At 50.5% G+C, this 124,325-nt stretch overlaps 7 protein-coding genes and 1 long non-coding RNA gene across 18 annotated transcripts; 5 read left to right on the top strand and 3 right to left on the bottom strand.

Moving 5' to 3' along the window:
* Positions 1–35,246: 35,246 nt before the first annotated feature.
* On the bottom strand, positions 35,247–41,406 carry LOC128579784 (uncharacterized). The gene is made up of 3 exons (XR_008378264.1): positions 41,274–41,406; positions 38,234–38,807; positions 35,247–35,359 (listed from the first exon to the last, which is right to left on the bottom strand). It is a non-coding gene; the product is annotated as an uncharacterized LOC128579784 (long non-coding RNA).
* Positions 41,407–42,234: 828 nt separating this feature from the next.
* Positions 42,235–52,767, top strand: FURIN (furin, paired basic amino acid cleaving enzyme). Of its 2 annotated transcripts, none has more exons than XM_053581926.1 (16): positions 42,235–42,365; positions 45,271–45,603; positions 45,953–46,051; positions 46,147–46,242; positions 46,537–46,665; positions 46,770–46,846; positions 47,121–47,209; positions 47,718–47,890; positions 48,282–48,494; positions 48,925–49,025; positions 49,147–49,250; positions 49,344–49,461; positions 49,572–49,751; positions 50,062–50,186; positions 50,305–50,415; positions 50,654–52,767. In XM_053581926.1, exons 2-16 carry the CDS (start codon positions 45,427–45,429, stop codon positions 51,244–51,246), a joined length of 2,385 nt encoding a protein of 794 aa, XP_053437901.1. In that variant the 5' UTR covers positions 42,235–42,365; positions 45,271–45,426; the 3' UTR covers positions 51,247–52,767. The 2 variants fall into 2 exon arrangements, with proteins under 2 accessions (XP_053437901.1, XP_053437902.1); XM_053581927.1 differs by lacking the exon at positions 42,235–42,365 and adding an exon at positions 42,428–43,172.
* Positions 52,768–52,911: 144 nt separating this feature from the next.
* Positions 52,912–63,384, top strand: FES (FES proto-oncogene, tyrosine kinase). Of its 3 annotated transcripts, XM_053581924.1 has the most exons (19): positions 52,912–53,853; positions 54,331–54,552; positions 54,688–54,861; positions 56,001–56,097; positions 56,227–56,410; positions 57,942–58,079; positions 58,153–58,272; positions 58,440–58,562; positions 58,649–58,835; positions 58,957–59,040; positions 59,591–59,800; positions 60,388–60,510; positions 60,873–60,926; positions 61,459–61,577; positions 61,835–61,929; positions 62,010–62,133; positions 62,279–62,436; positions 62,567–62,689; positions 63,068–63,384. In XM_053581924.1, the coding sequence occupies exons 2-19, from the start codon at positions 54,340–54,342 to the stop codon at positions 63,208–63,210; spliced, it is 2,469 nt and encodes an 822-aa protein (XP_053437899.1). In that variant the 5' UTR covers positions 52,912–53,853; positions 54,331–54,339; the 3' UTR covers positions 63,211–63,384. The 3 variants fall into 3 exon arrangements, 2 of the variants coding, with proteins under 2 accessions (XP_053437899.1, XP_053437900.1); XR_008378263.1 differs by lacking the exons at positions 61,835–61,929; positions 63,068–63,384; XM_053581925.1 differs by lacking the exons at positions 61,835–61,929; positions 62,567–62,689; positions 63,068–63,384 and having other exon boundaries at positions 62,010–62,421.
* A 4,797-nt stretch (positions 63,385–68,181) lies between these two features.
* MAN2A2 (mannosidase alpha class 2A member 2) lies at positions 68,182–87,720 on the top strand. Of its 4 annotated transcripts, none has more exons than XM_053581910.1 (23): positions 68,186–68,847; positions 69,612–69,761; positions 70,275–70,532; positions 70,602–70,746; positions 70,869–71,040; positions 71,396–71,523; positions 71,766–71,939; positions 72,285–72,471; positions 75,399–75,576; positions 75,870–76,072; positions 76,234–76,416; positions 76,548–76,662; positions 76,877–76,944; positions 77,105–77,270; positions 77,741–77,977; positions 78,187–78,309; positions 78,594–78,708; positions 79,239–79,372; positions 79,541–79,682; positions 81,547–81,680; positions 83,809–84,003; positions 84,127–84,237; positions 84,813–87,720. In XM_053581910.1, exons 2-23 carry the CDS (start codon positions 69,630–69,632, stop codon positions 84,963–84,965), a joined length of 3,453 nt encoding a protein of 1,150 aa, XP_053437885.1. In that variant the 5' UTR covers positions 68,186–68,847; positions 69,612–69,629; the 3' UTR covers positions 84,966–87,720. The 4 variants fall into 4 exon arrangements, with proteins under 4 accessions (XP_053437888.1, XP_053437887.1, XP_053437885.1 ...); XM_053581911.1 differs by having other exon boundaries at positions 68,314–68,450; XM_053581912.1 differs by lacking the exon at positions 83,809–84,003 and having other exon boundaries at positions 68,184–69,761.
* Positions 87,721–90,900: 3,180 nt separating this feature from the next.
* On the bottom strand, positions 90,901–92,473 carry HDDC3 (HD domain containing 3). Of its 3 annotated transcripts, none has more exons than XM_053581921.1 (4): positions 92,320–92,473; positions 91,980–92,035; positions 91,631–91,796; positions 90,901–91,353 (listed from the first exon to the last, which is right to left on the bottom strand). In XM_053581921.1, the coding sequence occupies exons 1-4, from the start codon at positions 92,429–92,431 to the stop codon at positions 91,223–91,225; spliced, it is 465 nt and encodes a 154-aa protein (XP_053437896.1). In that variant the 5' UTR covers positions 92,432–92,473; the 3' UTR covers positions 90,901–91,222. The 3 variants fall into 3 exon arrangements, with proteins under 3 accessions (XP_053437896.1, XP_053437895.1, XP_053437897.1); XM_053581920.1 differs by having other exon boundaries at positions 91,631–91,871; positions 92,320–92,472; XM_053581922.1 differs by having other exon boundaries at positions 91,239–91,353; positions 91,573–91,871; positions 92,320–92,472.
* A 3,381-nt stretch (positions 92,474–95,854) lies between these two features.
* Positions 95,855–98,001, bottom strand: LOC128579781 (60S ribosomal protein L31-like). The gene has a single exon (XM_053581923.1). It carries the CDS (start codon positions 96,631–96,633, stop codon positions 96,241–96,243), a length of 393 nt encoding a protein of 130 aa, XP_053437898.1. The 5' UTR covers positions 96,634–98,001; the 3' UTR covers positions 95,855–96,240.
* Positions 98,002–99,162: 1,161 nt separating this feature from the next.
* Positions 99,163–113,778, top strand: UNC45A (unc-45 myosin chaperone A). 2 transcript variants are annotated; one of them, XM_053581914.1, is made up of 20 exons: positions 99,163–99,444; positions 99,625–99,786; positions 99,989–100,025; positions 100,334–100,509; positions 103,822–103,914; positions 104,302–104,469; positions 105,958–106,126; positions 106,430–106,600; positions 107,538–107,709; positions 108,383–108,683; positions 109,309–109,403; positions 109,670–109,811; positions 110,111–110,251; positions 110,433–110,560; positions 110,777–110,843; positions 111,226–111,339; positions 111,582–111,697; positions 112,662–112,779; positions 112,887–113,042; positions 113,189–113,778. In XM_053581914.1, the coding sequence occupies exons 1-20, from the start codon at positions 99,439–99,441 to the stop codon at positions 113,444–113,446; spliced, it is 2,790 nt and encodes a 929-aa protein (XP_053437889.1). In that variant the 5' UTR covers positions 99,163–99,438; the 3' UTR covers positions 113,447–113,778. The 2 variants fall into 2 exon arrangements, with proteins under 2 accessions (XP_053437889.1, XP_053437890.1); XM_053581915.1 differs by lacking the exons at positions 99,163–99,444; positions 99,625–99,786 and having other exon boundaries at positions 99,988–100,025; positions 100,190–100,509.
* A 439-nt stretch (positions 113,779–114,217) lies between these two features.
* Positions 114,218–124,108, top strand: RCCD1 (RCC1 domain containing 1). Of its 2 annotated transcripts, none has more exons than XM_053581917.1 (8): positions 114,218–114,639; positions 115,372–115,631; positions 115,870–116,260; positions 116,338–116,459; positions 117,556–117,654; positions 118,016–118,057; positions 118,963–118,992; positions 119,935–124,108. In XM_053581917.1, the coding sequence occupies exons 2-8, from the start codon at positions 115,466–115,468 to the stop codon at positions 120,084–120,086; spliced, it is 1,002 nt and encodes a 333-aa protein (XP_053437892.1). In that variant the 5' UTR covers positions 114,218–114,639; positions 115,372–115,465; the 3' UTR covers positions 120,087–124,108. The 2 variants fall into 2 exon arrangements, with proteins under 2 accessions (XP_053437892.1, XP_053437891.1); XM_053581916.1 differs by having other exon boundaries at positions 114,223–114,639; positions 118,016–118,180.
* Positions 124,109–124,325: the final 217 nt, after the last annotated feature.

Raw genomic sequence — 124,325 nt, 5'->3', positions numbered from 1 at the left:
TTCTTTTTTTTTTTTTTTTTTTTTTTGTAGAGACAGAGTTTCACTTTATGGCCCTTGGTAGAGTGCCATGGCATCAGACAGCTCACAGCAACCTCCAACTCCTGGGCTTAAGCGATTCTCTTGCCTCAGCCTCCCGAGTAGCTGGGACTACAGGAGCCCGCCACAACGCCTGGCTATTTTTTGGTTGCAGTTTAGCTGGGGCCGGATTTGAACCCGCCACCCTCTGTATATGGGGCCGGCGCCTTACCAACTGAGCCACAGGCACCGCCCCTTTTTTCTTAATTTTAGAGAAGTCCATGTATGAACTAATATCTCCTGTGGAATATAAATATTATCTAAGATTTAGCATTTTTCTGGGTTTTTCTGTAAATTCAAGTAAAATAAGTACTTTTGTTTAAAATAGAATACATATGGTACAATCCCATCTTTTAAAATTATTTGGGGCTAAGAATGGTGGCTCATGCCTACAATCCCACTGCTTTGAAGGCCATGAGTTCAAGACCAGCCTAGGAAACATATAAGTATTTATACCTATTTCCTTTTCTCTGAACTATATAGGGTTGGACATGGTGATCCCTTTCCTCCCCATAGTAAAGGGTCATGGCTAATATCCTATAGCAAAAACTATATTAACATGAGAAAAGCATAAGAGATTTATTACATGAAGACATGTGCATAGGAGTCATACAACATATGAACCCTTAGGCTGAGAGCGGGGGCTCATTCATATGATGCTGGCACTGTGGGAGGCTGAGGTAGGAGGATCCCTTAAGCTCAGGAGTTGGAGACCAGCCTGAACAAGAGCCAGACCCTCTTCTCTACTAAAAATAGAAAAATGAGCCAGGTATTGTGGCTGGTGCCTATAGTCCCAGCTAGTCCAGAGGCTGAGCCAGGAGGATCACTTAAGCCCAGGTATAAGGTTGCTGTGATGGAGGCTGACTCCCGGGCACTCTAGCCTGGGCAACAGAGTGAGACTCTGTCCTCTCCCATAAAAGAAAGAAATATTCAGAAAACAAAAAAGAGCTCTCAGAAACTGTGATTAAAAAAAAAAAAAATTCCCCAAAGGCTGGGTGCAGTGGCTCACCTATATTCCTAGCACTGTAGGAGGCAAAGGCAGGTGGATCACTTGAGCTCAGGAGTTTGAGATCAGCCTGAGCAAGAGTGAGAATCTGTCTCTACTAAAATAGAAAAATTAGCCAGACGTTGTGATGGGTGCCTGTAGTTCCAGCTACTTGGGAGGCTGAGGCAGGAGGATCGCTTGAGACCAGGAGTTTGAGTTTGCTGTGAGCTATGATGATGCCACTGCACTCTATCCAGCGTGACAGTCTGTCTGGACCTAGGGGAAGGGAAGGGGAGGCGAGGGGAAGGGGTCCCAGAGGGGCAAATGTTTGAGGACAGAAAGAAAAGAAGGAAAGAAACTCCCAGAGGGCCAGATGTTTGAGGCTTAAATGCCCTCCTCACAGGGGAGAATAAATGCTCAGATAGTGGTTATTGAATGATTCTCTTTGGTATCTGGATGGGGCAAGTTATGGGAAGGTGAGGGGTGGAACTGCTAGAAAACAATGGTTGTCTTATTGAGCAGCTGAAGTCCCCCAGGTAATCCTGGAGATGCTTCAGAAGAACAGACGAAAAGTCTGTCTGGACCTAGACCAACACCCACTCTCTTCTCTTTTCTGGGTGGTTGATCTTTCCTGATTTTCAATGAGACTCCCAGGGAGGAGATCTTAAGATAATTGCTTGTTTTTCTTGCAGTGGGGTAGGGGGTGTAGGGAGGAGAAGATTTCTTAGTCAGATAAGGAAATTCCAGAGAGAGGACCAGACAAGGCTGAAGGGATCTTCTAAAGCATTTCAGCATGTCTGAATACCAGTCCCTGGGGTATGGCTTTCTGAACCCTTATACTACCTAGTTCTCTATCTCTCTAAACTTCTTTGTGTATTTATGACATTCACCAAATGCTAACACAGACAGTGGCTGCAGGAAACATCTCTGTGCCAGGAGGTTCCAGGTACTGGGGATACAACAGAGAACAGAGTAGACAGAACCCCTGTCTTAGGCTGGGTGCAGTGGTTCATGCCTAGAATCTCACCTCTTTGGGAGGTTGAGGTGAGACCAGCCTGGGCAACATAGCAAGACCCCATCTCTACAAAAAACAAAATAATTAGCCAAGCATGGTTCTGCATGCTGTAGTCCCAGCTACTCAGGAGGTTGAGGGGGGAGGATCAGAAGAGTTTGAGGCTGTAGTGAGCTTTAATTGCACCACTGCACTCCAAACAAATAAAATCTGCCTTCACATAGCTGGCCTAATGGGAGGAATTTGTTACTTTTTTTTTTTTTTGAGACAGTCTCACTGTGTCACCCTTGGTAGAGCGCTGTGGCATCACAGCTCACAGCAACTTCTAACTCTTGGGCTTAAGCGATTCTCTTGCTCAGCCTCCCAAGTAGCTAGGACTACAGGCGCCCGCCACAACGCCTGCCTATTTGTTGTTGTTGTTGTAGTCGTCATTGTTTAGCAGGCCCTGGCCTGGGTTCAAACCCACCTACCTTGTTGTATTTGGCTCGTGCCCTAACCACTGAGATACTGGTGCAGAGCCAGAATTCGTTACTTTTTGTTATTTCCTCCTTTGGCTTTGCTATATTGTTTGTTGTTTTGTTTAAGAATGAGCATTATATCATTGTTATAAAAACAGTTATCATTATCTTCACACACACACACCTCTCTCAGTTGATTCTTCTGAATAGCCAAGAGTCCAGAAACACTACATTTTAAGTGTATGAGTCATTGACACTATTTTATTTAAGACAATCTCACTCTGTCACCCTAAGTAGAGTGTGGTGGCGTCATCACAGTTCACAGCAACCTTAGACTCCTGGGCTGAAGGGATCCTCCTGCCTCAGCCTCTTGAGTAGCTGGGACTACAGGTGCTTGCCACAACGCCCAGCTAATTTTTCTATTTTTAGTAGAGACAAGGTCTCACTCTTGCTCAGACTGGTCTTAAACTCCTGAGCTCAAGGGATCCTCTGGCTTCAGCCTCCCAGAGTGCTGGGATTACAGGTGTGAGCCACCGGCCCTGCCTTTCAGGAAGACGGGTTGAGGACTGGAGACTCTGGAGGTCTCAGCTGAAGAAGAGGTTCCCTGCCTGCAGCTGGGTCCTGGGAAGAGCAGATAAAGAGTGGCCAACTGCTGGCCCCCAGGGTGTTCAGTTCATCTTGTAAAGAAGGACCATGGAGCTTGTCTCCTGAGCCCCTCTAGCCCAAGGTGCCCACCCCATTCTCGGTATCCTAAGCCCCAGAAGCAGGTGCTGCTCTAGCTGGCCCTGGAAAGCTCCCTGCGGCTCCTCTGCTTTCCTCACCCTAATCACCCACCCCACTCTTGAGCGGCCCATCTCCTCCCCTGTCCCTTTGCAGCCTCACCCCAGGTTGCAGTGGAAGCCTCTGACATACACCCACCCACGGGGCAGGCCCCTCCCTGGTGTAAGTCCCTGCCTGATGGCTGTGTCCTGTGGGCTCAGCCCTAAGCCCACCAGACCACACATTCTGTGCGACCTCAGCCAAGACCCTCCATGACTCTGTGTCTTTGTCTGTATAACTGGGACATGATAAGCTCTTTGATGATGTGCGTATGGTTTATTGAAAAGAGTAATAATGAGATATGGGCTTATAAAGGAGAGAGGAAAGAAATGAAAAGGGAAATCAAATCAGTAAGGGAAGAAAAGTAATAAAAAGTTTAAAAAGAAGTGAACCTTTCCTGGAAGAACAGAGTTCCCCCACCACCACATAGTGCAAGCCAGGTGGAAGGCCTATGGGAAGGTTCCGGATGGTGCTGGACCCTGGCCTCAAGGCCAAGCAGGACTCCCTCCTCAGCCCCCATTTCTTCCAACTCAGTCCTCTACATATCTGCAGAGCCTTGGGAAGGGTTACCTGCACCATTTCTGCCAACCCCTACAAATCTACCCAAATCACACCTTCTTTTTGAGACAAAGTCTCAAGCTGTCACCCTGGATAAAGTGCTGTGGTGTCAAAGCTCACAACAACCTCGAATTCTTGGGCTTAAGTGATCCTCTTGCCTCAGTTTTTCTATTTTTAGTAGAGATAGGGTCTCGCTTTTGCTCAAGCTGGTCTTGAACGCATGAGCTCAAGCAATACGCCCTTTGAGGATGCTAGGATTACAGGCATGATCCACTGTGCCTGGCCCAAATCACACCTTGTAAGCACCGCAGGCAGCAAAGTTGCTGAGCTTTAAGGAAACCCCACCCCCACCCCACAACTCCACAGCTCCAGAGCCCTGCCCCAGCAAGACCTCAGGGCAGGTGGGGTAAGGCAGGGGCTGTCTCCACTGTTGCCTGACTTGCCCTCCTCCTCTTTTCTTCCCCTCCCAGCCACTGAAGGACAGCTTAGTGCCCTCAACACACACAGAGCAGGTGATAGGCAGGGCCTAGCACTGGAGCCTCGCTCTTCCCTGTAGAGGGTCAGTGACACATCTTCCTGGACCCCAGCCCCTGCCTCTGGTCTGTACACTCCTCCACCTGGCAATTCCCACAGGCAAAATTTAAGTCACATTCACGTATGTTGTACACCTACTCTGTATACCAGCTGCTCTCACCAGCGAGGTAGGTACCTACATTTTCCCCATTTTTTAGATAAGGAAATTGAGGCAAGGCATGCAGAAGGGGTCTTGGAAGGCTACACATCTGGGTTTGGCAGGCCCACCAGGCTCCAAGGCTTTCCCTCCTCCATCTTCCTCTGCCCCAGCACCAGAGTTTGGGAGGAGAACACAGCAGTGCAGAGCTGAATCACATGGGGCGCCCCACTGAGGCCTCTGTGGCAGCTTCTAAGGGCACAAAATAAGCAAAGCATCCACACGTGGTCATAGGAACTGTCCCCCCACCTATGAGCACACTCCAGAGAGCTCTCAGCACTCTGATCTCCAGTCCTGTCTTGTTGGGCAGTCAGATTCCTTCTGTCTTTCCCGAAGACCAGCCACAATGTGCTGAGACTGCCCTGCCTACATCCCTCTGCAAGAGAGTGTGGAAGGTAAGTCTGCTGAAGCCAGGCTCCCAGCTCCACAGGTAGGACTCTAGGCTTATGCCCCGAGGGGGTTGTTTGAAGAGAGCGCCTCACATGGGGCTGACCCAAGCTGGAGCCAGAGCCAGCAGGTCCCTAGAGCAGATTCTCTGGCCCAGGGAACTGCCACCAACTGGCTTTCTTACTGCGAGAGCTTTTTTACTGGCAGAGGGAGAGCTGGGCCCCAGCCCTGGGTGCAGAAGGTTCAAAGCTGATCTGGGCAGATTGTAGAGGAAGCAGAGCTAGGGGAGCAGGGGGTCCTGCCAGGCTCCCTGCCGGGGAAGATACTAAGGCAGGAGTCCTGTGGAGGCCTGGGGGTTCAGGGACAGTTCACTGGCCACTTGGTCCCAGGGAAATGGCTCCCCTCTTGCCCCTGCATTCCTAGGCATCCTCCAGAGCATCTTCTGTAATGGGGCCATCATTTTCTTCCCCTTTCTAGCCCCTCAGCTGCAGGGACAGCCCCTAGGGCTTCCCCTGGGCCCCAGTCCTGGCCCGAACTCCTCCAGTCAGCAGGAGCTCCACAGACTGGAGTGTCTCTGGGTCACTGCCAGCGCCCAGCTCAGCATCAGCACGCACAGTGGCCCAGAGCATGTGCAGCTCGAGTACCTGCCAGCTCCGCATCCACAGAGTCAGGCTCTTGAGGAACAAAGTGCCTTTCTGATGGGCCCCCATGCAGGGCCTGTCCTTAAAGATGACAAGAAAGGGTTTTGCCATTAGCCTTCTCCAGGAGCCCCTGCAGCACACAGACAAGAAGGAAGAGGAAGAGAAATGAGCTCCTTCCTTCCAGAGCCGGGGGCCAGGCCCCTGCTCAACAGGGACCAGGCTGACACTTACCCGGGGCCAGGCCGCCACAGGCAAAGCCAGCTTCCTCCCACTACCGCTTGAGCTGCACAAGATCTCAGATGGAGAGAGAGTATGGCCTCTTTTGCTTTTTTTTTTTTTTAGCTTTTCAGGAATTTTTTAGCTAATTGATGTAAGTGCTCTTGTGCCTAGGACTAGCAATGCTCTCCGTGAGCCATGCCTGTGTCTGTGAGCAGGGTTAACCCCTGAAACAAAGTGGTCCTGCCCAGTGCCAGCCCCTGAGGTGGCGAGGAGTGGCATTGCTATTGCATGGTCAGAAGGTAGATTTAACTCTGCTCCAAATTCACAAACCAGAAGGCAATGCTTTGTCTGAAATCCCTGGTTGTGTCAACAGCTGGCAATTGATCACTACCATTTTTTTTCATTTTCCTCGGGCTTCTTCCAGCCTTTCCCTTCTGGCAGCTCCCAGTGGTCCTCTCTCCATAAGCCATAAGGATTCAAGTCCCACCTTGTCTCTCAGTGGCTGTGCTGGGAGCAGGCCTCCTAGCTGCCACCCACGTGCCCTCTCCTTGCTGAGCCTGTCATCCTTTTATTTTATTTTTTTTTTATTAAATCATAGCTGTGTACATTGATATGATCATGGGGCATCTTTCACTAGCTTCACAGACCGTTTACCAAGTTTCACATATACCCTTGTAAGATGCACCGCTGGTGTAATCCCACCAATTCCCTTCCCTCTACCCCCCTCCCCCCTCCCTCCCCTCCCTTTCCCCCTTCCACCCATTCTTAGGTTGTAACTGGGTTATAGATTTCATGTGAAAACCCTAAATTAGTCTCATAGTAGGGCTGAGTACATTGGGTACTTTCTCTTCCATTCTTGAGATACTTTACTAAGAAGAATATGTTCCAGCTCCATCCATGTAAACATGAAAGAGGTAAAGTCTCCATCTTTCTTTAAGGCTGCATAATATCCCATGGTGTACATACACCACAATTTATTAATCCATTCGTGGATCGATGGGCACCTGGGCTTCTTCCATGACTTAGCAATTATGAATTGGGCTGCAATAAACATTCTGGTACAAATATCTTTGTTATGATGTGATTTTTGGTCTTCTGGGTATATGCCCAGTAGAGGAATTACAGGATTGAATGGCAGATCTATTTTTAGATCTCTAAGTGTTCTCCATATCTCTTTCCAAAAGGAATGTATTAATTTGCATTCCCACCAGCAGTGCAAAAGTGTTCCCTTTTCTCCACATCCGCGCCAACATCTCTGGTCTTGGGATTTTGTGATATAGGCTAGTCTCACTGGAGTTAGATGGTATCTCAAAGTAGTTTTGATTTGCATTTCTCTGATGATTAAAGATGATGAGCATTTTTTCATATGTCTGAAGGCCACACGACTGTCTTCTTCAGAGAAGTTTCTCTTCAAATCCCTTGCCCAGCCTGCGATGGGATCCCTTGTTCTATTCTTGCTAATGCGTTTGAGTTCTCTGTGGATTCTGGTTATTAAACCTTTGTTGGAGATACAACCTGCAAATATCTTCTCCCATTCTAAGGGCTGTTTGCTTCCTTTACTTACTGTGTTCCTGGCTGTGCAAAAGCTTTTTAGTTTGATCAAGTCCCAGTAGTGTATTTTTGAAGCTGCTTCAATTGCCCGGGGGGTCCTCCTCATAAAATACTCGCCCATCCCGATCTCTTCAAGGGTTTTCCCTGCACTCTCCTCTAGTATTTTTATAGTTTCATGTTTTAAGTTTAAATCTTTGATCCAGTGAGAGTCTATCTTAGTTAATGGTGAAAGGTGTGGGTCCACTTTCAGTCTTTCACAGGTTGCCAGCCAGTTCACCCAGCACCATTTGTTAAATAGGGAATCTTTTCCCCACTGAATGTTTTTAATTGCCTTATCAAAGATTAAATAACGGTAAGTAGCTGGATTCATCTCTTGATTCTCTATTCTATTCCAGACATCTACCTCTCTGTTTTCTGTGCCAATACCATGCTGTTTTGATCACTATTGATTTGTAGTATAGTCTGAGGTCTGGTAGCGTAATTCCTCCTGCTTTGTTTTTATTTCTGAGTAATGTCTTGGCTATTCGAGGTTTTTTCTGATTCCATATAAAACGAAGTATTGTTTTTTCCAGATCTTTAAAGTATGACAGTGGAGCTTTAATACGGATTGCATTGAAATTATATATTGCTTTGGGTAGTATAGACATTTTAACTATGTTGATTCTTCCCAGCCATGAGCATGGTATGTTTTTCCATTTGTTAATATTTTCAGCTATTTCTTTTCTTAGAGTTTCATAGTTCTCTTTATAGAGATCTTCCACGTCCTTTGTTAGATAAATTCCCAAATATTTCATCTTCTTTGACACTACTGTGAATGGGATAGAGTCCTTAACTGTTTTTTCAACTTGACTGTTGTTGGTATATATAAAGGCTACCGATTTATGAATGTTGATTTTGTAACCTGAGACGCTGCTGTATTCCTTGATCACTTCTAAGAGTTTTGTAGTAGAGTCCCTAGTGTTTTCCAGATATGCTATCATATCATCCGCAAAGAGTGAAAGTTTGATCTCTTCTGACCCTGTATGGATACCATTGATCGCCTTTTCTTCTCTAATTGCAGTGGCTAAAACTTCCATTACAATGTTGAAAAGCAATGGAGACATTGGGCAGCCTTGTCTGGTTCCTGATCTAAGTGGAAATGATTCCAATTTAACTCCATTCAATATGATATTGGCTGTGGGTTTGCTGTGGATGGTCTCTATCAGTTTAAGAAATGTCCCTTCTGTACCAATTTTCTTTTTCTTTTTTTTTTTTTATTGTTGGGGATTCATTGAGGGTACAATAAGCCAGGTTACACTGATTGCAATTGTTAGGTAAAGTCCCTCTTGCAATCATGTCTTGACCCCATAAAGTGTGACACACACCAAGGCCCCACCCTCCTCCCTCCTTCCCTCTTTCTGCTTCCCCCCCAATGACCATAATTGTCATTAATTGTCCTCATATCAAAATTGAGTACATAGGATTCATGCTTCTCCATTCTTGTGATGCTTTACTAAGAATAATGTCTTCCACTTCCATCCAGGTTAATACGAAGGATGTAAAGTCTCCATTTTTTTTAATGGCTGAATAGTATTCCATGGTATACATATACCACAGCTTGTTAATCCATTCCTGGGTTGGTGGGCATTTAGGCTGTTTCCACATTTTGGCGATTGTAAATTGAGCTGCAATAAACAGTCTAGTACAAGTGTCCTTATGATAAAAGGATTTTTTTCCTTCTGGGTAGATGCCCAGTAATGGGATTGCAGGATCAAATGGGAGGTCTAGCTTGAGTGCTTTGAGGTTTCTCCATACTTCCTTCCAGAAAGGTTGTACTAGTTTGCAGTCCCACCAGCAGTGTAAAAGTGTTCCCTTCTCTCCACATCCACGCCAGCATCTGCAGTTTTGAGATTTTGTGATGTGGGCCATTCTCACTGGGGTTAGATGATATCTCAGGGTTGTTGATTTGCATTTCTCTAATATATAGAGATGATGAACATTTTTTCATGTGTTTGTTAGCCATTCGTCTGTCGTCTTTAGAGAAAGTTCTATTCATGTCCCTTGCCCATTGATATATGGGATTGTTGGCTTTTTTCATGTGGATTAATTTGAGTTCTCTATAGATCCTAGTTATCAAGCTTTTGTCTGATTGAAAATATGCAAATATCCTTTCCCATTGTGTAGGTTGTCTCTTTGCTTTGGTTATTGTCTCCTTAGCTCTACAGAAGCTTTTCAGTTTAATGAAGTCCCATTTGTTTATTTTTGTTGTTGTTGCAATTGCCATGGCAGTCTTCTTCATGAAGTCTTTCCCCAGGCCGATATCTTCCAGTGTTTTTCCTATGCTTTCTTGGAGGATTTTTATTATTTCATGCCTTAAATTTAAGTCCTTTATCCATCTTGAATCAATTTTTGTGAGTGGGGAAAGGTATGGGTCCAGTTTCAGTCTTTTACATGTAGACATCCAGTTCTCCCAACACCATTTATTGAAGGGAGTCTTTCCCCCAAGGTATGTTCTTGTTTGGTTTATCAAAGATTAGGTGGTTGTAAGATGTTAGTTTCATTTCTTGGTTTTCAATTCGATTCCAAGTGTCTATGTCTCTGTTTTTGTGCCAGTACCATGCTGTCTTGAGCACCATGGCTTTGTAGTACAGGCTAAAATCTGGTATGCTGATGCCCCCAGCTTTATTTTTGTTGCAGAGAACTGCCTTAGCTATACGGGTTTTTTTCCGGTTCCATACAAAATGCAGAATCATTTTTTCCAAATCTTGAAAGTACGATGTTGGTATTTTGATAGGAATGGCATTGAATAGGTAGATTGCTTTGGGAAGTATAGACATTTTAACAATGTTGATTCTTCCCATCCATGAGCATGGTATGTTCTTCCATTTGTTAATATCCTCTGCTATTTCCTTTCTGAGGATTTCATAGTTTTCTTTATAGAGGTCCTTCACCTCCTTTGTTAGGTATATTCCTAGGTATTTCATTTTCTTTGAAACTATGGTGAAGGGAGTTGTGTCCTTAATTAGCTTCTCATCTTGACTGTTACTGGTGTACACAAAGGCTACTGACTTGTGAACATTGATTTTATATCTGAAACATTACTGTATTTTTTGATGACTTCTAGGAGTCTTGTGGTTGAGTCTTTGGGGTTCTCTAAGTATAAGATCATGTCATCAGCAAAGAGGGAGAGTTTGACCTCCTCTGCTCCCATTTGGATTCCCTTTATTTCCTTGTCTTGCCTAATTGTATTGGCTAGAACTTCCAGCACTACGTTGAATAGTAAAGGTGACAGAGGACAACCTTGTCTGGTTCCAGTTCTAAGAGGAAAAGCTTTGAGTTTTACTCCATTCAGTAAAATATTGGCTGTGGGTTTGTCATAGATAGCTTCAATCAGTTTTAGAAATGTGCCACCTATGCCTATACTCTTCAGTGTTCTAATTAGAAAAGGATGCTGGATTTTATCAAATGCTTTTTCTGCATCTATTGAGAGGATCATGTGATCTTTATTTTTGCCTCTGTTAATATGGTGGATAACGTTTATAGACTTGCGTATGTTAAACCAGCCTTGCATCCCTGGGATGAAGCCTACTTGATCATGATGAATGACTTTTTTGATGATAAGCTGTAATCTATTGGCTAGGATTTTGTTGAGGATTTTTGCATCTATATTCATGAGTGAGATTGGTCTGAAATTCTCCTTTTTGTTTGGGTCTTTTCCTGGTTTTGATATCAGGGTGATGTTTGCTTCTTAGAATGTGTTGGGGAAGATTCCTTCTTCCTCAATTTTTTGGAATAATTTCTGCAGTACAGGAATAAGCTCTTCCTTGAAGGTTTGATAGAATTCTGGAGTGAAGCCACCTGGACCAGGGCATTTTTTGGTTGGAAGATTTTTTATTGTTTCTTTGATCTCAGTGCTTGAAATTGGTCTGTTCAGGAGCTCTATTTCTTCCTGACTGAGTCTAGGGAGAGGGTGTGATTCCAAATATTGATCCATTTCTTTCACATTGTCAAATTTCTGGGCATAGAGTTTCTGGTAGTATTCAGAGATGATCTCTTGTATCTCTGTGGGATCAGTTGTTATTTCCCCTTTATCGTTTCTGATTGAGGTTACTAGAGATTTTACTTTTCTCTTCCTCGTTAGTCTGGCCAATGGTTTATCTATTTTATTTATTTTTTCAAAAAACCAACTCCTTGTTTCATTAATTTTCTGAATGATTCTTTTGTTTTCAATTTCATTGATCTCTGATTTGATTTTGGATATGTCTTTTCTTCTACTGAGTTTAGGCTTAGATTGTTCTTCTTTTTCCAATTCCATAAGATCTCTTGTGAGATCGTTGATGTGCTCTCTTTCTGTTTTTCGAATGTACACATCTAAAGCGATGAATTTTCCTCTCAAAACTGCTTTTGCAGTATCACACAGGTTTTGGTAGCTTGTGTCTTCATTGTTGTTATACTCAAGGAAGTTAATGATTTCCTGTTTTATTTCTTCCTGCACCGATCTGTTATTCAACAGAAGATTGTTTAATTTCCATGCCTTTGGGTGGGGTCGATCATTTTTGTTAGAGTTGAGTTCCACCTTTAGTGCCTTATGGTCTGAGAAGATACAAGGTAAAATTTCAATTCTTTTGATTCTGTTGATATTTGTTTTGTGTCCCAGGATATGATCAATTTTGGAGAATGTTCCATGGGGTGATGAGAAGAATGTATATTCTTTATCTTTGGGATAGAGTGTTCTATATGCGTCTATCAAGCACAGTTGTTCTAGGGTCTCATTTAAATCTCTTATATCCTTGTTTAATTTCTGTTTAGAGGATCTGTCCAGCTCTGTAAGAGGAGTGTTAAGGTCCCCTGTTATTATGGTATTATCAGATATCATATTGCTCAGACTGAGTAAGGTTTCAAGAATCTTGGAGCATTTAAATTGGGTGCATAAATATTTAGAATTGAAATGTCTTCTTCTTATATTTTTCCCTTGACCAATATAAAGTGACCATCTTTGTCTTTTTTGACTTTAGTTGCTTTAAATCCACATGTATCTGAAAATAAGATTGCAACTCCTCTTTTCTTCTGAATTGCATTTGCCTGAAAAATTGTCTTCCAACCCTTGACTCGGAGCTTTAATTTGTCTTTTGAAGCCAGGTGTGTTTCTTGCAGACAGCAAATGGATGGCTTGTGTTTTTTAATCCAGTCAACCAATCTATGTCTCTTCAGTGGGGAATTTAAGCCATTAACATTTATTGAGATAATTGATAAGTGTGGTAGTATTCTATTCGTCTTATTTGGTGAGAGTCCATTGCTTAGTTTTATCTTTTGCAACAGTGTGGAGGTTAGGTTCTGTCCTTTAATTTCTGAGTTCTTACTTTGCTGCTGATCCATTGTGGTGGTCAGTGTGCAGAACAGGTTGAAGTATTTCCTGTAGAGCTGGTCTTGTTGTGGCGAATTTCCTCAATGTTTGTATATCCGTAAATGATTTGATTTCTCCATCAATTTTGAAGCTTAGCTTAGCAGGGTACAGAATTCTGGGCTGGAGATTGTTCTGTTTAAGTAGATTAAAGGTAGATGACCATTGTCTTCTTGCTTGGAAAGTTTCATTAGAGAAGTCTGAGGTCACTCTGATGGATTTGCCCCTGTAGGTCAACTGGCGCTTACTCCTGGCAGCTTGCAGAATCTTTTCTTTTGTCTTGACTTTGGACAGGTTCATCACAATGTGTCTTGGAGAAGCTTGGTTAGAGTTGAGGCGACCTGGGGTCTGATAGCCCTCTGAAAGCAGTGTGTCAGAATCTTTGGTTATATTTGGGAAATTTTCTTTTATAATATTCTCTAGTATGGCTTCCATTCCTCTGGGGCATTCTTCTTCCCCTTCTGGAATTCCTATAACTCGTATGTTGGAACGCTTCATAAAGTCCCATAATTCTGACAGTGAACGTTCTGCTTTCTCTCTCTTCTTTTGTGCCTCTTTTACTATCTGAGTTATCTCAAGAACTTTGTCTTCTACCTCTGAAATTCTTTCTTCTGTATGGTCTAACCTGTTGCTCATACTTTCCATTGCATCTTTAAGTTCCCTAATTGACTGTTTCAGTTCCTTCAGCTCTGCTATATCCTTTTTATATTCTTCATATCGTTCATCTCTGATTTGATTCTGTTTTTGAATTTCCTTTTGGGTAATTTCCACTTTATTAGCAGTTTCCTTCATTGTTTCCATCATTTCTTTCATTGTTTTCAACATGTGTATTCTAAATTCCCTTTCTGTCATTCCTAACATTTCTTTATAGGTGGAATCCTCTGCAGTAGCTACTTCATGGTCCCTTGGCGGGGTTGTTCTGGACTGGTTCTTCATGTTGCCTGGAGTTTTCTGCTGATTCTTCCTCATGAGTGATTTCTTTTATCTGTTTCCTTGCCCTAATTTTCCTTTCACTTTCTCTTGCTCTTTAAGCTCTTTAACCCTCTTGGACTAAGGGTTACAGGACCAGAAGCGTGAGAAGGTTGAAGAGCAAAAAAGGGATCAAAGAAAGGAGGACCAAGTGATAAGAAAAAAAAAGAAAAATAGAGAAAGGAGAGGGGGTGGGTAAAAGGAATATTGACAAAAAGAAGAGGGGCACAGAAAGAGGGAGACAGAGCAATATAGGTGTACAGTAGAGTACTTTGATACAACCTTAAAAAAAAAAAAAAAACCACCTTCTGGGGGTGCCCAGTTGGGTGGTTCCCTTGAGGTCAGCAGCTCTTTGCTAACCTGATCAGACACAGTACCCCACCTCCACCAAGTAGAGAGGAAAGACAAAAATGCTATAAATCAAACCAAAACAAGCAAAGAGAAAACTTTACGGGATAAAATTGGGTGGAAAACCATATATAGCAGTAGAAACACTAACAAAAATGAAGTTCTAATTATTGAAATAGGCAGCAATGGGAAATTATAATTAAACTAGAAAAATTGAGAAAGAAAAAGGATCTGTATGGAAAAGGTTGAACTTAAAAAACAAAACAACTTCAACAACATCAAAATAAAAAAAAAACAACCAAACCAAAAAAAAACACAACCAAAAACAAAGCAGTATGTATATGTTATTGAATATTGTCTGGGCAACACGTGGTCTTCTGGGATATGAGATGTTAATCACATTTCTGATACGACTGGAGGCTGCTAGTTTCTCAAACCCCAGCAGGTAGACACCCTAAATCTCTCTTCAACCCACTTAAAAGGCACTTTGAACTTGTTCACTTGCTGAGCAGAAGCTTTCCCAGGGAAGTGCTTGTCGCTGGAATCACTGCTGAAGTGGCTATCCACTTACCCTGTGTGCCAAAACTGGTCTCCCTCTGCCCCCAAGGGTTAGGGCTGCAAGGCGGCTCAGACCGTGCCCTTCGGCTACTTGGTCGCTGGGTTACCAGCTCCCACCCAATTCTAGCTCTGCAACCCTGAGGGCGGAGCTTGCCAGGGCAGATCGCTCACAATGGCTGCCTGTGACCCAGAGCCAAACAGTATTAGCTCTGTGTGGCTCAGCGGCTCAGACTGGGGCCCTAGACAAAGGCCAAAGTTCTCCGCACTTCCGCTCAGGCTCTCCCCATGGCAGTTCAGCTGAGTGCCAAGTCCAAAGACACCAAAACAGTTCACAGGTAAGGCCTTTCTGGTTTGCAGTCTCGCTGCTACTGAACTTACAGTTGCGGGCGGGTTTAGACGGATCGAACACACTTGACCACTTGCCGGTTTTCCACTGTTTTAGTCCCCTTGGGGTCCAGAAGTCTCTCACTGACTGCCTGTATCCTCTCAGGGGTGATGATAGGCAGATCCCACCAGCCAGAGATGCCTGGAGTCCTATCTCTCCAGACTCACGGTGCCCAGATGCAAGGAAGCTGTTACTCGGCTGCCATCTTGCTCTGCCCTTATACCGATTTTCTTAAGTGTTCTGATCATGAAGGGATGCTGGATATTATCAAAAGCTTCTTCTGCATCGATTGATAGAATCATATGGTCTTTGTTTTTTAATTTGTTTATGTGCTGGATTACATTTATAGATTTACGTATATTGAACCAGCCTTGAGATCCTGGGATAAAACCGACTTGGTCATGATGTATAATTTGTTTGATGTGTTGCTGGAGTCTGTTAGGATCTTGTTGAATATTTTTGCATCTATATTCATTAGTGATATTGGTCTATAATTTTCTTTTCTTGTTGGGTCTTTTCCTGGTTTGGGGATCAGGGTGATGTTTGCTTCATAGAACATGTTGGGTAGTCTTCCTTGTTTTTCTACCTTTTGGAACAGGTTAAGTAATATAGGTACTAATTCCTCTTTAAAGGTTTGGTAGAATTCAGACATGAAACCATCTGGTCCCGGGCTTTTCTTTTTAGGGAGGTTTTGTATGGTTGATGCTATTTCCAAACTTGATATGGGCCTGTTCAACATTTCCAGTTGATTCTGGCTAAGTCTTGGAAGGTGACGTGCTTCCAAGTATTGGTCAATTTCCTTCAGATTTTCATATTTCTGAGAATAAAGTTTCTTGTAATATTCATTAAGGATTTTTTGGATTTCTGATGAGTCTATTGTTATTTCGTCTTTGTTGTTTCTGGTTGATGAGATTAGAGATTTTACTCTTTTTTTCCTGATTAGGTTGGCCAAAGGTTTATCTATTTTATTGACCTTTTCAAAAAAACAGCTTTTTGATTTATTGATCTGTTGTATTATTCTTTTGTTTTCAATTTCATTTAATTCTGCTCTAATTTTGGTTATTTCTTTTCTTCTACTGGGTTTGAGGTCGGAATATTCTTCCTTTTACAGTTGCTTGAGATGTCCCATTAAGTTGTTAACTTCCTCTCTTTCCGTTCGTTCTCTTGAGGAAGGCTTGCAATGCTATAAATTTCCCTCTTAGAACTGCCTTTGCAGTGTCCCAGAGGTTCTGTTAGTTCGTGTCTTCATTGTCGTTTTGTTCTAAAAAATTGGCGATTTCTCTCTTAATCTCCTCTCTGACCCAGCTATCATTCAGCATAAGGTTATTTAACTTCCATGTTTTTGTATGAGTATGCAGATTCCTGTTGTTACTCAATTCAAGTTTTATTCCATGGTGGTCCAAGAAGATGCATGGAATAATTTCTATTCCTTTAAATTTTCTGAGGTTAGACTTGTGACCTAAGATGTGATCGATTTTGGAGTAAGTTCCATGGGCTGATGAGAAGTATGTGTATTCAGTTTTGTTGGGATGAAATGTTCTGTAGATGTCTGCTAAATCCAAATGTTGGATGGTTAGGTTTAAATCTAAGATTTCTTTGCTCAGCTTCTTGTTGGAGGATCGATCCAACATTGCCAAAGGAGTGTTGAAATCTCCGATGATTATGGAGCTGGAGGAAATCAAGTTGCTCATGTCTGTTAGAGTTTCTCTTATAAATTGAGGTGCATTTTGGTTGGGTGCATAGATATTAATAATTGAGATCTCATCATAGTGAGTATTACCCTTAACAAATATGAAGTGACCATTCTTGTCCTTCCTTACTTTTGTTGGTTTAAAGCCTATTGTATCTGCAAATAAAATCTCAACACCTGTTTTTTTCTGATTACCATTTGCCTGAAATATGGATGACCATCCTTTCACCCTGAGTCTGTATTTGTCTTTTAGGTTAAGATGTGACTCTTGTATACAACAGATATCTGGCCTGAGTTTTTGTATCCAGTCAGCTAACCTATGCCTCTTTAGAGGACAGTTTAAGCCGTTCACATTAATGGAAAATATTGATAAGTCTGGTGAAGTTTTGTGTATCGAGTTTTTCAAAAGTCCAGTGGCCATTTTTAATCGTTTTGCCAGTGTGGAAATTGGAGTTTAATCTGAAGTTTCTGAGTGAGTTTACTTTTGTGGTATAGGATTGGGTTGGTCATTATGGAGGATAGGTCTGAGAATATCCTGAAGAGCTGGTTTGGTTATGGCAAATTTCTTCAACGTATGAATGTCATTAAAGTATTTAATTTCTCCATCATAAATGAAACTCAGTTTAGCTGGATACAAGATCTGGGGTTGAAAGTTATTTTGCTTTAGGAGATTAAAAGTCGGTGACCACCCTCTTCTGGCTTGAAAAGTTTCAGCAGAGAGATCTGCAGTCATTCTAATATTCTTTCCTTTGAAGATAATGGTTTTCTTTCTCCCGGCAGCTTTGAGGATTTTCTCCTTTATATTAACTTTAGTGAAGTTAATTATGATATGCCTTGGGAATGTCTTATTGGGGTTGAGTTGTTCTGGGGTTCTGAAGCTGTTCGCTATCTGAATTTCAGAATCTCTAGGCATGTCTGGAAAATTCTCTTTCATAATTTCATGCAGAAGGGCCTCTGTGCCCAGCGAGGCCACTTCATCTGTTTCTGGAACTCCTATGATTCGGATATTCGCCTTCTTCGAATTATCCCAGAGCTCTCTGAGAGAGTGATCCGTTTTTGCTCTCCATTTCTCTTCCTCTTTGAGAGTTTGGGAGCATTCAAAGGCTTTATCTTCGATGTCAGAAATCCTTTCTTCTGCTTGCTCCATTCTGTTACTGAGGGATTCTACTGTATTTTTCATATCTTTGAGGGCTGCAAATTCTTGCTTCAGTGTGTCTAAGTCTTTGGTGGTTTTGTCTTTAAATTCATTAAATTCTTGAGACAACTTTTGAATTTCTCCTCGAATTCCTAATTCCACTTTGTTAATTTTGTCTGCAATCCAAATTCTGTATTCGATTTCTGACATCTCAGCCAGTTGTTTATGAATGGGATCTTCAATTGCATCTGCCCTATCTTTCCTTGGGGGAGTTGATCTATTCTGGTTATTCATGTTACCAGAGTTTTTCCGCTGATTCCGCCCCATGGTTGTTTTACTCCCTCTGATTTTTTCCCCTGGGCTTTGTCACTGTCATCCTTTTAAAAGATACTTTTCAAAAGAGGCAAAATCATGACAGTCTTATGTTTGGCTTACTTTAAAAAGAATCATGACTCTCATGCACAGATTTAAAAAAAAAAAAGAATGTTAAAGATTTTATTCTACACTTAAATCAATTTAAGGGAAACAGGTAAATGTTACAACTAGTTCAAATAAAATCTCATGAGCAGACACACTTATTGATCAGGAATATGGAAATGAGTGTACAGACAGAGTAGAGGCTGGGGGGGAGGGGCAGCCCCCCATCTGCTGTAGGTCTGCAGAGAAGAGTGTCTTTGTGTGGCTGCCAGTTAGCTACACCTCAGCGTGTGAGCAGCCACCACAGACAGGAATCAAAAAATCCAAGGGGTGTCTTCTGGAGCCCAGATAACTCATAGTTTCCTTGTCTAGGAAGCCTCCTGACTCACAGATTGGGTTGGGTGCCACCCACTGAGCTCCCTGGTCCCTTAAACTTTGGATCTCACAGTTCTGTTTCCCTTGCCAGACACGTGATATTCTTAAAACAGAAGTTGCGTCTTGCCCTCCCCTCATTGTGCGTTAGAGAGATCAAGGAACAAGTGTTTGAAAGAATGAATGAATGAATGAGAGAACAAGGACCAATACAGGGTCCTATAACCAAGGTGGTCTATGGGGCCCCTGAGGCAGTGGCAGAATGTCAACAGGATCCCAGAGCACATGTAGGTCCAAGCTCCATCTCCCCTGAGCTCCTCGGAACTAAGGCGGAAAGCCTGGGACACGCTGGGCTGAAATCCCTGGTTGTATCAACAGCTGGCAATTGATCACTACCATTTTTTTATTTTCCTCTGGCTTCTTGTTGGCTTTCCTCTTACCTTTTCATGCAGGTAGATTTTGCTTTTTCCTTTTAACCACAGGGATCGTGAGAGTCTCTAATATAATAAAATGCCTCAGGAATCTCCCAGAAGGAGATTGCAATGTTCCAGTGTTTGCCAACTTCTGATGCTATAATAAAACAATTTGTTTTCTTTTTCTTTTTCCTTTTCTATTTCTACTTCTTTTTTTTTTTTGAAACAATTTTTTTTAACTTTTTTTTTTTTTTTTTTTTTTTTTTTGAGACAGAGCCTCAAGCTGTCACCCTGGGTAGAGTGCTGTGGCATCACAGCTCACAGCAACCTCCAACTCCTGGGCTCAAGTGATTCTCCTGCCTCCGCCTCCCAAGTAGCTGGGACTAAAGGCACCCGCCGCAATGCCTGGCTATTTTTTGTTTACAGTCATCATTGTTGTTTGGCGGGCCCAGGATGGATTTGAACCCACCAGCTCAGGTGTATGTGGCTGGCGCCTTAGCCGCTTGAGCCATAGGCGCCGAGCCAAAACAATATTTTTTTAATGGACCAGAGTTGAGAGTTGTGGGGAATTCACACTGAGAAACACCAATTTAATCCAGCCTGCCTGATTTATTTAATAATACATGAATTAAAAATAATAATAAAAGAAATACATGAATTATGGCTCGGTGCCCATAGTACAGTGGTTATGGAGCCAGCCACATACACTACGAAGTTGGTGGGTTTGAACCCAGCTCGGGCCAGCTTAAACAACAATGACATCTGCAACAAAAAAATAGCCGGGCGGGCGGCGCCTGTGGCTCAAGGAGTAGGGCGCCGGTCCCGTATGCCAGAGGTGGCAGGTTCAAACCTAGCCCCAAAAACCATAAAAAAAAAAAAATAGCTGGGCATGTGGTGGGCACATGTAGTCCCAGCTGCTTGGGAGGCTGAAGCAAGAGAATTGCTTAAGCCCAAGATTTGGAGGTTGGTATGAGCTGTGATACCACGGCAATATTATTATTTATTTTTGAGACAGTCTCACTATGTCACCCTCGGTAGGGTGCCGTGGTATGAATTATTTTTGCCTGGATCAGAATTCTGGTTACACTGTTAATGTTCCTGCAGCCTCAGGCAAGTTATTTAACGTCTTTATGCAGTAAATACTGTAAGTAGACAATTTCTTTCTTTTTTTTTTCTTTTGAGACAGAGTCTCACTTTGTCGCCCTCAGTGGGGTGCTATGGCATCATAGCTCACAGCAACCTCAAACTCTTGGGTTTAAGCGATTCTCTTGCCTCAGCCTCTCAAGTAGCTGGGACTACAGGCGCCCACCACAATGCTCAGCTATTTGTTTTTTGGTTGTAGTTGTCCTTGTGCTGGCCCGGGCTGGATTCGGACCTGCCAGCTCTGGTGTATGCGGCTGGTCCCCTAGCTGCTGAGCTACAGGAGCCAAGCTGACAATTTCTTGCTTTATAAAATGGGGCTAAAATGGGTGTAGGGCGCCAGCCCCATATACGGAGTGGTGGGTTCAAACCCAGCCCTGGCCAAACTGCAACAACAACAACAAATAAATAAATAAATAAATAAAAATGGGGCTAAAAAGAATTTACTGCAAAGTTGCTGAGAGGATTAATTACTGGGAGGAAACTTGGTTACTGTGAGAAAAATGTTTAGTGCAGGGCCTAGAACAGGATGGCTCAGCACCTGGTGACCATGCTATTATTATTTTTAGTGACAAAGTCTCACTTTGTCATCCTTGGTAAATTGTCATGGCGTCACAGCTCACAGCAACCTCCAATTCCTGGGCTTAGGTGATTCTCTTGCCTCAGCCTCCTGACCAGTGGGGACTACAGTGCCTGCCACAATGCCTGGCTGTTTTTTGTTGCAAGTTGACTGGGGCTGGGTTCCAACCCGCCACCCTTGGTATATGGGGCCGGCACCTACCCACTGAGCTACAAGCACCGCCTGACCATGCTATTATTTACAGAAGTGAAAGTGGTCACTGTCTTTGTTTGCACCTTTGTGCTTGGTCCCCAGGCCAGATGAGGAAGGTGAGGCAGATGAAGATGTAACATTTAGGAGGTAATGGCACTAACCCAAGGCCCCTTAGCTGACAGGTGGCACTGAGAGAACAAGCCCACTAGGGCCTGGTGTGAAGCAGGTACTTAATAGAGACCCTTTCTTCTGCTCTTCTTCAGGGGCAGCCCCACTCTGAATGTCACCTCTGGCCAAGGTTGTGGCAGGCTGGAGAGTGCCTCAGGCTAGAGACTCCCAGGTGGACAGGGCCGCACCCCCATCCCAGTCCTCCTGCTCTTCTCTCCCTCACCTGGCCCTGCACATGTCCTGGTATGTGTGTCTGGGAACTCAGGGGCCCTCCTCTCTCTCTCCTCAGCCCTCCTAGTGACCTGGCCTGGTTGCCACTCACAGAAGGTGTTTAAAAATAGTTCCTAGTGCCAGGTGTGATGGCTCACACCTGTAATCCTAGCCCTCTGGGAGTCTAAGGCAAGAGGATTGCCTGAGCTGAGGAGTTTGAGACCACCCTGAGCAGGAGTGAGACCCTGTCTCTACTAAAAATAGAAAAACTAGCTGGGTGTTGTGGTAGGCCCCTAGAGTTCTAGCTACGCAGGAAGCTAAGGTAAGAGGCTTGCTTGAGCCCAAGAGTTTGAGGTTGCTGTGAGCTATGACACTATGGTGCTCTTTCCAGGATGACAGTGAGACTCTGACTCAAAAAAAAAATAAAATAGTTTCCTGACTCAATGAGTGGCTGAAGGAAGCCTGTTCCCTGCCACAGTGAATTGGCCTGCCAGGCCACCAGGGTCTGCCCACAGGGTAAACACAGACCAGTACAGAGGCCACCCAGTGCCTGGCTGAAAACTCAGCCTCTGCCAAAGGCTTGTTCAGAGAAGTGACTCAGCCTGGTGCAGCACACACACTTTAGGGACTGAAGGTGTTTTCAAATGGCTGGCAAGGACAAGCAGAGGCTGGCTATACATAGAGCTGGACCTGGTACAACATGCCCCAGTCTGAGCCCAGCCCAGGCATGGCCTCTGTGGCCCTGAGCTTCTCCACAGTGGTGCCACTGACTCGCCCAGGGGAGGCCTGAGGCTTTTCTCTTCTTGCTAGCAAACAATAGTTTAGGAGCACAAACTCCAAAACTGACATGGAGGCTCACCTAGGCCACCTAACTGAGGAGGAGGGTGATGATAGAGCCAGATCTGTAGCCTCAGGCCTAGGGGACTGAAGGCTCTTCATGAAATCTGTGGCCTGGGACCAAGAATCTGGGGGATCCAGTGACCCACCTGGCTGGTGAGGGGGTCAGTGCTGCTACCCAGATAGGGAAGATGCCCCCAGCAATGACAGTCCTACTCACAGGGCCACAGAGGTCATGCTGGGGGATGTGACACAAACCCACTGGAACAACTATCCATGTGAAACCAGGAGGGGCCTGCAAATCTTCCAAGGACTCAGAGTAAGGGCTGCAGGAGGTGGACGGTTTCCATACTCTGCCCTCCCTCATTCAGACACCCAGACGGTGTATTACTGGCACTTTCTGATTGCGCCTGCCAGACCGCCCATCTCAGCAAACAGCTCCACACCACCCCCAGCTCCTTTGCAGGCATCATCTGTGATCCCAGGTTTGGTTCACCCCCTGTCCAATCCTTGGTCAGTCCTGCCTTCTTGACCCCCAGCAGCTGCATGATCCTTGGCCCAGCCTCTGCCTGGCCAGGCTGTGTGCTTTCTGCCTGGATGCCACCACAGCCCTTGACCAACTCCTGACCCTATGGCCTTCGCCTCTGAAACACATTCTTCTCTCATCAGAATAACTTCATCACAGCCTCACCTCAACCATTTCTCATCCTAAAATCCTCCTATGGGTCCTACCTCCAGACATGAAAACTTCTTTTTTTTCAATTTTTGGCCAGGGCCGGGTTTGAACCTGCCACCTCTGGTATATGGTGCTGGCACCCTACTCCTTGAGCCACAGATGCCACCCAGACATGAAAAATTTTTCAAGAAATTAAGACAGACTGGTTTTACCATCAGGCTAAAAAGAAAGGAAATAGACAGAACAGGAGCTCAGAGACAGAACCGTGCACAAATGAGAATTTGCCAGCCAGCAGGAAATAGACTCTTTCATAAACGGTGTGGGGACAAGTGGAGATCCATATGGAGAAAGTAAAATTAGATCCCACCGAACATCACACACAACTCCAGGTGGATTCAGGGCTTCCGTGTGAGCAACAAAATTTTAACATATTTAAAAGAAAATACAGAAGAATTTTTATGACCTTGGCATAAGGAATAATTTCTTTTTTAAGTAAATTTTTTTTTTTTTTTTTTTTGGTTGCAGTTCAGCCGGGGCTGGGTTTTGAACCCGCCACCCTCGGTATATGGGGCCGGCGCCCTACCCACTGAGCCACAGGCGCCACCCCTTTAAGTAAATTTTTTTTACAAAATATTTAATTATGACATGTATAAAGAAAGTACACAAGTCTTAAGTGTGCAGTTGATACATTTTGACAAAGTGAAGCCGGCTGTGTACCTAGCAGCTGGATCAGCAAACAGGGCCTGCTCCACACCTCCCTTCCTTGATAGGGAACAATATATCTCAGGCACAAAAAGCATCAGCCATAAAGAAAAGATTGATAGGCCAGGCACGGTGGCTCTCATCTGTAATCCCAGCACTCGGGGAGGCCGAAGTAGAAGGATCCCCTTTTGTAGAGCAAGACCCCATCTCTACAAAACATAGAAAAATTAAAAAAAAAAAAAAATAGAAAAATTAGCCGGGTGGCTCGGCGCCTGTGGCTCAAGCAGCTAAGGCACCAGCCACATACACCTGAGCTGGCGGGTTCGAATCCAGCCCTGACCCACCAAACAACAATGACGGCTGCAACCAAAAAAAAAATAGCCAAGCGTTGTGGCAGGCGCCTGTAGTCCCAGCTACTTGGGAGGCTGAGGCAAGAGAATCACTTAAGCACAGGAGTTGGAGGTTTCTGTGAGCTAAGATGCCACAGCACTCTACCCAGGGTGACAGCTTGAGGCTCTGTCTACAAAAAAAATCAGCCAGGTGTTGTGTTGGGCACTTATAGTCCTAGGTACTCAGGAGGCTAAATCAGGAGGATCACTTGAGCCCACAAGTTTGAGGTTGCTGTGAGCTACAACACCATGGCACTCTACCCAGTGGGACAGACCAAGGGTCTGTCTCAAAAAAAAAAAAAATGAAGACAAAAATGACGATATTACTAAATGTAGGCTCAAATGGGACCCCTTAAACACTGCCGCTGGAGAAGATCGGTGAGGCTGCTGGAAGGGGCCCAAGGTGGCCACTTGTCAGGTCAAAGATGAGCATATCCATGATCCAGCTCTTCCTCCTGTAGGTGGAGACTCTACAGAAGCTCTTATACAGGAGCCCGGGGAGAGGGAATTGGAAACAGGATCTAGGAGATACACATGTATTATACAAAATAAAAGGGAATTACCAACAAGGTATACCAAGCAGGACACGAGAGTAAGGAGGCTGTGTTTGAGGGGTGGGAGTAAGATCAGACAAATACCCCTTACCCAAAGGGGCTGAACCTGGGGAAATAAGGCACAGGTTGGGTCTTAGCCACTGGTGAGAATTATGCAAGAAAAAAACTTCTTTTTGGTCTCATTCATTTTACAGGTTAAGCTCCAAATTAGCCAGGAGTCGTAGGGCACACCTATTGTCTCAGCTACTCCGGAGGCTGAATCAGGAGGATGGCTTGAGCACAAGAATTTGAGGTTGCTGTGAGCTGTGATGCCACAGCACACTACTGAGGGTGACAAAGTGAGACTCTCATCTCAAAAAAAAAAAAGTTAAGCTCCCAAAAGGAAAATGACTTTCCAAGTTGGTGACCAAGGTGAGATGAAACAGGATAATTGAGCCATTCTGTGCCCTTTCTGTTGTATTCTCTAACCCCATCCCATCACCTCTGCTCTGCCCTAAGACCCCTCCTCACAAGGGCTTGGCAGGTGCAGTTGCCTCCCCTTTGGCCTCCCTGTCTTCCTGTTTCTTTGTTCTGCAACTCAGAGAGGCCAGTGCCCCAGTTGCACAGTTCCCCAGTCAGAAGCATCCACAGCAGCCCACAGCTCCCGACTCAAAGTAGCCTACTATTCAAGAGACTAAAACAACTGTTTACAGATTGTGTGGGTCAAAAATTTAGACAGGACCCAGTGTGAGTTCTCCCAAAGGTCCTTCACTCATGTGGCAGCTACCCATTCTGGAGAAGGAGCAGCAGAGGACTCAGGCATTGGCTGGAATGTCCATGGCAGCCTTACTGTATGGCCCGGGCTTCCTCACAATGTGTGGATGGGCTCAAGGGTCAACCACCCCAAAAGAAAGAGAGAGGCAGCCACAAAGCCCTGCCTAATTACAAGAAAAGTTTCTGGAAGAACATGTAGGACTGGAAATATTTCTGTAGCCCTTTTTCAACAGTAGACACAGGAACAATTAGCACTTAAACCTGGATTGGGCCAGGGCAGAATCGTGGGTTGTCTGGGTGTGAATCCAGCCTCACCCCTTTCCACAGCAGGGATCTTGGGCAAGTGACTGGCCTGTGTCTGCTTCCTCACAGGTAGCAGCATTTGGCTGCAGGTAATCACAGAGCCCCCACCTTCAGCAAAATGGCAGGTCTGGTATCAAACCTCACAAAGCCCAGATGTATGTAGTTGCTGGCATGTATGTGGTCCCAGAGCTCAGGGAAAAGGACTCAGGCTTCCTGAGAGGAGTCTTTGTCTTTCCTCTCAGGAAGCCTGCTCACCTAAAGACTCCCTCAGGCCCACCTGCCTCTCCAGACTAGAGCCTGTGGCCGGCCAGCCAGCCCCGGTCCGCAGCACCTCTCAGGGGTATTTGGAAACATGTGGTGTCATCTTCGGTTGTCACAATGATTTAATGTGAGGGGCTGCTGCCATGAATGGAAGTGTTATGTGAAGAACTGTCCCACCCAAAATGCTAAGATGATCTGTCCCCACTGGCAGACTCCAAAGCTCTTCCAGCCTCTGTAAGTGGAGGCCATGAGTAAGGAAGGACTGGGGTGGCTAGTGCGTGGTAGGCAGGCCCAAGAGGAGACCCTACGAGGAACGTCCCAGGTTCCGAGGGTGGCACTACATTTCCTCTGAGTTTCTTGCCTCTCTTTAAAGCCTGCCTCTCCATGGGGCTGCCCAGTGAGTCCCACCATGCCTCTCCCTGTGCTACCACATCCTGCAGTTGTTCCCCAAGGGACCCTGACTCAGCAGCAGAGCTGTGGAGCAGGTGGAAAGACGTGCAGGAAGCTTCACTGTGGGTGCCCAGCCCACTTCCCGGCAAGGAGTCAGCTTCTGGTGGGTGTGTGCCTAGGTCACAGCTCCTCTGTGAGTCAGCAAGGTTGCTCATAGGGCCCTGCCACCTTCATGACCAAGGGACAGGCAAGGTCTGGATCTAACATCCAGGCAAGAGAGAGGAGGTGTCCCCCAATCTGAGATTCAGACCTAGATTTCACCCTTCCCAAGAGGTGGACCTGGCCCACCCCAGCTTCAGGGGCAGGAACGGGGAATCTGCCCTGCCCACACTGGGGCCCAAACCATAGGTTTCATGTGCGTAGTATAAATATAATGTTTGTCACCACGGCAAATCATGTTCATAGCCATAAAGTTTGAAAGGCATAAAGGAGAAAATAAAAATCTAGCCTCAAGCCTACCACCTAGCAACAGCCACTCTCAGTCAGCTGGCGTATTTCTATCCAGCCTTTTCTTCATTGTGTATAGATAAACTTCACTTATATCTACTATTTTTTAACCAGCTTCTTCTTTTCTTTTAATTCTACATTGTGGGATATTTTATTGTTTTAAAATACTAGTAATCAAGCAAACCCAATACTTCCTCCTCCCACCCTGGCATCCTCTTACCAGTATTATCTGTGTGATGGGAGAACCCCAAGGCCATGGACTCAGGGAACCACCCTGGGGAAGCCAGAATCGGGCAGGTGCACCTCCTCCTGTTTCCAAGTAGGAGATTCGCCGATATACCCACCACAGTGAATAGGAGGAGTTTTTCTCTTTCTCTCTCTCATGTCTTGTGCATGTGTACGTGTGTACATACACACACACACACACACACACACACACACACACAAGAACATGAGCACAAATGGGCAACTGTGAAGGAATTTCTGGGCTACTTTTTCAAAAAAAAAAAGAGTACAGCCTCATCTTTCCTGCTCTTCTCCTCCAAATGCAGCAGAAACCAAATTTCTAACCTTCCAAGCTTTCTCAAGCTCATTTTTTTTTTTTTTTTAATCTTTTTAAGGATAAGGTCTCACTCTATTGCCCAGGCTAGAGTGCAATGGTGTGATCACAGCTTACTGCATCCTCGAACTCCTGGGCTCAAATGATCTTCCTGTCTCAGCCTCCTGAGCAGCTTAGACTACAGGCATGTGCCACCACACCCAGATAATTTTTCATTTTTTAGAGATAGGATCTTGCTATGTTGCCCAGGCTGGTCTCAAACTCCTGGCCTCAAGTGATCCTCCTTCCTTGGCCTCCCAAAGTGCTAAGATTATAGGGATGAGCCACTGTACCCACTGTAAGGTATCTTGGTTGTGAAAACAACAGAATTGGTATGGGATGGACAGTTCCACAGGAAGGTCTGGGACACAGGCTGGGGTCTAAGCAGTGGAAAAGTCTCCAGCCCACATCAGAGTCCCAGCCGTCCTCTTTGAACACCCGCTGTGTGTGGGTCACCGTGCCAAGCATTGTATAGAATTAGTTCATCCCATTCTTGTGACATCTCAGCAGGGCAGGTCTCATTATCCTCATTTAATGGATGAAGAAACTGAGTTAAGCCACAGGTCAACTTCCTTATTGACGGTTCAGGCATCTAAGAGTAGAGAGAACCTGTCTAGTGGGTAACATCCTAAGGCAAGGTCTGTCCTGTGGGGCCAGGGCCAGCTGCCTTTGCCTGAAGGCACTGCAGAGTTTGCTAAGGGCAAAGGCTCAAATGGACATATCAGGTCAGCAGCCATGTCCCAGGCATGCGGCTTCCCCACCATCTGCCCACAGCTGCCCAGCTGACTTATGGAACCCAGAAAGTCCAATTTTAATGCAATCATCCCAAGCACCCTGGGCTGCATGCATGGAGTGGCTTCTTCTGCTGGGCATGTGGGCATGGGGCACACACATGTGCTCTGTCTGCTGGACCAGCTCTCCAGTCAGCGGGGCTGACCGTGTGAAGACCCCGATAGGTGAGAGTCTAGAATACTGTGGGGAGAAGACTCGGCAGCTGTTCGGGAACAGAGTGAGGTCTGCTGTGGGCCAGGGCAGAACAGTGGTGGCTCATGTGCTGTGTCTTTGCCACAACTGTGAAGCCCCAAGTGCCCTGTCCTAAGTGGACCCTCAAAGAGTTCCCTAAATACTGCCCATAGGTGACGTGCCCCAGTAACCCACTTCTGTGAAGACTGAGCCCTTGGAGGAGGAATGCGGCTGCTAACAGGGTGTTTTGCACTGGTTCTCGCTTCTTGTAGCCACTTCCTGCCCCAGATACCTGGCCCTGGTGCCTGCATAGGGCTCATCCATGAGGTCACAGCTATTGACTTGAGGCTTTCACGTCTGAGTGCTCCTGTCATGGAGAACGGAGGCCTTTCCTTCCTGCCAGCATCCCTGGAAATGCCCCTGTTACCAAAGCCCAGTCAGCATGACATGTAAATTCTGAGCTGCTTCATGTGATTGCCGTGACAAGTCACCTCTCTTTTCACCGGAAAAGAGAGCATCTTTTCCATCCTGGGAGAGAGAGCAGGGTCCTATCTCTACAAAAATTAAAAAGATCACATCTTAAAAGCAGAAACTGAATGCCCAGTAATGGTGACATTCCAAACATTGTGATACGTGAATGGGGACACAACTAAGGATACAGGGACTGCCCGGCATTCAGCCCAGGCCAGTGACTGTCCAGATGGCTTCACCCCACCTTTGTCACTGTTTGCTACACAGACCAGGACTCTGCCCCCTCTACTCCTGGTGGATGATCTGCTGCGCCCTGTGCTCCAGGCCTCCTGGGCTATGGGACTCCTCACCCATACCAGGGGCCAAGGAAAAAGCCCTGTGCTGGAAAGAGTTGGTCAGGGGTTCCAAAATTCTCTGAGAATGACTTGGGGTAAGAAGAAAAGTGTTTTGTGAGATAACAAACTTCCCTTAGAGCAGGAAAATTGGAGCCCCGCAACCGTGCCCCCACCTGGTACGCATGTCCTTTCTGCAGCCCCTCCTCACGCTGGCCACAGCTCAGCTTCCACTTGGATACTTGAATGCCTCCAGGGGCTTGCTGGAAGGGATAGATCTTTCATTTCTTATTTTTTTATTTTTATTTTTTGTAGAGACAGAGTCTCACTTTATGGCCCTCGGCAGAGTGCCGTGGCCTCACACAGCTCACAGCAACCTCCAACTCCTGGGCTTAAGCGATTCTCTTGCCTCAGCCTCCCGAGTAGCTGGGACTACAGGCACCTGCCACAACGCCCGGCTATTTTTTGGTTGCAGTTTGGCCGGGGCCGGGTTTGAACCCGCCACCCTCGGTATATGGGGCCGGCGCCTTACCGACTGAGCCACGGGCGCCGCCCATTTCTTATTTTGTTGTTGTTGTTGTTGTTGTTATTGTTGCAGTTTTGGCCAGGGCCGGGCTTGAACCCACCACCTCCGGTATATGGGGCCGGTGCCCTAGTCCCTGAGCCACAGGCTCCACCCCTTGTGTTTTTATGTATAGTCAAGTTTCTACAGTGAAATCATTCATTCAACAAACGCTGCTGGAGCACCTGCTGGGTGGCAGGCACTTGTCCAGCCATTAAGAGACACAGCAGTGAGGGAAAGAGACAGGGACGTCTGCCTGCCTGCATGGGCCTGACCATTGAGTAGGGGAAGAAATGCAACATGCAAACAAATGAAAACAGAGTTTGTCCAATGGTGAGAAGTGCTATGGTGAAAAATGAAGCAAGGAGTGGGGTGGAAAGTGCGGTTTTCATTTTTACATATTAGTCAGCAAAATTGACATCCCAGAAAAGTCCCCAAAAGGCAAGTGGGTGTCATGGAGGAGAGGTCAGATGGCAGTAGCCACGCAAAGGCCCTGTGGCGGGAGCACAGTGGGCTGAAGTGGGGTACAGACAAGCAGGGAAACCAGTGTGGCTGGGGCAGAGTGACCCAGGTGATAGGTTATGGGAATGAGATGAGGGAGGCATGGGGTGGGGCTGGTGGAGCTTATGTAGGTACAGCTTCTATAATCCAAGAAACCAAATTTTTTAAATAGGAAAGGTGGACTTCTAGTAGAAGCTCAAACCCAGATGAAGAATGAGAATACCCAAATACTCATGCAATCATGGTGAGTCAGATGAAGGTCATACTGGGAACTGCACCATGGATCCCACAACTGGATCCCAAATAGTACCTGGCACATTACCCGGAGCCAAAGGCGGGCAGGTCTTGGCTTTTACAATCACCTTTGTGGGACAAGAGGCTTAGCAGAAAGGGCTGGGCCCAGGGTCGGGGGTCAGGTCCCGGTCTCCAGGCCTGGATCTGAGGAAGGGGCAGAGAGAGAAGGTGTCACCCTGGTGTGTATGCCTTCTCTGGGAATCTTCACCAAGAGAGGGGCTTTGGCAGGTCTAAAGTGCCAGGGCATAGAAGATGGTGAGTCAGTCCCCAGGTGCCTGGTTGGCCTCCATCTTCCTAATACTTGAAGGCTAACCCCCACTATGGGGCTGCTGTTAAAGAGGGTAGCAGCCAGCTCCCTTCGGATACCATGAGGTCATTGTCTTTGGTGTGGAAGCAGGAGTCCTCCTGCTGCCTAGGAGGCATGTGAAGGCCTGACGTACACCAGCCCCAGGCCTACGTGACCACATGTCTCTCCCCTGGGGTAGGAGCTACAGCTTCAGGCTCCACTAAGGGATAAGGACAGGCCCAGGACTGGGAATGATCAAATGGCAGTGCCAGGAGAGGAGGTGGAAGATGAAGTGAGTGGGGGGGCAGGAGGGGAACAAGGTGGTAGGCCACAGGGGGACAAGGGCTACAAGTCTGTGCTTCCATCATGAGCACCGCCCAGCCCAGCCTGGCTCAGTCAGCTCAGGGACATGCAGAGCTCTTAGCTGTTTGCCAGGACCTGACAGTGTATCATTGTTACAGTCACGGACACGGATCACTGTCTTTCAAATGGTATTGTTGGCATGCGTGTGTTTATTCACTTTGATACTGGGTGAGAGGAATCAGGGTTACCTGGCAAGGCTTGGTGCACTTTAACCCAGAACTCAGGGAGAGGATCCCTTGGTCCCCCACAGGGACCATGACCACCATGTTCCCCTTCCACTCTCTGCCGTAGGCCCCGTATATCTTTTCTAGCCCAGCCCAGCAGGGCCTGACCAAGGAGAGCAATTATGGCCAGAAATTGATGGCAAAGCATAGTAAGGACTTCTGTGGTCCCTGAGTTCAGATAGATGTGGGTTCAAATTCTGACTACCATTTCCTATAAGTGTGACCTTGAGCAAGTTATTTAATCCCTCTAAGACTAAATGTTCTCATCTACAAAATGTGTAGTGTTGGTAAGATTAAATGAGATCTTGCATGTGAAGTGCTAAGCTTGGTGTTCATGCATTGCTAGTTGGCCATTACAATTATTTTCATTATCACCACAGTCAGCTTGACCACCTTACAGTTTATTGTTGACACAGGATTTCACTGCTCAAGTTTGCATTTGTGTTTCTGATTGTGTTGGCATCAAGAACAGAGGCGGATTTAATGCGCAAATGATGCGTTGAAGCCGGGTGAAGCCCAAATGATGTAACAGTCCACTGTTCAAACAGACTACTGCAGTAATTCAGAGAAGTGGGGAGGACTGATGGCAGCACCTGGCAGCACCCTCACACATTTCAGACTCAAAAGGAGAGCCCATCTTAGCGGTCCTACCTTGTTAAAAGCAGCAGTGTAGGGCCAGGCGTGATGGTTCATGCCTGTAATCCCAGCACTCTGGGAGGCCGAGGCAGGTGGACTGCCTGAGCTCATGAGTTTGAGACCAGCCTGAGCCAGAGCGAGACCCCATCTCTAAAAATAGGCAAGCACTGTGGCAGGCACCTGTAGTCCCAGCTACTTGGGAGGCTGAGGCAAGGGGGTTACTTGAGCCCAAGAGTTTGAGGTTGCTACGAGCTATGATGCCACAGCACTCTACTGAGGACAACAAAATGAGACTGTCTCAAAAAATTAAAAACATAAAAATTTTTTTTTTTTTTTTTAGAGACAGAGTCTCACTTTATGGCCCTCGGTAGAGTGCTGTGGCATCATGCAGCTCACAGCAACCTCCAACTCCTGGGCTTAAGCGATTCTCTTGCCTCAGCCTCCTAAATAGCTGGGACTACAGATGCCCGCCACCATAAAAAAAAATTTTTAAAAGCCGTCAGTTTCAAACAAACATCATCATCCTGCCCATTCAGTTACTCTGAATTTTACAGTTTGTTGTTTGTTTATATTTATCATGCAGTTTTCTGATGTAGATGTATCACTAAGTGAAAAAAATTGTAATATGTTATCTTTTGATAAAGGGGAGTATAAAAATAGACAAATGTGTGTACCTGTGTGTGTATGTACAGGGTGGCCATAATGTACGTGCAGTGTAAAATAGTTGTGTGTTGTGATGGGAACAAGTTGGGAACTGCCTCAGAGAACTGTTTGCTGACCTCTGACCTCAGGGGCAAGAGGTCAAAGGAGCAGGCAGCCAGCAAAAGAGATACAAGGGCACCTCGTGAGTCACCCAGGAAGCAGGCCACACCAAAGGCTGCACAGAGCATAGACAACCATGCAAGGTGGGGACCACTGTCCTGCCCAGGAGGTCGCCTTCCAGCAGAAGATGGAGAGCAGCAGTCAGGGCAGAGACTCCACCATGGGATTAGTCCAGCAAGGAAGAGCCTTGTGGGCCAGCCGACCAGAAGGGCATTCCTGCCCCTAGAGGAAGGAAGCTGTAACAGTATCATTGGAGGAGCTAAGCACTGTTTTTATGACATCATATAGATGGACCCCAGAGAGGTGAAGTAGTTTGCCCAAGGGTATGCACGGGACTTTCAGAGCTGGACTTGAGACCAGGCCTGGGCTGGTCACCAGCACTATGCTGCCTCCTGGCATGTTCTTGGGGGTAGGACAGTTCAATGGTTCATGGCATGAACATTGTAGAAAATCAGCGTGTACTGCTATGATAATGCAGGTGAACAAGACTGGTCTAAGAAGAAGTCAAATGTGAATCACACAGTGGAGCCGCCCATGTCCTGATGCGGGAGCGAGTTGGTGTACAATTTAGCTCAGCCCTCCAGCAGGGGCAGAGAGCACAGCATTGGGAGTTGAGTGTGTGGGCTGCCTGCTCTATGCCTCTTGCTCAAATCCTGGCTCTTCCTACCTGACTTTGAGCAAGCTCTCTAAGTCTCCGTTTCCTATCTGTCAAACGAGGATAATAATAGTATTGGGCTCAAGGGCTATGGTGAACTGTAAATGAGGTGATCATTGTAAAGTACAGTGCCTGACAACAGGAAACTCAAGTGCTTTGTGAGTTTTAGATTTTAATTCAGAGCGGCTTCTTGCTACCAACACCCTGCTAAAGATGCCCACAGAGGTGTAGTTTAGGGAGAAGGATCTGAGCCCATCTAAGCAGTTGGGCTGTGGGTGCATCCCCAGCTCTTGTCCTGTGGGGGCACCCATGTCCCAGGCCTGTGCAGGACCTCCCAAACCTGCTTCTGGAATTGCGAAAGTCACCCAACTCACTTAAGCCAGTCTCCCAACACGTGATGTCAGAGGGTCACCTGTGGAGTGTCCTGTGTAGGGCTGAGCAGGTCCCACACTTAAACCTGCATCTCTTCTCCCACAGTGGTCAGAAAGATCTTTAAAGAGTAAATCAGTAAAACCTCCCCAAACTGCCAATTCAGCTCTGAGAGCTGAATTCAGCACCCCCAGACTGGGCCTGCCAAATACCCTTGCCCACCTCTTATCTCCTCAGCCCCGTTTCACCCTGTCCCAGCCTAGGACACTCTTCCTCCAGATCTTTACACTTTTGCCTCTTTCTGAAGCCTTGGCTCAAACATCTCTTCCCGGAGGCCTTCCCTGACTGCCTAGGAATGGTGTCCTTTCCTTCCCTAGCAGACCCACATTTTTCCAGGACACTTACAGTGACCTGAGCTTTTCTCAGAAACTGGCTATTTACCCACGTACTTTCTGCCTCCCTCACTACGGCCCAGAGCATTGGAAGAGGCCCTGCACCCAGTGGGTGCTCAGTCAGTATCCGAGGAATAAATGAGCAAATGTCTGGGGCATGATCCAGCTCCACAAAAGAGACTTTCCTTTTCACTTTCCTAAAACATCCCTATCATAACCTTGCTCCCTACTTGCCTGCCTGGCTCAGGAGCTCCTAGCCTCGAGCTGCTGGGAAGGGCCACTGGCAGCTCTCCCTTTGCCAAGTGGAGCCCCTGGGAAGAGCCGGTAACCTGCAGGCCAGGCCGGCACCTGGCACTTGGCTCCCGTTGGGCCCTGCTCCCAGTTGCATCATGTGCCATTGAGGGACAGCACTAACCTTCCTCCAGGTATTAAATGACTTTTTCCCTAGCAATGTTTGTTTTAGGGATTAAAGTTAGTGGAGGAGACTATAATTTCCAGAATCATCTGTTCCTTTCCTGGCAGCCAGCATGACATTTGTTATTTTATTTTGCCAAGGCCTGATAATACTGTTCCAGACATGTTGGCTCCATGGTGTCACCCAGCAGGAAGGCTCTCTGGTGCCTGTCCCTGCCTTGCTATGGGCTCTCTCAGCTTCAGCAACCAGGCCAAGCCCACCATACTCACCGTCCCTTTATCTCCCTTCTTAGGTCAATCATTTTCTCCTTTTTTAATGTTTTATTTTCTCTCTCTCTCTCTCTTTTTTTTTTTTTTTTTTGGTTCTTGTTTCAAGTACTACAGTGATCCTTTATTCATCTAGACAGCCAAGAAAAAGTCTACTAGGCCAGGCTTGGCTCACACCTGTAATCCCAGCACTCTGGGAGAACAAGACAGGAGAATCTCTTGAGGCCAGTACTTCAAGACCAGCCTGAGCAAGAGCAAGACACCATCCCCACCTCTCCCACCCTACCTTTCCATGTCTACAAAAAATACAAAACTTAGTAGGCTGTGCTGGATCCTACCTGTACTCCTATTAGGGAGGCTGAGGCAGGAAGATCACTTGAGCCAAGGAGGATGAGGTTGCAATGAGCTCTGATGACAGCAGCACTGTACTCTACCACAGATCAAGGCTGTCTCAAAAAAAAGGAAATGGGATACTCCATGCTAGTGAATTTTCAAAATAATATCCTTTAAGCACTAAAACCTTAAACAATTAAATATATTTTAAAAATAAGCTGTATTAAGGTGTAACTGCCACACTATAAACTACATGAATTTAAAGTATACAACCTGGTCAGGTGCAATGGCTCACAGCACTCTGGGAGGCCAAGGTGGATGGATTGCTTGAGCTCAGGAGTTCGAAACCAGCCTGAGCAAGAGAGACCCCATCTCTAAAAAAATAGCCGGGCGTTGTGGCAGGTGCCTATAATCCCACTTACTCCGGAGGGTGAGGCAAGAGAATCACTTGAGCCCAAGAGTTTGAGGTTGCTGTGAGCTGTAATGCCACGGTACTCTACTGAGGGTGACAAAGTGCAACTCTGTCTCAGAAAAATAAAATAAAGTATACAACCTGATGTGTTTTGACATACATACATATGCACACCCATGAAACCATCACCACAATTGAGATAATGAATTATCCATCATCCCCAAAAGTTCCCTCCCGCCTTTCCCTTTCTCTTTCCCCAAACCACCACTGATTTGTTTTCTGATTAGGTATTTAGTACTGTGGCTCACTCATCTCCCTACTTTAGAAAGCTGAGTAGGATCAACATGACAGATCCTTGCCCTGATTCAGCGTTACCAGTACCATTCCTGAAAGATGTCCTCGGGTGTTGGGAAGATGCAGAAGATTATCTGCCCTGAGCACTAGCTGGCCCTGCCACACTGAGTGGTTTCAGGTCTGGGAGCACTCCCCCTCACTTGACAAACTGCTGCCTTGAATCCTGCACATTAGCCCCTCCGTGATACACCTGATCTCATGCTGCATCAGTGTTTCTCAGCTGGGAGTGATTTTTGTCCCTTTAGGGCATTTGGTAGTGCCCAGAGATCTTTCTGGTTGTCCTTGTGGGAGTGGGTGTGCCCCTGGCATTAGCGTTTGCAGACCAGAGACACGGCGAGACATTCTGAAATATACAGGACCGTCCCCACAACAGAGAACTGTCCATCCCAAGCTGTCCATAGTGCTGAGGCTAAGAAATCCTGTTCTGGATGACAAACCTATTGAAACCCCAGAAGTTATGATGATTGACTATTTTTAACTTTTCTATATCAAGAGGAAGGAGGAAGGGTAGCAGCTTATTGGAACTATAAGGCCACAGAGGCCACAGACCTGGGAGATGCCCCTTGCAGCTCCACCAAAGGTGGTCTCTGGCTTCCTACAGGCAAGCTCTAAGGGACGCGGCTCTGAGGCACCAGGGACAGGTGTTCAGAAGTTGTCCAGTGAATGTTCACCAGACTAGACTGCACCCGAAGCATTTATCAGGTGCCTCACTGTAGGTAGTGCCGGCTGGGCACAGAAGGCAAGCAGAAAACACAGGGCTGGAGCTGGTGGACGAAGGCCACTAAGCCAAGTGACTGGATGTGGCAAAGGCGGGCAGTAAAAAGGTAAATGCAGGGCCGGGCACAGTGGCTCATGCCTGTAATCTCAGCACTCTGGGAGGCCGAGGCAGGTGGATCACCTGAGCTCACAAGTTCGAGACTAGCCTGAGCTACAGGGAGACCCTACCTCTAAAACTAGCGAGGTATTGTGGTGGCTGCGTGTAATCCCAGCTATCAGGAAGCTGAGGCAAGAGAACTCAATTGCTTAAGCCCAAGAGTTTGAGGTTGCTGTGAGCTGTGACGGCATAGCACTCAACTGAGGGTGACACAGGGAGACTTAGTTTCAAAAATAAATAAATAAGGTAAGTGCAGACCCACCCTATAAATGGGGAGGGGCTGGCCATGCTGGGACCTAGTCCCAATGTGACCAGAGACGTCACCACTGAATTATGAATAGCTCTTCACCCCACACACAGACACCCTGTCCGCCTGTCATATAAAGTGGTATAGCTTCCAAAGTGGTATAGCCAGAATTGGAAGGACTGCATATGCTAGGCAGGGGCCTGAGTGTTACTGTAGCAGGGAAGTAGCATGGCAGGGGGATCCTAGGTGCTCTAGAGCGGGGTGGTGAAGTATGGCACACTTCACTTAATTCTGCAGGACCTAAAGGTTTCATTATTATATATATATATATATTTTTTTTTTAATTTTACTACATAAACTCAACCAAGTGGTTCAATTATAAAATTTTTTTTTTTTTTTTGTAGAGACAGAGTCTCACTTTATGGCCCTCGGTAGAGTGCCGTGGCCTCACACAGCTCACAGCAACCTCCAACTCCTGAGCTTAAGTGATTCTCTTGCCTCAGCCTCCCAAGTAGCTGGGACTACAGGCGCCTGCCACAACGCCCGGCTATTTTTTGGTTGCAGTTTGGCCGGGGCCGGGTTTGAACCCGCCACCCTCGGTACATGGGGCCGGCGCCCTACCAACTGAGCCACATGCGCCGCCCCAATTATAAAATTTTAACAACGGATCAGGCAAATACACAGAAAACAAATATAAAACTCACGGGCTCATATAAAAGAGCTAACTCTCACACTTGCTTTACTGGTATCTGTGGTGAGGCCTTTAAGATGTCTTTGCCAAGGCTCAAGCGGCTATGGTACCAGCCACATACACCAGAGCTGGTGGGTTTGAATCCAGCCTGGGCCTGCCAAACAATAATGACAACTACAACCAAAAAATAGCCCAGCATTGGGGTGGGCGCCTGTAATCGCTTAAGCCTAGGAGTTGGAGGTTGCTATGAGCTGTGACGCCATGGCCCTCTAACCAGGGCGACAGCTTGAGGCTCTGTCTCAAAAAAAGAAAAAAAAGATGTCTTTGCCATGATGTGTAATTTTGGGTGAGAACCAAGGGGAAGTACGTGGGTGGTAAAGACGACTTTCCTTGGGAGCATCAGTCTTACCGTATTTGTCACCCAAGGGGTTTCCTTTAGCTTCAGAGGTCTCACTCTTAGTGTGTACCTTGATTTGGTAACAGATTAATTCTTTGATCTGTAGAAAGTTTTCTGATAGGTTAGTGACTTGGTTCTATTGTTGATCAGTGTTCTTTCAGCTGTCATTGAAAATTCTTTGTTTCCATTAAGGGGAATTCAGAGGTCTTGACAAAAGCAAGAAAAGTCAGGTGGTCAATAAGTCATAAAGGCTGTCACCTGAGAGGAGCTGAAGCGGTCAGTGTCCAGGTTTAATTATTATATTATAAAAGTTACTGTAGGGCTGGGCTCAGTGGCTCATGATTGTAATCCCAATACTGTGGAAGGCCAAGGTGGGTGGATTGCCTGAGCTCAGAAGTTCGAGACCAGCCTTAGCGAGAGTGAGACCCCAGTCTCTAAGAAAAATAGCTGGGCATTGTGGTGGGCACTTGTGGTCCCAGCTACTGGGTAGACTGAGGCAAGAGGAATGCTTGAGCCCAAGAGTTTGAGGTTGCTGTGAGTTATGACTCCAGGTCACTTTACCAGGGGCAAGAAATTGAGACTTTATCTAAAAAAAAAAAAAAAAAGTTATTGTAGACATTCTGAAAAATGCAGATAAGCAAAAAATAAATAAATAGCTCTCAAAACTGACCCTTTCAGAGAAAACAACTAAATTTTGTTGTGCACCCTTCTCTACAAGTATGAATGTACAGACATTTTGATTAAAAGCTGGAGTGGGTGCTGCTGCTGAAGGCTTTGTTTGAGATGCCTGAGGTGGTGCAGAGATCTGACGACTTCTAGAGTCCCCACAGGGTAACAGCAAAACACTCTATGGGGTAACAGAAGCACTAGGAGTCAGAGTGACTCCAAAGACTGTGGCTACTCAGGAGTCTCCAATCCAAGGATAAAGAGAGGCCTGGTAGGCAGGATCTGCCCTCCAAAGCCCTGCTGGGTAGATGGGAACCTCTTCCCAGCCCCTCCCTGCCTGATACATCACGTCTTCCTTTCCTATCCATCTCCAGACTCCTATAACATGCCCAAGTCCTACCAATTACTAAGGTGAAGTGATACAGTGGTATTGCAGAGGACCATGGGCTCTCACTCACTTCCTGTCAAGTCCTGAGACTTGCTCCAGGGACAGTTTATCTGTTAGAGGTGATAAAGAGAACAATACCTGTCCATAGGACATGCTTCCATGAGATAAAAGGAGAAGTCACCAGCTGTGGCAAAATGGGATTCTCTCCAGAGGGGTCTCTGGAGAGTGGCTTTCCAATTCTTTTTAGCAGAACTGTTGTAAAATACAATCTTACATGAAACCTCAAAATATGAGAGGGACAAAAGCAGAGAAGTTCTGGGTAAAGCAAGGACAGGTGCTCACCTGCCCAATCCCTTCATTCATCTCTCTCAGTGACACACCTCTGAGCAACACAATTTGAAGAGTTAGGCCTCCTGCTGACGGCCTGACTGGAGGGAGAAAGCTGGCCTGGTAGATCTGGCTAGGTGGCAGCTGAGTTGGGGCAGCCCCTACCACTACCCCAAGGCCTACTATGGCTCCCCTTAGGCTGGCTCCAGGACAGAGAGCCCCTGAGACAGCCTGAACTGCTCTTTTCTTGGGCTGACTTATCTCATAAGCCAGAGGGCACTAGGGACTCCTAGGTTAGGTGGGGCCAGCCCTGTCCCTATTTCCCCTCAGTGGGGTTCTCTTGCTCACAGCCTGAGGAAGAGCTGTGACTCATTTCCTGCCTGTCTGACTATGGGAGTATTACTTTCCCAGGGTGGCTCTGGTTGGGGCTGCCCTAGTCAATAAGCCTCAGCTTCTGGTAAGGGGTGAGACCCCTCTCAAGAAGGGGGCAACCAGGCTTATCTCCCAGTTCATCTTGAAGGACCCCACATTCTTTCCCAGGTTTCCAGTTTTTGCAATGTGTGTAAGGTGCCCCAATATCACCCATCCCATTAATTGAATATTATCTCCATTTTCCAGAGGGGTTAACTGAGAACTTAAGCAACCTAAGGTGGGGCAGTACAAAATATTGTCAAAGGAAGTTGAGCCTCTTTGCAGATTGACTTTTCACATGAGTTACCTTAGGAATATTATTTAACCTCCCTGGGCCTAAGTTTGCTCTTCTGTAGGCTGTAGAGTGATACATAAAGGGCAACTTAAGGAAAATGTATGGGACCCTCTTCAAGGGGCTGGTAGTGAGCCCCTTGGAAAGAGCTCACTGTTAAGTCCTCAGGGGAACTTTGGTGAGATTGGCCAGTCCCTGAGGCAGGACAACACTGCGCCCAGGTTGTCTCTCAGGGGGGTGTACAGCTGGGCCATGTGGTTCTGCCACCTTGGAACAACTCAGCCTGGGAAACTCTGCCACATTTTCCCTCTTTTCTTTCTAGGTGAAGCTGTTTGCCCTGCTAAGCAGCACTTCCTGCCGTTTCACACCATGTGCTGCTCTAACGTCTACTAGTCTGGGAATCTGGGCAAATTATTTAAACTTTATGCGCCTCAGTTTCCTTATCTGTAAAATGGGATTAATAATGTCATCTTGAAAGGATTATGTGGATTAAATAATGTACTTAAGGAGGAGATAACGTAAACTGGCCAGGTGCCTGGCATACAGTTGGTTTAAGAAAGCTAAAAAAAATAAAAGGAGGTGGACTAGTTCTGGTGACATATCCATCTGTCTCTATAGATGCAAATAAAATCGTGACTCCTCCAACAGCAGGCCGCGAGGAAGCTCGCCTGCCTCAGCGAGAGCCCCAGGTCCGCCATGCCAGGCACCTAGCCCTGCCGCGCGCGAACTCGTGGCTCCGGCGTGGGAAAGCGGGGAAAGAGGGCCGGCCCCCAGGGTCTGGCCAGGGCTAGCTCGCACTGACTCTCCAAGCCCTTTCCATCCTCTCGGTTCCAGGGGTCTCCATGGCTGGCTGCCCGGGGAGCTCGCGACGCGAGAAGCCGAGCCCGGGGAGGGAGCGCGGTCAGCGGGGCCTGGGGGACGCGCCGGGCGGCCGCGAGGGTTTTGGGATCCTCGGCCCCACTTCCTACCTGCCCCTGCCAGAAGTCGGAGGCAGCGGGCGCCCCAGAAGGCCGCAGAGCCGCTCAGGGCCGGGCGCGCAGCGCTCACGCTCCGAACGCGAGGCCGGGCAGCATGGGTCGAGGGCCGGGGCCGCGGCGGCAGCAGCAGCGGCGGCCGGGGGAGCGCGGAGGTGGCGCCGCGAGGGGGAGGGGCGCGGCGGCGGCAGCGGAGGAGGAGGAGCCCGGGCCGCCGCCGCCGCCGCCGCCGCCGCTGACAGCGGCCCGAGTAAACAAGCCGCGCTGCCGCGGCCCGGCCGCTGCCCCAGCCTGCGCCGGAGCCAGAGCAGAGGCCGAGCCCTGCCCTGGTCGCCGGCCCTGGCCGAGGCCGCGCCTCCGCGCCTCCGCGCCGTGACGCCGCCGCCGGGCGCGGGGACCGCGCCGAGCCCAGGCCCCCGTCGCCGGGCTCTCCGCTCGGCCCAGGGGCGCTGGAGCCGCCGCGGCGCTCGCCTGAAAAAGTTTCCCCGCCCGGGCTCCCTAGGGTAAGCAGCGAGGGCGCGGGGACCCGGGCCCGGGGCCCGGGGGAGGTAGCGCGCCGGAGCCAGGCCTGAGGGGAGCCGGCCGGGCCGGGCCGCTCTGCCGGAGGAGCGAGCTGCGCGGTCCGGGAGCCCCGGCAGTGGAGAGTCGGGGGCGCTGGCGCCTGACCTGGGCTCAGCCGCCTTTGGAAACTGGCTCCCGGGCCTGGCCCCAGGGTGGAGTCGCGGAGAGCAGGAAGGGCGCCCCGCAATCCACCTGAGCGCGCCGGCCCAGCTCTCCCGCTCCTGCCCGCGCCGGTACTTTTCCGCTGGGGGCCAGGGCAGCCCTCTGACCTCAGGAAGCGCCTGCGGGGCCCTCGCTGGGGGCGGGATGGGGAGAGAATTCCAGAGGCGCTGGGTGCTCCCGCCTCCCCGCAGTCCTCGGGCCGCCGGCGCTCGCCCACTCGGCGGCCGGAGAGGGCCTGCGTTCCGCCAGGAGAGGGGAGGAGCAGCCTGGGGGAGCGGAGGGGACGATTCATGGCCCCCAGTCCGCACACCTGTGCAGTAGAGGACTCAGGTGCGGCCCACCGCCTCTGGTAGGCCGGCTCAGGTACGTTCAGTAGCTGCCTTCCGCGGAGACCTGGCCATGACACCGTGGGTTGGCGGGATCGAGGGGCGGGCTGCTTGCCAGACAGGTCTGATGGCAGGCACTTGTCTAGTCAGAACCTGCTTTCCCAACCAACATCCCCCACCCTCTTGCCCCTGGGGTGCAGACCCCTCTCTCCATGAGAGTTATGGAATTCTCTTCCTGACTTGGGAAGTGAAAGGGAACCCAGGTGATGTGGCCTACTTGAGGGCTGAGCAGCTGCTGGCCAGGTGTGGATACCGCGAAAGAGAGCAGCCTGGCCCTGTCTCACCAAGAACAGCCCTAGTTTTACTATTTGCTGTAATGGGCTTCTCCGTAAGATTTGATTTTTTCAGAAAGGATTCTGTGGCTTAAAAAAAAAGTTTGAAAACCGCTGGTCTAGCAGTTTTTACCACCAAGGAAACTGAGGCTCAGGGAGAGGAAGTGACTGGTGGAGGATCATGCAGTATATAGTAGCTGAGCAGGGACTGGAAGACGTCATTTCACAGGAGCCTCCCTGCATGAGTAACAGGACCTGGCCTGGTGTCTGAGCAGCCCTCCTGCTGTCACTAGCCAGACTAGTGCTTTGGGTGGGTGCTGTGTGGGTGCCTTGGAGTGGCTCTCTGTGTCAGGAGGTTCTGGAGCTGGACAAAGGGCTCTGCCCCCCAGAGCACAGCCAGGAAGAGCATCCATAGCTGTCTGTGGCCACTGGCTGGAAGTGGGTCCCCTGTGCTAATGGGGTCATAAGAAATACAGCAAGAAATGCAGTTGAGACAAATTGGGACTCAGAGGGTGAGTCAAGAGTTTGGAGTTGGGGTGAGAAAAAGCCCATTTATTGTTCTTAGTTCTTACTTTTGGTGAGGAGTCCTCCCTCCATCCCGGATACTGAGGCCCAGCTGTCTGAGATGATGTTCTGGAAGGCACGCCCACTCCTCACTATGGCTGGGGCAGGGGGAGGCTGATCCTGTTTCTTGGGGGACTGTTTGGTGGTGCGTGAAGCCTGCTTTCTTTCCGGGTGCTGCAAGGTAACTAAATAGCTATGTAACACAGAGCAGCTGTGGCCCTACCCACAGTGCAGAATCAGGGCTAGACCCAGATGAACTGAGCCTTGATTTGGGGGCCCCAGCAGGGCTTACAGCTCTGTGGTCAGGGGAGTCTACATGACATCTGGACCCAAGAGGCAGCTGTCCTGGTGGCAGAAAGGAAGAAGTGGCCCTGTTCCTGTAGGCCTTCACATCTTCTGTTAAGTGAGGGGTCTCTTCACCCTTTAGGGCTGCGGTGTCTGGAGGTCTAACCATTTCTGAAGCCAGCTTTCTGGAACCAGCCACTAGGGCAGTGGTTCTCAACCTGTGGGTCGCGACCCACTGGAACTGTATTAAAGGGCACAGCATTAGGAAGGTTGAGAACCACTCCACTAGGGTGTCATGGGACTGTGGCTCCTAGGCCTGCCCTGGAGCCCTGTGGACTCTGCCCATCAGGGGTGTGCAAGAGCTGCATTGTGGATGTCTCCTGCCATCAGCTGTGAGGTTATTTTGGTCCAAACTGAAAATACTCCAGGAATTGTATATGGAGTCCCCCCACCCTCCAGGGTGGGATTGCAAGCAGCCAGGCAAGCCAGTCATAGCTGAGGGTAGCCCCTGAAGAAAGTGAGGCGTTCCTGGTGGCAAGCCTGCCTATCTAGCTCCCCAGGCTCTGGGTGAGCTGGGGTACCTTCGTTTGCCACCCAGCAAAGTGTGGCCTTAGCCACAGGAGTGACAGAGACATCTGGGGCCCTGTGGGCGCTGCTCAAGGAGACAGGATACCCACGCAGCACCACTGAGACCTCTCCCAGTGTCCCCCCACCCCAGGGGCTTGGCTTTTGGGTGGTTAGGGGGCTTATGTGGGGACAGTTATGTGGCCCCAGGCAGAGAAGTCCCGCTGTCTGTTTGCTGAAGGAGGAAAAACAACATGCAGACTATTGATTCAGCCTCACCTTGGTGCTCCTGGCTCAGCAGCCAGTGTTTGCCCTGGCAGCCGGGCTCAGATTACGCAAGGCTGGTGGGCGTGGAGTGAGCTAGGGGGTGGCTGGGGGGCCTCCAGGCCTGGAGAGGGCTGGGGAGCCCAGCTCTAGTGTTCCCCAGGAAATGTAAAAAAAGAGCCTGATTCTGACTTCACTGATACCTCCCATCTTAGCCATAAAGGGGGTGAGCCTCTGTGGTCCCCACTCAGCCCCCACAAAGCCCACCCCACCTCCAATTGCCTACTCCTTCCCCCAGGGCTGCAGGCCTTTGCTAATAACTCCTATGGCTGAATCTGCTTTACTGAACCAGGAAACCCTAGTGAGTTGTATAGACACCATTCATTTAAAAAACTTTAAAAAGCCAACATTTTATTCCTATGCAAAATATAACTTGGTAATTTGGAGAATGTACAATGACATAGAGAAGAAAATAACAATTACTCGTAATTCTCACCATCTTGAGAGAATCACTGTTAACATTTTAGCATGTGCCCTTCCAGATTTTGTTTTGAGTTATGTATAAATATACGTGTATAAATAGTTTTTATAAACAAAAAATGGGATTATGTGTATATACTGCTTCATAGTGCACCTTTCTTACTTTTATCGTGGTAAGTATGTATCCATCTGTTATTGCTGATTCTGGGTGACCTAAGCCTCAATGCTCTTCACCCCGCATCCTGTGTCATGCTTGTGTTCTTGCATGGAAGAAGGCCCTGGGGTTTCTGGGGTGCCCATCTAATCTCACAGAACTTGGTGGGGGCTGGGTGTCTTTTTCCCCCATTTTCCCAGAGCCCCTTTCTGGCCTAGATTGAGCCACTGGTTGGGGAGAGGGCAGCTTTAGTGCATGGCTGAGGGGAGGTACTGACTCTCTCCCTCTGTTCTTCTCAGAGCTGCCAGCCCTCGCCCTCTTGAGCCCACCAGACTCGGCCCCATGCCCCCACCAGTTAACCCCGGGCTACGGGCAGTGAGCAGGCACGTGGGAGCTGAGGCCCTGTGACCAGGCCACAGAGACGAGAGCTCGGGGTTCTGGCCACCTGCACCCCCATGGAGCTGAGGCCCTGGTTGCTATGGATGGTGGCAGCAGCAGGAACCTTGGTCCTGCTGGCAGCTAAGGCCCAGGGCCAGAAAGTCTTCACCAACACATGGGCCGTGTGCATCCCTGGGGGCCTGGCAGTGGCTGACAGCGTGGCACAAAAGCATGGATTTCTCAACTTAGGCCAGGTGGGTGTTCAGGACACTGCCCATGGGTGGGGCCAAGAGAAGACAGGGACTCTGGTGCCAGGGGGCAGGAACTGCTGGGCTTTTCTCAGGCCGTTGTATAGTAGGCATGTTCTACGTGGCCAGTGGGATGGGTACAGTGGCTGTCCCTGGCCCTGGGGTGTCAGCATAGGTCTCCAGATGACCAGTGCACCCCAGTGAAGGTGAGTCCCCTGCCTGCCCCACTGCCTGCCCTACTGTCCTGTCCCTCACCGTTGCAAGACTCCCATGCAGCCATTGTCCACTCCTGTCCCCTGCCTCCCTGGGGATTGACAGATGGAAAGCCCAGCTTAGTCGCCCTACTTTATTGCAGATCTTCGGTGACTATTACTACTTCTGGCATCGAGCAGTGACGAAGCGGTCCCTGTCACCTCACCGCCTGCGGCACAGCCGTCTGCAGAGGGAGCCTCAAGTGAGTGTGGCCCTGGCCACCTGCTGGCCCCTGCTGTCAGGAATCTCTCACACTTCCCCCACCACACACAACAACTCGCCCTCACTTCCTCACAGGTACAGTGGTTAGAGCAGCAGGTGGCCAAGCGACGGACCAAACGGGACGTGTACCAGGAGCCCACGGACCCCAAGTTCCCCCAGCAGTGGTACCTGGTGCGCTGCCTCCTCAGCCTGGCCCCCACCCCTCCCACTGCACTGTCCACCTACTGGAGCTTCTGTGGGGGGACAAGGCTGACTTTGAGGGGCCCCCCTGACTCTCCCTTCCCTTCAGCCTCTCCCTGCACAAACTTGAGGTGGCCTACCCAGAATTTTTCACATCCCATGAAGTCCATACAACTAATGGTGGCATTTCCGGGGTGGGTGGAGAAGGTGTTGCAGTGGGGAGGGGACTTGAGACTCACACAAATACCCATGTCCCGTAAGTGATGGGGATGGCTGTCTCCACAGTCTGGTGTTACTCAGCGGGACCTGAATGTGAAGGAAGCCTGGGCCCAGGGCTACACAGGGCATGGCATTGTGGTCTCCATCCTGGACGACGGCATTGAGAAAAACCACCCAGACTTGGCAGGCAACTATGTGAGGAAGTGGGGGCTGGCTGTGGTCTTTGGCAGGGTGTCTGGGGCTGTCCTATTCTGCCTGTGAGGACAGGCTACTCCTGATGGTGGCCATACCCTTTCTAGGATCCTGGGGCCAGTTTTGATGTCAACGACCAAGACCCTGACCCCCAGCCTCGGTACACACAGATGAATGACAACAGGTAAGGAATGACAGGACCCTGGCCTCTCCCTCCCTTGTCTCTTCCAGGGAAATGGGGCTAAGCCTGGGTGGAATGTGCACGCTTGACAGGCTGAAGGCTTCTTTCACGGTCCTGGTCCAGCTGGGGCTCTGAGGGAGGGTTTGGTTAGACCAGAGCTGGCCACTGCCAAGGGGAGTGCTGGAGAGAGGGGTTGTGCATAGGACATGGTAGTCACGGGGGGCATGTCTGCTGCACCCTGTTTCCCCTACCCATGCTGTTCTCTTGGCCCTGGCAGGCATGGCACACGGTGTGCAGGTGAAGTGGCTGCAGTGGCCAACAATGGTGTCTGTGGCGTAGGCGTGGCCTATAATGCCCGCATTGGAGGTGGGTGTGAGCCTTGGTTATTCCATCTTTGGGAGGGCCCTTCAATGGGACATTCCTCTGCTTATTGGTCATTGCCCACCACTTTCCCACTGGGTCCTTTGACCACACACGTATTCCATAAAGGATTCTCTCTCAATGACTCAAAAGCTGGATGCCCTAGTCCTGGTGGCCTTGTGGGGTGGGATGGGTGTCTCTTAGCAGAAGTCTCCCCAAATCCCCAGAACCCATCCTGAGTCCTTCTGTGGCAGGCCCTGATCACCATGCTCCTTCAAAAACCAGACTTTCGTTCTAGACTAGAATGTGTGGTTGGGGGCAGAAGGTGACTGCCTCTCTTCTCTTTTCTGGATCTGGTGTTTGAAAGACAGAGCCAGACAGGCAGTTAGGGGCTCTGGGTTTCTCAGCATCAGCATCCACCATCCCCTTCCCATCCCCAGGGGTGCAGGGCTGGGTGTGCTTTGGGGAAGCTAGACCCACGCAGCATCCCTCTTGGTGCTCCCCTCATGGCCAGGGGTTCGCATGCTGGATGGCGAGGTGACCGATGCGGTGGAGGCCCGCTCTCTGGGCCTGAACCCCAACCACATCCACATCTACAGTGCCAGCTGGGGCCCTGAGGACGATGGCAAGACAGTGGACGGGCCAGCACGCCTTGCTGAAGAGGCCTTCTTCCGGGGGGTTAGTCAGGTGAGGTGGGGTCTGGTCTAGCCCCTGTGGCAGTCTGGATGCTATCCTTTCTGTTGCTCTCTTTTTTGTATTTTTTGATTTTTAAATTTATTCTTGTGTTTAATTTTATACAAAGTATGTTTATTAAAGCATTAACAGAAAAAGAGTAAATAAAATATAAATCACCCATCACCCCCGACTCTGAGCATTGAGTGATGATCCTGGCCTAGTCTTTGGGCACTGACATATTTGCAAACATATAGATCTACTAGGGATCTCGCAGGGGACCCCTCCTGGGGATAAGTGGTCCCCAGAGAATGAGGCCCCAGCTCTCCCAGTCTTCAGTAGCATCTCCTTACCAGGCCTCCCCCAAGTCCTGATCCTGAGTGACCCCAGCCCACTCTGTCCACAGGGTCGAGGTGGGCTGGGCTCCATCTTTGTCTGGGCCTCAGGGAACGGGGGCCGGGAACACGACAGCTGCAACTGTGATGGCTACACCAACAGTATCTACACGCTGTCCATTAGCAGTGCCACACAGTTTGGCAATGTGCCCTGGTACAGCGAGGCCTGTTCATCCACCCTGGCCACAACCTACAGCAGTGGCAACCAGAACGAGAAGCAGATTGTGAGTCTTGCCCTGGGTGGGGGCTGGGGAAGTGGGACTGCTTGCTGGCTCTGCCCAAGGTCCCCTTTTGGACCCCATCTGCCTCTCATCCCCCTGAGGCATCCCCCCTTGCTAAGGCTCCAAGGGCCTGCGGAGCCATCTGTGAAAGCTTCAAGATGTGTAGGCCATCCCTGAAAACACAAACCACTCTTTGTGGTCTCCAACCTCTAGTTGACCCACTAATTCCTTGGGAAACTGAGGCCCAGAAGGGGCCAACCACTGGCCTGTCTGCAGCAAGTTAGCAAGGCAGCAGCTGGGACTGAGGCCTCTTGACCCTGGCCTGCCACACCCTCTGCGATGCCCTGGGCCTGTGGACAGAGGGAGGGCAGGCAGGTGATCCTTCTAGGTCCCTCTGCCCATCACAGACCCCAATGCCATTGTCCCCCGGCAGGTGACCACTGACTTGCGGCAGAAGTGCACAGAGTCTCACACGGGTACCTCGGCCTCTGCCCCCTTGGCAGCTGGCATCATTGCTCTCACTCTGGAGGCCAAGTAAGTGGGTGGGGAGCCAAGGGGCAACTCTGAGCCTATTGGCACTCTCTGCAGGACAGCTCTCTGTCTGCAGCTGCTTCCAAAAAGACTGAGCCTTGGTCTCTCTCTTCCTCCTTTGCAGCAAGAACCTCACTTGGCGGGACATGCAGCACCTGGTGGTACAGACCTCAAAGCCAGCCCACCTTAATGCTAATGACTGGGCCACCAATGGTGTGGGCCGTAAAGGTGAGGGCAGGGTGGCCCTGTGGGCTGAGGTTGGATGCAGGTTGAGGGGTCACTCTACACCTCCCAGCTGACCCTACTTCCTTGTCCCCATAGTGAGTCATTCATACGGCTATGGGCTGTTAGACGCAGGTGCCATGGTAGCTCTGGCCCAGAACTGGACAACGGTGGCCCCCCAGCGGAAGTGCATCTTGGACATCCTCACAGAGCCCAAGTGAGGAATAGACCCGGGGTGGGGTGGGAGGGCCAGTGAGACCTGAGAGTTGCGGGGGTGCCTGCTTGTCCCTCTGGGCTGGACTGACTCTCCTGATGCCCTCTGCACAGGGACATTGGAAAACGGTTGGAGGTGCGGAGAACTGTGACAGCATGCCTGGGTGGGCCCAACCACATCACGAAGCTGGAGCATGCACAGGCACGGCTTACCCTGTCCTACAATCGTCGTGGTGACCTGGCCATCCACCTGGTTAGCCCCATGGGCACCCGTTCCACCCTGCTGGCCGCCAGGTGCGTGCCCTGTCCCCTGCTGAGCACCTCGTGTTCATCACAGCCCATGTGCATGCCTTCATCCAGCCATACCTCTGTGCTGTTCCATACCTTAGGAATCCCTGGCTCCCACACATTTTGTGCTATAGTGGGTATCCCCTTGTTTAGTGGCACCTTTCTGGAATCCCTTGGCTGAGAACATCCCCCCTGGCAAACACCTGCAGGTGTTTCCAGCCCTGGAGGGTTGTGGCTTGCCCATGAACTATGGGCTGAGTGTCTCCTGGCTTGGGCCCCTCGAGGCCTCAAACAGCTATGTGTAACCCCCCCTCAGGCCACATGACTACTCTGCAGATGGGTTTAATGACTGGGCCTTCATGACCACCCATTCATGGGATGAGGACCCCTCTGGCGAGTGGGTCCTGGAGATTGAAAACACCAGTGAAGCCAACAACTATGGTACTGGGGGCGTGTGTGGTGGGAGTCGGGGGACAAAGAGGATTGCTGTTGGGATCTGGGGTGCCAGGCACAGTGCCAGCACCCTCAAACTCTTGCTTCCACCCCCACTCCGGGACAGGTACGCTGACCAAGTTCACCCTTGTGTTCTATGGCACAGCCCCTGAAGGGCTGCCGACACCTCCCGAGAGCAGTGGCTGCAAAACCCTTACATCCAGCCAGGCCTGCGTGGGTCAGTAGTGGGTGCTGTGGGCTGTGGGAGTCTGAGGCTGGGAGACAGAGGCTGCCTGTCCTGCAACCCAATTCTAGGGGGGAGAGGTCTCATGAGACCTGGGGCTTTTGGGATGATCACCGTTCTGGGGCAGAGGCTCCTGGGTACTGTGAGGACTACTTGGGGTGCCAGGGTGCTGGGCCTGAGGGCTTATGTGGCCCCATGGCCCCAGCTGACATACACACCCCCCTTCTGGCAGTATGTGAGGAGGGCTTCTCCCTGCACCAGAAGAGTTGTGTCCAGCACTGCCCACCAGGCTTCACTCCTCAAGTCGTGGACACACATTACAGCACTGAGAATGATGTAGAGACCATCCGGGCCAGTGTCTGTGCCCCCTGCCATGCCTCATGTGCCACCTGCCAGGGGCTAGCCCCCACAGACTGCCTCAGCTGCCCCAGCCACGCCTCACTGGACCCTGTGGACCAGACCTGCTCCCGGCAGAGCCACAGTAGCCGTGAGTCCCCACCACAGCAGCAGCCACCCCGGCCGCCCCTGGAGGTGGAGACAGAGCCACGGCTGAGGGCAGGGCTGCTGCCCTCACACCTGCCTGAGGTGGTGGCCGGCCTCAGCTGCGCCTTCATTGTGCTGGTCTTCGTCACCATCTTCCTGGTCCTGCAGCTGCGCTCAGGCTTCAGCTTCCGGGGGGTGAAGGTGTACACCATGGACCGCGGCCTCATCTCCTACAAGGGGCTGCCCCCTGAAGCCTGGCAGGAGGAGTGCCCGTCTGACTCAGATGAGGATGAGGGCCGGGGCGAGAGGACCGCCTTTATCAAAGACCAGAGCGCCCTTTGATGAGCCCACTGCCCACCCCCTCAATTCCCTCCTTGGGCACTTTTTAATTCACCAAAGTATTTTTTTATCTTGGGACTGGGTTTGGACTCCAGCTGGGTGGCAAGAGGGGCAGAGACTGCTTCCTGCCCTACCCTTGGGCCCACCTGGCTGCCTGAGGTGGGCCCCAGGACCAGCTGCAGGGTGGAGGTCCTCACTCCCAGCCCCCATGTGGAGAAAGGAGTGACCCCTTTAGGGCAGCTCTCCAAGGCCTGAGCCCTGGCCAGAGTATGTGAAGAGGGGCAGCTCTTTCCAGGATTCCTGACCCAGGCTGCACAGCTCTTTTCCCTTCTCTGTCCCTCTAAAGCAATAATGGTCCCCATCTAGGCAGCAGGGAGGCTGGCCAAGGAGGTATTCAAAGGAGGCGGCCACTTCTTCAAGGGCTTTTGCGTCCCTGACCATGTCCCCCACTCCTGGTGAGCCTCGTTGGAAGCAGTGATCATAGGAAGGGACCAAGGCAAGGCAGGTGCTTCCAGCTGTGCACGTGCGTGCCTGTCTTTCTGTCTCTGACTCGAGCTAGGCTGGCCCAGCCAAGGCTAGAGCTCCGGCTGCACCCATGCTGCGTCCCAACCACCCTCCTCTCTTTTGTACCCTTCCCTCCCACCAGGGCCCAAGTCCCTGTTTTCTGAGCCCGAGGCTGCCTGGGCTGTTGGCACTCACAGTCCTGGAGCCCCTGGGTGGGTGGTGAGGAGGGACAGTGACCCAGCCAGCCTCTCCCGCCTCCTACCCAATGCTGCTTTCCCCTGTGGGGATCTCAGGGGCTGTTTGAGGATATATTTTCACTTCGTGATTATTTCACTTTAGATGCTGATGATTTTTTTTTTTTTTTTGTATTTTTAATGGGGGTAGCAGCTGGACCACCCACCTTCTCATACCCACCGTCCACTCTGCTCCTCCCCTGGCTGCCCTGGCCCTGGGGCGTGGGGCTGTAGCATGTTGCTGAGGAGTGAGGAGCAGCTGAGCCCCACCTCCTAAAAGGCAGGCCAGACAGGCAGGCTCAAGGAAGGAGGGGTCAGGTGAGAGGGGCAGGCTGACATCCGTGTTTCATGTGGGGCTCATTGTGCCAAGGGCTCAAGGGTCACTGCCTCTCCAAGTGCCAGGGGTGGGCAGGTGGTGGCACTGAGCCCTTCCAACACTGTGCCCTGGTGGAGAAAGCACTGACCTGCCGTGCCCCCACATCCCCTCTTCTGACGTGCCTTTTGCACCCCTCCCATTAGGACAATCAGTCCCTTCCCACCTGGGAATACCTTTCTTGTCCTCTTCCCTAGCCAGTTCCCATTACCTAGCCACCTGCCCAGGGGTGCCCCCTCCTTTCCCATCCCGCACCCTCGTGGCCAGCCCAGCTGGTTTTGTAAGATACTGGGTTGGTGCACGATGTTTTTTTTCTTGTAATTTAAACAGGCCCAGTATTGTTGCTTCTATTTAATGGACACGAAATAATGTTAGAGGTTTTAAAGTGATTAAACGTGCAGACTATGCAAACCAAGCCTGGCACCCAATGTGGTGATGTTCTTCTCAGTGCTACTGATTGCATCCTAGCTGGGGATCGGGGCCAGTTAGGTCTACATGTTATACTCCCTGCCTTGATGTTAGCCTAGGTCAGGACACCACAGTCCTCCAAGGGGCTCTAAGGCCTCCTGTAGGGAGGCGGCACCAGCCCTCAGTGGAAGGAGACAAGTCCCAGGGTATGAAACAGGACCCCTGGGCCTTGAGAGCAGCATACTTCAACTCCCAAAATCCTGCTTCCCAGCAGAGCACGGTGGAGAGTAACTGGGCCTATGTCCTGTTTTTGGGTGTCCTGGGCTGAAGTGACCCAGCCACTGGCCGTAGGGCTGAGACCTGAGGTGGGGCGTGACTTCTGCTTAGGGGAGCCTGAATTCCATGGGGAAACTCCAAACCTCTCCACTCCAGCGTCTGCCCCATGACTTGCCCCCAGGTCTCTCTGGGGATGGGAAGCCCCTGACTGGGGATAAGAGGGGAAAGGACTATACCTGAGAGACAAGCCTCTCTGCTTCAGGATATTAACTTGGAAGTTGTATTTAAGTGGAGGCTGGTGCCTGAGTTGTCTTTAGGGAAGAGGGTGGGGTGGTGGGAAAGACTTGGACTAGGCTCCCCACCTCCTCTTAGGGGGCAGCCCAGCCTGGTGCTAAGACTACCCCAGCAGGGAGGCCTTGTGCCCAATACCTGCCTGGGACCTTACCCTGTGGCCACCCCCAAGCCCACCTGGAACCCCTTCCCTGTGTTCCTGGGGCACTGCTGGGCCCTGGGGAGTGCTGGGCACAGGCTACTCTTACAGGGCCATTCTTTCCCAGCGCCCTCCTCCCTTCCGTTTCCGTGGCCACGTAGGGGCTGGCTGGGGCTGGCCAGAGGCTGCGGCCCAGTGCTGAGCAGGGGGGCCAGCAGGCATGGGGGAATAGGCCTCTGCTGCCCGCCCCTTCCCCTCCGCAGGCCCGCCCCAGGGCTGGGGCCAAATGAAACCACTGGAGGAGGAAGCACGGAATCAGGAACTGGCTGGGGGTCGCACAGGCCTGAGTCTGTTCACGGCCACCCCAGGAGCAGCTGCCTGTGGGGGTAACGCCAGCATCTCAGCCTAGAAGGCATGAGGGACCCAAGGGAGGGGCAGTGGGAGCTGAGGGAGGGGTATTAGGCAAGAGCTGGTCAGGTGGTCAGAGGGCCAGAGGTCGGGTAGGAGCCTTGGAAAGGTAGGCTGGGCCATAATGGCTTCCTAGAGCTCTAGCCAGGGCAGTCTTGGCCCTGTGGAGGAACTGGGCACACACACCCCTGGGAGGACTTTTGGGTGCAGGCCTGGGCAGGGAGCCTGCGCACTGGTTTCTGTTCCAGAACTGGGAAGGGGACCCTGGGTGCTAGAGAAGCGATGAGGGGCACGGCCAGGCCAAGCTGCTGCTGGAGGCCCGTGGCTGCATTTCAGCACGGGACCCCACTGCCTATTTGCAGCCTCTCCTTACCCTGCAGCCCTCAGCCTCCACGTCTCACCCCCCATGCACAGAAGCTGTCTTGCCCGCAGGGATGGCCTTTTCTGTGTCCTAGGACAACACTATGGGCTTCTCTTCGGAGCTCTGCAGCACTCAGGGCCATGGGGCCCTACAGCAGATGCAGGAAGCTGAGCTTCGCCTGCTGGAGGGCATGAGGAAGTGGATGGCCCAACGAGTCAAAAGTGACAGGGAGTACGCAGGACTGCTTCACCACATGTCCCTGCAGGACAGCGGGGGCCAGAGTCGGGGCATTAGCCCTGATAGCCCTATCAGCCAGGTGAGCTTCTGTGGGGCTCCTGTGGGTGCCTGGCACACCTGCCCTACCTCTCCCTCTCTTGAAGCCTGCTGAAGAGGGGCTAGAGATTTGCCAAGCCTAGGCTTGTGTCCCCTGTGTCCCCATCCTGTGCTGCAGTCCTGGGCCGAGATCACCAGCCAAACAGAGGGCCTGAGCAAGGTGCTACGGCAGCATGCAGAGGACCTGCACGCAGGGCCCCTGAGCAGGCTGAGCCTGCTGATCCGTGAGCGCCAGCAGCTGCGCAGGACCTACAGCGAGCAGTGGCAGCAGCTGCAGCAGGATCTCATGAAGGTGGGCGGCAGCTGGGGTCGTGTTCTTTCTGTCTGAGCATTGAGCCTAAAAAGGACAGTCTTGCACAAGAGCCCCTGGACTCACTAGGGAAGTGCAAGTGCCTGACCGCAGGGCCTGCTCGGGCCTTGCAGCTTCCTCTCTCCTGGGCTGGCTGCTATCAGCCTGTCTGTGCATTTCCTGTCACTGGGTGTTGCCAGTTCCTGGGCACAGTGCTGGGAGTGCAAGGGCAAGTGAGCCTGACACTGCCAGGAGGAGCTCCGGGTCTGTGTCACCTTCTGCATTGCACCATCTGGCCCTGGGCTGTGAGGACAGTGAGGACTGAGGGCAAGTCTGTCTGCCTATGGCCTGGGCAGGCTCCTCCCAGGGCCTCAGAGACAGGGTGGCAGCGTGGCCCATGATGGCTGAGGACTCAGGGTGGGAGTCCTGGGAGTTGGTGTGTCTAGGCTTGAATCCTACCCAGCTCCTCAGGGCACAGGCTGTGTGACTTGGAGCTGGCTGTCCAGCACCCTGGTCACCTCCCTGCACCACACCCCTTCCTGTAGCTGGGAGCCATGGTGCCACGAACCCACAGCGGCCCCTGGTGGCCAGCCTGGCCCCCACTCTCTGCCCAGAAGATCACCTACTTCAAGGGTCAGCTTGCTTTTGTAAAGTCCTGCTGGAACTCATCCAGGCCTCTTTGTCTTCATACTGTCTATGACTACACTGGCAGAGATGAATTATTGTAATACAAACCCTCTAGGAATGTAATCTGCAGGACCCAGTGCAAAATGAAAATATGGGGCCCCTTGTTAAAAGATCGTTATGAATTTTTAGATGGTGATAATAGGGCATAAAACCAAGCATAGGGCCTGAAGCTGGACCTCCCTGCTACTGGAATACCACTCTCAGGCCAGGAAGGGACATTTGTAGCCTGCCCAGTTCACCTCTTTTCTTTGTTTTCCCCAAGGCCTGTCTTAAACCAGCTTCTCTGACCCTGACTTTGATAGGCAGCTTTCCCAGAAGCCTGCTGCCCTTCCCTGGGCTAAAGTGTGCTACCAGCCTGGCTAGCAGGGCTTGCCTGTCCAGGAATTCACCTCAGGCAAGAATCTCCCATGCTTGAGGACCTACTGTCTCATACCAGCCTATCCTCTTCCCTCCAGATCCACAGCCATGACATCGAGAAGCTGAAAAGCCAGTACCGAGCCCTAGCACGGGACAGTACTCAGGCTAGGCGCAAGTACCAGGAGGCCAGCAAAGGTCTGTGGCTTCCCTTGCAGATAGAGTGGGACTCCCTAGTCGGTGTTGACATATCCACGGATGCCCAGAGCATGGGGGCTGCCCAGGCCTCCCTGCTGTCACTCACATCCCTTGCCTCCCCACTAACAGACAAGGACCGTGACAAGGCTAAGGACAAGTATGTGCGCAGCCTATGGAAGCTCTTTGCCCACCACAACCGCTATGTGCTGGGGGTGCGGGCTGCACAGCTGCACCACCAGCACCACCACCAGCTGCTGCTGCCCGGCCTGCTGTGCTCGCTGCAAGAGCTGCATGAGGAGATGGCAAGCATCCTGTAAGCCCCTACCCGATGTCCTCCCTGCAGCAGCTGAGTCCTGCTATCAGGCCCAGAGGCAGGGCCCAGAAAAGTCAATACTATAAAAAATGCTGGCCAGGGCAGCGCCTGTGGCTCAAAGGAGTAAGGCACCGGCCCCATATGCCGGAGGTGGCAGGTTCAAACCCAAACCCAGCCAAAAACTGCAAAACCCAAAAAAAAAAAATTGCTGACCACACAACCATATGAAGAGACCTGAGTTGAGGCCTGGAGCCAGTCTTGCTCACCAAGCTACACTATCACAGGACCCACATCCCCAGGTGCCACCATTTACTAAGCCCCATCCTAGGCCCTGGGTTATAGCAGAGACTGACGTGGACAAAACCCTATGTCTTAGGGACCTTTCATTCTGGAGGAGAGAGGAGTTGATGAGTGTAGCAGTAATTGCTATGGTGAAAAGTCCAGTAAGAGGAGATCAGGAGTGCTAAGGGGGCAGTGGTGATAGTTGTACATAGTGGGACAGCTTCTTTGAGAAGGTGATGTTTGAAGAGAGCCCTGAGAAAGGTTCAGGAATGAGCCGTGGGGCTATGTGGAGAAAGATCATTCCAGAAAGAACAGCACAGGTGGGAGAGCATCAGGGAACAGCAAGGAGCTGGAGGCACCCCACAGAGTGAGGGAGGGAGAGTCAGACAGGAGGCTGGAGGATGCAGGGTCAAGCCACTGGGCGACAGAAGGCCCTGCAGCCTACTTCCAGGACTGTGGCTCTGGGTGAATGAGAAGAGACATGATCTGACCTGTTTGAATAAGGTTGCGCTGGCCATTTGCTAAGAATAGACTTAGGGGGCAAGGACAGGGGCAGGGAGGCTGTCAGGCTCTGCAATAGTCCAGGCCAAAGTTCTTGGCCACTTGGGCCTGAGCAGCAGCAAGAGAGGTAGGAAGTAGTCAGGTCCTAGGTATATTTTTGAGGGTGGAGCGATGGGGTTTCCTTATGGGTTGGAAATGAAGCAAGAGATAGGGGCGAGGAGTACCAGGAATCTGCCTGGGCTGCCCAGAACATGGGGTTGCCATCAGAGTGTGAAGAAGGCTGTGGGCAAAAGCACTTTGGAGAAGAGTAGGAGTCCATTTTCAACCAGAAGAAGCAGGTGTATAAGAGGTGCTTACTGGGTATTGTGTTGTGAGCCAGGAATGAATATGAGAATGTGCTCAGGGAGGTGGGACTGGGAGGTGCAGCAGGTAGGCAGTACAGCAATGGCTCATACCAGAGCTCCAGCTGTGAGGCCACCCAAGGCAGGGACGATGTGGCTCCCGCTTAATGAGCACATCCTGTACACTGGACATTATGGACAGGGTTACAGCTCCCAACTTCTCCACTGTACATAGCAGGAAACAGAAGGTCAGCAAGGAAGTCAGTAATTTGGCTAAAGTCACGTGACAAGCACATGAGGTGGGGGTTAACCCCCTGCACTGATTGCAAGTCCAGAGCCATGATTCCCCCTGTCCAGCTTTGCCCAGCATGAGACCCCCCTGACTGGGGGTCCCATCTGTGGTGTAGGAAGGAGATCCTGCAGGAATACCTGGAGATGAGCAGTCTGGTTCAGGACGAGGTAGTGGCCATTCACAGAGAGATGGCTGCAGCTGCTGCCCGCATCCAGCCCCAGGCCGAGTACCAAGGCTTCCTAAGACAGTATGGGTAAGCCTGTCATTGCACCTGTAGGGCACTGGAGCCACTGGCCTATTCACTGACGGGGCACTGCTTCCCACAGGTCTGCACCTGATATCCCGCCCTGCGTCACCTTTGATGAGTCACTGCTTGAGGAAGGAGAACCACTGGAGCCTGGGGAGCTACAGCTGAATGAGCTGACTGTGGAAAGCGTGCAGCACACGTGTGTGGCAGCTTGGCTGGGGTGCCCAGCAGAGCATGGGTGTTTGTGGGGAGGCCAGTAGTGGACACTGTCCATACAGAGCTGTGGCCAAGTGGTGGGACCTGTGTGACTCCACAGGGGTGCATCTGAGGGGCTTGGCTCTAACACTGCCCTTCCCTTGGATATAGGCTGACCTCAGTGACAGATGAACTGTCTGTGGCCTCAGAGTTGGTTCTCAGCCGACAGGAGGTGGTCACTCAGCTGCAGGGCGAGCTTCAGAACGAGGAACAGAACACCCACTCCCGGGAGCGGTGAGTGGGGGCCCTCCTGCATTCCTTCCCTTGCTGCCCACCCTATGGACTGAGCCCCTCTCTCCCCTTCTGGCTCCTGCCTGCAGGGTGCAGCTTCTGGGCAAGCGGCAAGCACTGCTGGAGGCCCTGCAGGGGCTGCAGGTGGCCCTGTGCAGCCAGGCCAAACTGCAGGCCCAGAGGGAGCTGCTGCAGACCAAGCTGGGGCAGCTGGGCCCTGGTGAGCCCCCGCCCGTGCTGCTGCTGCAGGATGACCGCCACTCTACATCGTCCTCGGTGAGCCATCATCCATTGCTGCTGCCCAACAGCCAGGCCTGCCCCCTGGGGCCGCACTCCTCATTTTTGCCCTCCCCCTCCCTAAGCCTGGTCACCTGCTGACGTCTGTCCCTGGCCTCAGGAGCCGGAGCGAGAGGGGGGAAGGACGCCCACTCTGGAGATCCTTAAGAGCCACATCTCTGGAATCTTCCGCCCCAAGTTCTCGGTGAGTGGTGTCCAGCCTGGGCTTGTACCCCTGCCCATCCCTTAGAGGTGGGCCAGGCCAGGAGTCTAAGCAATGCTCCCCCATGGACTCCCCACGATGGTGTTTTGGGTTTCATCACTGGGGACATACTAGACAGGAGGCTGTGCCCAGGCTTCTTTTACTAGCAGTCCCCTTCTTCCTGGGACTCCAGGCTGAAGATATCCCCAGACCTTGCCACTCTCTCTAGGCCCCTCTCTCCTCACCATCCTTGCATGCTGCAGGGACCAGCAGCCTGGGAGGCTCTCCCTGCTCTGGAAGTGATCAGGGCCCTGTAGCCTAGAAGAAGAGGCACCAGCTGGGTTTGGGGTCAGCCAGCTTGGGCTTTACTCCCAAGCTCTGCCCAGTGAGACCCTGAGCCAGGGCACCGCCCCCTCTAGGAGCCTGTGGATGCTGGCATGCTGCCCACTGGTTGTGAGGACCGAGGGCACACGAGTTGGGGAAAGACCTGGCTGGTCTGGTTCCTCCCCACCACTGGCTGAGTGACCCCTCATACCTCCCTGGCCCTGCCCAGCTCCCACCACCACTGCAGCTTGTTCCTGAAGTACAGAAGCCCCTGCATGAGCAGCTGTGGTACCACGGGGCTATCCCACGAACAGAGGTGGCAGAGCTGCTGAGGCACTCTGGGGACTTCCTGGTGCGGGAAAGCCAGGGCAAGCAAGAACATGTGCTGTCAGTGCTGTGGGACGGCCTGCCGCGACACTTCATCATCCAAGCCTCAGACGTGAGTGGAGCTGCATCCTGGACCTTCTCCAGAGGAACAACCTTGCCAGGGCAGGAATTAGCTGTGATGCTTTCAATGCTTCCCTAGCATAGCTGAAATGGACCACAGAAACCACCCAATCCTGCAACAAAATAGGGTCCTAAGTGTATGTCACCTCCTGGGAAGGGGCAGCAGGGTGTCGTGTATCATCACATGGTGCCTTTCTGAGAAGTACCTCTGCCCCTGGCCCTGGGCAGTCCCTTTCTCCTTGCTGCCCTCCTTGTCCTGTTCCTGGGCTCAGGCCCCCTCTCCCAACTGCACCCCTGTCCTGTTCTGTCCCAGGACTCAGGTCCCCTTTCCCTGTGGCTCTCCCTGTCCCGTCCAAGGACTCAGGTCCCCTCTCCCTGCTACCCTGTCCTGTCCCAGGGCTCAGGCCCCCTCTCCCTGCTATACCCTTGTCCTGTCCCAGGGCTTAGGCTCCCTCTCCCTACTGTACCCCATCCTGTCCCAGACTTCAGGCCTCTCTCCCCACTGCCCTCCCTGTCCTCTTCCAGGGCTCAGGCCCCCTCCGAATGGAAGTTGCTGACCCCAGGTCCCTCTGCCCATAGAATCTGTACCGGCTAGAAGGGGACGGCTTTCCCAGCATCCCGTTGCTCATCAACCACCTGCTGTCTTCCCAGCAGCCCCTCACCAAGAAGAGTGGCATCATCCTACACAGAGCCGTGCCCCGGGTGAGCTAGGCCCTGCCTGGCCCATGCCACCTGTGACAGGGTTTGAGGGGGTGTGAAGGCCAGGCCCACCCAGAGTCAGGGTAGCAAGGGCTTTCCAGGTCCCCAGTTTACACACAGGATGTGGGTGAGCCCTCCCTCTCAGGGGTCCAGATCCCCTCTGGGTGTGGCCCCTGAAGGCCACACACTAGGCTGGAGCTCAGCTAGTCAAGGCATCTGCCTGGTCCCTGAAGTCATCTGAATGTGCTCCTGATATGCTCCAGCCCATGTGACAGGCCAACGTTCCACACCACTGGGGGGGGGCTAGCCCTCCTCTTCACTGACTTCTGACCCTAGTACTTCTGACCCTTCTGACCCTTCCCTAGGACAAATGGGCACTGAGCCACGAGGACCTGGTGCTGGGCGAGCAGATCGGACGGGTGAGTGCACCTCTATGTGGCTGTGGCTCTGCCAGCCTCCTAGCCACCCCCTTCCATCCCACACCCTGAGTCACACCTGAGACCTTTCCAGCCTCCCTGCCTCATCTGATTCCATACCACTGACACCATGCCCAGCTACCACCATGTGTTGTCCTCCATGAAATGGGACAGTACCCACTCTGAAAACTCCCCAAATTGGCTCTCCTGCAGCACTCCCGGGGGGGGTCCACTGCGTGCTCAGAGAGACACAGTATTAATGTCAATGATGAAATGCCTGCTTAGGAAATAAGTCATTCTCCTAAAAATCAAGAAAATTCAAAGCCAGGGGAAAGTGATTTTTGAGTTTTCCACACCACTTCTGTCATGTTGAGGTGGCTGTCTCTGCCTGTCTGTTGTGGGACATTCTCCTAGAGTGCCACAGCGAGCAGGTAGAAGGGCTGAGTGGAAAGCAGGCAGGGGCAGGCAGGCTGTGTCCCTAAGCAGAAGAGGTCAGTGGCTGGGAAGCTTTGGTGGGAGCCCAAGGCCATTTCAGGGGAACTTTGGAGAGGTGTTCAGTGGACGCCTGCGAGCAGACAATACCCTAGTGGCAGTGAAGTCTTGTCGAGAGACGCTTCCGCCTGACCTCAAGGCCAAGTTTCTACAGGAAGCAAGGTAAGTGATAAAATAATTGTCATGGCAGGGCTCACTGTGTGCCAGTGTAAGTGCCTGCCTGAGTTCTCCAGGCCCCCAGGCGGGCCATCCCACCAGGCATCCTAATCTACTGGGCATCCAGATCTTCAGGCCTCTGAGAACAACTTTTCTCTGTGGTGGCCCTTCTCCCATCCTCGGGGTCCCCGAACGGGAGGTAGGAGGTGAGAGGCAGGAAGCACCCAGCTGGGCCTATGGGCCTAAGCAGCAGTGCCCCCTAGGATCCTGAAGCAGTACAGTCACCCCAACATTGTACGCCTCATCGGTGTCTGCACCCAGAAGCAGCCCATCTATATCGTCATGGAGCTGGTACAGGGTGAGCAGAGGGCACAGGCCTGGGTAGCACCACACCCCAGCCACCCTAGGAGGCTCAGTGCAGCTCTCCTCCACCTCCAGGGGGGGACTTCCTCACCTTCCTGCGGACAGAAGGCGCCCGCCTACGGGTGAAGACCCTGCTGCAGATGGTGGGGGATGCGGCCTCTGGCATGGAATACCTGGAGAGCAAGTGCTGCATCCACCGGTGAGAAGAAGGCAGCACCTAGACCCCGGAGGAGGACTCGCCCCTCCTGGGGGAGCTGCCATTGTGGGCAGCTTTGTCTAGAGGGCTCAGCGCAGGCTGAGCAGGTGGCTTTGGCCACGTGAGCCCTCTGCCCTGCTTCATGCAGGGACCTGGCTGCTCGGAACTGCCTGGTGACAGAGAAGAATGTCCTAAAAATCAGTGACTTTGGGATGTCCCGGGAGGAAGCTGATGGGATCTACGCAGCCTCAGGGGGCTTCAGACAAGTCCCCGTGAAGTGGACTGCTCCTGAGGCCCTTAACTATGGTACCTGGTTCTCGTCCACCCTGGGCTGCAAGGCAATGGGCTGGGTGTGGGTCCTGCCACCAGCTTTACTCGGGCCCCTTGGCTGCAGCCCGCTCATCTTACCTCACTCCTCTGCCTCGCTCTTCCACAGGCCGCTATTCCTCTGAGAGCGATGTGTGGAGCTTTGGCATCTTGCTCTGGGAGACCTTCAGCCTGGGGGCTTCCCCCTACCCCAACCTCAGCAATCAGCAGACTCGGGAATTTGTAGAAAAAGGTGAGCAGCCCCTATACAGGACAGCAGCCTGGGGGACAAGCCCTTTTCCTAGTGCTCCACTGCCTCCTCCAGTGACCTCCCAACCTCCCCACCCAGTAAGCCCCTGTCACAGGCTAAGGTATAGGCAATTGTATCCCTCCTCACAACACGTGAGGTGGGGATTAACACATACCTCCTACAGATGGAAAAGTTGAGGGCTGCAGAGGTCGCACAACTGGCATGTGGTGGGATGGGAGCAATACCCAGGCCTCTGTGTCCTTGGGCCCTTGTGAAGGAGAGGGGCTCCTTAGCAGCCAGGCATCTGAAGCAGCACACACAATGTCCCTAGGGCTGCCAGGGGCCCTCAAGCCCCTTTCTCATGCTGTCCCTGTTCTACAGGAGGCCGCCTGCCCTGCCCAGAGCTGTGCCCTGACGCTGTGTTCAGGCTCATGGAACAATGCTGGGCCTATGAGCCTGGGCAGCGGCCGAGCTTCAGCAACATCTGCCAGGAGCTGCACAGCATCCGGAAGCGGCATCGGTGAGGCTAGGATCCCCTTCTCAAGCCACTGGTCCCTGTAGGCCTGAGTGGTTCTAGTTAACACGCTGGATAGCTCTTCACAGTCCTGGACTCCAGCCACCAGCACGTGTCCTACCAGCAGGGTGCCTTAGCTCTGCACCCTCCAGGCAGAAGCAATAAAACCACTTGTGCCCACTGAGTGCTTTTGGCATGTACACTCCTCTGGAGGGAAGGTCACAGAAGGCATGCAGGACTGGCACAGTGGCTGTGGGACAGAGGAGGACGGCAGTACTCATGGGGCAGAGCTGACATGCTTTGGTAGCAGTTGGATGTGAGACTTGGGGAAGGAGGGAGAATGATCAGGCTGAGATACAGGCTACGACCAGATGGCTGTGTCATTCCTTGAAATAGGATTACAGGAAGAGGATCAGAGCTACAGGGGGGGCAGTGAGTTTAGAGACACTGCACTTGAAGGGCCCATGGGGACAGAAATGTGTGTGAATAGTCTGGAAACCCAGATGGAGGTAAAGGCTGACCGTGGAGGTGTGAGAGTCAGGGCTTAGAAATGTTAGAGAGTGGCTGACACCATGGTAGTCACAGAGAATTCAGGAGGAGAGAGAAGAGAGTCAAGAAAAGTTAGGAGTCCACTCACAGGAGACTGATGTGACTAAAGAGAAAGAAAATGCTTCCCAGGGAATTTGTCTCTCAAGACAAGTATGCTGAGTAATGAAGTGCATAAGGTCATCTGAAACCCTCACAGCAGCAAAAGCAAAGATCAAGGAGATGAGGAAGTGTGAACAAACCAGAAACACAGAGACCAGGAAGGATTTATAGTACAGCAGAACAAAGCAATGAGAAGCTCAAAGTAAACGGCCATCCCTCAAGGAAGTTCAGGAAATGGTTGACAACTATTTTCAGAGATAAAAGAGACCCCTATAACTTGTTTAGATAAGAGGAAGTAAAGCTGGAGTGTGATTAAATGCAAAGTGAAACCGTATCTCCCAGGGAAGTACTGGAAAGCAGACCAAAGAACTTCTGTTTCTGGATAGGATGCGGGGCAGATCTCCTCAGGCCACCACTGCTATTACCACTGTTAGTAAAAAACAGATAAGATGAAAATAATCTTATTTTTAAGGAGAATGGAGAGAGGTAGAAGACATGAAGGCTGGATGAACTGAAACATCATGGAGGAAAGAGCTTCCAAGTTGGATTAGTGGTACATGGATTTTCTTCCCTGATGCATCTATAGACTTGGCACATTGCTAAGGATCAGACATGGCCCAGCAGAAAGACTCTTTTGAGGAAAAGAGAAACAGATAGTTCTTGGTGGTTGCAAGTACTGTGCTATGGATTGGGAACTAGAAGAGCCCAAAATGCACAGCAAGTTATCCCCTAGAGAACATCTGCTGAGTTCTGAGGCTGTGCAGGAGACCAGGCTGGCCCTGGACTTGCGTGTTTAGAGAGGAGGTCTGAAACAAAGATAGCTGGTACCACTCATCAAGGTGTTTGCCAGGTTTAGATCAGTGTGGCTTGGGAGACTAAAGAGCTCCATTTATTTATATATTTTTTTTGAGACAGAGTCTTACTATGTCACCCTCAATAGAGTGCTATGGCATCACAGCTCACAGAAACCTCAAACTCCTGGGCTTAAGAGATTCTCTTGCCTCAGCCTCCCAAGTAGCTGGGACTACAGGCGCCCGCCACAATACCTACCTATTTTTTTTTTTTTTGTAGTTGTCATGGTTGTTTGGCAGGCCGGGACTAGGTTTGAACCTGCCAGCCCCGGTGTATGTGGCCAGCACCCTAGCCACTGTGCAACAGGTGCTGAGCCAAGAGCTCCCTTTATATCTATGAAAAGCAGAACTTTAACAGATGAAAAGAGATAGAGACTGGCCAGACTCTCAATCCAAAATCCAAGAGAGCTGTTCCTAAGGGACAGGGACAATCAGGGGAGGACTGAGTTTTACCAGAACTGTAACTCGGCTCCAACCTAAGAAATCAATCCATCAAGGTGATTAGCTCCTCTGGGAACCCTCTCTGGTAAGTGGGGTGGAGGAATAACACAATCTGAAGCCTCTATCTTTTTTTTACATACAATGTGTGAACCATAAAATGTAAACAGCATAAAGCATGCAGAAAAAAAGAGAAAAACAGGGCCAATACACATGAGAAAAAAATAAACAATAGAAGCAGACCTGGAGATGGCAGATGAGAATCTCTTTTTTCTTTCTTTCTTTCTTTTTTTTTTTTTTGAGACAGAGCCTCACTTGTTGCCCTACGTAGAATGCCGTAGTGTCACAGCTCACAGCAACCTCAAACTCTTGGGTTTAAGGGATTCTTTATGTGAGCCTCCCAAGTAGCTGGGACTACAGGAGCCTACTGCAATGTCAGGCTATTTTTTTGTTGCAGTTGTCATGTTGTTTAGCAGGCCCAGGCTGTGTTCAAACCTGCCAGCCATGGTGTATGTGGTTGGCCCCCTAAACACTGAGCTACGGGTGCCTAGCCAGCAGAAAACGTTTTAAAAATAACTGGTTAAACAGAGAAAAAGATGAGTAAATAGAGGCAAACATAGAGAATTTCAACAGAGTTGGATTATTAAAAAAAAAGAATATTAAATTGAAAAAATATCTCTTTGGATGAGTTTCACAAAAATTGCTAGAAATAAAAGATAAAATCACAACCATAGTTAAAGATTAGACATATCTACTAGACTAGTGAACTTGAATTAATGAACTTGGAGATAATGTTAATCAAAGGAAGTACAGAGGAAAAAAGAGAATGTAAAGAACAGAGTCTAAGAAACATGTGGGACTCTAATATATGAGTAACTGTAGTTACAGAGGAAGAGGAAAGAGGATTTAGGGCCAGAACAAACTGGAAATGACCCAAATGTCCACACAGGAATAAGAAAAGACAACAAACCATTGATACATGTGCCAACATTGGTGAATCGCAAAGATGAGTTTCGCAAAGATGAGTTACACAAAGAAGGCAGACATGAAAAAGTGCTTACTTATGACTCCATTTTATGAAGTTCAAGAATAGGCAAAACTAAGGCACGAAGTAGTGGCTATGTCTGTGGTGCACTGATGAGAAAGGGTGTGAAGACATAGGAAAAGACCCACACAGTTCCCTTCTAGCCTTGTATGTCTCTACATAGTACATGTAGGCCAGGCTAGACTGCAGTCTGCCCTAAGTCTTAGCAGAATGTGCTGTGATTCCTCCTGAATGAGGGGAGGTCAGCAGCTCAGAGACTACATCGCCACAGGGCCACTTCCCTTCCCTCTTTCTAGTTTTAACTGAGTGCAAGATAGTCCATCTGTCCCGCTGCCTCCCTCAGAGCTCAGCTGCCAGCCATGAAACTACTTGGCTAAAATTCGGAGTTGGCCCCTTAGCTGCAGAGTGACCTACTACCATGGTTCCTGTCACCTGGTCCCTCCAGTTCAGTGTCATCATGTGAAACTGGGAAGCAAGAAACTGATGCCATGTTGGCCTTGCTTTTGCTGTGTTAGTAATAAGCTATCTGGGTCCATTTCAGCTTGCTGTCTCCAAATTGGCTGAATCTATGTAAGTGTGGCAGTCCCACCTAGAGGTGACAGCAGCAATAGTTGTGGCCCTGTGTTTAGGGGACTGCTTGGCCACTTGACACAGGAATCTTTTGGGTAGCTGGGAATGCCCTATGTTTTGATGTGTGGTGATTATACTTGTGTATATGTTTTTCAAAGCTCATCAAGCTGTACACTTAAGATTTGTGCCACATACTCTAAGTATGTTTCAATTGTTTTAAAAGAACCACCAGAGAACAAACTAGAATTCTTGAAATTTAAGATTATCACCAAAATTAAAATTTTAATAGGACTAGAAAATCTCCCAGAACACAGGCAAGATAGGAAGAGACATAAAGGATGATGAGCTCAGTCTAACAACTTATATCAGTTAGCAAACAAACCTGAGAAGCTATTCCCAAGAGCGATAAAAGAAATGGGAATGAAACAATGAGATGGCATTTTGTATCTGGCTAATCAACTCAAACAAAAAATCTTTAAGCTGGACGGCACCTGTGGCTCAAAGGAGTAGGACGCCGGCCCCACATACGGGAGGTGGTGGGTTCAAAAAACCCAGCCCCGACCAAAAAAAAATCTTTAAGCTTATTAATACAGTTTTTTGGGGAGCAACAGAAATCCAAGTGTCATCACTCCCTTAAATCCTTCCTCATCTTTTGCCCAGAGAACCTTACTGCTGCAAATTCGTTGTAAAGTAACGTCTTAATCTGGGTCGTTATCGCAAAATACCATTAAGTAGTAATTTATCAACAAAAGAAAGTTACTTCTTACAGTTCTGGGGGCCGGGCGGTGAGGGTCCAGACTCTAAGGTGAGGGTATGCGTTGTGGGTGCAGAAGTATCCGCGTTCGTGCGCGGGGGAGGGGCTAGCTAAAAGCAGTTACTTTTCAAGGGCACTAATCCTACTCGAAATCTAATCACCCCCAGCTACGCCTCCTCTAATGTTACTTTAGGAGTTAAGATTTCAATATATGCATTTTGGGGGTACACATTCAGACCATATCAGACAGTAATTTTGAAAGAAGACAATCGTGAAATTTACAGAGATGTTCACTGCGGTATCGTTTATCATTGCTGCAAAACCATAAACAACCTAGATGCCCAGTTAAAAGAACCACCGAGAAAAGTTCCCATCTTATATCCTGGGTGGCAGAGGAAGGGGTCTCGGTCAATGCCCCCAACCAACGGGCTTCGGCACCAAGGTGGCGAAGCATAACCGCATAAAAGTACGTTCCCCGGGCCGGGACAAGGCGAGGCTGCAGGACGCGCGCTCCGCAGTCGGGTTGGCGGGACGCAAGCGGACGTGCAGACAGCGCGCTGGCGACGCTCACTCCAGCGCGACGCTGCGAGGACTGAGTCGCGCGCCCCTCCCGGCCGACCGCGGCTGCGCACTGCGGCCCCGCCGGCAGCACCGGACTCCCGGCCGCTCGCGCCGGCAGCGGGGCGGAGCGGCCGTGGGCAGACGCCGGCTGCGGGCAGGGGCTGCGCAGGCCGACCTTCCATTAGCACCGCTGGGCACGCTGTCCCCGCCCGCACGCGCTCGGCCTGCGGCGTGAGAGGCTGGCGGGCGGGCGCCGGGGCGGCGAGTGGGGGGCGCCCGCCTGGGCCTGCGTTGCTGCTTGCGCGCGGCCGTCGCCCCTGGGCATGTGAGGGCAGCAGCTTGGCCGGCGGAGCCCGGAGCGGCGCAGAGGCTTTCGCGGACAAGTAACGGGCCTGGCGGGTGGGAAGAGCGGGCTCTGGCTGCCCAGCCGCGGCAGGCCCTGGACGGCTGGAGCGCGAGCGCCGCTGCAGGGCCGAAGGAGGCCAGAGAGGGCGGGAAGCTAGACTGGGTAGCTGTAGTTAGGGTCTCCGGGGCTGGCAGAGACGGGAGGGTCGGAACAGGGTTGGGCGGGCGGCAGGTGCCTGCCCTCCGGCGAGATCCAGCTCTCTCCTGGGCTCCACCCACCTTGGCCTGCACACCCAGTTCCAAGGGCTAAAAATATTGCCCCAGGCTCCTGAGCGTAATCAGATCGCGCTAAGTAGGGCAAGAGGCAGAGGCCACCAAGCTCCCGACCGGCAAAGCCACCTCTGGAGTGCGGTCCGCCTACATCCCACGCGGCAGGTTAGTGGCCTGGGGCGGTGGGGCCAGTCTTCTGAAGTTGCCCCACTCCCTGGCAGCCGTGCCTGGGCCTGTCCCTGGGCAGGGGATCTTCAGTAGTATTGTGGGCTTTCCAGGGGCCCCTCGATGTCCTGTAGATTGCAGCTGGAAGTTTCCCACTGCAGGAAACAGTACACTCACGGGGAGAACACACAGGACTCGCTTTATGTTAAAAACATAGGCATTGTTCTTCTTTTTTTAAAAAAAGAAACTCATTCTGTGTTTCTTGCTGAGAGAGGGCCGGTACCAGGCACTGCTTTATGTGAGGACCAGCCTGATGCCAGAAGAGGGGTTTCTCTTTGGGCTCTGGCTGTATCTTTTAATCAAACAAAATAGTGATTTTCATTCATCTGAAAGGAGAAACACATGGCCCAGGAGCCTAAGCATTTACCTTCTTTCCACAGTACTGGTTGTTATGCTGCAAAATTATAAGCAACCACATGTTGTAGTCAGGTGAACTCTGCAGCCAGAGCTGAGACTCTTGTTATCCTGCCCCCCCCCCTTTTCTTTTAAATAACATCAGCTGGAGAGCATCATCTCCACGTAGGGGCAGAGCTGCCACCAGGACTGGTCCTAAATGTAAGTCTTGACCAAGACAATAAAATAAAGGTTGGGTCATGACCCACATTGGAGTCCGGCATCCTTAGGAACAACCCTCAGGAATTCACTGGGGCAACCAACAAAGGGATTTTGCGTGCTGGAGCTACTGAGGGTGTCTTTCTTGCCAGGTGTGTGTGGAGGCTAGGATGAAGCTGAAAAAGCAGGTGACAGTGTGTGGGGCTGTCATCTTCTGTGTGGCAGTCTTCTCCCTCTACCTCATGCTGGACAGGGTGCAGCACGATCCCACCCGACATCAGAATGGTGGGAACTTCCCCCGGGTGAGTCCTGGTTGCTAATTTCTCATATCTGGGCTCAAGTTATCACCCTGGGTGGAGAGAAAAATCAGCACAGGGCAGGAACAGCCCTGCCCAACAACCAGATTTTATGGAAACCCGAAGCTAAACACAGGGATGGCAGAAAGAAAAGAGGAAGAAAAAATGGCAGTATGTCTGCTGCCGTGTCCTCCTGAGTTCCTGGCAGATGTTGCTAATTGATTGCAGCATGCTTTCCCATTAACACTGATGCAGTCCTTCTCAGCACAGTGCTTCCGACAGGCAGCATCATTTGTTGAGAGAAGGTATGTGAGATGGAAACTTTGCCACCAATGGCTGGAGAGGGTGGATACTCCCAGCCCGCGGTGGTGATGTACACCATCCATCACTGTAGGCTTGTACTCTGGCTTTGACTGAAGAGAGAAGGATCACAGTCAGGTCTCAGGGGGTGGACCCCAGGCAGAAACCCTCCCTGTGACATAAGGAGTGGTAGATGATTGCTTTCTGGCTGTTTTGCAGAGCCAAATTTCTGTGCTCCAAAACCGCATTGAGCAGCTGGAGCAGCTGTTGGAGGAGAACCATGAGATCATCAGCCACATCAAGCACTCTGTGCTGGAGCTCACGGCCAATGCAGAGGGCCCGCCTGCCCTGCTGCCCTACTACACGGCAAATGGCTCCTGGGTGGTACCACCAGAGCCCCGGCCCAGCTTCTTCTCCATCTCTCTTCAGGACTGCCAGTTTGCTTTAGGGAGCCGGGGCCAGAAGCCAGAGCTGCAGGTAAGAGTCAGAGCTGGCAGGGACCTTGGTGACTGCACGTTGGGTGCTGAGCTGCGTGTCTGCCTACAGATGCTTGCTGTGTCAGAGGAATTGCCGTTTGACAATGTGGAGGGCGGTGTGTGGAGACAAGGCTTTGACATCTCCTATGGTCCACATGACTGGGATGCTGAGGATCTGCAGGTGTTTGTGGTTCCCCACTCCCACAACGATCCAGGTGAGGGTCCTGCAGACCCCTGGGAGCTGGGGTGTGGACTGGGCTTTCTGGTAGCCAGGGTAAGGGGAGGACAACTGAAGAAGATGGTGGTGTCCTCAGGGGACCCTGCATTGGCTCCCTAGGCTGGATCAAGACCTTTGATAAGTACTACACAGAGCAGACCCAACACATTCTCAATAGCATGGTGTCCAAGCTGCAAGAGGACCCCCGGCGACGCTTCCTCTGGGCAGAAGTCTCCTTCTTTGCCAAGTGGTGGGACAACATCAGTGCCCAAAAGAGAGCAGCAGTCCGCAGGCCAGTGTGTCCCTTGGGAGGCACGGGCGAGGGGGGGGCCAGAGGACATAGTGTAGGGGATGCGTAGGCAGGTCTCACTTCAAGCAGTGGGTGCCAAGGTGGCAGGAAGAGGCAAGGGACCCAGTGCAGATGATAGTGGAGGTCGCTGGTGTTAGGAGAAGTCAAAGTTGTGTGAGCATAAGCAAAGAAAGATATGTGTGGCCTTACCCCAAGAAGCACGGGCCAGATGGAGGGCCAATGTGTGTTGTCCTGGGCCTGGGTTTGGGTGAGATGGCTGAGGGAGGCCCTGACATCTGGTTGTCAGGACTAGGGGAAGGGTCCCTGTGCCGTGCTGAGTGTGAGTTCTTAACTGTAGGTTGGTGGGAAACGGGCAACTGGAGATTGCCACAGGAGGCTGGGTGATGCCCGATGAGGCCAACTCCCACTACTTTGCACTGATTGACCAACTCATTGAAGGACACCAGTGGTTAGAGAGAAACCTTGGTAAGTCCAGGCCTGGCGCAGGGGTCTGCCCAAAGAGCTGAGCCCAGAGTGCCATGGCAGGGTGCTGTAAGGCACAGGAGTTGGCAGGGGCTGTGGTTTCTAGGTTAATTCAACTAGTGGGGCTGGTGCAGTGGCATCTGTCCACAGCCCTCTGAAGCAGGAGCCAGGGGCCCCGCACCCAAGAGGCAGAGAGGCTGGACCCTAAGGTGTTCGGGCTTCTCTGGCTTCCATGCCCTGCCTAGGTGCAACCCCACGCTCTGGCTGGGCAGTGGACCCCTTTGGACACAGCTCCACCATGCCCTACCTGCTGCGCCGTGCCAACCTGACCAGCATGCTGATCCAGAGGGTGCATTATGCCATCAAGAAGCACTTCGCTGCCACCCACAGCCTGGAGTTCATGTGGAGGCAGACGTGGGGTAAGGCCAGGTAGAGTTGAGGGGTCACAGTGGCTCAGTCTTCACTGCAGAAGAGCAGGGATGTCAGGGCAGCCCACAGGTGTTGGTGCAGAGTGTCAGGGTAGTCTCACATTTGGTTAGGGGAGGAGCATGCTCCAGCCTCTGCAGGGCCTGCTGCCTGTCCTGAAGGAGCTGTGGGCTCCAGGGCTGTGTACCCTGTGCCGCCCTGCATGTCTTCCCTGGCCTTGAACTGGGTCACAGCCTCACCACCTGTCACAGGGCTGCCTTTAGCCTGAGCAGGTTCTGATACCCACAGGCCTAACTCCAAAAGCTGTGTGTTGGCTGCTGACTTTGTGTCATCTGCAGACCCAGACTCCAGCACAGACATCTTCTGCCACATGATGCCCTTCTACAGCTACGACATCCCTCACACCTGTGGTCCAGACCCCAAGATCTGCTGCCAGTTTGATTTCAAACGCCTACCTGGTGGGCGCATCAACTGCCCTTGGAAGGTGCCACCCCGGGCCATCACGGAGGCCAACATAGCAGAGAGGTACCTGCTTCCAGCCCTGGGTTGGATGTGATGTTGTGATCTTGCTCCACAGAGGACCCGAGCTCTGGTCCAGCCATGCCACATGGGGACTGCATGATGCAGACCATGTTTGGAAAACAGAGGGTTTGCTCAGATGGTGAATTCAGGCCTGTGGCAGCTGCAGTGCTGGCTCCTTACTAAGCCTCCCTAGAAACCTGGGATGGCTCTAAGCAGCTGCCTCTTCCAGAATGCTTTTATTTTTCTAAATGAATATGTTTTCCTGTGTCCTGACAAATTGCCAGAGCCAGTGACTAACCGAAAGACTCTCAAATTCAAAATAGCTCCTTACAAACTTGAGACTAACGTGGCTTCCTCTAGCTCAAGTACTCTGACCTGGCTGTAAGTCAGCCAGGGTCCACAGGGCCCAGTGGACCTGGGGCCCGTTTCTCATCCACATTCGGTCCTACCAAACAGCCTCCACCACTGAGAAAACAGATGTGTTGCCTTGAGAGAATCATCAGGGACCCCTAAAGATTTCACTCTTGCTGAAATCATCCTCCACCCCCCCAGAAAATTGCTAGTTAAGAACAACTAAACAGCGATTTAACCAGAATCTTAAGAATATAACAAGTTGAACTGGTTTTCTGTTGCAATATCTGGTTTCCATGATGTCCAAGAGGTGAAACATGTTATCAAAAGGAAAAGAAGGTTCGGCACCTGTGGCTCAAGCAGCTAAGGTGTCAGCCACATACACCTGAGCTGGTGGGTTCGAACCCAGCCCGGGCTGCCAAACAACAATGACGGCTGCAACCAAAAAATAGCCAGGCGTTGTGGCGGATGCCTGTAGTCCCAGCTACTTGGGAGGTGGAGGCAGGAGAATTGCTTGAGCCCAGGAGTTGGATGCCACAGCACTCTACCCAGGGCAACAGCTTGAGGCTCTGTCTCAAAAAAAAAAAAAAAAGGAAAAGAAAGTGGTCTTTTGTTTCCAGAAATCTAACTGCTGATTCCAGGCAAGTGTGTTGGGCTCTGCAGGTATAATTTTTTTTGAAAGCCGCAGCTGTGGTCAGTGAGGCTGGCCTCGTTGACAGAGAATAAGCCAGTAAAGAGAGAACTTTACTTTCTTCTTTGAAAGTCTTGCTACACTAGTGGTTAGGGAAAGTGGTAGTGGAGCAGTTTTCTCTTGGACCAACCTAGAACAGTGTAAGCTGAGTGATGTAGTTAAGAAGATTAGTGACTGAACTGTGATGCTCCTAACATGATAACTAACAGGTCAGTCTAAAGATAGGAAGGGGCTTCTGATGTGCTATAGGGTCTGTTTTTCTGTTGATTTTGGTAGTGATTTAGATGAAAAAGAAAACAACAAATGTTTATTATGTGTCAGGCACTATTCTAAGTGCGTGACAGATTTTTTTCTTTTCTTTTTCTCTTTTCATTTCATTGCTTATCTTTCTTGTTTTTTTTTTTTTTTTTTTTTTTGAGGCTACGTCTTGTGCTGTCACCTGGGCTAGAGTGCCGTGTCCTTAGCTCAGCTCACAGTGACCTTAGTCTCTTGGGCTCAGGCTCCTGCCTCAGCCTCTGGAGTAGCTGAGACTATAGGTGCCCACCACGACACCTGGCTAGTTTTTCTGTTTTTGGTAGGGATGGGTCTCACTCTTGCTCACACTGGTGTCAAACTCCTGAGCTCAAGCAATCCACCTGTCTTGGCCTCCCAGAGTGCTGGGTGGGATTGCATGTGTGAGCCACTGTGCCTGGCCTCATTAGTTTCATTTCAGTTCTCATTGTGTTATGTGGGTACACACTGATTGTATCCTCATTTTACTAGAAACCAAGGCTCAGAGAGGTCGAGTCACATGTCTAAGGCTATGGGCAGAGCTGGAATTGGTGTGACATGCTCTGGGCCCCGGCTCCTGCCTTCACTGTTGTGCAGTGTCAATAACTGGTGGGCAGCGTGGAGCTGGAGTGGCAGAACCAGGATTCCAGAAAATCCCAGGAGGTTGGGATGTGGGTCCCATCTAACCAGATGAGAGTTATTAGATATAAATGTAAGGTTTTTCCCTTAGCTTCAGAAAAACAAACCTGAAAGTTCAAGATAACAGAACACACCTTGCTAAGCCACACACACAGAAAACATGGTGATGGGCAGATGCACTATGAGTGACGACAGGGCTGCTGTAGGTGCATGGCAAACGCATGCTGCTCCCATGGCAGTGCAGGCCCCTACAAGGGGTGCACTTCTGTCTTCCCTTTGGGCATTGGCTCACCCTGGACTCCTGTATCCAGTGGAGGGCCCCTGACTCTGAGGGACATTGGCCAGAGAACCACTAGTGAGCGGACTGTAAACTGTCATCTGGGGACCAGATAGAAACCACACAGGAAGGGGAGCACACCCTGCTGTATGTGAGGGTAATCATGTGGAAGGAGGACTGGTGTGTCCCAGGCAGTGTAAAAGGACATAAGTGGGGTCAGGGAATCAAAGCTGTCAATCCAGCCTAGCATAAGAAAGACCTCTCTGGGGCGGCGCCTGTGGCTCAGTGAGTAGGGCGCTGGCCCCATATATCAAGGTTCGAACCCGGCCCCGGCCAAACTGCAACAGAAAATATCTGGGTGTTGTGGTGGGTACCTGTAGTCCCAGCTACTTGGGAGGCTGAAGCTAGAGAATTGCTTAAGCCTAGGAGCGGGGGGTTGCTGTGAGCTGTGAAGCCATGGCACTGTGCCGAGGGGGACAAAATGAGACTCTGTCTCTAAAAGAAAAAAAAAAAAAGAAAGACCTCTCCTTTTGGAGAGAACACTGGGTTCCCCTGGGGCTGAGTTTCCTGTCTTGGGAGGTCTACAGCAGGCCAGATGACTCTTAAGTGGGGGGGTTTCAGAGAGGCTAACTCTCAGGGACCTCTAATTGGTGGGCTTTTACCACTGACACTTCACATGGGCCTGTATATTTCCTGCTCCAGGGCAGCCCTGCTCCTGGACCAGTACCGGAAGAAATCCCGGCTGTTCCGAAGCAATGTCCTTCTGGTGCCTCTTGGTGATGACTTCCGATATGACAAGCCGCAGGAATGGGATGCCCAGTTCTTTAACTACCAGCAGCTTTTTGACTTCTTCAGTAGCAGGCCTGACCTCCACGTGCAGGTGCGAGAGCTCTGTGGGGCCTCCTGGTTAGGAGTAGGATAGGGGCATCTGCAGGGCTGCTGCTTTCCCCTTCTGTAAGCATCTGTGCTCTGGCTCTCAGCGTCAAAGCAGAAGCTCTTTCTAGGCCTTGGACAGCATTCACTCCCACGTCCCCTTTTGTGTTAGGCCCAGAAGATAGGGTGCACAGTCCTGCCTCTCCCAAGCAGAGTCCCTGACCCCACCCTCAGCTGTAGCACTGGTGGCTAAAATTTTCAGGAAGTTCTAGCACTGATAGGCTTTTGGTGTCCCCACAGGCCCAGTTTGGTACCCTCTCTGACTATTTTGACGCCCTGTACAAGAGGACAGGGGTGGAGCCAGGGGCCCAGCCTCCAGGGTTTCCTGTGCTGAGCGGGGATTTCTTCTCCTATGCGGACCGGGAGGATCATTACTGGACAGGCTACTATACTTCCCGCCCCTTCTACAAGAGCTTAGACCGTGTTCTGGAAGCCCACCTACGGTGAGACCCTACCCCTTTCCTACCGAAGGGCTCAGAGTGGCCTTTAGGGTTCCAGGGGACAGGATTAGTTCTGAAGGGAATGGCCGTGCCAAGGCCTAGGCAGGCAGGTGGGCTGGGCCTGGGGAGTGGTGGGCAGGCTGCTAACTTCTCTCTTTGGGCAGGGGGGCAGAGATTCTGTATAGCCTGGCTGTGGCTCACGCCCGCCGCTCTGGACTGGCTGGCCAGTACCCACTGTCTGACTTTACCCTTCTGACGGAGGCTCGGCGCACCCTGGGGCTCTTCCAGCACCACGACGCCATCACAGGCACTGCCAAGGAGGCAGTGGTAGTGGACTACGGGGTCAGGTAGGGGTCTCTCCCCATCAGCTCTGCAGCAACCCCATTGACAAAGAAAGGGTGTGGCGGGTGGTCAGTGGGCAGACCTGCCGAAGGTCTCCCTGTGGTCACCCTCTGCCTGGTCCCCGCCCCACCTGCAGGCTTCTGCGCTCACTTGTCAGCCTGAAGCGGGTCATCGTCAACGCAGCCCACTACCTGGTGCTGGGGGACAGGGGGGCCTACCACTTTGACCCAGAGGTGCCCTTCCTCCAAATGGTGAGGGGGGCTCTATCTGGGGGGACCCCTGGCACGTGCAGGTCCCATCTCGTGCACGTGCACGAGAGCTGTAGGATGAGGGTGCTCACCTCTTCCCCACCCTGGGGTGAGTCCTATGTCCAGTGTAGCTGGTGGGCCACATCCAGGACAGGTGGGGGTGGGGAGAAAGCTGAGCTCCATGGTGGCTCTTCCCTTCCTACCTGCCTAATTTCAGGATGATACTCGCTTAAGTCACGATGCCCTGCCGGAGCGCACAGTGATCCAGCTAGATTCCTCACCCAGGTGAGCCAGACTAGGCCAGGTGTGGAGACAAAGCCCCTACCTGGCTCCCAGCCCTTCCCGCCCCACTTGTTGGGGTATCTCAGGACTCTTGGCCTGGCTGCGGGGCCTGTTTCCACTGCCCGGGAGTGGCCACCTCCTGGTCAGTCCCCTCCATGCACAGGTTTGTGGTGCTGTTCAACCCTCTGGAGCAGGAGCGGCTCAGTGTGGTGTCCCTGCTGGTTAACTCACCCCATGTTCGTGTCCTTTCGGAAGATGGTCAGCCTCTAGCTGTGCAGATTGGCATGCATTGGAGCTCTGCCACTGAGGTGGTCCCTGATGTCTTCCAGGTGGGCTGGGTCTCCACAAGCGGGCCGAGCCTCAGCCCTCTGTGCCTGTCATCGCCCCCACCCTTGGGCTTCACCCTGCCCATCAACCCCTGTTTCCCACCCCCTGCCTGGGGCCCCTCTCTCTCCCCAGGCTAGGGCTGGCTGTCTCAGAGATAGGGATGGCCCAGAGGATAGTCACTCTTGGGATATGAGTCTGTCCTTGGAAGGAAGGGAGATGTTGGTCTGGAAAGGACAACAGTAAAAACAGCCATGATGACATTCTATTGTTAATTCACAAGGCATTTATCAAAGGCTCCCTGTGTGCTCACAGCTCCCAGTCTCAGACATTGTCTGAGTTTCCAAGTCTGATGAAGAGGAAGGGTAGATAGTGTCCTACCACTGTCAGGAGGGGATGGAGGCTCTAGTGGTTTCAGGCCCCCACACCACAAGCCACACATGATTTCTACATCCTGCCCTTCCTGTGCCCACAGGTGTCTGTGCCCATCCGCCTGCCAGCCTTGGGCCTGGGCGTGCTGCAGCTGCACCTGGGACTGGATGGGCACCGCACACTGCCCTCCTCTGTGCGTGTCTACCTACATGGCCGGCAGCTGTCTATCCGCAGGCACGAAGCATTCCCTCTCCGCATCGTGGAATCTGCCTCCAGTGACTTCGCCCTCAGCAACCGCTACATGCAGGTCTGGTTCTCAGGCCTTACTGGGCTCCTCAAGGTAAAGGGCCAGGGGCAGCAGCAGGGTGTGTATGTCAGTGGTTGAGCATAGCTGTGAGTGTGCTGCCTCCTGGCATGGGGCCATTTCAGCTCCAATCTGGCAGCAGGGGAAGCTGGGCATGGCTCCAGGGAAGTTAGTCTGTGCCCTCTCAGGAGGCAGGCTTGATATGCTGGTGTGGAGCCAGGGGTCAGGGCTGTGTTTTTTGGCAGAGCATCCGAAGGGTGGATGAGGAGCCAGAGCAGCAGGTGGACATGGAATTCCTTGTCTACGGCACCCGTGCGTCCAAAGACAAGAGTGGAGCTTACCTCTTCCTGCCTGATGGTGAGGCCAAGGTACATTAAGTATGCACAAACGACCTGCAGGCCCCGGGCAGTCTCACCAGCTGGGCAGGCAGGATAGTGTCCTGCCATTGTCAGGAGGGGATGGAGGCTCTAGACCTCCATCCAGGCTGCCTGCCTGTCTCTGTGTTTCCTGGGAGGTGGGCTGGGAACCTCTGTCTGAGGCTGTGGGACCAGAGCTTGATAGGAATGAGTGCTTCTCTTGCTGGACCCTGGGCTGGCACCACCCTGCTTGGCTCTCTGTGCTGTGGGTTCAGCAGCCATTTGCTCTTTCCCAGCCCTACGTCTCCAAGGAGCCCCCAGTGCTTCGTGTCACTGAAGGCCCCTTCTTCTCAGAGGTGGCTGTGTACTATGAACACGTTCACCAGATGGTCCGTCTTTATAATGTGCCAGGTGAGCTGTGTGGGTGAGGAACGGTTGGTCTGGAAGGAGGTGTAGGCCCCACAGGCTGTGGCACATTCCTCCCCTGCCCCTTCTCTGTTTATACACACCTGTTCCCAGCACCTGCCATTCTTTTTCTTTATTTTTTGAGACAGTCTCACTTTGTCACCCTTGATAGATTGCCATGTCATCATAGCTCACAGCAACCTCAAACTCTTGAGTTCAATTGATCCTCTTGCCTCAGCCTCCTGAGTAGCTGGGACTACAGGCACTTGCCACAACACCCAGCTAATCTTGGAGACTCGTCTCATTCTTGCTCAGGCTGATCCACCTGGCTCAGCCTCCCAGAGTGCTGGGATTACAGGCGGGAGCTACCATACCCAGCTCATAAGGGATGCTTAGTTCTTCTGGAGAAAAGGCTATCTAAAAGTGCCCTGGGGATATCCTGGGAGGCTGGGAGGCTCCACGCTCTTCTAGCCCAGTCTCTCAGGCTGTGGGTCCTCCTCACACTTTGCCACTCTCCCCCTTTGCTCTGTGTCCAGGGGTGGAGGGTCTGTCTCTGGATGTGTCTTTGCTGGTGGACATCCGGGATTATGTTAACAAGGAGCTGGCCCTGCGCGTCCACACGGACATTGAGAGCCAGGGTACCTTCTTCACGGATCTCAATGGCTTTCAGGTGACTCTTGGGGACCTCATAGAGCAGAACTTGGGCTGTGGCTTTGCCTCTGTCACAGGCTCTGGGGGGTGTTCTGCCCTAATGAGAAAGAGGAATCAGAGGTGAGAATGACGAGGGATGCCTTCATCTTGGGGGCCAAGGTCTTGACGTGCTGGCCTTGCCCTACAGGTGCAGCCTCGGCGGTATCTGAAGAAGCTGCCCCTGCAGGCCAATTTCTACCCCATGCCAGTCATGGCCTACATCCAGGATGCACAGAAGCGCCTCACGCTGCACACGGCCCAGGCCCTGGGTGTCTCTAGCCTCAGAGATGGTGAGCAGGAAGTAGGGTACATGAGGGTAGGGTACAGCAGAGGGTACATGACAAGAAGCCCATTTCCCACCTTTAAGGTCACGCCATGCTGTTGGCCTTCCTCGCCTCTTTGCTGCCTGCATCACATCCCCACTTGGGGAAGGGCGAGCCATTCACAGCTCCCAGCACTCACTGCAGCATAATAGGAAGGCAGGCCGCTGCTGTCACCTGTCTCCTGGTGGAGGCATCTGGATCCCCTCAAGAAGTGTGGGGTGTTGAACGGTGATTCTCAACTGAGGTGTGCAGCCTCCCTCCTCTGGCCAGGGGCAAGAATAGGGATACCTTGAAAGTGCGCTCCGTGTTATGTAGGATGTGTACGTATTGTTTTCCTCGTAATGACCCTTAAAAGAGAGGATGACAAAACAAGGACATGAGAAGCACCATCCTGGGGTCAGACCTGGCCAGCTGGACAGCTCCAGATGGCTTCCTTATTCTCAAGGCAAAGTGCAGTGTGCACTCGGTGGCCTTAGCGGCCCTCGAGATGCTCTATCCATGGGATAGAGCCTTTATGAAACACTGAGCTGAGAGTGCTAGTCAGCACTATGTGTGTGGCACAGTGGCACCTGTGGGGGCCTGACTCCCTGCAGACACAGGGAGGGGTGTGGCCCTGTCTGCTGGGAGCAGCTTGAGGCCTGTCCACCTTAAGATTCCCAAAAACAGGGCGGCGCCTGTGGCTCAGTGAGTAGGGCGCCGGCCCCATATGCCGAGGGTGGCGGGTTCAAACCCAGCGCCGGCCAAACTGCAACAAAAAAATAGCCAGGCATCGTGGTGGGTGCCTGTAGTCCCAGCTGCTTGGGAGGCTGAGGCAAGAGAATCGCGTAAGCCCAAGAGTTAGAGGTTGCTGTGAGCCGTGTGACGCCACGGCACTCTACCCGAGGGCGGTACAGTGAGACTCTTGTCTCTACCAAAAAAAAAAGATTCCCAAAAAAAGCCCGATATTCCTGACTGATTTCTTCCCTCTGCCCCTCTGGGATGTGGTATTTTTAGAAATGGTTATTTTCTATGCCACAGATCTGTTTTAGGGTTTGGGATATCTTCCTGTGATTGCTTAGGGTAAAAAGCAGCTGCGGAAGTCAAAGTGAGGGCTAGGGACAGAAAATGGAGGATATGGTGTCTGCTTTATAGAATGACAGAGACGTTGGTGTGGGCCCCTCGAGGGCTTGTAGAATATGTACTTTGTCCTGACATCTGCCAGCTGTGCAGCGGTCCATGCCCCATGCACAGTCTAGAGAAGGCAGAGACAGTCATCTGCCATGTCTTTTCCCCAGGGAAAGCCCAGATGTCACCTGGTGAGTGGCTGTCCTAGCCATAGCCCTGTGTGGACAGACGAGGCCACAGAGCTTAAGTCTCACTTGCTGGAGCACTCCAATGTCCCCTTGAGAACAAGGGCAGGAAAGCATATGTTTATGCCATAATAGATCTGCCCAGCTGGTGAGGACCTGCCCTGACTAGGGAGCTGCAGCACACTACCTTGGGCTGCTGACTTAAGTGTTTTGTTTCCTTGTTTACTTAGTTTCAAGCCAGGCTTGTCTGGACCCTGGGCCCAGTCCCCACTCCTGAGTCCCACAGACTGGACGGTGAAGAGCCTAGTCAGCCTGCCCTTCCTGGGCCTCCCACTTCCTCATTCACAGAGTCAGCAAGGACTATCCCTCCTCCTGGCTCCAAGGTTCTAGGCCTACTTTCTGTCCCAAGCCAGCGACTCAGCTTCATGCCCTTCTCTCTGGACTTTTCCCTCAGGGCCTGTGGTTAGGGTTCTCATTTCAAAGCTCAGAGTCTATGGGGCTAGGGGTGGCAGGCCGGGGCTCACAGTGCACCCTGCCCCCAGGCCAGCTGGAGGTGATTCTGGACCGGCGCCTGATGCAGGATGACAACCGGGGTTTAGGGCAAGGGCTCAAGGACAACAAGAGGACCCACAGCAGCTTCCGCCTGCTATTGGAACGGCGAGCCACAGGCATTGAGGTAGACCTGGGCCTGCTGCTGGGAGCCAGGCCCCACTGGTCCCCGTGGGTGGCCCTGGGGGTTCCAGCTAGGACTTGGGCGTGGTGGGCAGGTGGTAGAGAGAGTGGGGCTTATTTCCAGGGATGGGGCAGTGTGGCAGTTGCTGACCCATCTCATGCAGCCTGGCCCTCCCTCCTTCAGTAGGGCCACAAGGCCCTCCCTGTCCCCTGTGCCCCACATGCCCATCCCCTGCCACCTTCGTGCTGCCCTCCTCTGCCCTGCCCTGGCCCAGGCATGTTCTGACCCTCCACTCCAGCCCTGCTCATTCCATGGCTTGCTTTGCCCCCACTAGCTTGACTTTTTCTCTAAATTGGCAGCCATGTTTAGGGCCAGTGACCCAGAGTTGAGGGCTGGCAGGGTGCAGGGACTTGTGTGAGCAAGATGCCACTCAGTTGCCGGGTCTACAGCTTGGTCACTTATTCATCAAGTGGATACCGAGTGTGTGCTTAGCTGTAGGTCTGGGAGGGACATGACTGAACACAGTGCCACCTCTGCCAGCTCACTCAGAAGCAGGTAGGAGATGCTGTGTCCATGGGTCCTGAAAGCAAGACAACGTTGCTCCTGGGGTGGCACCTATGGCTCAAGGAGTAGGGCACTGGCCCCATATACCGGGGATGGCGGGTTCAAACCGGCCTTGGCCAAAAACTGCAAAAGAAATAAAGATGATGTTGCTCCAGAAATGAGGACCAGCTTCCTGGAGATGTCATGTAGGCTCAGCTTTGATGTACGCAGTGTGGTTTGAACCCAGGGCCCAGCTGGGAGGCAGGAAGGACAGTACGCACAGGGGGCACAGTGAGTTGGTCAGTTAGACAAGAGCTGCATAGCATGGCAATCACTGTGCTGTGCGCCCATGCAAAGTAATAAAAACAGAATCACACAAGATACTTTGCTTTTTATCACACAGCCATGTTTCAAGTGCCCAGGAACTCAGTGGCTACCATATTAGGCTGTGCTGATGTTGTGTATTGTGTATCTCTTTCTTTCTCTTTTTTTTTTTTGAGACAGAGTCTCACTTTGTTGCCTTGAGTAGAGTGCTAATCTACAGCTCACAGCAATCTCAAACTATTGGGCCGAAGTGATGCTCTTACCTCAGCCTCCCAAGTAGCTAGGACTATAGGTGGCCACAACACCCAGCTATTTTTAGAGATGGGGTCTCATTCTGGCTCAGGCTGGTCTAGAACTCATGAGCTCAAGTGATCCACCTGCCTCGGCCTCCCAGAGTACTGGGATTACAGGTGTGAGCCACTGCACCTGGCTGTTGTCTTGTATTTCCATTCTCACAGGAAGCTGTCTCAGCCAGTGCTGGGCTAGAATATGGGTGGGGAGGGCAGGCTCAGGGCTGACCATAGATGACCTTTAGTGTCCTGAGGCTCAGGGAGGACCTGAGCAGGAGGGCCACTGTTGGCAGTCTGCCTTCACTGTGTCACTGTGACCACAGGGGCAGGTGGGTCTATGGGGAGGGAGATGGAGGCAGGTACGGAGGTGAGGTGGAAGAGGGCTAGCCTCCTGGGAATGGAACTCAAGGGAAGTGAGGGAATTTGAGCACTTGCAAGGATGGTGGCACTAGGGTCAAAAACCTAGAATACAGAGGAGCAGCATCTTTGGAGATGTTTAGCTTAGGGTTGTGCACTCTCAGAATGAGCTGAGAGCCACCGTGTGGTGCCTGAGGCCAGGCTGACCCTGGGGCTGTGGAGTCATGCTCAAACCCACAACCGCAGCTGCAGCACTTTCTCGATTACAGGCTGACCCCATGGTGAGGCCTATGCACTGTCCTCCTTGCACTGCGGTAGGAGGTGCAGCTGACGGGCTATGTTGCTCATGTGATGGTATTAGGCAGACAGAGCCCAGCCCCCAAGTCCAGAAGAAATGGCCTAGTGAAAATAGCCCTTCCTGAGTTGGGTGAGGTGGGATGTAGCCACACCTGAAGGGTTGAGGGAACAGTGCCTGCCTAGAGCCAGGCACCCCTGTGTGTCCAGACTCCCCAGGAAAACTCTTTGCAAAGGAAACGGCCTGATGTGCTTTTATCCTGCCTGTCTCTCCCCCTCAGCTGGCCTCCCTTCCTCACCCACACTTTGGGCCACTCTTGCAGGTCCAGGACAGCCACCCTACCAGCTATCCATCCCTACTTAGCCACCTGACCTCCGCGCACCTGAACACTCCGGTACTGGTCCTGCCTGTAGCCCAGCGGCCACTCCCAGGCCCTGGCCTGCGCTCCTTTCATCCTCTGGCCTCCTCGCTGCCCTGTGACTTCCACCTGCTCAACCTCCGTGCTCTCCAGGCTGAGGTGCGTGCCCCTTCAGCTTGGGCCTCTCACTCACACTCCTCCCTGTCCCTATACAACCTTTGGGCTCTGAAGGGCTCACCCCCTACTGGCCTTTGCACTGATGTCCTGATGTCTGTCACCCAGGATGACACCTTGCCTTCAGCAGAGACAGCACTCCTCTTGCACCGCAAGGGTTTTGACTGCGGCCTCGAGGCTAAGAACTTGGGCTTCAACTGTACTACAAGCCAAGGCAAGGTGAGCAGGGGCCAGGTGAGGATGGTCTATGAGAGGAGAGCTTGGTGAGACTGCACTGAGGTTGGGCCACAGGATGGGAGAAGGAAGTGTCACTCCCAGGCTTTCTGAGAAGAAGAGAAGAAGCTGTTGACATGTTTTCAATGTTGCTGAGCCCTGGCAGGGCAAGTCTCAGGCAAAGCATGGCACACAGCTTGAGAACTTTTGTTCCCTGAGTTGGGACTTGTATTAAGCAAAGTGGAAAATACCAAGCTGTATTTGTTGTGCCAGTGGCACTGATAAATGCCCTCATACCCAGAGGCTCTGCTGAGCTCCAGTGATTAGAGGTGACATGGTCCTTGTCCTCTGAGAGCTCACAGCTCAGCGAAATGGTCCCTACCCGAGATCCAGACAGGCTTTGGGGTTGAGCAAGTCTCAGTGATCTCCTGAGACTGGTGCAAACTCGGTAGGTGCAAGAAGGTGTGTTGCTGCAGAGAGGGGTTCCGTCAGGTTCCTAAGAGGTGACAAGTCATGTAAAGAGCTTTGTTAGCTTTTATCTTGGCACCTAGCACAGCCTGCACCCTCTCTGCTCTCCACAGGTAGCCCTGGGCAGCCTTTTCCATGGCCTGGATGTGGTGTTCCTGCAGCCAACCTCCCTGACATTGCTGTACCCTCTTGCCTCGCCCTCCAATAGCACTGATGTCTATCTGGAACCTATGGAGATTGCCACCTTTCGCCTCCGCTTGGGTTAGGGTTCCCTGTGGCCTGAAGACAAAGTTCATCTGCAGAGACTGCCTGTTAACACTGTGGTTGGGCTGGACAGTCACATTGGGTACCATGTCCCAATTTGCTTCCCAGAGCTGTCACAGACTGGGCTCTGCCTGCATTTTCTGTTTATTGTTGCTTCTCTATTTGGGGGCAACCCATAAGCCCAGTGATGGGTAAATGGGGCAGATGCCAGTGAGATCAGGGAGGAAAGGCCCTTGGTAAGAGCAGGCTGTGCCAGACTGTGCTTTGGGTGGTAAGAGACCACCCAGCTGGGCACAGGCCCAAGCACTCACCCTTTTCCCAAAGGGAATGTAGGAGACGCCGAGGCAGACAGAAGAGGTGAGGAAGGCCACATGGGTAACCACCCCATACAAGGTCTTCCTGGGCAAGAGCTGCCTCTAGGGAAACCCTGTGGTTATGTAGACTTCATGCTTCATCAGTAAGGCCAGAGCAACTCTGGAAGAGGGGGCTAGGGACCCAGAGTTACAGGGGGTAGAGAAGTGGAAGGCATCCGTGTTTCTCCTGATAGTGCAAAGCCCTTGCTGTCTCTGTGATGGCTCCACTCCCAGTGCCATCTGGCTCTGGCTGGGGGCTGCAGAGAGGCAGAAAGGACTCAACTGCAGACTGTCATGGCCAGAGATCAGAGAACACTGCAGGTATCAAAGCCCTATGGGGAGCTGGGCACATGTCCTGTGCATTGATTTGTGACCCTCTTTGGCCCTGTACTCTGCACACCGCGATCCCCAAGAGCTGCTTCTTACCAGGGGGTTAGTCCTACTTCTTCACTTGGAAAGAAAGTGAATCCTCCAAGACCACATGTGCTTAGGTGGCTTGAGAGAAAGCTTTCAATTCCTGGTGCAGGAGATGAGGGGTATGAGAGTACATTAGGAAGAAGTATGGCTGCTAATGAGCCCTCACTGCAGCTTTGATTAATAGAAAAACATTAATGATACTCTATAGATGCTGGGAAGATACTTCGAAAAATTTAAAGCCCAACCCTTATTAAAACTCTTAGTAAATTAAGTCTAGAAAGAAACATCCTAATTTAGAACAAAATCTCTCTCAGAAAAGAAGTTACTGGCATTCTAGAGTCAAACACCACAGGCATTCCCATTAAAGTCAGAACCTAGCCAAAGGCATGCTATTATTTAGCAATGTCCCGGCACTACTACTCCTGCAATAAGGCAGATGACATAGACCAGAAGAATTATATTTGTCATTGTAGACAATAAACTGCCTACCTGTAAACTCTAAGAGAAGCAGCTGAAGACTTATTAAGAATGTTCTCTAAATTGACCCAATGATATTACACATCATGTTTGTGTAAAGATTTTGGTTCTTCCCAAATCAGCTGATAAATTCAATGTACTTCCAGTGAGATTGGATATTTTTGGAATTTGCCAGGTTCTAAAGTAAATTTGGAAGAGTAAATGTGTAAGAATACTAAGACAATGCCGAATGATAAAGAGTTGGCTATTGCTGCTAAGGTGGGGAAGAGGCACTCTTGCTACCAGATTTCCCAAAGAGAAATGTTTTCAACACAAAATAATCAATATAGGCTCAGAGCCCATAGCTTGGTGGTTAGGGTGCCAGGTAGGATCAAGCCCAGCCCTAGCCTGCTAAACAATGACAACTGCACCAACAAAAAATAGCCGGGCATTGTGGCAGCTGCCTGTAGTCTCAACTACTTGGGAGGCTAAGGCAAGAGAATTGCTTAAGCCCAAGAGTTTGAGATTGCTGTGAGCTGTGACAACACAGCACTCTACTGGGGGTGATAAAGTGAGGCTGTGTCCCTCCTCCCCCCAAAAAATAATCAATATACCAATTTGGCATATTTGGGGATGAAATGTCCTTTACTGCTTCAATATTTTGTAAAAAGATTCGCATATGAAAAAAGTATCAGTAAGTTCTGAGTGGGAAGCCTATATTAATCTCTATTCCTTCTAAGAATAGATATAATCTTTTAAAATATTTAGTCCGGGGCAGTGGCTGATGCCTGTAATCCTGAAACTTTGGAAGGCCAAGGCGGGTCCATCACTTGACCTCAGTAGTTTGAGACCAGCCTGAGCAAGAGAGAAACCTTGTCTTCTACTAAAAATAGAAAAACTAGCTGAGCATTGTGGTGGGTGTCTGTAGTCCCAGCTGCTCAGGAGGCTGAAGCAGGAGGATCATTTGAGCCCAAGAGTCTGAAGTTGTTGTGAGCTATATAATGCCATGGTACTCTACCCAAGGTGACAGAGTAAGACTGTCTCAAAAAAAGGAATTATTTTTTCAGAAAAATAATAAATACAATTATAGTATTTTTTTTAAATGAGGGGGGTTAGAAAAAGGGAAAAAGAAAGAAAACCTGGAAATCAGGCAAGTCCATGGTTATGACTTTTAATACAACAGCAATAGATACTCAAGGCAACCAGGGATATCTTTGTTATCATTCTAATCCTCTTCCAGCTTAACAAAAGCCAAAGTGTATATTGTAAATTGTGAGGTGCCCTACCCTCACAGACTTAAGGTGGTAATAGCAGGAATGTGTTCATGTTAATATCCTAATGTTGATGGTGGTATTTCAGTTATGTTGGAACATTTCTCTAAATACCAAAGTATTTAGGGGTGATTACATCACCAGACTACATCTGATCAACGAATTCTGGCTCAGGAGAAAATACTTGTCCAAATACTTCCAAATTTTCTGTAAATTTCTGATTGTTTAAAATCATTATTGAATTAAAGAAATATATACTATATTGGCTTAGATCTAGAAAGGCCTCAGACTTATCACCAAGATTTACAAACCACATCAGACCTGATCTTTATGAAGTCCCAACTGAGCTAACCTCAATTGTGGTCACTCATTTCTTTCTGGTTCAAAAGGCCCAGAAGTGTGGCAAAAAGGAGTCAAGAACCCAAGATTCTGGCTCTCTCATCACTGTTGAAAACCATTAACAAAGGCTGGGCAGGGTAGCTCACATGTGTAATCCTAGCACTCTGGGAGCTGAGGTATGGGTGGATTGCTTCAGCTCACAAATTTGAGAGCAGCCTGAGCAAGAACAAGACCCTGTATCTAAAAACTAGCCGGGCATTGTAGCAGATGCCTATAGTCCTAGCTACTTGGCAGGCTGAGGCAAGAGGATCGCTGTACCCAAGAGTTTGAAGTTGTGGGCTATAATGCCATGGCACTTTACCAAGGGTGAGAAAATGAGACTCTGCCTAAAAAAAAAAAAGGGCGGCACCTGTGGCTCAAAGGGCTAGGGCGCCGGCCCCATATGCCAGAGGTGGTGGGTTCAAACCCAGCCCTGGCCAGAAACTGCAAAAAAAAAAAAAAAAAAAACCGAAACCATTAACAACTTCCTATTTCTTCTCTGTAAAATATTAACAATAAGTCCTCTGCCTATTACACCAGATTATTATAAACAATGGGTGAAATAACAGATAACTGGGAAAACTCAAATACCTTTTAACTATCTTTGCATGCTAAAGGTAGAGAGGGAATCCATGTTTGTTAAATGTCCTAAAACTTTTAAATTTTAAACTTCAAACCACTTAAAAACTGCAGACTTATTTTAAAACTTTGGTAAATACATATATATACATTTTTTTTTTAAAAGAGCAAGGAAGAATGTAAAAAATCATGTAATCCCATTCCTTTAAAACTAGTTAAAAAAAAAAAAAATTAAAGCCAGGCCAGGCATGTTGGTTCATGCCTGTAATGTTAGTGTTGCCAGACTAAGAAGTCTGTCTGTCCATGTCACTCAAGTCAAAAAACAGCAAAGTGGATAAGAAGAGCAACAATTCCACTTTTATTTATAACAAAGCCAGCAATTCCAGAGAGGAGTGGGGATATCTCCTCAAAGAGCTGCCCTGCTCTCCTGTTCTCCTTTGTTACTTTTATTACTCTCACAGTCAAACAAGATCAGCAATGTTATTAATCATCACAGTATATATTGAACAGATTTCTCCTCATAGATACAAAGTTATACAATATCCCATCTTAAAGTGGTTATCTCTTCAAAGCATTTCTATTCTAAATTTATAGTGCTGGGTCTAGAATTGGGGTGGGGGAGGAAGGGGCTGCAGATACTGGTGTTGGAGCCATCAGAGAAGCAGGGTGTATTGTTGCTTCATAGAGGCCATGTAGGCTGGGTGTCACCCCTGCTGATACAAGTCTTGGCAGAACACCCCCTGATTCTCCCAGAACACAGGAGTTTTGTGAATTGCTGCCACAAGGCCCTGTTCCCAGCCTCCTAAGAGACTGCCCTGTCACTGTGGTCCTTGGAGCATCTGCTCTCTTAACTATCTATGACAGAGGCCTTGAATGTGAATCAATCATTCCAAATGGCATCATACAGGCCCATCCGGCCCTGCTAGGGCCTATCCAGCAGCACCCTGTGTGTAATGGTTATTTAGGACAACAGTGGCCGTCATCATTAGCACTCTGGGAGGCTGAGGTGGGAGGATCCCTTGAGTTCAGGAGTTTGAGACCAGCCTGTTCTGAGCAAGAACAAAACCCCATTTCACCAAAACCCCAAAAATTACAGGGTTATGGTAGGTGCCTATAGTCCCAGCTACTGGGGAGGCTGAAGTAGAAGGATCACTTGAACCCAGGAATTTGAGCTTGCTGTGAGACAAGAGACAGAAGCTTTTGTCTCAAAAAAATGTTTTTAAATAAAAAAATTCTGAGAGCTGGGTGCTGTGGCTCAAGCCTGTAATCCACAGCACTCTGGAAGGCTGAGGTGGGTGGATTGCATGAGCTCAGGAGTGGGAGGTGCCTATAGTCCTAGCTACTCAGGGGGTTGAGGCAAGAGGATCACTATAGCCCAAGAGTTTGAGGTTGCTGTGAGCTATGATGCCTTGGCACTGGACCAAGGGCAACAAAGTGAAACTCTGTCTCAAAAAAGAATTCTGGGCAGGTGCAGTGGCTCATGCCTGGCTCCTTGGGAGGCTGAGGCAGGACAGCTTTGAGGCCAGTTCATGGGCAACTTAGTAAGACTGCTTTACAAAAAATAAGAAAAATTAGCAGGTGTGGTGGTGTGCACCTGTTGTCCCAGCTACTCAAGAGGCTAAGGCAGGAGCATTGCTTGAGCTCAGGAGCTGGAGGCTACATGAGCTATGATGAGGCCACTGCACTCTAGCCTGGGCAACATAGCTCAAAACAAAACTCCCGTAAACATACCATACCCTCGGGACTACACTGAACTTCGTTCATTCTTTATCTAGGACCATTCTGAAACTTGTTTTCTTTCACTTTTTTTTACCCTTCCCATATTTCTTTGTACAGCGCTTGATCATGGTTTAACACCAAGTGGCTTCTGACCTAACAATTTCCTTGTGCCCTAGATGATTGCTGTTCAAGGCAACTTAAGAAGCCTCAGCAGGAACTAAAGCCACTGCCACCTGGTCATCCCTTGTGGCGCACCTAGGGCAAAGCTCCGCCAGTCCCCTAGACCCCACCTATTGCCCACTCATAGAGCAGGCCCACCCCGGTGGCCCCTGGAAGTTCCTGTCCTTTAACAACCAGAGGACAACACAAGAATGTTTTTTGCTGTGGTTTGGGGAATGGTAACCACAGGCCCCACCTGACTGATGACGCTGCTGCTGTTGGCTGTCCCATGCCAAGCAAGGGTTGCCAGTGGGCAGGTCACACTCTTCCCTTGTATCTGTCATCCATTCAGACTTTCTTAACCAGAAGGCTATCATTTGAATACCTGTATGTCAGGCTCCATCAGGCATCACATAATCTAAAGCTTGGATTATCATAGCCCACCTCACTGATAAGGAAGCCAGGCTCAGAGGGTGCGAGCCTCCCAACCTAAGGGAGGTGACTCAGGGACACACAATTGGAACCCTACTCTGCTGAAAGACAGGAATGTGGCCTACTAGTCCCCCATTCAGGAGGCCAGGAAAGAGCAGCAGGAACTTAAAACCTTTACCCCAAATCCTTTTATTTTCCATAATGACTTAGAAATTAGTATTTATACAAGCCCAACTCCCTGAAGGGCCAGAGATCTTGTCTTTCAAAACAGCACACACAAAGACTGGGGAAAGGCAGTGAGTACTCTAGAAATGGGTAGGGTACATCTGGTTCTCACATTTGGGGCTCAGCTTTGTTTTCAGGAGACCTTCAGGGTGAGAAAATATGAGTGTTTTTGTCCTCTGATATCTGGGCTAAGGGGAAAGGGAGGGAGATCTGGAGGTGCAGAAAACCCTGTCCAGCCTGGGGAAGGCGGGCGTTGCACGTGGGGAGGGCTCAGAGTGGTAGCCCCCGCTCCTTGAACAGATGCTTTAGAGCCTCTTCAAGTTGCCGGTTTGTTCCCTGAAGCCCCTTCACTACCTGTGCAGCCCACTCGAAGTATTCCTGGACTTGATGTTCTGCCCATCCTGCGTAAGAGTGAACAGAAACCTATTCATGTCATAAAAAAGACAGCACTGCTTTTTGCTCAATTTCTGGAAGGCTTGGTGCAGGGTCATGAGATGAGCTCCTGAAAACTTCCCTTTGGTCCAGCTTTTGTATTTTACCTTATTTGATCAAAGAATGGTCTAGTAGGATTAATTTGGAGAAGGAGCAAAAAACCCAGGCTCTTTTCAGAACTGACCAACCTGTGTCTTCAGAAGGTGGATATACTCCCTTTTCCCCAGAGCTGGCTGTACAGCATACCCTCCGGGGTGCAGCGGTTCAGGTCCCTCAGGTTGTACAGCTTGTCTGCCAGCTTCACCAGTTTAGCCCCTGGGCTGCTGTGGGGCGCCTGCTCCACTTGCAGCCGCTTTCTCTCCACCTTGGGTAGAGTCTTGTCATCTGTCACCTCCTCCACTAGGCGCCGCACCTGTGCCCCAAAGTGCAGCTCTACCTCATCCAGGGTGGTGTCTGTGTCTTCCACAGTGTCATGAAGCAGGGCTGCCTGGGGACAGGCTTCCACTTAGCCCTGGGACACCAGCCACAAGGTGCCCACTGCTGAATGAGGCCCCTGATCTCCACCCCAACCACCTAGCAAAGAAGGGGAAGTTACCTGTAACACCACAATGTCAGTGATTCCCGCCTCATGGGTCAGGATGCGAGCCACACCTAAAGGGGCAAAGGGGAAGTCAGATGGGAGGGTCCCCAAGGCGGCGTGTTTTGAGTTTGGAGGCTCTAAAGCATCTGTTCAGTGGCCCCTCACTGGCCCTCTTTAAAAGTGTCAACCGTAGGTTCCATTGTTCCCTTGGAACAATGGTGCCTACTGCCCGGGGTAGCTGTGAGGCTTAAACGGAATATGGCACAAAGCTGATACGAGCTGGTGTCCCACAGGTGCGCGCCCTCCGCGTTCCCCCCACCAAGAGCCGCGGCGGTTTCTCCCGGCCCGCGCCCACCGATGGGGTGGTTGATGTAGGGGGTCCCCTCCGGGTCCTTCCGCCGTTGCTGTCGGTGCTTGCGAGCCGCGAAGTCCGCAGCCTCCAGCAGCTGCGCCACCTCTGAGCCCATTGCTCGGGTGGAGCGGGCACCTGTGGCCCCGGGAGCGCGGACGGAGCGGTCACAGCGCCCCCTGGCGCCCGGGAGGCCCGGAGTAAACCTGCGGCTCTGGGGCGGGCACAGGCTGAGGAGCAGACCCGCCCAGCCCAGAGAGCAACGCGGCGCCGGGTTCAGCTGCTCTGTCCGGGCACGGGAAGAAGGTAACCGGGCCTTTTGGGAGCCCAGTATGTGGAAAGGGGGTAGACAGTCAAGCAATAAGATAGTGACCTCATGGCGTGCTGAGGACAGGGTTGGAAGGCACAGGGGACTGGGAGACAGCGTACAAAGTGCAATTCACCTAGACTCAGAGCCACAGACAGCTTCTTCCAGGTGGGGCCTCTCCACCCTCGAAAAGACAATCTTCCAGGGCCAGGTGCCAGTGGCTCACGCCTGTAATCCCAGCACTCCGGGAGGCCAAGGCAGGATTGTCTGAGTTTGGGAGTTCCAGACCAGCCTAAGCAAGAGCAAGACCCGTCTCTACTAACGATAGAAAAAACTAGTCGAGGCTCGGCGCCTGTAGCTCAGCGGCTCGAATCCAGCCGGGGCCTGCCAAACAACGAGAACTACAGCCAAAAAACAGCCAGCCGTTGTGGGCGTCTGTAGTCACAGCTACTTGGGAGGCTGAGGCAAGAGAATCGCTTAAGCCCAAGAGTTTGAGGTTGCTGTGAGCTATGACGCTATGGCACTCTACCAAGGGCAACATAGTAAGACTCTGTCTAAAAAAAAAAAAAAAAGAAGAAGAAGAAGAAGAAAAGAAAAAAAAAAATCTAGCCAGGCATGGTGGCAGGCCCCTGTAGTCTCAGCTACTCAAGAGGCTAAGGCAGGAGGATGGTTCCAGCCTAGCAATTTGAGGTGGTTCTCAGCTAGGCTGATGCCATGACACTCTAGCTAAGGCGACAGAGTGAGACTCTGTCTCAAACAAACAAAAAAAAAAAAAGGAAAGGAAAGACAAATTTTCAACCTATGGATGCTCTGAACGTTAGCAAAGTGCTGTAAAAATAGTTCTTCCTGCAGGGATGGGCCTGGTTGCTGTGAGCTAGAGAGCCACACTTTTGGGCTGACCAGACCCTACAGCCTGACTTCTGAGTAATTGGAGCATACCCTGGGGGCCCTTCCTCGTTGCTTCAGATTTAGGCTTCTTGGCTGCAGTGATATGTGGGAAGGAATTGCTTTAGCTCTGGTGCTGGAATGAAATTTGCATGGCTTTCTTGTGCCAGGGGCTCCAGTTTCAGTCCCCAGGCATTTTCTGTGTGCCTCATCAGTGGGGTGATGAGTGTTGTTGCTGTCATTCTGGGGGCATGATGTTTCAGGCCTGGGGAGGCACTGGCATAATAACTTAATTTTGCTGGCTGGTAGCCTTGGACCTTCTGGAGAAATTCCCGAAGAGGGGGAGCTATGAAGGTAAGAGAGACCTGGAGACCCCCAAAAACCTTGCCTGGGAGCTGGAGTTGGCTATTTGCTAAGTCTGCTACATCAGACAGGTAGCTTTTGCATTCTGGCTGATAGCTGGGGTAGATGAGGCTCTCATAATACTGGCTTTCAGCTAGTATTAGTGGTTACACTGCAGAGGTTGGGGAGGGAAGTCCACACACTGGAAGCAACATATCTGGTGTTTAAAATGAATGGTCAGAATTTCCAGGGCTTCATCAGCCACCTGAAGTTGAAGTTGGAGAGTAGGTAGAGAGAAGCATATTTGCCTCTATTTTTTTTTTTTTTCTTGAGACAGAGTCTCAAGCTGTCACCCTGGGTAGAGTGCCTTGGCGTCATAGCTCACAGCAACCTCCAACTCTTGGGCTCAAGCGATCCTCTTGCCTCAGTTTTTCTATTTTTAGTAGAGATGGGGTCTCACTTTTTGCTCAGGCTCGTCTTGATCTCGTGAGCTCAAGCTATCCACCTGCCTTGGCCTCCTACAGGTGTGAGCCATGGCGCTCAGCCATATTTGCCTCTAAATGCTTGTCTGTTCTTCAAACTAACTCCCTTTCTCTCTCATTCTTCATTCTCTCCTCTATATAATTCTCTATGCCTTTTCTCTCTCAGCTCAGAAAACCTGAGGGAGTTTAGGGCCGTAAGCCCTACATTTTCCAACAGGAGACAGAAACTCAGTCATTTTCCCCTTTCTTTGGAAGCCTGTGATAGAGAAGTTTCTGGTTTGCACGAATGGTCCCTGAGGACCTTGAGGCTTTGCTTTCTATTTCCTTACCCTTTGCAGTCATGGCTTCAAAAGAGAGATGCTGGGGTTCCTAGGACCAGAGCTGAAGTGGAAGTGACCTCTCATGGGCTTTCAGAGGAGGCCGGGCCCCTGGCGAACAGGCTTGTCCACAGGACTGCTGCTCTGCAGCTGGAGGACCCTTGTGTAAGTATGGCTTTTATAGTGAAATAACAGAAAAGTTATCAACTCAGTTTTCAGTAAGGAATAATCATTCTCTCTCTTTGCTTTCTTTCTCTCTTGCTAGTAGTCCCCTTCCCCCATTTCTGTTTTCACAAAACACTGGGGAGCCCAGCAGACCAAAAGGAAACATAACTTTTCTTTATAATCACTAGATTTATTGACTAAATCTGCCTTTTAGAATTTGTTCCTATGGTTCCTAAGGAATAATGGGAGTGTGAACATCAGGCCTTAGGATCAGGCCTGGAAAAAAGTCTGTCTTCAACCTTGGCAGAGGAAAAAACAGAGCATTCACATATACAATACCTGTGAATTTGGCTGCAATTACTTTTTGCTCCTCCTTAAATATAGCTAACTGTGTGACCTCAACCGCAGCCTTCTTCCTTTTCTTTTCTTTGGGATGCCATGGCATCTCCCTGCTCTCTTGTCTGGCTCTTTCCCTACTCTCTTTTCCTTTATCACTCCCTCTCTTCTTCTTCCTAAAGTAAGATAAAGTCAAGGCTATGCACAATGGCTCATGCCTGTAATCCTAGTGCTGGGAAACCGAGGTGGGTGGACTGTCTAAGCTCATGAGTTCAAGACTAGCCTGAGCCAGAGCTAGAGCCAGAGTGAGACCTAGACTCTAAAAAAATAGCCAGTCTAGATTGAAAAGACAAAAACACGATGTGGTAATAGGTTAGAGTGACAATGAATGGCCTCCCCAGCTAATAATGGTCCAGCCACCTGGGCTGAGGATGGGTCATGGGGATACAGAACATAGATATCTATATATCTATTTGGATTATCCAATTACAAGCAGCCAAGCAGTATTAGAAATAACAAATGATAGCCGGGCGTTGTGGCGGGCGCCTGTAGTCCCAGCTACTCGGGAGGCTGAGGCAAGAGAATCGCTTAAGCCCAGGAGTTGGAGGTTGCTGTGAGCTGTGTGAGGCCACGGCACTCTACCGAGGGCCATAAAGTGAGACTCTGTCTCTACAAAAAAAAAAAGAAATAACAAATGAGACCAGCAAAGCCTTAACCCTACTAGCCCATGAAGAAACGCAATGAAAAATCCTATTTGTCAAAACCTATTGGCCTTAGACTACCTTCTAGCAGCTGGAGGAGGAGTGTGTGGAAATTTCTTTCTTTCTTTCTTTTTTAGAGACAGAATCTTACTTTATCACCCTCAGTAGAGTGCCATGGTGTCACAGCTCACAGCAACCTCCAACTCCTGGGCTTAGGTGATTCTTTTGCCTCAGCCTCCCAAGTAGCTGGGACTACAGGCACCTGCAAGAATGCCTGGCTATTTTTTTGTTGCAGTTTGGCTGGGGCTGGGTTCAAACCCGCCACCCTCAGTATATGGGGCCAGAGTCCTACTCATGGAGCCATAGGCTCCACCCTCTTTTTTTTTGTAACTTTATTTATGTATCTGACAATCACCAGTTCTCATCCATGTTGACTGTAGATTTTTGAAAGTGGTAACAGGTACATCAGTAACCAAAGTATAGAGCTTGTTTGGTGAATTTTCATCTTCATTACGTTTTCTGGACAATCGTACATGGATACAGTATGGGACATTCCTTATGCCTTTGGCCCAGACAGCTTTGTTGAGCCTGGTATGAATGTGCACATCTAGAGCCCCCATCTCTTTCATGGCAAATTTCCAGATCTCTCTGAGTGCCGGAGGGACATGCTTCTTAAAGTCCTCTCCATGGATGTGCCTGTGAATGTCGATAGTGTATTCTTGAGTCACCACCTCGTTGATGGCAAACTGTCCCTTCTTCTCACCACCCTTATTTTTGGGAGCCATTCTGCCGGCCCAAGTTGTAAAGAAAGAGCTCAAAGGATTGTGGGAGGAGGAAAGGTGGAAATTTCAATTTAACTAACTGTTGCTTACAGATTGATGAAGGACAAGTAATTGAAGCTATAACAAAAAGATAACTAAAATAACTCAAGTACCTAAACAAGTGTAAATAGGTTTAACCCAGATTCTTTATTCAGTAAATGGTTTACCAAACTAAGAAGAGTTAAAACTGTGATTATAAGTTTCCTTTTTATAATCGGAGGATGTTTGCTTTTGCCTTGCTTGTTACCTATCTTTGTTCAATTTCTCAAAAGCATAGTCTCTGCAATTGTGATAAAAGAGAACGCAGGCAGGGCAGCGCCTGTGGCTCAAAGGAGTAGGGCGCAGGTCCCATATGCCGGAGGTGACGGGTTCAAACCCAGCCGGCCAAAAACCACCAAAAAAAATAAAATAGAGAATGCAGGCAAAGTGTTCATGGCTCAATGATAATTATCAAGTAGCCATATACACCAATAATGAATGAGATGAGACCTCATTCCTGATTGATGGGGTCTCAAAGGAGGGAATGAGGAAGGAGAAATAAATCTTATACTTCTTAATGATCCTGAAAAAGCAACAGGCAGCTGCAGAAGTACTCCTCCCTCAAAGAAAAGAACAAACTTTACACTGAGCTAAAATAACCTTGAAAAGAAAAAAAAAAAGACTCTGTAATTAATAAAACACCCTGGTTGCTTGAGAAATACAATCATTAACTCTTTGTACTCTTTGTGACTTTTTTCTCACTAATTAAAGACTTTCCTTTAATCTAACATCTGTAACCATAACTATGTAGCTAATATTGAACTGAAGAAGAAAAGATATAAGAGAGTTTCAAGAGAACTGTGCACCAGAATTCAGCATTTTATGCCTTGAGACACCTATCACCAGCAATTAAATGTTCCTTCCTCCGTATTTTTGGTATAAGTGTCAGTTTTAATTTGCCATTTTCCTGCAACAATATACGTTATATATAGCCATATCTACAGTGAAATGTGCTCATTTTTTATTCTGTTGCCAGGACTATCACTGGAAAATCTGCTAATGGGTCATGGTCCAGCTTTCTCAAAATCATACTCTTCAATCTTGGTCTCCACCAGGATTTCAAAAACACATAAGTCCCCAAACTCCCATAAAGGCTTCTTTGCTTGGGCATGACTGTCATAAAATGCAAGGGGATATGAGTGGGAGATCTCCTATTATGTCATCTTCCTTATGTTTCTCTTCTGTATGTTCACTTTCTGAAATGTTGTATGTCAAATTTGTACACGGTTCTTATATTAAAAACTTCTGAAATGAAATGCTAAATTAAAAAAAAAAAGAAAAGAAGAACTGAGGCAAGAGAATCACGTAAGCCCAAGAGCTTGGAGGTTGCTTTACAGAGGGCAGTAAAGTGAGACTCTGTCTCTACAAAAAAAAAAAAAAGAAAGAAAGAAGAAAAATCAAGAAATAGCCGGGCATTGTGCCAGCTTACTTGGGAGCCTGAGGCAAGAAAATTGCTTAAGTCCAAGAGTTTGAGGTTGCTGTGAGCTGTGACAGTACAGCACTCTACAGGGGCTACCAAAGTGAGACTCCGTCTCTAAATAAATAAATAAAGTAAAATAAGTCCTATACTTTTATATCCTAATCTTGCCCTAGAGAAATTCTTTGTTTCTCGCAGCTCGAGGCCTGCTGAGCTTTTCCACCCTATCACTGCCCAGCCCTCCCCTCTTTCAGGTGCAGCTCTTCCTTCTGCGGGAGGGGCCTCCCCGGTGACAGAAGCTACGCCGGGAGCTGCACTTCTGGATGGACCTGACCCCTCTTACTCTCTAGGAGTGGACTGTGGGCAGACCCCTCCTGCTCGTCTCCAGCCCCCTTGCCTTTCTTTAGCATTGGCCCTCACTTGTGCTGCCTCGAACCCGGTTTCTTGTGTCCCGGGCTCCCTGACAGCCGGAGGCAGCCCAAGACTGCCACCTGCGGGCTGCAGCGGCTCCTGCTGCGCGGGCGGAATGTGGGGCCCTGCCCTGGATCTGCCTGTTTGCCCTTCCGCCTCCGCCCGTCCTCAGTGAGAGCTGCAGCCGGGGCCGGGAGAGGCTTGCACAGGGTGGGAGGCTTGTTTACAGACTAGCGCAAGGACTGGAGGCCAACAGAAACTCCCGTAAATCATGATTGCAGACGAAAACTAAAGTGGGCCGTGAAAGCGGGTAGCGTGGAGCCTTTCTACACTCGGGGGGGGGAGGGCGTTGTCAATATCCAGAAACTCGTGTAGTCCGGGGGTTTAATCCCGAGTGTCCTTGGGTAACTTCAGAGTACCTGTGAGCCCCTAAATGTATATGCACATGCGTGTTTGCCTACATACGCCTTGGGAGTGGATCCCGAGACTTTCCTGGACTCTTAAGAGGTTCTGCATCCCAGAGATCGGCTCAACCAGAGAGCGGCTGGGGCCAGGATTCTGACAATCTCCCCGCTTCCACAAGGGCCCAGACCGGCTCCTAGCGCCGGGCCTCTACAGCCTGGGGGCCTGGGCTGGGGCGGGAGCCGCTGGCCTCTCCCCTAGCCCTCCAGCTAGTGCTCCGGGTTTGACAGGAACTGACTAGGTGCGCACGTGGCTTCTCGGCGCCTGCGCATTGGGGGCCGAGCGTCCTAGTCCCGCAGGGACCGCGCTCTCCTTTGCTCCGCCTCTCTCTGACGTACTCTGACGCAAGACTGGGACAGGCAGCCCACCACAGTCTCCGGAGCCGAGACCCACCCACCCCAGACCCTGCGTCTGCGCGGGCACGGGACTTCTGCTGCGTGATGAGTGTGCGTGGTCTAGAGACCCCGAACCCCGGCCCATCCCCACGCCATCACGTCTTCGCAGCTGCTCGGACTATTCCCCGGCCTCCTCCCGCATTCTTAGTTCCCGATCCCGCTCTCTTCTCCCCCTAGTGCCCGCTTCTGCCCTGAGCCCACCACCCACGTTCCCACCTGCTCTCCCCATAGGCCAGCTCCGTGGAGCAGCTGCGGAAGGAGGGCAACGAGCTGTTCAAATGTGGAGACTACGAGGGCGCCCTGGCGGCCTACACCCAGGCCCTGGGTCTAGGCGCGACGGCCCAGGACCAAGCCGTTCTGCACCGAAACCGAGCCGCCTGCCACCTGAAGCTGGTGAGGGTTTGTCTGTCTAAGCGGATGCTTGTCCCAGGCCGGCATTCACTTCCCCAGGTCACCCTCACTTGTCAGATGTCTTTTGGGCGTCAGGGTGATGGGTGATCTGACGACCCTGCAGAACAAGAGTACCCCTGTTGCTTTGGTTAGTGCCCCGGAAAGGGGGCTGTAATCTTCTCGGGCTCTATTCTTTCTCTTACAGGAAGATTATAAGAAAGCGGAAACTGAGGCAACCAAAGGTAGGGGAACGTGGACCCTGGTTTGGAGATGTGGGGCTTCGGTGGGGCTTCTATTGTGCGCAAGGACTCTCAGACCACTGCGCCATCACATTCTTCTCCACTGGCCCAGGAAACACATCTGCCTTCTTTCTTTCCCACTTCCTCGGGTGTTTCCTTTTCTGCAGCTACCCTCACCTTTTCTGAGGCTGAAGTACCGAGCCCCACACTGATCCCCCCCACCTTCCTCTGGCCCTCGAGATCTTTCCCTACTGCTCTTGCCTGGAGACGGTGGCCTCCTGGGTGCTGACAGAGCTCCTGTTTATGCTCAGCCATTGAAAAGGACGGTGGGGATGTCAAAGCACTTTATCGGCGGAGCCAAGCCCTAGAGAAGCTGGGCCGCCTGGACCAGGCTGTCCTTGACCTGCAGAGATGTGTGAGTCTGGAGCCCAAGAACGAAGTTTTCCAGGAGGCCCTGTGGAACATTGGGGGCCAGATCCAGGAGAAGGTATGTGAGTGACAGAGAGATGGAGGAATTGACCAGTGGTAAAGATATCTGGGTCAAGAGTGAAGACACATTTCTCTAGAGAGGAGATACTAACAGCAAATGAACATATAGAATGATGTTCAGCCTTTTCTGTGGTTGGGGAAAAGGAAATTAAAATGATGTCATGGTACTGTGTTTTTGGTGGTCTGTTTGGCAAACATTTAAAAGTTATACACTTTGTGAGGGAAGAGGAAGATACTTCAGTGGTGAGGTTGGGGGTCATGGGCTCTGACTGCTAGAGGGAGTATAAACTGGGATGGCTCTTTTGAGAGTGGTTTAGCATATCTATTAATTTTAGGGCCAGCGAAGCCTGATGGCTCACACTTGTAATCCTAGTACTTTGGGAGCTGAGGCAGAAGGATTGCTTGAGGCCAGGAGTTTGAAGTTGCAGAGAGGTATGATGAGGCCACTGCACTCCAGCCTGGCTGATAGGGAGAGATCCAGTCTCAAAAAAAGAAAAAGAAATTTGAGGCCAGGTGCAGTGGCTCACATGTGTAATCCTAGCACTCTTGGAGGCTGAGGTGGGTGGATTACTTGAGCTCGGGAGTTCAAGACCAGCCTGGGCAAGAGTGAGACCCCATCTTTACTAAAAATAGAAAAATTAGTTGGGTGATATGATGGGTATCTGTAACTCTAGGGCACTCTACCCTGGGGCAACAGAGTCAGACTCTCTCTCAAAAAGAAAAAAAAGAGAGAGAAATTTTAAAAGATTTTTTTTTTAATTGCTTCAGGTTAATTGAGGGTACAAAGAATTAGGTTACATTGTTCACATTTGTTAGGTAAAGTACCTCTTATAATTGTGTCCTGCCCCCTATTTATTTATTTTTTTGAGACAGAGCCTCACTTTGTCACCCTGGGTAAAGTGTCATGGCATCATAGCTCATAGCAACTTCCAACTCTGGGCTCAAGTAATCCTCTTGTCTTAGCCTCCTGAGTAGCCGGGACTATAGGTGCCCACCATAACACCCGGCTAGTTTTAGAGATGGGTCTTTCTCTGGTTCAGGCTGGTTGATCTCGAACTCCTGAGCTCAGGCACCTCACCCACCTTGGCCTCCCAGAGTGCCAAAAAAGAAATTTTAAATGAGCACATTCTGTGATGTGCTTTACTTCTTGCTGTTTCCCCTAGAGGAACCTTGTCAATGTGCACACATAGGCATGTGTATGTTTCAGCCTTGCTTGTAGTAAGGAACTTACTACAAGTTGGAACTTATCTAAATGCCTAGCCATAGGGGAATGGCTAAATAAACTGGGTGATATCCTTATTATAGACTCTTACGCTGTAGTTATGAGAATAAGTACTTCCACATGTGTTGACATGGGAAAGCTGACACATGTGGAGTGAAATAAGCAAAATATGCAATAACATATAGTATGATGCTATTCATGTTAAAGCGATCCACTACAGAGCAAAAAAATGCTATGTTTTTTCTGTAGATATACTTGGGTTTATAAATAGAAAGTAAATTATCTTAAAAGATACCCATTAAAATGATAACATTGTAACCCCTGGGTAAAAGAATGGGATTGAGGGGGCTTTTCAAAGGAGACTGCTTCATCTGTTAATATTTTTTTTAATAAAGCAATATTATAGTCTGGGTGTGGCTCACCTCTGTAATCCTGGCACTCTGGGAGGCTGAGGCAGGAGGATCGCCTGAGCTCAGGAGTTCGAGACCAGCCTGAGCAAGAATGAGATCCTGTTTCTACTAAAAATAGAAAAATCAGCCAGGCATTATGGCAGGTGCCTGTAGTTTCAGCTACTTGGGAAGCTGAGGGAAGAGCATTGCTTAAACTCAAGAGTTTGAGGTTGCTCGGGGTTAGGCTGATGCCATAGCACTCTACCCAGCATGACAGAGTGAGATTCTCTCTAAAAACAATAACAACAAAAAATGGATATTATATAATATGTGCTTTTTTGGCTCGGCACCTGTAGCACAGTGGTTACGGTGCTAGGCACATACACCAAGGGTGGCAGGTAATCAACTGCAACAAAAAAAATAGCTGGGCATTGTGGTGGGTGCCTATAGTCCCAGCTACTTGGGAGGGCTGAGGCAAGAGAATCACTTAAGCCCAAGAGTTGGAGGTTGCTGTGAGCTGTGACACCACAACTCTCTACCGAGGGCAACATAGTGAGACTCTGTCTCAAAAAAAAAAAAAAAAAAATGTGCTTTTAGAAGAGAAGAATCTAAAGACTATCATGAACTATAAGTAAGCTTGAATTAACCAGATAATTTGTTGTTAAAATGCTAATGTAGTAGAAGCAAATAATATGATGGCAAATATCTTATTGAACTGTTGAAACCTGGGAAAGCAAATAATTTTCCTCTCAGTGCCAACTTTGATTGGCAATGGCTGCCTAGAGCCCTGTGTTGAGGAAGATTCAGAAATAGGTTGCCAACTCGGTGCCTGTGGCTTAAGCCGCTAAGGTGCCAGCCACATACAACTGAGCTGTCGGGTTCGAATCCAGCCCAGGCCCGCCAAACAACAATGATGGCTGCAACCAAAAAATAGCCAGGCGTTGTGGCGGGTGCCTGTAGTCCCAGCTACTTGGGAGGTGGAGACAGGAGACTTGCTTGAGCCCAGGAGTAGGAGGTTGCTGTGAGCTGTGATGCCACGGCACTCTACCCAGGGCAACAGCTTGAGGCTCTGTCTCAAAAAATAAAAATAAATAAATAAATAAAAAATAGAAACAGATTGCCTGGGCTTAGCAGGCAATCATGCCATGACAGATTATTCATGTGTGCCAGTGATGCATGAGGGGATAGGAAGTGCTATGCATCCTAGGTCATCAGCTGTGGTCAGGACCCTGGAGTGTAAGAGAGATTTTTCCCGTTCAAATCATCTTTAGAAACTGCCAAGAAGAGAATTCTGGAGGTAAGGGAAGTGTTAGCAACTACTTCACAACTTGCCAGCTCCCTTGCAGGAGGTATAAACGCTAAGTCCTATGCCATGGGCAGGACATTTCATGCAGCCACAATGTAGGTGGCAGCCTGGGAATAAGTTGCCTCCTGGCTAACAGGATGCCTTCCTTTCTGAAAGGCACTACTGTCAGTATCATTGCTGCTCCTACTGCCCAAGCAGGGAGTAGATCAGAGAGGAAAAAAGCTGCAAGAAACTTAGGAGGAGCTGGCAGGTAAGTCTCTTCCTGCCCAGGGCAGCTTGCTGCCAGCCCTGAGCCTAGACTTCCTCTCTGTGCTCCTGGAGAAAACAAGTAGGGAGTGTGATGTCTCTGGCTAAGAGAGGTGACTTGTTCCATGGTTTGATGGTTTATCATAGGTACGATACATGTCCTCGACAGATGCTAAAGTGGAACAGATGTTTAAAATACTGTTGGACCCAGAAGAGAAAGGCACTGAGAAAAAGCAAAAGGTATGGGCCCTGGACTGTGCCAGTGGGGGCTGAACTCTCTCCGAGCTGCCTGTCCATGGCACTCTCTCTCTGTTCACTTGTGTTGGCCCTAGAAGCCCCTGCCTCCCTGGTCTGCCACGTGATACTTCTCCAATTGTGCATCTGGGCTGGTGGGGCTTGGGTGGGAGCTCTGAGGGCTTGGGCCCTTAGTGTGAACTGAGGGAACCAGTGTTCACATAGTGCCTTCTTGGCCAGAGGTGATTCCCTGCGCCTTGGGATCTGTTGGGGAGTCATTTACTCTAACCATCAATTCTGAGAGCAGGGTCAGGATCACAGATCCAGAGCTCAGGCCTCTACTTGCCCATGGTGTGTGCATTGTCAACATTGTAATGTACTTCCCTGACACAGGCTTCTCAGAACCTGGTGGTGTTGGCCCGAGAGGATGCTGGGGCTGAGAAGATCTTCCGGAGCAATGGAGTTCAGCTCCTGCAACGCCTACTGGATACAGGAGAGACTGACCTCATGCTGGCAGCTCTACGCACCCTGGTTGGCATTTGCTCAGAGCACCAGTCACGGGTAGGTGGGGTGGAGAGCCTAGTTATTGCTTCAGTCAGTCTGTCTGTCCATCCATTTATACTTCCATCCATTTACCCTTCCAGCCACCCTCTACCTCTCATTTTATTCCAGAAAGAACCTAAGACAGAGGATACATGTAACAAGGGAGGAAAAATAAAAATGGTAGAAAAAAGACCATCAATTAGGATGGGGTCAGAAAGGGCAAAAACAGCCCTCAAGCGCCCTGAGCACTTGCTTTGGGTAGGCTCACAGTGTTCCCTGGTTTTTCTGCAGCTCACAGAGATAGTCACTGACTCATGCAGTGTCTATATGGTACAAGCAAGCTTATTGCCCAGAAAGGGCACTTGTCCTTGCTCTAAAGATCACACTAACATTGCCTCTGGAGGGGATCCTCATAGTGGGCGATGTCACCCATGGCATCAAGATAGTGACCTGAGGGCCAGGGATAGCCTGTAATCCTAACACTCTGGGAGGCCTAGGCATTGGATTGCTTGAGCTTAGGAGTTCAAGACCATCCTGAACAAGAGCAAGACCCCATCTCTAAAATAGCCGGGTGTTGTCGTGAGAGCCTGTAGTTCCAGCTACTCGGGAGACTGAAGCAAGGGGATTGCTTGAGCCCAGGAGTTGGAGGTTGCTGTGAGCTCTACTGAGGGTGACAAAGTGAGCACCCTCTGTCTCAAAAAAAAAAAAAAAAAAGACAGTGACCTGATATGAAGGGCTTGACCCTGACATGGTTCTCAGCATGGCCTTTGGTGGCTCAGCACAGGCAGTTCAGCAAGAAGAGGCCTGTTCTTAGCCAGTATGGGTAAAGTCCACACCAGCATCTCTCACCTGAGCTGGCTGGCTCCTGGGGCAGGGGCTTGACACTGGTTGCTTTTAGAGGAGTCCACATTTCCTAAGTCAGGGGGGAACTGTGAAATGGTTGATGAAATTTCTTTAGGCCAAGCTTGGTCTATATTTTTTGGTCACCAGGGTAAATCCCTATGAATTGTCACCTCCTTCAGCCATCCAGTGTGAACTGGGATAGACCCAAATAGACCTTCTGGAGTTCTTCAGCTTAAGAATGGGGTGGAAATGTCTTGTAGGCCCATTCCATGCACATCCATATCCCCAGGGTGTAGCCAGAACTTCAGGGTTTAGACTGGAGAGGAATAGGCTCAGAGGTCTGATAGTCAGTTAGCTTTGCCCAGGTTTATGTTTTTCCTTCATAAAGAGACACAAGTTGTAGTAGCTGTGTTTTGTGTCTGCTCTGGAGCCAAGGAGAGGTGGTGGGACACGCCTCTGGAATGTCTTTTTTAGGAAGGCTTTCCAAAAGAATTATCCCTAGTTACCCTGGGTCCCACCACCAGATACGTCTGTTTTGTTTTCACCTGGAGCTGGTCCTTCCACCCAAATGTTCTCTCACCTCTCTGTGCTCTCTGACTCAGAGTTGGGATCTCTGTGGCTGCTCTTCAACGGGGGCTTCTGTCCACTTCTCTCCCACCCCAGACAGTGGCAACCCTGAGTGTGCTGGGTACTCGGCGATTGGTCTCCATCCTGGGTGTGGAAAACCAGGCTGTGTCCCTGGCTGCCTGCCACCTGCTGCAGGTTATGTTTGATGCCCTCAAGGAAGGGATCAAGAAAGGCTTCCGAGGCAAGGAGGGTGCCATCATTGTGGGTGAGTGGAAGCAGGTCTGTGGTCCTCAGTTGTGGCTATCATGGAAGGAGTGGGGCTGAACCAGCCAGGCCATTTCTTTTGGGACCAGACTTGCAGCTGCAGATTATTCAGGGATATGGCTTGGTGACAGTGTTTTACTCTGGATTCTCAGCAGCCAAGGTACTTGGAAGGCTGGAACTCAGTCCAGAGTCCAGGATGCAGGCTTCTGCTCCCCTGTGTCTCCCTGGCTCACTGGGGAAGTTCAAGGGTCAAATAAGGCTAGACCATTCTGAAGCCCACCCACTCATGTTTTCCTGTTACCAGATCCTACCCGGGAGCTGAAGGTCCTCATCAGTAACCTCTTAGAGCTACTGACTGAGGTGGGGGTTTCCAGCCAAGGCCGAGACAATGCCCTGACCCTCCTGATTAAAGAAGTGCCTCGGAAGTCTCTTAAGGACCCCAACAATAGCCTCACCCTCTGGGTCATTGACCAAGGTAGGTGATATAGTTCATGAAAACTGACTTGGGTGGCTGAGGCCTGCTTGTCCTTAGGAGTGATAAGAAATTAGCAGCTATGCCCGCCAGTGTCAGGTGGAGGTGGTGGAGGTGAGTTCCGTGGCCTGTGTGGTGCCCTCGGGTGTCTGTGTGGAGGTGTGTCCTGTGGCCTGCATGGTGCCCAATCGGTGTCTATGTGTAGGTGCGTCCTGTGGCCTGTGTGGTGCCCAGCCAGTGTCCGTGTGGAGGTGCAACCCGTGGCCTGCATGGTGCCCTTGGGTGTCTGTGTGGAGGTGCGTCCCATGCCCTGTGTGGTGCCGGGCTGGTGTCTGTATGGAGGTGTGTCTGTGTGGAAGTACATACCATGGCTCATGTGGTGCCCTTGGGGAGCTCAGAGCCAGACTCTTCCATCATGGGTATGCAGCCGGCCTACAGGCAAGTAACAGGGAGGCCAGGCTGACTTTCCATGTCTGAAGGTTGTTTGGTGAGCATATATTTCTGTACTCAGAAAAAATAATTTAAATTCAATATATCAATTTACATTTTGTTTCTCCCCTAAAACATGAATAAGAAAACCTTCACAGAGGCCCCGCCTGGGCGCATCTTCTGCGTCCTTGCACACGCCTCAGCTCCTTTTGTTGTCACACTGATCCTGAGAGGTAGGGTGTCACTTACCCCTTAGTATTACCATGGAACCTCCAAGTCCCAGAGTATTCAGCCCCCCGTGTGGGGCTGGCATGCAGGCCTCACCTCCCTGACACCACAGCTGCCTCCTGTACAGATCCACGAGATCCTGGGCTGTCCCTGACGTGGCGGTCTGAGCTCTCTTGTCTGAGGAGGTTGTCCTGCCTTTCTGCACACCTCCTAGAATGCTTCTTCCCTTTGCCTGTAGCGGGTGGAACTAGTATTCTACTATCCAAATGGGGTGTCTTTTCAGGTCTGAAAAAGATTCTGGAGGTGGGGGGCTCTGTACAAGACCCTCCTGGGGAGCTCACAGTGACAGTGAACAGCCGCATGAGTGCTTCCATTCTCCTCGGCAAGCTCTTCGATGATCTGAAGTGCGATGCTGAAAGGGAGAATTTCCACCGTCTCTGTGAAAGCTACATCAAGTAAGAAAGTCTGTCCCATCTCCCACTGTTGGCAGTTCCAACAAGAACATTATCTCCTTGAGGAGGGACAGAAATGAAAGGCTTTCAGCAGGGAGGGTGCCTTGAGGAGGAGTAGCTGGCTAGACACAGGTTTCCTAAAGCCTATTTCTTAAATAGCATGGCCCCTGCACAAGGATGATATGTGAATTCGTGAAGCATCCCATATTAAAAAAATAAAAAGTGGCCTCACCAGGGAGGTTCTTTTCCAAATCAGTTTCCAATAATGTGACATATGTCATCAAGCGTGACTTTGGTTATTGAGCACTCACTGCATGTCTGCAGTGAGACGCAATAGCCCTTACCCTCAAGGAGCTTACAGCTGTGTGGGAGAAGACTGATGATAAATTATGGAAAAGAAGAATAATTTCAGACTTAATAAGTACAGGGAAGAAACTAAACGGTGGTGTGGGTGAGAGTAACCTATGTTAGATAGTGTGTCATCAAGTAAGGCTTGGAGGAAAGCACTGATAAAATCGGTGACTACTATCCAGGTGGCATGTCTAGTCTTCCCACTGGCAGCTTTTCTTGCTGTTTCTGCCCAAGTAGTGCAAGTGCCTGCTGGTGGAGGGGCAAGGAGGGAAGGAGAGTCTGTTTTTGCTGTTCTTGGCATGACAGCTGTCACCTGTGCCCCTAGGAGCTGGTTTGAGGGCCATGGGATGGCCGGGAAGCTACGGGCCATCCAGACAGTGTCCTGCCTCCTGCAGGGCCCGTGTGATGCTGGCAACCGGGCCCTAGAGCTGAGCGGAGTCATGGACAGTGTGATTGCTCTGTGTGCCTCTGAGCAGGAGGAGGAGCAGCTAGTGGCTGTGGAGGCTCTGATCCATGCAGCTGGCAAGGCCAAGCGAGCCTCGTTCATCACAGCCAATGGTGTTTCCCTACTGAAGGACCTATACAGGCGTGGTGAAAAGGACAGCATCCGCATCCGGGCACTGGTGGTGAGGGCCTGGGGTGTGGGGCCAGGAGACAGCCACATACATCTCAGGGCAGCCCCAGCACACTTTGGATGAAAGTAAGGGATGTTCTGGGCCTTGTTGAGGCTAGAGATGTGGGCCCAGTTCCCCCCAACACAGGGCTCAGGGTCACATCAGGGAGATGAACCATCTATAGAGAAGACACTGGGAATGCAGGTGGCATATGCTGTCCCCTTGTTGGTCAGATGGGCTGTGTGGAAGGGCTGGATCTCCAGGGGCTGGAGGTTTGGGGACTGTCCAGCATGCTGCTCATCCTCTTTGGGGCACCTATAAGATTTTGGCCTGGCAGTAGCACATTTTCTCTCCACATGTCTTAGCTCTACCTGCAAAGAGCTTTTTGTGTGACGTAGAAAGGATCTGCCTATTCTTAGTGTAGTGGGAAGGAGTTGGGCCCCAAGACAGTGGTCAGTGTGTCAGTCTCTGTAGGTGCTGTGTTGTGTGGCCACCCCATAGCTGATTTTTCTGCCAAATGCTCTAGGTGCTAGCCTTGTGGCAGAGTCGGGGGAGGGAGTACAAGCCAGTGTGGAGGAGCCCAGCCCCTGCCGACCTCCCCAGAGGCCAGGCAACCAGTCTTGCCCTCTTCCTCCAGGGACTCTGTAAGCTTGGCTCGGCTGGAGGGACCGACTTTAGCATGAAGCAGTTTGCTGAAGGCTCCACTCTCAAACTGGCCAAGCAGTGTCGAAAGTGAGTTGTTTGGTAAAGCTGTATCTCCCCAGCTGTTGGACAGACCTCGAGATAGGAGGTTGTGGGTGGGGGCTGGGCTTCTTCGCTGCCCTGTTCTCTAGTTCAGGCAGAGACCCATCTTTTCTAGAAGACACTTCTGGATCTGGCATGTGAATTGCTTCTCAGGGTTGAAGGGGTGCCCAAGCCCCTGTTTCTCTCCTTGGCATTGGTGTGCCCTAGCCTACTCCCCAGCTCTGGTGGCCGTCCACTACCCTGCCTATTCCCAGGTGGCTGTGCAATGACCAGATTGATGCAGGCACACGGCGCTGGGCGGTGGAAGGCCTGGCTTACCTCACCTTCGATGCCGATGTAAAAGAAGAGTTTGTGGAGGACAAGCCTGCTCTGAAGGCTCTGTTCCAGCTCAGCAAGGTAGCTTGTGGCCTCCTGCCACCAACCTGGGGACACCATGTGGGATTAGCACTTACTAGGGTCCTGCCATGTCTTGGTGACACCCTGGGAGGAAGGGCCAATACCCTGTGTCACGGTGTGGGCTTGTTAGCCTCCTTGTCAGGGAGGTCAAGATTCTATGTTCCCAGAGTTTGGGACCCAGAGCAGTCCCCAGATTCATCCTGATGCCCACATGGGTAGAACTGGGGACCCAGGCAGCATTTGTCCCCGTGCCGCTCTACCCCTTGGATCCTGACGGAATGTGCCTCTGTCGCCGGTAGTCTGAGGAGAGGGCTGTGCTCTTTGCGGTGGCCTCAGCCTTGGTGAACTGCACCAACAGCTACGACTATGAGGAGCCAGACCCCAAGATGGTGGAGCTGGCCAAATACGCCAAGCAGCATGTGCCTGAGCAGCACCCTAAGGTAAGGGGCTGGAAGGTTGGGCCCGGTTGACCTGGACATCTGGACAGAGGAGCCTTCCATGCATGTCAGTGATTTCTTTTCCTTTTTCTTGGCCATTTCCGTGTTCATCAATTTTTGCTATGGGAAGGGTCTCCCTGTCTAGTCAGCCAAGGCCCCTCTGCTAAGCTGCCTCCTTCCCCAGGACAAACCAAGTTTCGTGCGTGCTCGGGTAAAGAAGCTGCTGGCAGCAGGTGTGGTGTCAGCCATGACATGCATGGTGAGGACCGAGAACCCTGTGCTGACTAATTCCTGCAGAGAGCTGCTCTCCAGGTGAGCCTGCCTTGGCATAGAGCCTGGCTTTTCCCAATTCTTAAGCCTTGGAGCTAGAGATGTGACTCTAGAGGGAGCAGACCCTGGTTCTGTGGACCTTTTGGAGCAACGAGGAGGCCCACCTGCTTGTCTGCCTTCCTTTGCTGAGCCCAGGAGTGAAGTGGCTGCCTGCAGAGCCCTGGATCCCACCTGCCCACCACCACCTTCTCTCCACAGGGTCTTCCTGGCTTTGGTAGATGATGTGGAGGACCGAGGCACTGTGGTTGCTCAGGGAGGGGGCAAGGTAAGCTGATCTGCTGACTCCTGATGGCTGAGCCATTAGCCTATAAAATATGACTCAGTGGGTGCCATAGCAGAGACTTGTGTTAGATATGGGTCAGAAGAACATAATGACCAGAGAAATGTTTCCCCACTGACCAACATGCAAGTGGGTACGCTCCCCAGAGTCCCTTGGCACCTCCCTTGTCTCATTTACCTCCATAGCCCTAGCACCCAGCACAGGCCACATCTACCTTTTCACAGGTGTTGAGACCTTAAAAGAGGTGAAGAGGGTCTGTGCAGGGAATCAAGGCTGGGAAGAGGAGAAGGGTGAGGCTTTGGGGCCTGAGAGTTTGGGTCATGCATGCCTAGGCACCTCCTGGGCACTGATGGGCTTGTTCCTACAGTCTCTAATCCCGCTGGCCCTGGAGGGCACCGACGTGGGGCAGACAAAGGCAGCCCAGGCTCTCGCCAAGCTCACCATTACCTCCAACCCAGAGATGACCTTTCCTGGTGAGCGGGTGCGTGTCTTCCTGCCCCAGCTCTGGCCTCTCTTTCACCTCCTCACTAGGCCTTGATGGCCTCTGGCCTGGGCTATAGCTCCTTCTTGGGACCAACAGAAGTAGCAACTTGCTGAGGCCTGGGGAAGGGAGGGCAACCTTTGAGAGCAGCCCTCTCTCAGGGGGTGGACTCTTCCTGCAGGGTCATGGGGCTGGTGGAGGCTGCAGAAAATCACCCTAACAGGTGGGGTGCATAATTACAGATCTATGAGGTGGTCCGGCCCCTTGTATCCCTGCTGCACCTCAACTGCTCAGGCCTGCAGAACTTTGAAGCACTTATGGCTCTAACAAACCTTGCGGGGATCAGCGAGAGGCTCCGGTAAGGTCCCTTGGGATGTGGGTCCTGAGCTAGGCATCAGCATTTGAAATATTCCTGGTAGGGTACTTTACAGTTTGGAAAATACTCATTGGCTTATTTCAACCTCACAGTGAGTCCTCTGCACCTAGAGATGAGCTAGACTAAGGCTCAGTCTGCCTGGGCTCAGATCTTGGCTTCTCTTAAGTAGTAATGTAGAACCTCATACAAGTTACTTACCTGTGCTGCCTCAGTTTGTGAAATGAGATGATTTATAGCACCTACCTCCTGGAATAGTGGTGAGGAGAATTAAATGAGAAAATATATGTAAAAGTACTTAATACATGGGCACCTTCACCCAAATCAAGGTATATTAGTTGGCCAGGTACTGTGGCTCATGCCTGTAATCCTAGCACTCTGGGAGGCTGAGGCAGGTGGATTGCCTGAGCTCACCAGTTTGAGACCAGCCTGAGTCAGAGCAAAACCTCATCCCTAAATAGCCAGGCATTGTGGCAGACACCTATAGTCCCAGCTACTTGGGAAGCTGAGGTAAGAGTGTGAGTTGCTTGAGTTTAAGCCCAAGAGTTTGAGGTTACTGCAAACTGTGATGCCATGGCACTCTACTGAGGGCTACAAAATTAGACTGTGTCTCAAAAAAAAAAAAAAAAAGATGTATTAGTTGTTATTACTAATAGCAAACCTGCCTTGTTTGCTGTAGACCACACCTTAAGCACATTACTCACTACATCTGCATCTTCACCATAGGGTAGTGAGAATTAAGTAAGATAATCCTGCTCAGGGTAAGTACTAAAGTGTTAGATGTTAGCATCACTTTTACTACCACAGTCATCTCCTTCCTCCTTTTGTCAGCATTCTTCACTATCCTGTGCTATTTCCTAGGCCTGGGTAGAGGCTAGCAAGCACTGCAGTTCATCTCTGGTGTGGCTCAGGGTGGATGATGCTGCCCCTCCCACCTCTGGCCCTGCAGGCAGAAGATCCTGAAGGAGAAGGCTGTGCCCATGATTGAGGGCTACATGTTTGAGGAGCATGAGATGATCCGCCGGGCAGCCACGGAGTGCATGTGTAACTTGGCCATGAGCAAGGAGGTGAGGACTGGTCCAGGTGTTCATGACCAACATGGAAATAGAGATACCTGTGCCCTGGCTAGTCTTGCACCCAATTGACTTGGTCCACTCGCCCCTTCTGGCCACAGGTGCAGGACCTCTTTGAAGCCCAGGGCAATGACCGGCTGAAGCTGCTGGTACTGTACAGCGGAGAGGATGATGAGCTACTGCGGCGGGCGGCTGCCGGGGGTCTGGCCATGCTCACTTCAATGCGGCCCTCACTCTGCAGCCGCATCCCCCAAGTGGTCAGTGCCTCTTCTTGCTGGGGGAGGCGGGGTAGACCAGGAACTTCCAGCAAGGAGGCACATAGGGGAGATCCTAGGACTTTGGGTGTGCCCCTTGTCAAGCTTGAGCCCATGCTTGGTGATCATACCTGCCTTGTTTGCTGTAGACCACACACTGGCTGGAGATCCTACAGGCTTTGCTTCTGAGCCCCAACCAGGAGTTGCAGCACCGGGGTGCTGTGGTGGTCCTGAACATGATGGAGGCCTCCAGGGAGAATGCCAGCACCCTGATGGAGAGTGAGGCGCTGGAGATCCTGTCAGTGCTGGCTAAGGGCGAGGAGAGCCCTGTCACAAGGGTTGCTACAGCCTGCCTGGGGAAAGCAGTGGAATATAGGCTTATCCAGCCCAGCCAGGATGGAGAGTGAGGGTCCACTGCTGGGCACACACACACACACCCCTACTTCTGCACATACCGCCTCGCAGCACAGAGAGCCAAAACAGAAGCAGAGTGGCTGTGGAGTATTCTAGCCTCCCTAGCTGCCCTTTGAGGCTCTCTGTTCTGAGTCAGATGCCACATTCAGTCATACAATCTGGCTGAGCCAACATTGCCTGTAGCGTCAGGTCGTTTCTACTACTGTGGACAGGTGGGAGTGGGGAATGTGCATCCAACCCACCTGTGGATTGTGGGGCACGTGGAGGGGCGCATGTCATCACCTGCCAGCAGGACTGTCCTCCAGTAAAAGTGTGTGGAACTCAAGTGTGTGCCCTGTCTTTGGGCAGGGAGGGCTGCTGAGCGCGGGAGCGTCTGGAGCAGGTGTTGGGTAGGGGTGTGTGGGCCGGAGCTATACAGTCTGTCTGCAGCAGAGCTGCCACTTTCCAAGAAATCCAGTGGATTACCCACCCGAGGGCCCACTGAATTCCTTAAAAACATCCAGTTTCTGGGAAATAAATGGTTTTAGGATATAAACTCCTGTATGTTGGCCCTTCAGTTCTTTTGTCTTTAAATTACAACTTCTCTGTGGCCTGTACACTGCATGCTGCACGCGGACTTTGGGGTCTGTACAAACAGGCACACACTTCCCAGTGGGAAGCCCATTGAGCTTCCGCTCTGCGGGCTGAGCTCAGCTGGGCGCTCATTGGTTCCACAGAGGTGAGTGACAGGTCCCAGGCCAATCAACGGAAGGTAAGAGTTGCTTGGGGCTTGGCTGGCAGACTTAAGCCTGGCGTTGAGTTCCTGCGGCTGTCCCACACAAGTGGCTGGCAAAGTCGGCCCCTACCCAACCCGTGAGCTCAGGTCTCCAGTGTCCCTTAATTGGTTCCAGTCTGAACTCCACTGCCGCGGCAGGACCATCTGGTCCAATCTCGGCCCTGGTTCCGCGCGCACGGAAGTCTCCAGCCAGTGCACAGGCCTGGCCGCCGCGGCCCAGCGTGAGTCCCTCGCAGGGTCAGATGGAGCTCGGACCTGAGAGGCCGCCGCGTTGAGCGAGCGCAGACCGCGCGGTGACGTCCCTGTCCACGTCGGCGCCTGGCCCCCGGTGGACCGCTGCAGCAGGCGGACGGGCGACCTATCCGCAGGCGGCCATTCTGAAAGGGTATAGCGTGCAAGATCCAGATCAAGGTCAGAAACCCCCAGGGGTGGGGAATCCCCCATGTAATCGTCAGGTTCTCGGGGCGGACAGGTGACCTCTTGTTGGACTAGAGCAGGAGCTCTCAGTAAATGTTTGTTGGATGAATAAATGACTAGGTACAGTCTAGTTGAAATTGTCTGTATAGATCCATGAAAACCTGTAAGCCGTCCAGCGGTCACTCTTGTGTGTCCATTCTAAGAATTGGACTTACCATGCTAATACCGTGCGCATGTTACGCTGTGTGCCAGAACCGGACCTTTTATTTGCACTTATTACAAACAATTATATGAGGCAGGGCCAAAGGCTCCGCGCCCACCCTTTGTAAAATAGAAAGGGACTTGGACTCAGAGCCCGAGGACACGGGGACACTAACAGTCCCCGCCAGCTGCAGAGCCACTGTCCAATGGAAAGAGCGCCGACTGGGGAGTCGGGGGCCTGGGATCTGCCCTCCTCCTGTCCTGGCTGTGTGATTCTGCAAGGGTTACTTTCCCTAGGAAGTTTCTAAATCTGGGCAGATAAAGTGCCTCGGGCCAGGAAGGTGGAGCTGGAGGGGCCTCAGCTCCGAGTCCAGCCCCTCGTGCTCGCCTGGTGGCCAGCCGAGTTTGAGCCCAGAGGGAGGACGGAGAGGTGCCCTCTCCAGATGGGTCAGCATCTTCGTAAATCGACACCTGCTTGGTGAACGTTTGCCTGCGTGTTTAGGAGAGTGTCTCCTCATTTTACAGATACATACGGCTGGGACCTGCCAGGGTTCCTGCCCTACTCTTGCGCCCGTGGCGGCCCCAGCTAGGCGACTGCCAACAGAGGCGCTGTCGGGACATGGCCGGGGAGCGGCCAGGGTCCTGGTTCGGTTTCGGCTTCTGCGGCTTTGGCCAGGCGCTGGGCTCTGGCCACGTGCGTCCAGTGTGCAGCCCCCAGCCGCTGCCGGCGGGCGCCGACACCTGCCATGTGAGCGCGGGCTGGAGCTACACGGCGGTGGTGACCCGTGAGCGCCCCACCCTGTCTCGGTTTATTCCTGGCCTACTCTCCGCACCCTCCTCCCACAGTCCAGACACCAAAGATAGCTCTCTCACCTGCCCCTGTCCCATATTCTGGGGTGGCTCCCCCATTCCGGTCCCTTCCCAGGAACACTCCTCACCCTCCATCTCGCCGCCTTGCCCTTGTAGTCGGTGGTCTTCGGGGCTGTGTCACTCCTCCCCAGCCCTCTCTTTCTGCCCATGCAGGAAGAGGCTGCCTGGAGTTGTCAGGCTCCACCAGTGGGGCCCAGGGCGGCTGCAGGGACGCATGGGCCCAGGAGGGGCTCCTCGTGGTGCTGCGTGAGGGTTCAGGTCCCGGGTCGGGGGCCTTGCTACAGGCCTGGACGCCTGGCTCTGCACTGCGCGGGGAGCCCCTGTGGGCTCAGAAGGTGGAGGTTGAGGGGGAAGAAGCAGCGGCCTGTGAGGCCCAGGCTGGGATGCTGCCTCTGCTGCCGGATGCCTGTTCCTATGTCAGCCCGAAGCCACCCTTCTACCGAACTCTGGCCCCAGAGCTGCTGGCACGCCGGCTGGAGCTGGGTGCTGAGCACGCTTTGCTGCTGGGCTCCACTGGCCAGGTGTTCTCCTGGGGCGGAGGCAGGTGAGTGGGAGCAGGGGCAAGGGAGCCCTGGCGAAGTGTGACCACCCCCCCCAGCTGACTAGGACCTCCCTGTTCAGGCATGGACAGCTGGGCCACGGGAGCCTGGAGGCAGAGCCAGAGCCAAGGCTGTTGGAGGCACTGCAGGGCCTGCCCATGGCCGAGGTGGCCGCAGGTGGCTGGCATTCTGTGTGTGTGAGTGGTGAGTGATCTCATCCTTCTCTAGACAAGGTCATGGCCTTGTCAAGTCTTTTCTCCTCTTTCAGTTTGGGTGGGTCCCATGTCACTCCAGTCAACTGTGACTCCTAAACGCCTCTCAAATCCAGCGCCTTCAGCCTCTACCATCACCCACTCACACCTGGATAGTTGCAGTTGTTTCCTGTCATCTCTCTGGGACTGCTGTCATTATATATCCCATCCATATGCCACCAGCCAGGGCTGTCTTTTGAAAATGCTCTTGAATGAAGCATGAAGGGATAGGGGCAGATGAGCCAAGGAAAATGGAGAAGAAAGGCTGTAGTTGCCCAGGTGACCATGATATGTGGCAGAGTGGACACAGGGATGCCTCTGGGGGAGGGTGATGATAGTAAGGACTGTGGCACTGTGGTGACTCACAGCTGGTGGCCTAGGGCCAGAGTGAGAAGTTTCCCTTGGATATGTGAAGTCCACCACCCTGTCAGGTGCCCAAGTACAGCTGTTTCCCAGGCTGTTAGAGCCCATGCAGAAGGGTGAGGCTGGGAGCAGAGGCCTTTGTGTCTAGGGCTCTCAGTCTGGCTGCTACTGATGTCACCAGGGACCCCACATTCTCATGCAGTGGGCCTGGGTGGGCAGCCAGGCTGGAGTGCCAGCCCTAATGCTAGAAGTTCACTAGCAATACAAGCTAATCTTATTAAGGGCTAAGTCTATGCTGGTGTTTGTATTTCTTACCTTCCTTGTGGGAGGCCAGGAAGGCGAGGGCTCAACAGGACCAGTGGTGGGTGGTGTTGAGAAGGGTAAACAGGCTGGCTAAGTGGGAGACCAATTGGACACTTCCAGGGATATAGTTCTGAAATTGGGGTGGGGGGATTTAACAACAAAATTAAAGAATGAAAGTGGAACAGAAGGTCCAGCAAGGGACTTAGTTTAAAAAAAGAGTTACTGGAAGACACAGATGGGGAAGGAACCTAAGACAAGGAAGACACAGGGACCTGGGAGGCAGCTTTGCCTAGATTGCTGCCTTGCCTTGGGCAGGGCAGGAGCCTGTGGGAAGGGTGGAGGGCTTCCCTGTCTGATCACTGTGTCCATTTCATCTCTTCCAGAGACTGGAGACATTTATATCTGGGGCTGGAATGAATCAGGGCAGCTGGCCCTGCCCACCAGGAGCCTGGCAGAAGACAGGGCACCAGCTGCAGTGGAGGGTGAGTCAATTGCACTTCCACAGCCTTCTCCCTGGATTAGGCTGTCATCCTGGCCTGAGAGCTACAATGCTCAAAAGGAGCATGTGACACCCTTGTCCCCCCAGGATTCTGAGCTCTTTATAGAAGGGAACTTGTGAAGACTGATGACATTCTGGGCACTCTGCGCCCTGGAAGTCTGTCAACTCCCAGCACTTCTATAGAATGCAGGGGTTGGGAGCATGAGCTTTGAAATGGAGGATAATGTGCTTATAGAGCTGTTGCAGTAATGAACAAGTTGATAAGTTATTGTCTGAATAAGGCTGAGTTTGGTGCTTGTTCACTCAGCATTATCAGATTTCTTCTAATTATCCTATGGCCACAGGACTAAATAAAGATGGTTCTGAAGTGAAGAGAGCAGCCATGGGTGAGGATGGCGCCCCGGCCCCCTTCATAGCTGTCCAGCCCTTCCCAGCTTTATTGGATCTGCCCCTAGGCTCAGATGCAGCCAAGGCCAGCTGTGGGTCCCGGCACACAGCTGTGGTGACACGTGAGTAGGACGGGTGGGCTGGTCCAGGATGGAGAGGAAGGTACCCCATCCACTGCAGCTGGCAGCTATAGAAAAGGTCTGATCAACTTAAAACTCACTATTAATATTTTCAGGCTTCTGTGACAAATACAAGTAGCTGCCTCAGTCAGTGAATAAGCCCTGCCCCTGTGATTTAACAGTAGTTCCCCAGCCTGTCAGGCCCAGAAGATGCTTTCTTCTGGAGGGAGGCTGATGCCCTCCAGTCTCCATGCAGGGACACAGACATGTTCCCTGCACTCTCTTCCTCTGACAGCCAGGCCTGCCCAGTTCAGCTTCTATGACTCCTGAACACAGTAGCTATGAGCCCCAGGCCAATCAGCTGACATACAGGAAGACAAACTTCTTTTTCAGTCTGAATCCTTTACCACCCCAGGTGTGATTAGACCAGTGTTTTTCCACCTTTTTTTATCCCAGGGCACTGGAACCTATAGTTAAACTTCTGAGGCATACTTAAATTATGTTGATCAAAAAAAAAAAAGGAGAAAAAGAATATACTTAATCGTGCTTTGAATTTTTTTCAAAAATAATTTAATTAATGATCTTCAAAAATGTTCATAGCACACCTACGATCCTCTCACAGCACACTGGTTAAAAATCACTGGATTAGACAGTTTTTAAAAGAGAATGTGTTGTTCTATGTCAAGTAAATCTCATGAGGATTACACAGGTGGTGCCAAACCTGTTTAGCTAAATGCCTTGTCAAAGAGTGACAGTGACAGCTAATACTGTCCTTCTGGTTTCAGGAACGGGGGAACTCTATACCTGGGGCTGGGGTAAGTAAAAAGATTGTTTTTGTGACCCTTAAAGCAAGGAGAAGAAAGACCTGGGAATACAAGGCAGGTGACAAAGCCATGATAACTAATGGAAGCAGAGCCTCTACTGGATCATTGGGGTCAGAGTGGATGTAGGCACGTGCCAAGGAGAGTCCGAGAGCAGATAGGAGAGGCAGTAGGAGAGGATATAAATACTACCTATCTACCTTGCTGAAAGCCTGCCTGTCTGAAAGGAGTATTTAGCCAGCATTCATCCAGCTGCTGTTACTCTGGTGCTGGACAGAGAAAGAAATAAGATGAAAATCTCTGCTCTGGGCTCAGTGCACCAGCCACATACACCTGAGCTGGCAGGGTCGAACCCAGCCCAGGTCCTGCTAAACAATGACAACAACAACAACAACAAATAGCCAGGCATTGTAGCGGGCGCCTGCAGTTCCAGCTACTTGGGAGGCTGAGACAAGAGAATTGCTTAAGCCCAAGAGTTTGAGGTTGCTTTGAGCTGTGACACCACAGTATTCTACTGAGGGCAACATAGTTGAGACTCTGTCTCAAAAAAAAAAAAAAAAAAAAATCTCTGCTCTGAATGTCTTAGCTTGGGTAACAGAGAAGCCCAGGAGAGCATCTTGCCTGGGGTGGCTAGCTGCTGCTGGCCTCCTTGGGACCCCCAGGTTGGCCTGCCCTTGGAGGCTTTATGGCTCTGGGTGTCCCAGAGCCTCAGAGCAGACACCAGTAGGAGGGGAGGGCACAACACCAGCACTTTTTTTTGCAGTTTTTGTCCAGGGCTGGGTTTGAACCCACCACCTCTGGCATATGGGGGCCAGCGCCCTACTCCTTTGAGCCACAGGTGCCGCCCAACGCCAGCATTTTTAACAAGCTGAGTAACTTCCTGGAGGGGAAAGGCTACAAGGCCCAGAGGAGATAACGGGACTTCTTTCACTGCAGGTAAATATGGACAGCTTGGTCACAAGGACACTATCAGCTTGGATCGGCCCTGCCGTGTGGAATACTTTATAGATAAACAACTCCAAGTGAAGGCTGTCACCTGTGGCCCCTGGAACACCTACGTGTATGCTGTGGAGAAAGCAGATTGCTGACGTCCTTGTGTGTCCATATGTATATATGAGACACCTGTGAACTCCCCTTCAAGTCAAGGAAAACCACTGCCAATCCCCTCCCATCACAATCCTCTCTTCACCTTATAGCAAAGTCCTTAGCGCCTCTGTACTTGAGAAACACCTGGGGAGCATGAAAATTCAGATGCCCAAATCCAGCATCTCAAACAGTGAGATCAGAACCTCTGGAGGCGGGGCCTAGATATTGGTAAAGTTTGAGCTCCCCACACCTCTGCTCAGGTGATCTCTATGTACAGCCAAGATTAAGAACATTCTGGCTCAGTGCCCCTAGCTAGTGGTTAGGGCAGCAGCCACATCCACCTGGGCTGGCAGGTTCGAATCTGGCCCAGGTCTGCTAAACAATTGACAACTATAGCAAGAAAATAGCCAGGCGTTGTTGTGGGCGCCTGTAGTCCCAGCTACTTGGGAAGCTGAGGGAAGAGAATCACTTGAGCCCAAGAGTTTGGAGGTTGCTGTGAGCTATGATGCTAAGGCACTCTACAGAGGGCAACAAAGTGAGACTCTGTCTCAAAAAAAAAAGATTGAGAACATTTAAGGTTATATCAGTTGCTTCCCTGTTTGCATTCAGACCTTGATCACCCTTGTGTGCATTCCTTACATGACTTAGTCTAGTCTGTCTACTTTTGAGTATTCAGTAAATGGAATCATTCTTTTGTGTCATTTTTCACTCAGCATTATATGATTGCTTCATGTTGTATCCTGGAGTTCATTCACTTTTACGCCGTATGGTATTCCATTATATGAATATACCTTAAGCTGTATTTTTTTTGATAGTCATTTTTATTTTTACTAATTTTTGAACATTACTTATAATACTCTCATGGGCAAACTTGTGCACAAGTTCTTCTACAGAACATTCAGAGCTGTACTGGTTAAGTCAAGAATTACTTTTATCTTTACAGGGCAACTTTGTGTTCCTACCAGCACTGGGGGGTTTACTGTGCCTCAAACATCAAGTGGATCACACTGGCTTTAATCTGCATTTCCCCAGATACTCCTAAGGTTGAGGAGCTTTTCATTTCTTTATTGGCCACTGGAGTTTTTCTATTGAGAAGTGACTATTCCTACTTTTCTGTCCTTTTAAAAGTATTTTTTCATAGCAGTTTGTCTTCATTGTATTATATATTGTAAACACAAGTCCTTTGATAGTTATGTGTTTGAAATATCTTCCATGTTATAGATCGTCTTTTCGTCTCTTTTGGTGCTGTGAAGTTCTGTTTATTGCTTACATGGCGCTTACTCTGTGCTCAAAGTGCTGTGCAAATACAGAGGTATTTCGATGAACACAGTTCTTAATGTAGTCTACTTTATCAATATTTTTCTTATATTTTCTTATTTTTCAGTAAACAACAATTTATATTTGCATATAAGTATGTCTATGATTAAGGAAATTTTCACTGACTTTAGGGTCTTTTAGTTACTCTTCCTATTTTTTTTAGTGGTAAAAAATACTGAATATTTACCATTTTAGCCTTTTTTCTTTTTTTTTTTGAGACAGAGTCTCACAATGTTGCCTTTGATAGAGGGCTGTGATGTCACAGCTCACAGCAACCTCAAACTCATGGGCTTAAGCCATTCTCTTGTCTCAGCCTCCCGAGTAACTGGGACTACAGGGGCCCACCACAATGCCCAGCTATTTTTTTGTTGCAGTTGTCATTGTTGTTCAGCTGGCCCAGGCCGGGTTCGAACCTGCCAGCCTGGGTGTATGTGGCTGGCCCTGTAACCACTGTGCTACGGGTGCCGAGCCCCATTTTAGCCATTTTTAAGTATGTAGTTATACATTCACAGTGCTGTGCAATTGTCACCACTATGTGTCTCCAGAACTTTTTCATCATTCCATACTGAAACTGTGCCCTGAAATAATCTTAACTTGCCTCTTCTCACTTCCACCATTCTTCCTTCTGTCTCTACAAATTCAACTATACTGCATACCTCATCTCAGTGGAATCCTATAGTATTTTTCTTTTTATTACTGGCTTATTTCACTTAGCATAATGTCCTCAACATTCAACTATGATATAGCATGTACCAGGATTTCCTTTCTTTTGAAGGCTGAGTAATACTCCATTGTACATTTGTAGACAGTTACACATACCACATACCACATTTTGTTTATCCCTTCATCCACAGATGGACATTTAGGGTATTTATACTTTTTAGTTGTCATGAGTGATGCTGCTATGAACATGGATGTACAGATAACTTTTTGATTCCCTGCTTTCAATTCTTCTAGGTATATACCCAGAGTGCCACTGCCCAATTATGAGGAAATTGATTTTAATTTTTTTTTTTTTTTGTAGAGACAGAATCTCACTACTGCCCTCAGGTGGAGTGCCATGACATCATACAGCTCACAGCAACCTCTAACGCTTGGGCTTACCAATTCTCCTGCCTCAGCCTCCCAGGTAGCTGGGACTACAGGCGCCCACCACAACGCCTGACAATTTTTTTGTTGCAGTTTGGCCAGGGCTGGGTTTGAACCCGCCACCCTTAGCATATGGGGCTGGCGCCCTACTCACTGAGCCACAGGCCCCGCCCACAGCTGTACAGTACAGCTGTTTTCTGCAGAGACTGCAACATTTTACATTGTTGCATGATCAGAGATGTGAGAGAGTCTGCAGCTTTGCCACAGGTGTGAGCTCGCTCCTGCAATGTTCATGGGCCCAGTGAAAAATGACTACACACACAAAAGATGGCCTGTAGCAAAGAAACTTTATTTTGTGCCACCTTATATACATTGGTGGTCAAGTAGAGACTTAATCTATAAACTTTACTATTACCTAAATCTTACCTAACTTACTCTATCTAAAATTAACTTCTGGGTAAATAAATATCAAATCCCCACATTAATACAATTTCTTCTGTTTTTTACATTCCTCTTAGACGTGTCAATTTTAACTACAAATCTGATTAAACATAACACAGAAACTACAAGGGAAATGAGGAAGTGAAACTCCTCATAAGCACATACAATTTACCCAGCATGGCTTTATGGCTTTGTTTCTCTATAGCACAGAGACCTTTAGGCTCTTTGCGACATTATGTTTTCACATATGTCAACCTCAGATCCATGACTCTAGGAGTGAGGCTGTAACACCTGTGACCCCCAGGTCTGACAGAATGCATGACTTTAAAGTCATTGTTCCTGGAATTTCATCTCCAAGGAAATATGCCCTGTGTATGCTCAGGGGAGCCCAGCTCTCTGTTCAGCTTTTTTGCTGTTTGCTTCTATGTTAGCAAAAGCAAATTAACTCTTACCAGGCTCACTTCATGTGCTTCATGTGGGGAGCTCTGTCACCCCACATACATTCCCACCAGCAGTGCACAAGGATTCCAGCTCCATCACATCCATGTCAACACTTATGTTTTTTTTTTTTTTGAGACAGCCTCAAGCTGCCCCAAGTAGCTGGGACTACAGGTGCCCACCACAATGCCCGTCTATTTTTTGGTTGCAGCCATCATTGTTGTTTGGCAGGCCTGGGCTGGATTCGAACCTGCTAGCTCAGGTGTATGTGGCTGATAGCCACTTGAGCCACAGGTGCTGAGCCAACACTTACGTTTTTTGATGACAGCCATCCTAGTGGTTTTAATTTGTGTTTCCTTAGTGATTATTGATATTGAACATCTTTGCATGTGCCTTTGGCCATTTGCGTATCATCTTTGAAGAAATATCTGTTCAAGCCCTTTGCCACTTTTTTCACATTTATGATTTTATTATTCAAGATAAGTGGTATTTCTAATGAAGCATAAACCTTAGCTTTAATTTATAAAAAGATGGCAGATTAAATTCCTGATACTATATTGTGAACTCAACAAAGAGTAATTAATATACAATGCAAAAAAACCTTCAACTGTTCCTATCCTAATTATGTTTTCCTTTTATCATGGGTTTATTTCACTTAGTATAATATCTTCAAGATTTACCTATGTTGTAGCATGTGTCAGAATTTCCTTACTATTAAAAACTAATAGATTCCACTGTATGAATGTACCATATTTTGTTTCATCATTCATCTGCCAAATGGACCCTTTGATTACTTCCACCTTTTGGTTATTGTGAATAATGCTGCTGTAAATTGGTGTACCAATAAGCAAGTCTTATTTTTTAATTTTAATTGTTTGGGATTCATTGAGGGGAGACTTTTTTTTTTTTTTTTAACATTTTTGTGAGAGAGTCTCACTCTGTTGCCTTGGGTAGGA

This window comes from Nycticebus coucang, chromosome 2 (genome assembly GCF_027406575.1).
Source record: "Nycticebus coucang isolate mNycCou1 chromosome 2, mNycCou1.pri, whole genome shotgun sequence".
NCBI lineage: Eukaryota > Metazoa > Chordata > Mammalia > Primates > Lorisidae > Nycticebus > Nycticebus coucang.
The sequence above is the reverse complement of the archived record's forward strand: the minus strand, read 5'-3'. Positions and strand labels throughout refer to the sequence as shown.

Bases quoted from the DNA above. Each gene is read 5' to 3' on its own strand.
- FURIN (XM_053581926.1), top strand. From the start codon at position 45,427: ATGGAGCTGAGGCCCTGGTTGCTATGGATGGTGGCAGCAGCAGGAACC. The intron at 46,847-47,120 runs GTAAGGAATGAC...TGGCCCTGGCAG, and splicing joins ACACAGATGAATGACAACAG to GCATGGCACACGGTGTGCAG. The intron at 47,210-47,717 runs GTGGGTGTGAGC...CCTCATGGCCAG, and splicing joins CTATAATGCCCGCATTGGAG to GGGTTCGCATGCTGGATGGC.
- FES (XM_053581924.1), top strand. From the start codon at position 54,340: ATGGGCTTCTCTTCGGAGCTCTGCAGCACTCAGGGCCATGGGGCCCTA. The intron at 56,411-57,941 runs GTAAGCCCCTAC...TCTGTGGTGTAG, and splicing joins GAGGAGATGGCAAGCATCCT to GAAGGAGATCCTGCAGGAAT. The intron at 61,930-62,009 runs GTGAGCAGAGGG...CTCCACCTCCAG, and splicing joins CGTCATGGAGCTGGTACAGG to GGGGGGACTTCCTCACCTTC.
- MAN2A2 (XM_053581910.1), top strand. From the start codon at position 69,630: ATGAAGCTGAAAAAGCAGGTGACAGTGTGTGGGGCTGTCATCTTCTGT. The intron at 76,073-76,233 runs GTGAGACCCTAC...CTCTTTGGGCAG, and splicing joins GTTCTGGAAGCCCACCTACG to GGGGGCAGAGATTCTGTATA. The intron at 77,978-78,186 runs GTAAAGGGCCAG...GTTTTTTGGCAG, and splicing joins GCCTTACTGGGCTCCTCAAG to AGCATCCGAAGGGTGGATGA.
- HDDC3 (XM_053581920.1), bottom strand. From the start codon at position 92,431: ATGGGCTCAGAGGTGGCGCAGCTGCTGGAGGCTGCGGACTTCGCGGCT. The intron at 91,872-91,979 runs GTAACTTCCCCT...GCCTGTCCCCAG, and splicing joins CTGACATTGTGGTGTTACAG to GCAGCCCTGCTTCATGACAC. The intron at 91,354-91,630 runs GTATGCTGTACA...ACTCTTACGCAG, and splicing joins GAACCGCTGCACCCCGGAGG to GATGGGCAGAACATCAAGTC.
- LOC128579781 (XM_053581923.1), bottom strand. From the start codon at position 96,633: ATGGCTCCCAAAAATAAGGGTGGTGAGAAGAAGGGACAGTTTGCCATC.
- UNC45A (XM_053581914.1), top strand. The intron at 103,915-104,301 runs GTATGGGCCCTG...TCCCTGACACAG, and splicing joins GCACTGAGAAAAAGCAAAAG to GCTTCTCAGAACCTGGTGGT. The intron at 106,127-106,429 runs GTGAGTGGAAGC...TCCTGTTACCAG, and splicing joins GGAGGGTGCCATCATTGTGG to ATCCTACCCGGGAGCTGAAG.
- RCCD1 (XM_053581916.1), top strand. From the start codon at position 115,466: ATGGCCGGGGAGCGGCCAGGGTCCTGGTTCGGTTTCGGCTTCTGCGGC. The intron at 116,261-116,337 runs GTGAGTGGGAGC...CTCCCTGTTCAG, and splicing joins TTCTCCTGGGGCGGAGGCAG to GCATGGACAGCTGGGCCACG. The intron at 118,181-118,962 runs GTGAGTAGGACG...TTCTGGTTTCAG, and splicing joins GCACACAGCTGTGGTGACAC to GAACGGGGGAACTCTATACC.